The sequence below is a fragment of the Dermacentor andersoni genome, chromosome 1 (genome assembly GCF_023375885.2).
Source record: "Dermacentor andersoni chromosome 1, qqDerAnde1_hic_scaffold, whole genome shotgun sequence".
NCBI classification, from domain to species: domain Eukaryota; kingdom Metazoa; phylum Arthropoda; class Arachnida; order Ixodida; family Ixodidae; genus Dermacentor; species Dermacentor andersoni.
In genome coordinates this window covers 115,362,574-115,503,285 of record NC_092814.1, presented here as the reverse complement: position 1 = coordinate 115,503,285, position 140,712 = coordinate 115,362,574, and the positions used below count along the sequence as shown (strand labels likewise).

General features: G+C 47.7%; 1 protein-coding gene and 1 pseudogene across 1 annotated transcript; one reads left to right on the top strand and one right to left on the bottom strand.

Annotated features, from left to right (window-relative positions):
* Positions 1-69,339: 69,339 nt before the first annotated feature.
* Positions 69,340-116,079, bottom strand: LOC126543885 (arylsulfatase B-like). Its single transcript, XM_072287777.1, has 12 exons — positions 116,043-116,079; positions 115,143-115,423; positions 114,575-114,688; positions 112,064-112,223; positions 94,542-94,654; positions 92,177-92,293; positions 88,879-89,010; positions 88,180-88,306; positions 85,253-85,546; positions 77,328-77,587; positions 75,508-75,696; positions 69,340-69,806 (listed from the first exon to the last, which is right to left on the bottom strand). The coding sequence occupies exons 1-12, from the start codon at positions 116,077-116,079 to the stop codon at positions 69,678-69,680; spliced, it is 1,953 nt and encodes a 650-aa protein (XP_072143878.1). The 3' UTR covers positions 69,340-69,677.
* A 1,497-nt stretch (positions 116,080-117,576) lies between these two features.
* Positions 117,577-119,558, top strand: LOC140215241 (uncharacterized; annotated as a pseudogene).
* The last annotated feature ends 21,154 nt before the right edge of the window (positions 119,559-140,712 follow it).

Below are 140,712 nucleotides of genomic sequence, written 5' to 3'. Positions count from 1 at the left end.
AGCGGCACCCCCAAGTACTTCGGAGGCGTTGTAACCAAAGCCACGTTGACGAAATGCGTCTGTCGTTGAAGGCCATTCTCCGTGCCAAAATCCAAGGCACTTATCTCAATTCACCCGACTTCCGGTTACCTCACTGAAGCACTGCACTATTTCAACTGTTTTACCAACACTTTCCTTGTCCCTGCAAAGTACTGCAACATCGTCTGCATAGGCAAGCAATTTAACTTCGGTTGCTTGTAGTCTAAATCAATGAATTTCATCGCTTTGTATTATGTTCAGACACAGTGCTTCAATATAGATATCAAACAACAGAGGGCTGAGGGGGGCAACCTTGGGGCACCGAACGTCGTACGTTTATGGGGGCCCCCAGCAACTTATTAACAAGTAGCCTCGTAGTGCACTTGCGGTACGCCAAGCTCGTTCCCTCCCGGATGACCGAGCCTATGTTGATGAAGTCCAGGATGCAAAACAAAATACAATGTGGCACACAATCAAAGGTCTTTTCCAAATCTAACTGTAGTAGTGCGACACGTGCATATGTGGCGTCACAGCATTCGAGAACACACCTCGCCTTGTGAATGTTGTAAACGATGGAACGGCCTTTGATCCCACACGCTTGGTGATGGCCTGCCATTTCGCCTATAGCACTCTGTAATCTGCCGGCAAGAACCTTCATGTAGATTTTGTAGTTTACGTTTGTCAGAGCGATAGGTCTGTCCGACGATACCTGCTTAAGTTTATCTGCTTTGTCGGTTGTCGGAATAAGTACTGTATGTGACGTTCCAAACGACACAGATAAAGCATTTATTTCATATGCCTCATTGAATACCGCAGTAAGCAATGGAGCTAGTGTTTGCTTGAAAGCTTTATAGAACGCTTCACTCAAGCCATCAGGCCCAGGCGATTTCCCAGGGTTTAAATTATCTATAGCACGCTCTACTTCTTGCTCGCTAATTGCCGTTTCCAGTCTTGCTTTTCGTTCCTCGTCTAGGCGTGGCATCGCCGGCAGAAACGATTCTTTAAACCGGTCCAGGTCGACATACCGCAAATAAAACAATGCCTGGTAATACTCAAAGAAAGCTTGCCCGATTTCTCTATTATCTGTTGCGGTGAGACCCGCCCATTGTACCTCAGTGACATTGTTACTTCTTGCGTGCGCTTTTTCCATCCCTAGCGCCCGTTTTGTGGGCGTCTCCGCCACGGCTAAATGTTCAGCTCTCGCTCGCACAAGCGCTCCACGATAGCGTTCTTCATTAATTTCTAGTTTTTGTTTTATTTTCCTAACGTCGTCCATGTATAATCCCGGCGCCTTGCACTCCAGAGCTAATAATTTTTCTAGCATAGACTTTAACTGCGTTTCATTTAGTTTTTCTTGGTACCGTATGCAGCTCGCCCTTTCAATTCCTTTTATTTTGATCTGCTGCTTGCACAGTTCCCATTCTTTGCCCAATTTATGTATTCCCCCTCCAGTGACTTTACTAATTTCTTCCTCCGCTCCCTTAGCGAATTCTTGATCATTGAGCAGTTTGTTGTTTAACTTCCAAAGATCCCACTGAAAACAGCTGCTTCGCTTTTTTGCACCAATGAAACATTGAACCATGCAGTGATCCGAGAAAGGCGCGGGCACTACGTCATAGCCATGACACTTTGGGAGCAAACATCCAGACACGTAAATCCTGTCGAGTCGGGCGTGGCTGGTACCTTGGACATGGGTGCACACAACTGGACACCTGCTCACCAGGCATTATCCCACGTCATCTAAAGCAAATTCATCAATTAATCGAATAATAACGGCAGTACTTTTATCCCTTAAAGTACGCGCACTAGTTTTGTCATCGGCGCTCAGAACACAATTGAAGCGGCCACACTGCCACGGTTCTACACCAGTATGACCAGTTCTACTCCAGTATGGTCGTGCCCCTTTTAATTAGGGGCAAGGATACAATTGGGAGGAGCAGGGATACACTTGCGTGAACTTGATTGGATCGTCACCAATATCTGCCTCTCCCCAACACAGGGAACTAGGAAAAAGTGAAGGTATTTAAACGCAGGGTTTAGACCGAGTGAAGCTGTCTAGAAGCTGAGCCTACAATCTGCTGAGAAGCGTCAAGAAGCTACTACCATCCAGTATCGCCTGGGCCGCCTAGCCGCGTCTCAACTGCGAGTTACTAGTTGACGTGAGAGACGACAAACTAACGTCTGCAACGAAGATCACGGTAGTTCCCCTCAAGTTAGCTTAACCTGCTCGAGGGAAGACGTCAGACCTAGACTCCCGGGAAACATAGCCCAGCAATTCATCCACCGCAACGAGATCGGCTTGCCAGCGTTCTTCGGGAAAACTCCACGCTTTATGGATTTGCTGCTGCCCGGCCATGCGTATGCCATCATTTGTTTTCTTCTGAAGTCTCTTTAGTTGACCACGGTTAATTGTGTTTTGTTCTGTGGTAATTTTCATATTTACTGTTACTGTTCGTTGTATTTCTTTTGTCTTCATTATTGATCTAGATTAAGTGCATGTGTGTTAGTGTTCTTCGGTTTTTGGGTTTCGTTTAATTTCTGTGTCGTTGTCAGTCTAGAAATATTTTTTTCTCTCTTTCTCCCGAGTCTGACTCCTTCGCTTTGTTCGCTTGAGTACAGAACAACCACCGGCTTGTATACCCGGTCGGCGACTTCGCGCCGACGGCGAACGGGTGACAAGCAGTGACAGTGCCTATAATAGGTCCGAAGACCCTAAAAATAACTATTTTTCGGGCTTTATCGTAGAATTGTCTTTTTATAATATTATCACCCGCTGGGAAACTTGGCTGAAGCCATTCGATTATTACCCGAAACACTTTGCTGGTGTAGATGATTTTATTAACAGCTTTACGTCAAACGAGAGGATCGCTGTGAAGAGGGTTCAAACTGTTCTAAGCGACAATACACTTGAAGATGACTTTGAATACGTCAACGTCATTGAGAAACTTGAATGCCTGGGCGCAACTCCGACATGGAATGTGAAGTCCATTTGGACTTTCAGGAAATCTTCGCTACCATCCCCAATGGACCAGTTGCTGATAGAGTTCGAAACTTCAAGCTGTCTCGGCCAAACATCCCTGGTCATGGCTACCGAAAGAATTGTCAAAATTCCAGACAGGCGAACATTGCAGAATTCTAGATGGCACTGAATCATCGAACGTTCCGAAGCGCAGATATGTGCCCCTAACTTCGGTGGTTGTTGAGCCTACATTTTCTGCATACAAAACTATACTCAATGAAATTAAAGGCAATACGATAACCGAAAATATTGAGATGGCAATCGTTTGTCCCTGTTTCTCAACTTGTGGAGTCAAATCACACTAAATTGCAGATATATCTTCTAACCTAGGCAACTTCCCTCATTACGTTTTATAGAAAAAAATAAAGTTAATGTTATAAAACAGGCGTTTAGTGAGCAGTTTTCCTTTGAAAGCCATAATTTGTGTTCGGATGCACAGCGGAAGCTCTTACTAATTCAACCTAAAGATGCATAAAAGGCATTATTTGGCACCTATATACGCCTTAAGTAACAACTCTAAGGCCTATGACAGGCTCTATAGCAGCCTTTTCTAGTCTCTATTCATAAGACAGTCAGCAAAATATATTTCAATCAATATTTGTACAAGATATAATTGTAGCTATTCATGTATTTTCATTGAGCACGCCCTGAGCTTGCAGGAGCTAAAAGCAAGCACAAAATAAATTACAAAGAACACAAAATAGAACGTGAGTATTCCCGCCAATACTTTTTCTAAAACATTTTGACATCCGCTGTTTTCGATGGCGTCGTGAATGCTTGCAATGGCAGCTAGAATAAAGATGTCACGCTGAATCCAACTTCAGTTCATACCTACCTAATGCTTAGTTCGGTAAAGAATGGTTGTTGTGAATTCTTGTAATGATTAATATGGAAATACATACATACATACATACATACATACATACATACATACATACATACATACATACATACATACATACATACATACATACATACATACATACATACATACATACATACATAACTAAATAAATGAAAGTGTTCTACACCGAATGGTTAAGGCTTTTGAGATGTATGTATCCAATATGTCTATTTATACAAGTCGGACACCGCTACAGCGAACGCCGCTACAACGAACTCATCTGTATAACGAAGGATTGATTATGTCGCGGCCCAATTTATCACTTTCACGTGGATTGTGAACACCTATACAACGAAGACGACTACAACGAATTTTGCTGTACAACGAGGACACTGTGACTTTTGTTGCTTTACAACGAAAGCCGCGCAGTGATGACGACACTGCAGTCTGCCTTTAGCAGACTGCCACTGAGCTGCGCTAGCGCTAACGGAAACGGCAGCGATTCACTTGACGAGTGTGACAACGTCAGCGTATTTCACAGTGCTGCTGCAATATTCTACGAATCTTTCAATTCGTATGTGGCTTGTGACACAGCAGCACGTGCAACGGCTCACAAATACGCTACACTTGATGATGTCATGATGATGCAATCGTAACTGGAGACCGACGACATCTTGAAAGCCATCTAGGGCAGAAAGGACGCGAGTGTCAACGGAAGCAACAGTGACTAAGAGCCTGTAAACGAATCAATCATTTTGACGGCAAGGGAGGCGACAGCATCATTTGGCGATGCGGAGATTTACCTTGCGTCGCTCCCGCCTTTCTGCGCGAAGCACGCCCTGAGCCTCCGCACGTTAAGGTCAGCTGCAGTCGCACATTCTGCCAGAAGGAGTGTGCGCAAGAAGAAATTTGCGAATTATTTCACTAGTCTGTCTAATGCAGCTTAAGTAAAGATTTCCCCTTGCTCAATGTACTTAGATTGCTCTACTGTGAGCAGTACGGTGGGCGATCTTTACATCGAAGTGACCTATATAACGAAGGATTTTGGAGGCACCAACACCTGCAATGGCGTTTGACTGTCTAACGGTTAATGTCTTTACAAAGTGTGTATCCTATCGGTCCTGCTGTTTCTCAGATTTCGGTTACCCGACACTCGAAAATAAGGTGCTATATTTGGGCTCTGCTCCTCATATAATTTTCACCGACGTAGTTGTCTTTGTCACCGTGTAATCTGCGCTAGCTTTCCATGTCTTGATTTTCGTGCTCGTTATTTTTTTATTGAGTTTTATTTACTATTGCGAAAAAAGAAAGGAAGGTGGGGTAGGGGGTTGTCAATTAGACTACCCGCTCGAGAAGGGGCATGTCTACCTTTGAAGTCTGGTAAAGGTTAGTGCATGCAGGCTCAAGCTTGAACATAATATCAAGGCTATCTGTTATGATGCTCATCTGCTCGTACAATGTAGGTTTGTCCGGAAAACTCATTTTGCTGAGTGAATCCCTCATGCAAGCGTTTCCTTTGTGTTGTCTTTGGGATACGTTCCGCTTAAAGGGAATAAACTGAACGTTGAGAAGTGAGAATTATTAAGGCTAGATCAGGGTGGTGAGCGCCGTAGTCGGGCCTGTGCCGGGTCGTTCCGACTGAAGCATGTTCTGACGAAAACAATGAATGCACAATGAAGACTTCGAATCAGAACCTCTACTCTCGCAGTAATCCTTGTAACGTGTATCTCCCAACATAAGTGAGATACATCACATAAATTGGAAATAGCGTGAAAGCTGATTGACGATTGAATGGGGCCACTTACGTTCAAAGCCAGCTTGGGCTGTGATAGACGCTGTGTTGCGCGGCTAGGAATTAATTTGGACCACCTGGCATTCCTTTAGCCGCGTCAATATGTCAGCAAACTAACAAGTTTTTTATTTATTTATTTATTTATTTATTTATTTATTTATTTATTTAGGTTTCTTTGTTTTCTCTTTGTTCTTTTATTTATTTGCATTCCGCACCACTGGGCCCTGTGCTCAGCAGCACAGCTGTATAGGCCCTCAGCCACCGCGGCAGGTGGCCACGCAAAGGAGGAAGCTTCGTTCAAGCTGCACGATGGCTCGGAATCACTCTGCAACATGCTCGGTTTGGTTTGGTTTGGTTTGGTTTGGTTTGGTTTGGTTTGGTTTGGTTTGGTTTGGTTTGGTGCCTAGGGATATGGCTCAACCAAATACGGGGGAACGGCCATCAATCGGGCGGCAGTAAGTAAGAAGGGAAGAATACTTAAATAGAACATATCTTACGCACCGCTATTCATTCCACTAAAGAGAAACGCTAAGAGAACTATTTAATTCGTTTAGAGTGTTGAGGTATCCTTAAGTACATCTAGTATCATTCCTTAGGCGATAATACATCTATAGGTTGATTATTACAAGAAAAATTAAAGCGCGAAGATTCGCGCGCCGTAATTCCGTGAGCTCGATACATCTTAGTAACGGCACTGATTTCAACGTGTATCCACTCATTTGAGCCGTTTTGGTGACGTGAAAATTCTCGAAACTTGCTAAGTTCTGTTTTTTGGCTTAATTGGGCTGGAGTGTAGCCCATCTTCACCAATAAAAACTGAACTAGGCCCGAACGGACGCTGTGAAAATCAATGATGTCGCGGGTCGATTGGTGCGGGAACTTCAAGGCATCGTCGTTACCTGTGTTTCGTTTTCGCGTCTTTTCAGGCTTGACAAGCGTCGTCTCGCAGTAAGAGTAACCGTTTTAGTGTCTTAGAAGGGCACTTTACTAAAGCAACTCGAATAGATATTCTCTTTAGCGCTCCTTTCTGCTGTCAATATAAATTCCGTGAATTAGTCATTCCTCCCCGTACGCCGCTAATACTTTCATTTAACGTTTTCGAGCACTTCTGGTCACACTAACAGCTTCGCTGTATTAGCTTGTATAGCAAATGTAGAAGCGATGTGAAAATTTATAAGCATATTTATTCTCTATAGGCAGAAGCTGTCCGTTTCATTAGAAACGAAGCATAACTACGAGTCGGCCTAGTTGGAACAGATTCATTTTTAGAAATACTTTTTGTGCGCAACACAAACAGGGACTAAGAAAAATGGCAACACAAGGACGAGCGCTTTTTAACAACTGGTTTTATTTTCGAAGAACCATCTATTTAAATACCCACAGATCTGCGCGATCCAGTCAACAGTACATGCCAACAGCGCATATGAAGCTTAATTTCCGAAATTTCTATTTAGCGAGCTTTTCCTTCCGCTATCAGCATTCGCAGAAATTCAGCGAAGATCTGAATTAACAAGAAGCGGAGCACGCACTCACCAACAATACTGTAAAAAGCTCTTAGTCTATTCGAATATTTAACGAGTGAAACATTGGCGGCAACTTAAAACAAACTCCTCAGGTGTAGGCGACAGAAGCCTGGCAATGAAAAATTGGAGCATGTGGGGGAGGGGGACTTTGGCATCGCTGGGAACCGGAGGGGAAGGGGCAGGGGGAAAGGGCCCCCGATTAACCCCCCGCCCTCCCCATAATAGGTGCCTATGGTAAGGAGTACTTGTTTGGGTAAAACGACGTACATGCAGAGAAACGCTGTATAGCGCAAACACTTCAGAATACAGCATGAATCCACAAGGCTCAACTATTGACATGATCAACAAGAGAAAAAATAATGAAATAAAACCACCGAAGCTGACAAAGATAGGGATAGCTCAGCCGCGGAGCTTCAAGCGAATGAATTTCACAGTGCAAGTGACGCAGTGTGCATAGGCAAGAGAGGCTTGGTTGCGAGACCACCAGAAATTTCTTCAAGAAACGCCAATGAAGCTGAGCGACTTGTAGTTCGATGTAATATTCGTAACGTCTCATCTGCATCGCAGATGTCTACCCAGCATTCTGTGGGAAAAAACAACATTGGCAGGCATGTATTTCCAAGTACTCCCTTTATCTGCAAAGGCTAAAAAGTGCGACAACACAATATTACCATGACTTATAATCCTTGTAGGACACCACGATGTCCATCTGACAATCCCCAAGATCACCATGATCGTGGGGATTGTCCGATTCGCGTACCTCCAGCCTGGCGCCTTCCAGAAAGTAATCACATTTACATTTTTGCTTAAAATGTCTTGTTATGCAGCACGTGATACCATGTCACCCGTGACTAACCGCCTTCAGAAACGAGGCGTGGTATGACGAATATACTGTCCCGTGCGTTTTGTTAGGTCGCTGATGCTAACGAAGACCCACTTGTTCACATTTATTCTCGTACGTGGATTAGGACTACACAAACATTGCATACTTAAATATTACACTGTCTGAAGAAGGTCCACTTATCTGTCCACTCCTGATATGGTAAATCGTGATATCAGTAGTCAGCCAAAGGTAATATTTTAGCTGTAAACAACAAGCTTTTATTTTTCACTAAACCTAGCATTTACATGAGCAGAGAATAAAGAAATCAGCTGTCGTCGGACTCCAGATGGAGCGCCTTTTTTTCACATAAGAAATCGGGATAAGCACCTGCTTCAACTCTGCTGTTAAGAAGCTGCCGCGGCCGCTGCTCTAGAACAGTGCTTTTTGTTTCGATACAAAAGAACTGCTATTTATAGCCTCCGGAATGTTACAGCAACGTTCAGAACTGACCAATATCCCGAGTGTTAATAAAATGTACGTACCACCAGCTATAGCGCCCAAGCTACACTGGGCTACAGTGGTTGTGGCTGCACTGGGCTACACCGTAGAGTTTCCTACAATAATTACTAAAGGAAACTGGCGCTGCAATCGTTCAGATACCGTTGTAATGATGGCTAGTACATGGTCTCGTCTAATCTTTATGTTGGTGGCTTCCGACGTTCTTGTGGCGCCGTCGATAAGCTTGATCTACCTTCATTGTCCTAAATTTCAAAGCAATCTACGTGTACTGATCTAAATGCAGAAGGCGATAAGACTGCGCCAACACGCACAATCGCTACTAAATGCAGCGACTTCGCCTGTCGAGGTGGCCAGATCGAAGCGCGCAAAGCGTTTCATCGCGCTAGCATATCCGATAGAAATAATTCAGGGGGTTCATGCCCCTTTGTCGACGCACGCTTCCGTGGCGTAATGTACTCGATGTCTAGCTTCTATGCTATCCTGCATTCGAATCCTGCTGTCGGACAATTTTATTAATATTTATTTATTTATATATAAGGTGGTTATTTGTTGACAATGATGACCTTGCAAAATCACCAAGCAGGGGGTTATAAAGTCAGAAGGACGAAGTTTAGGCAAATCCATACGACAGCGTTCATCCGTATGCCTACCAATTCTGGCTGAACCAGCCTCCTTGCAGTTGCTGTAGAAACTAGCCCCAGACCTCCATGTACTTTAATTTTAGTATTCTTATGTATTATTATTATTTACATATAGTGTTGTCATGAATAGAAAGAAAGATATTGGAGAAGTGTTTACGTACATATGTTTGAGATATTGAAGTAAACATTTTAGAAGCAACAAAAGAAACAAAAAGAAACAACATGGAAAACACAACATCACGAAGAAATAGTGGATTAATGAACATAATTAGCCTATCCGTCGGCTAATTCATCGTTCGATTACTCCCGGGAGGACGCCTCAAGGCGATTCCAAATCGCAATTGCAAGCGGAAAAAAGGAAAGCGTAAAACAATCAATTGATGAACTCAAAGGAACAATGCTAAGACGATGACTTCTTTTGTGGGTCGAGAAGAAGGGTTAGTGAAATCAATAGGGGATTTTATGTAGGTTTTGCCATGACCAATTTTATGTACCAGAACAACACGGTCCCAAATACGACTATGGGACAGAGGTTTTAGTACCAGCGTAATAGAATGGGATGCCGGTACCAAATGGCGGTCGTAACAATTATATATAAATATAATTGCCTTTTTCTCAATAGTGTTTGGAATGATGGGATGACTACACAACCGACGCGTACTAAAGTGCAGGCCTTATTATTGATCTGTATGCCTTTAATTTACATTCCCACTTTTCATCTCGTAAGATTTTTTTAAGATAGCCCAATTTTCCCAACGCCTAGCTTATTGATTATGCATTTAATGTGAGCATGACATACATTGAATTCTATGGGGCACACCTTTTTCGCTCAGGTAGTAGGTTTTTTCGATATAGGACAAACGTCATACATAGCACTCGTTACATGTGCTATCAGCGCTTTTGTGGTGTCCTTCGTCAAGTGTGTCTGTTTTTCGTTCCTCACGTTTGTGGTGTTTTCATGTAGCAAAAAAATATAAGTCCGACGATTACGATACTCCCTAATGCGAAATTTGAACGGAGCTCGATATGTATTTTAATTTCGCGCTATATTGTGGGAAAAAAATTTCACACCGAAATCACCGCACCTACTGGCAGTGGCCAACTGCCGTCAGTGCCTTCTCAGAAGGCGGAGCTGTATAGGAACGCTGGCATGATAAACGACAACAAAGCTAACCGTGGATGAAGTCGACGGCGAACACGTGAGCAGTGGCACGAGTGCGTTCTCGCGGTTACGCCGGGGGACGCCGACGCTCAAACCAGGAACGGGCGCGAAGACATGCGCTCAAAAAAGGCCTTTCACGTCTTTAGATCCCTATCATCATCATCATCATCCAAAGCGGCGAAGAGACTGTAGGAAATAAAAAAGACGAAGGCGTTCGATGCACGGGAAACGGCCACGAGCGCTGCACGTTCAGTTGCTGCCATTGCTTCCAACAGTCAGACGTCTGGTTCCGGGTCTGATCGCCCTCACTTCGCTTGATACCAGTAGGTACCTAAACCCTGGACCCTCACGTTCACCGAGCAGGGCCCGATGCAGTGTACGGCCCGACTCCGTTCCAAGGACTTCATCTTTCACAGCGTCCAACCTGGAAGCAGTCGTCCTCCGGGGGCGATGATCCTGATGGACATGAGGCGACAGCGACGTTCCAAAGAAAGCGTCTGCGATGTGGGACTACGGAGCAGCCGCAAACGCAAGCACACCGCGTACTTCGTCGGCAACTGCACCGGCCAGTGCCTGTCGGTCAACCAACTCTTTTCGAAGCTGCGCTACTATTGGAGCATTCTGAGCCATCTCCGGGTGAACGACGACATGTGGCGCATGACCAGCACGGCCAACGGCTACATCCTCAACGCAGAGCTCCCTGTATGGAACGAGTTTCTGTCGGTAATCAACTTCGAGCTACGCGAAGTCAGCCCAGGAGAGCTGGCCCTGGCGGGCCTGTGCGGTCGCCTGGTTTCCGTCGCATCCAACATGCAACGCAAGTACTCGATCTGGCTAGAGCCCTGGTTGCTCATGGAGCACTGCTGCATCACGTTCGTGGAGCTGTGCCAGTGGCACATCTCCCACAATCACTTCCTTTTCCTGGACGGCTTCTTGCTGAGCTGCAACCTGGTAAACGTGAAACTCTGCAGCTACCGCTCGGACGACTATCAGCCCAGAGACCTCGTCGACGCGTTCCGATCCGCGGCGACCACGCTCGATATACTGGAGATCATGGGCGTTCGCTTCCTGATCGTCGGCTTGTACATGCTGTGCGAGATGCTGGGTTTGTGCGAAGCAGCTCCCTCCTGCTCCAGTACGCCGCGTGCCTGGTCGGCAGATATACCCGTATCCAGCTTTTCTGGACATGAGGGTTTAGTTCGCGTCAGTGCCACCACGTGGCGTACTAACCTTAAACTTTTCAAACTTCCCGCGGTGACGCGTGATGACGTCAACCAAACAAAAATAAAAAAAAAAATAAAAGCTATTCCTGCGCATTGAACTTCGCCACAATGCTTGTCCCGCCGGTGTTATCAGTGGTCTTGATCAAGCGTATTCGCTCGTCGCCTAGAAATTACTCGTCATCCTAAGAGCGTTTAGTCGCGACGAGCAATGGTTGATTCTGGGCTTTTGATGCGGTTCTTTTTTTTTTTCTTATTTTCTTTTCCTTTTCTTTTTCTTTTTTTTTTCATTCTACGGACTAAAGAAGCTAGCCTAATCGTCAGAAGTACTTCGGGGCAGCCTTTCTTCAGTCGGCACACATTGTTAACGTCCGAACATCGCACAGCGTCTACTAGAGACGCCGTCGTGGACGCATTTTGATTTTCCACTATCGAATTCGTTAAGGTGCACACAATTATTTCACTAGCGACATTGCAATGCGCACTCATGGGCTACCGCCGCAGCTGCAAATCTAGATGTGCTTAAGCATTAAGACATATACATGGATAAGTTGGTTTTTCACCTTAACACAAAAGTCACGATACAAGAGTTGAGCAAACTGTTCCTGTGTCGTCGCAGGGTGTGAGACCGGGCTAGTTGGTATTCCATGCTAAAGTGACTAGCGCAAGAGTGGACACGGGACACTAGAGGCGACAAGGATAAGCGCAAACATCCAACTGGGCGCTTGTCCTTGTAGCGTCTTTAGTGTTCCCTGTCCACTCTTGCACTAGTCACTTCAGTTTGTGTCGTCGTCCGTTAGCATGCTATAGCCGAAGCTGTTCGCAATATTACGTCTCCATTTACTGGCCACCAGGCCAGGTACACCATTGGTACGACACATACAGTACTTGCAGTTAGTTTCCAAAGTAGTCTCCTATGGCGGTTGTCCACGTGCGTGAAGCAAGAACGATATTTAAAATTATTGTGCAGTAATATATGCGGGATTTGTGTGTTCTCCACATTCTCTACCATGTTGCCGTTCCGCCTTTATTATATAGCCGCAATGTAGACTAGCAGCTATCGAACGCCATAAAGGCTATCCACATGCTCAAAGACCTCGCGCACAACTCCTGTCGCTTAATTGTATTCAAGAGTTGTGCGACTGCCCAGGATATCCTTAACGAATGTTACATAACACATTATGAGGTTTTACTTGCCAAAACCACGATTTCATTATGAGGCACGCCGTAGTGGAGGATTCGAGAATAATTTAGACCACTTGGGATTTTTTAACGTGTGCCTAACCCTAAGTACGCGGGTTTTCGCATTTCACACCCATTTAAATACCGCTGCCATGGTTGGGATTCCACTCGAGACCTCGTGATTAGCAGCCGAACCCAATAAAAGCTAAGCAACTATGGAGGGGAAGGAATGTTGGCAGTAGGAGGAAGGTGACAGCCGGAAGGTGAGACAATTTGTTCCAATCCTCATTGCGCGAAAATCGGTACCATCTGTCGAAGAATGACACCGTAGAATGCACTGTATTCAATGAGTGAAAAAATTATGCGAATCCTATGTATGTGCGAATCGATGTAAGCAAAGCTTTCTGCGTTTGTTGTCATTGTCATGCGTAATCTCCACAGAGTAGACAGGCACTCTCTAATGAAATGCTGTCAATGTTTGCCTGATTACGCCTGCCATTGTGATGCAAATAAACGGGCGCCTTCAACTCTTTTTCTCAGAAATAAACGCTGAATGAAATGCTGACGTGATCCTAAACAAGATCAACAAGCGCCGTAGTGCTCGATCTTACGACGGCCATATTCGTAAGCTTATATTCGTGATTTTTTTTTTTTTGGGGGGGGGGGGGGGGCGTTATGCTCTTGTACCCTAGAAATGTCCCTCGGACGTCTCTGATGTGCTCGTTTTTATTCTCAAGTACGCAATGAAAACTCTCATCGCTGCAAGTTCATGATGTATTGGTGGCAGGCCACCATGGCGTGTCGCGCAAGTATAACCACGCTGATTCGTTTGGGTTGACATATACTATTTTGTGCGTCATACTTCGCCACATTCATTTTTCAAACTATGCCAGAGCTCGAAAAGGGCGGCCAACTCGCTACGTCCCTTACCTCTGTTTACTTCCGCAAAATGTGTGTTTATCGCTGTGGTTACCAAATACGCCCAGCGGTATGCTACGACACAAGCCTTTCTGGCGGCTGAGCAACTGAAGTCGCAGGCTTTATTCAACATGGCGTCGACGTTCAATATGGCTATCCTCAATTACTTTTCGCGGACTTCGCTCACCGCCTTCTCTCCAGAGTCATCTCTTACGCTACTCGCTCCTGCTAGACACAACACAAACACGCAACTACCTTAATGAAGTATCAATTACACGCTAGTTGACACACTGTCGACGTATATTTCCGCTGAGCACCGGGATTGGAGCGTTGTCCTGTCTATGGTGACATTATCCGTCTACAGCCTCTCTCAACAACACCGCTCGTTACTCATCACGTTTTTTTTTTTTTTTTTTTGTCGGCAAGAGTATAGTGTATTTCCTCTGAATGTGCTTTCGGCTTTAGGCGTGACCTTGCACGCCCGCTTATTCTGTTACGTTGACGGCGACCGTTGTCGTCAGGATGCCCCCTCATTCTGAGCTTCGCAGTCACCAGAGAGCACAGAAAGCTGTCTTCACAAACAAACCACCGAGATTCGAGCCCATCTCCCAAATGCTCCATCTTGCATTTGGGAAATGCAAGATGGAGCATTTCGCTAACCATTACGCTACCACCTGCCTCCACCAATTTCTGTTTATCTATCTGCCTGGAGCAATTGCCGGACTTGTTCGCCAGGCTAAACCCGCCTGCTGCTACAATTCACCACCACCACCACCACCACCATCCAACTTCACGTTTTTGCCGCAGACGCAGGCAGAATGGATGCAAAAACGAAAAAAAAGTAAAGATTGCTTGAGCGGCCAGCTGACACATGACCTTAACTTTGGCAAGTTATTCTCATTGGAGCGCATGTAGGCTTGCGGCTCTGTGCAGATTGTGGGTCGCCTTAGCTTTATTGTAAATTTGCTTTCACCGACTCTTTTCAGCTAGAACTCAAATGCCGGACAAAAATGATACCTACCGTTGAATATTTTTTTCTTGTTTTCTTGGTTTCAACCAAAAACGCTGATTTACACAAATAGTGATCTTTTTAAGAAGTGGCATAAGGATACTACATTTCGAGGTCATGTCATTGTGTCAATACGGGCCGGCACCACGTATCGACGAAAGGGCTTCACAGTGCCGATGCACGCGGCAGGTTACTCAATGACGAAAACAGGAAGCGACTGTTTTTCAGTTCTCGCAACATATTGTAACAGATACGAAAGGCACGGACAAGAAGAGAAGAGAGGACGAAGAAAACGAGGAGTTAGAGAAGTTAGAGGAGTTAGAGTTAGAGTCAAGCAGAAGAAAAAGAAGAACGCAGCCTGCCTCTGCTCGGTTGTCCCTGGTCCCTGCTGGCCTCGACAGAGCGACCGTTTCGTTGACCTGCAGTGGTGTTTTGGCTGAGTATCGGGTGGTTTAAGGTGTCTCAATAACCATATTTTAGTTCCTGGTTGATTGGCATTCCTTGCGTCAGCCGTCTTGAGCTGATGTCGACCAGTTCTCCTGGCCAGGCGCGATCCGCCTGGTCAGCATCCCTGCCACCTAATGAATTGCCCATAGATTTATTTTTTCGCAGTGGCGTCAGCACCATTCCTGTGGCGCTTGTGCCTACCAATGGAGGTTCCATCAGGATCACGAATCCACAGGCTGTCCAGAAGGCACTTAAGGCCACGTCCAACCACTTCCAGACCATCACTGATGTGCGAGCGTTCGGACGGGGAGGTATAGTGTGTCGTTCACCCGACCAGACCTGTGTAGAGGACCTCTTGAAATGCACTTCATTCGCTTCCACCCCGGTGAGTGCTTTTATTCCGCCTCACCTTGCGTGCACCAAGGGTCTTGTACGGGGCGTAGACTCCCGATTAAGTCCTACTGAAACCCTGGACAAGCTATCCGCAGCAGGCGTCATTGCCATCTACCGTTGCAATCGACTGGCCAATAACGAGAGGGTTCCGACAGAATCTGTTATTGCAACGTTTGTGGGCACATCATGTCCATCTGAAATAAAGGTGTGGCCTCTTGTGTTCCGTGTAGAGCCGCTTGCGTCACGTCCAATCCAGTGTAAGAATTGTTGGAGATTCGGGCACAGCGCAGGAGGATGTAAGTCTAGCTTGCGTTGCCGCACCTGTGGGGATGGTCATTCTTCAAGTGAATGCTCTACTCAATCTCAAAAGTGCTGCCTTTGTGGGGGAGAACACCCAGCAGACTATTCGAACTGCTCAGCTCGCGCTCAAGAAATACAAATTCTTGAAATAATCGACCGCCGTCGTTGCTCCCGAAGAGATGCAATTTCAGTTATCAAAGACAGGGCCTTCGGATACTCTGGTGTTACAGCGCGCAACACTCCAAGCATGGATCTTAACCTCTCAGAAGCAATTGACTCTGCTGTGGAAAAAGCAATGGCTAAAGCTATGGACAAATTGATATCCAGTCTCTCTGATTGCTTAGCACAAATGATTTCCAGCCACATGATGCAAATATTGCAGCCCAATAAGACACCAATGCAGTGCCCAGTATCTAACGCCACACCTCGAACGCCTAGCAACGAGGTAGAGACGCCTTCCACAGTTGCAGAATATTCCACAGACACTACTTCAGTAGTCCAAACACGCGAGGATGAGCCCTCTTATTCAGACACTGTTATTGCCACAGACATGGAACTTGACACTCGAGCTCCCAAACGTATGGGGTCCCCAATTTCAAAAACTATGAAACCAAAATCAAAAAAGAGTCAACCAACTCCTGTTCTTACAGAAAGTATTCTAAAGGCGGCAGTTGCCGCTGCTGTGCGTTCTACACCATTGGACAGTTGAAAGTGCTGCAGTGGAACTGTCGTTCTATATTTTCAGCTTCAACAGATTTATCTTGCCTATCTATTCAATTCAATCCAGATATCTTACTTCTTCAGGAAACGTGGCTTTCACCAGAGAAAAATTTTCATTTAAAAGGTTTTCGGTCCTTCCGATTAGATAGAGACTCGCGAGGTGGAGGATTAATGATACTTGTTTCCAGTAAAATTCGTCACAAGGCAAAAATTTCTTTTCAAATCATGGACTGCGACTGTGAAATATTGGCCATAGATTTATGCCTCCCAGGATACCATCCATTTTCAATTATAAATGCTTATTTCCCCAGCGGCGTGCAAAGTACACGTCAACTTGATAGGGCTGTGGCTGCCTGTAGAAAAGAAATTTTGTTTGTAGGGGATTTCAATTCGCATCACGTGTCGTGGGGGCAAAAAACAGATGTGTGCGGTAAGCGACTATGGGAGTGGACGATTGATAGCCACCTTTCATGTCAGAACACAGGACAAATAACGTTTGTTAGAGGACCCTTCCGTTCAGTGTTAGATTTGACATTTTGTAGCGCTGGCATCAAGGTTTTGTCGTGGGTAGCGGTTGAATCAGCAACCAACAGTGATCATCTTCCTGTGTCATTTAAAATCAATTGTCCAATAACATCTTTAGAATACCAGGCATGCACATTTATGGACCATACGAAATTTAAGACTTTCTTGCGTTCTGCCGTTTCGAAACTTGCCAATGCCAATGATAAGGAAATCGCTTCAACCATTTGCTCAATTCTAGAGGATTCCCGGAAGCAAGCTGAATTTGTCATCCCTTCGGCTAAAGGCACCGCTTGTCGTTGGTGGAATAATGAGTGTACGCGGAACTATAGAAAAAGAAAGGCCGCTTGGAAAATGCTTCTGCATAATCAGTGCCCGACAAATTGGAAAAATTATCAGTTTCATGCTGGTGTATTTAAGCGTACTGTTAATAGAGCCAAAGAGGAATACGATATTAGGCATTACGATTATCTATCTAATTCAAAAAATAAGCGTGCTTTATTTGCATTCCTTCGTGCTAGGAAGGTGCTACCAACACCCTTAACATTAGATTCAATTGTTTTGACCCCGCAGGAACTGAGCGCCTCCCTAGAAGAGATTGCCGAAGGCTTAGAAAATCGATTTACGGCCAGGCTTCCGGCTACTCATTCTACATTAGGTCCTTGGGATGGCTTTACTCCAATTTCCTTAGCTGAACTAAATGAGACTGCACTATGTTTACCGAATTCAGCCCCTGGCCCTGATGGCGTCACAAATGCAATGTTAAAAATATTGTTACAGGAATCACCTAACGTTCTTTTAGACCTGGTGAATTATTCAATTAAATATGCTTGGATTCCGTTGCACTGGAAGCTTGCCAAGGTAATATTGATGCTTAAGAAACAAGAAGGAAGGTATGTATTGGAGAACATTAGGCCCATTGCGCTTACATCAAACGTAGTAAAATTTATTGAGAGGCTTCTTCACCGTCGCATCATGAAATTTATTAATGATAATTCCATTCTTAGTCCCTGTCAGATTGGTTTCAGGGCCGGCTGCTCCATCTGGCATGCCCACGTCGACTTAGAAAGCCGAATACAACTCGCTCGACGTCATAAGCAATACGCTGCCTTAGTGACGCTCGATATCGCTAAAGCATACGACACTGTGGAGCACACTATATTGATCAATCGGTTAACTTCCTGTGGTGTTCCTGGGTATATAGTAGCGTGGATTCAGTCATTCTTAGGTGAAAGAGAATTCTATTGCTACGAAAGCGGCGTTTCTTCTTCTAAATACAAACAAACGAGAGGCGTACCGCAAGGCTCAGTGCTTTCCCCGGTACTTTTTAATATTCTCATGAGCACACTACCTTGTCATCAAGAAATATCTACTTATGTTTATGCAGACGATATTGCGTTTTTTGCATCTGCAAACGACATCCACACGCTATACCAACGACTGCAAACTTACCTTTATGATCTGGAGAGGTGGTTAGATGCTAGTCACTTCACACTCAATGCCAGCAAATGTGCTGTTCTCGTTTTTCCGATACGTGACATAGTGCACATTTCATTGTCTTACCACCTTCAAGACATACCACAGGTGGAATCTGTTAAATACCTCGGAATTATTTATAACGCCTCTCTCAACTGGCGCTCACACATAGATCTGTTGACTGGGAAAGGTACCCGTGCAATTGGCATATTGCGTAGGCTGAGCAGTCGTCGAATAGGATTGAGAAGAGATACACTCCTAATGATATATCGTATGTACGTTCGCCCTGTATTAGAATTTGGTTGCGTGCTCTTCTCTGGAGCTCCAGCCTACATGTCCCGTCCTCTAATCCTCTTAGAAAGAGAGGCATTACGTCTGTGTTTAGGTCTTCCTAAATTTGTTGCAAATTCTATTCTTTATCTAGAATCCCGTGTTCCGCCACTTTCGTGCAGGTTCCGGCTTTTGACGGTGCAGACGTTCTTAAGGATTTACGAATCACCACTGCGTCATCCCCAAATAATCTTTATTTCACAACCTGCGTTGTTTTTTGGTGTCATCTGGCCGCGACTGCATAAACCACAAATTATATTCGTGCAACAATTACTTGACTCCTTGGGCGTGCGCATATGTGATGTACTTCCTATTACCGACAGAGCTGTTGCCACGGATATTCAATTTGATGACATCTTTCCTAATAATGCAAAATTACTTCCACACCGTATTCTCGACGGTATATTACAAGATCACCTGAAATACCTTCAAACAAACGTTGTAATTGCTACAGATGCTTCCAATGTGAAGAAAAGTCAGGTGTAGGAATATTTTCCCCGATTCTCGATTGGACATTTTCTCTTCGGCTGCCAGATTTCATACCAATTTTTTTAGCTGAATTCATGGCCGTGGTGCTGGCATTACGCAAATTAGGACCATCAATTACGTCAGCCGTGATAGTCACTGATTCTTTATCATTGTGCTCATCCCTTACTGCTTCTAGTGATTCTCGCGTGATGAGGACATTTCAATCATTGGTACCTGGTTACTTGAGAAGCGTGCGTTTGATTTGGGTGCCTGGCCATAAAGGACTAATCATTAATGAAATTGCAGACTCTCTAGCCAAGGCATCGATAAGTGGCCCGATTCTTCCTTGCTGCCCTTTGACTGCTTATGTTACTGCAGCTAGATTTCGCAGGAGTATCATTGTACAGTCCGTATCAGGCTCCGCAATTACTAACTCTGAGGATTACGGACATCTCCTGCACCCTTGGAACAGAGATTTTTGCCGAACAAGGAAAATTGAAGTGTCCATCACGAAGCTGCGCTGCCGTATACCTGCATTGAACTTCTACCTCCACAGGTCTGGTCTGGTCCCCTCACCATTATGCTCATTCTGTGGCGAAGCGGAGACAATCGACCATTTCTTGTAGTCTTGCAGACGTTTTTCTATTATAAGAAAACGACTACTCGAAATGCCGCTTCGCTCTATTGGTCTAACTTTATCAGTGCCTGTGATCCTATCTTTTGGAGCCTCCATTGTTGGGTTCCGCCACAGAAATGTTTGCTTGGCGATCCAAAATTACCTAATTGAAACCAATCGTTTTCCATGTTAGATTGATCGTTCTCCCTCCCTACCATAGCTTTCTTTTATTTCTTATCTATTATTAATTATTATTGTTATTATTATTATTATTTTCTTATACCCGGTTTTCATCTGATTTTCTATTTTTTTTTTCTCCAGACACCAAACGTTTACTTTTAAGCTCACACGCCCAAATTGTTAACTCCCTTTTTATCATTATTATTTTTAGGCACCTAATTAAACCGCCCGATTCTTGGCCAATCCCCCACTGTGGGTATGTGCCACGGCCACATAGGACAACAACAACAACAACAACAACAACAACGAGGCCGGGCTGCGCTACGATCACGCTACCATCATCGTCCAATTCTCCTGTAAATAGAACCATTTCTTCGCAACTCCTCGTAACAGTTGTGGTGGAAGGTGCTGCGTAATCGACACCCGAAGACGGAGGCTGAACCACAAGTTCTTCGACGGAGCCGTCGCTTTGCTGGACTCCCACCGAATTCACCGGAGCTGAACATGTCCCACGGCGCAGAAGAACAACGGCCCATTCCAACTGCTGCCCCGACAAGTTCTGTTCTGCAACTGAGAGATGCGCGTCCCTTCGCCTGAAGATCGGACGAAGACGTCGAGGAATGGCTCATCCATTATCACCGGGTGAGTGCCGCCAACAGGTGGAACAGCGCTTCTCAGCTTTCGAACGTCGTGTTCTTTCTAACGGATACTGCGTTGGTGTGGTTCGACAACCACGAGGAAACATTCACAACATGGGGAAGATTTGTTTCGGAAATCAAAGAGCGATTCGGCGACTCCGCGACGAAAAAGAAAAGGGCAGAACAGACGCTACTGCAACGTGCGCAAGTACCAGGCGAAACCTGCACGAGCTACATTGAGGCAGTAATAAAACTGTGTAGGATGGTGGACTCTGGAATGTCCGAGGAAGACAAAGTCGGGCACATCCTAAAAGGAATTGCCAAGGATGTTTACAATTTCCTCATTGCAAAAGACAGCCTGGCTTCCGTCGCTGACATCATTCGGCACTGTTGCACTTTCGAGCAACTAAAGACGAGGCGCATAACGCCGAAGTTTGGCAGGCTAGCCAATGTAACGACAGTTGCAAGCGTGGAAAGCAACCAGCCCCTTGATCTTGAATCAACGATCCGACATATAGTTCGGGAAGAACTCAGCCTGCACGCGCAAGTGACACATCCAGGCACTCATAGCTTCCGCCTACCCCTAGATTTTGAGCCAAACGTGGCATCCTTCTCCCCGTATCCTGCGGCAAGGGGCACTGAGGATTATGAACTCACGCCCCGACAGCAGTCGCGTCTCTACGACAGAGGCCCTACTTATGACGCTCGGCCACAACGAGAGCAGCTGCGTTTTTACCCCCGAGGCCCTGCGACTTCTGTCAGGCCACGACAAGAACAGCACCGACCCTACTACCACGACGCGACTTATGAAAGATATAACGGATTTCAGCAAGCAGCAGAGACACGTTATCCACATGACCACGAACTTTCTCGCCGCCCGCAGCCGTCTACCATTCGTTTCGAGGAAGACGCTGTGAACCGCGACCCTCCCGTGTGCTGCAACTGCGGTTCCACAGGCCATATAGCTCGGTATTGTCGCCAAGCCCGTCAATCACGTAGGACACCATCGATGTTCTCGCCACTCAGAACCCGTACTTCATATGACCTGCGGATGACCGATTTGCTTCCAAGGGATCACTTCTCACACGAGACCAGACGCAGTGATTCGCCAGCATCTGAGCGGAGTTTGACGCCACCAAATAGCCGTCCCCGTCGCTCTCCGTCCCCTCGGCGCCGTTCTTCCTCACCGCCCCCGGGAAACTAGCATCCGCGGCCAGTGGATGTGTGGTCGCCGGACAGTCTTTGCAAGAAATACCTCTGCCTGTTGTGATGTTCAAAAACACAGTGAATGTCTCGATTAACGGAATACCGACCATGGCGTTAGTTGATACTGGGGCGACTGTGTCTGTGATGAGCCTCGCTTTCAAAAACCGGCTAGGCCACAAAGTTATGTTTTCTTGGAACGACGGTATTACCTTTCGTGGAGTAGGCGGCGAGTGGCTTCATCCCCTTGGTGTTTGTGCTGTGAGTGTTTTGTTGGCTGGGAAAGTGTTTGTGTCGGAATTCCTTGTTCTTTCTCGTTGTTCGCACGACGTTATTCATGGTATCGATTTTCTTGAACAGTGCGGCGCTTCCGTGGACTGTGGTTGTGGCGCAATCTCATTGAACAAGTTATTTATATCAGCACATTCCGAACAAAGCTTGGGTGGTGAAGACGGGGACACAGACACACTCAGTGTTCTTGATGAAGTGATTGTACCATCGTGGTGCCTGACGCCCGTTCGTGTTTCTACAACTACTGTTGATGCTGATTGTGTTGACCTTGTAGTTAGGCCTCTCCGCATAAACTGTGCTAAAAAAATATACTTGTGCCCTGCTCTGTCGTGTGAATGACGAAAGGAGTCGCCACATTGTGGGCGCTGAACTGTTCCGCCACGCCGGTTGTCCTTCCTCGCGGTATGAAAATCGCTCTTTTCGATGAAGCCGCATGTAGTTCAATAGCGGCACTAACTACGGACGTCTCTACAGCTTGCTTTCCTTGCGATAATCGTCATTCTGAAGAGCTAATGCTTGGCATGATCAGCAAGGCTCTCGGTACATCGGAACGGCAAGCACTGGTACAAGTCCTTGCCAGGCATGAGGCCGCATTCGACTTCACGCATGGAGATGCACCCTTCATTTACCGTCGTCCCGCGCTCGTCACAGAATAGATACCGGCTCAGCACACCCCATCCGCCAGAAGCCCTACCGAGTGTCATCGTCCGAGCGCAAAGTTATTGCCGAGCAAGTCAAGGAGATGGTGAACAAAGGTGTCGTTCAAGAGTCATCTAGTCCATGGGCAGCCCCAGTAATCCTGGTCCGAAAAAAAGATGGCTCCTGGAGATTCTGCGTGGATTACAGACATCTAAACGCAGTGACGAAGAAGGATGTCTATCCACTACCGCGAATCGATGACGTCATTGATTGCTTACACGCTGCTTCTTACTTCTCAACACTTGATTTGCGATCGGGGTAGAGGCAAATACCTATGGACCCTGCCGACAAGGAAAAGATCGCTTTCGTGACTCCAGATGGCCTATTCGAATTTAATGTTATGCCTTTTGGCCTTTTTAATGCTCCTGCCACCTGTGAAAGATTCATGAACACAGTACTACGTGGTCTAAAGTGGGAGATATGCATGTGTTACCTCGGCGATGTTGTAATCTTTGGCCGCACGTTTGAAGAACATAACGAACGCCTCAGCCTCGTTCTCGACTGCATTGAGAAAGCTGGACTGGTCCTAAACTCAAAAAAGTGTCGGTTCGGCGAACGTCAAACACTGGTCCTGGGACACTTAGTCGACAAGGATGGCGTCAGACCCGATCCTCGTAAAATTGAAGCAGTGAGCTCAAGCCACCGCAGTCAGCACGAGAACTCCGCTCATTCATTGGCCTATGTTCGTATTTTCGTCGTTTTCTTCCCCGGTTTGCCGACATCGTTTACCCGTTGACAAGTATTTTGCGACAAAATGCATCCTTCAATTGGACACCAGAGTGTGACGCATCATTCTCTCAACTGAAGTTTATACTAACGTCAGCACTCCTCTTGCGTCACTTCGATCCATCTTGCCCGACTGAAGTTCACACTGATGCGAGTGGAATCGGGATAGGAGCGGTGCTTGTACAACGTCACAGTGGCGCAGAACATGTTGTCGCATATGCCAGCCGTTGTCTGAGCATATCTGAACGCAAATATACGGTTACGGAGCAGGAATGCCTGGCAGCCGTTTTCGCCGTACAAAAGTTTCGATGTTATCTTCACGGTAGACCATTCAAGATTATCGATGACCATCATTCTTTATGCTGGCTGGTCGGTTTGCGTGATCCCTCTGGTCGCCTCGCACGTTGGGCGCTGCGCCTCCAGGAATACGACTTTGTGGTATCGTACAAGAGTGGCCGTCGTCACGCTGGCGCAGACTGCCTCTCTCGGATTCCTCTTGCGACTACCGACTGCGATGCTGAGAATTTTGACGACTGTCTCGCTGCTGTTACTCCTACGTTCCCTGACGCGGCAGACTTTCAGCGAGAACAACGGGATGATGTTACCCTTGATCCGCTTTTTGTCGCCGCCCGTACTTCTAAAGGCAGCGGTCGCTTTACTGCCCGTGATAAATTGCTGTACAAAACTCATTACTCCGGGCATGGAGCGCGTTTTCTGCTTCCTGTCCCCGAGAGTCTCCGCTCCGACGTTCTACGCGCCATGCATGACGATGTGACATCCGGCCATTTCGGCTTCGTACGAACGCTGCACCGCACGCAGGAGCGCTTTTACGGGCCCAAGATGTACGAAACAACCAAGCGCTATGTCGCTAGTTGTGAAACGTGCCAACGTCACAAGCGACCGACCACCGCAGCCCCGGGTCCCCTTCGGCCATTGACACCGCCCAGTACGCCGTTCGAGCAAGTAGGCATTGACCTTTTGGGCCCATTACCGTTATCTAACAACAGGAACCACTGGATAATTGTCTGCGTAGACCATCTTACACGGTATGCAGGAACTGCAGCCATACCGTCTTCCACCGTTGCTTGCGTGGCGGCCTTCCTGCTCCGTTCCGTGGTCCTTCGTCATGGCCCACCACGTGTCATCATCAGCGACCGTGGTCGCCAGTTCACGGCTGATGCCATTGAAGAGTTACTTCGTTTGTGCACTTCACAGTTCCGTCATTCCACGCCGTATCATCCACAGACCAATGGCCTCGTTGAAAGGACAAACATAACGCTGACTAACATGCTTTCCATGTACGTCTCCTCCAATCATAAGAACTGGGACGACGTGCTGCCCTTCATCACTTATGCATACAACACGGCGAAGCACGAAACCACGAACTATAGCCCATTTTATCTCCTGTATGCAAGGTTACCGCGAAGCCCTCTGGACACTTTCTTACCCTTCGTTCTGCACAGTGATGATCCTGTATCGAAGACTTTGTGTCTCGCCGAACAAGCGCGTCGAATAGCTCGTCTTCGTACTCTGGCTTCGCAAAGTCGTTCGAAAGAGCGATACGACGACCGTCACTTACAAGTATCGCTGCAAAAAGGTGACTTATTCCTCCTTTGGACACCGCAACGCAAGCGTGGATTGTGCCAAAAGTTCTTGTCACAATATTCAGGCCCATTTGTAGTTGTGGACCGCCTGAGCGAACTCACTTACGTCATAGCTCGCCTCCTGTGCAATGGTCCGCCATCAAGCAGAACCCAGCTGACTCATATTGCTCGCCTGAAGCCTTTCTACCCTGCTTGTACATCCTGACTCGCCCCACGGGCTTCGTCTGCTTGCGGGAAAATGTAACAGATACGAAAGGCACGGAAAAGAAGAGAAGAAAGAGAGGACGAAGAAAACGAGGAGTTAGAGAGGCCGGGCTTCGCTACGATCCCGCTACCATCATCGTCCAATTCTCCTGTAAATAAAACCATTTCTTCGCAACTCCTCGTAACAATATTGTACACAGAACACAAGGCACCCACCACCATGACGTTTTATTTTTGACAACTGCGACACAAAATGGCGGACTGATATACTTCCTAAAGGGGTTTAATTTTATTTTTTCATCGCAGAACCGCAAGCACAGGTTGCGTCGCGCGTATACCGCAGCCACGTACTGTGGCCGCACTCCTTTTCCTCTAACAATGTGGCCCCCGGTGGCTTCACGCGCTCCTGTAGGTGGCGGATTGGACTGTCACTCCAGAAGTTTAAATACACAACCTCTTTGCATAGAAACGACGGCATGATTGTTATCATATTGTTGGCTTGGATATGTTTGGCACGAGGCCCAAGACCCTGTCTTCTAACACGTTCTTATGTTTGCGTTCGCGTCTCTGTCTTGAAGGGACTCACACCGTGACATGCTACAATGGTGCTTGCATTGGGCGTATGTAAGGCGAAAAACGCGGTTCTAAAATGTCTGTTCACTAACTTGTGCAGTAAACCCATGTTTATAGTATTCGCGCAGTATAGTAGTAGTACAGTAAGAGTCACGAGTATGGCATCCGTAAGCGCAAGCGCCACGTTATGGTCGTAACTTGTCGGGACAGCGTAGTTGTAATCCACAGACCCTGCCACTAAGGAATACGTGGCTAGGCATGGCTGATGAATAAGTAATTGCGAAGATTGGTTTTCAGTAAAGGTTTGTTACCAAGAACGGTGGGATCCTAGACTGCCGCAAAGGACGGATGCTGGGCGGTGACTCCAATCATTTACTCGGCACATCACACATCTACACTGGAATTCAACTGGTTTCGCCAACTCTTGCTTATATTCTCTCGCCTCTAAGCTGCGACTTCGCCTGCCACCCAGGCCCCAGCTTTTCCTCTTTGTACCCCGCTTCTTTCCCAGTCTGCTGAGACGTGCTTCCACTGATGCTTGCTCCTCCTTTTTCTCAATAAATAAAGGCATTCATCCATGCATGCCTAAGTTACTGCAGAAAATAGCTTGTCTTTATCTCCATAACCACACTTTCTCTCACCTGGACTCTCCCATCGCAAAACAAAGTTGCCGTGTTCCAAATGGCTGGGCGTCACATATACAATTTTCTAGGAATGGCCAGTAGCACGGCGGGCAATTCTCGGTGGGTGACGAGACATTATATAGAACACCTTCTCTGCCATAACCACACTCAGTGCTCTGCTTCGTGAGCTACTATTAGCCGCTACGACGATGTAGGAAATGAAAGAAACCTAGCTGGGCTGGTCGCGCGCAGCTCTTTTTGGATTCGTGATGCGTCAGTTTAAAATAATAATATTTCTTATCTACGCCTAAATGACAGCGATATAGGCGAGGTGAGTTACGGTAGCTAGTTGGCTTGGACTAACGACGCTCTTCACGCAGCACTTTCGTCTTATGCGTGTTTGCGAACGGGAATGAAAGACAGGAGGGTAACACGCCTTCCTGAAATGAAACATTCGGAATAACCCTTTGTTTGGCGGTTGGACATATGTCGAGGGTGCCCAATACGAACAATCTGCAAGTCTGTATCACCTTGCAAAGGGGAACTCAGATGAAACGTTGTCAAACGGATAGGCTTTTAATTATCGTAAGTAGATCATTATTGAAATTCCTTACCATGAAGTGAAAGCCGACTAATAAGCTTTTAAATTTCTTGTGTTATTAAAACATCCTATTATAAAAGGTTGCTGTGCTTTACAGCCCCCTAAATTAAAACGTAAGTTATGGAAAATAAATTGGTGCGGTAAATGTGTAAACGCAGACGCAAGAAAAGGCCTAGTTCATTTCCCAGTATTCTCTCAATAAAGATGGAGCACCTCTATACTCTCACGTTGTAGAAATGTCAAGAACAAAGCACTTCCAAAATAGTCAGTCACGAATGTTACTCATTATAAGATGAGCTTGCGCTGGAAAAGAAAATAACACTCAAAGATACCGATGGCTGCGCGCAAAGTGCTTCCTCTGATTCCGATCTACGGATCAAGGCGTCGGTTCGTCAGATTGGAATGCTCGTACATCGCAGCGCAATCTCGGGTCGGCAAATGTGATGGAGAATGTACGCCAGTATTCGCTTCACGCGCGCAATCTGATAAGATAGCGCTCTTTCGCTATTGAATTCGTGCCAACATACTGGATATTAGAAACACATGCAGGCGCATCTTGAGCTAACTGATAACTTTGGAACTGTGGTTAGACGCTAAATAGCCCCCCCCCCCCCCCCCCTAGAAGAATAGAGTTGCTTTCAATATTAGCTGAAACATAGTGCTGGTGGTATAAAAAGGGCCCCCAACACTGCACAGTGGCGCCGATTGACATACAGGAAAGTCAAGAGTGAACCACTTTACAATTAATGGTATTTATCAAACCAGCATATCGTGGTTTAATGTAGCCCTGTATTCCAGGGGCCAGTTCCACCACGGGTACTGTGTCGGAGCTCATATTTCATGTCAGCATTAATTGTCACAAAATCAAAGCATTTTTTCTTTAGATCTTAACATTAGACAGCCAAAATACATGCAGCGAAACCCTCACCTTAATATTTCAGTACTTTTCGTTCTAACGTACATATCCGTGCTGATCCATATGTTACAAAGTGCTGAAAATGTACCCAATGCTTTCCTCCAGGAAGCTGTTCTTATTCCTTATGATGCCAGGAAACCGAGTCTGATGCCACCAACGCTCAGAAACCTAATCGGGAGCGCGCACAGTGTTCTCGCACACCTTGTGGGATGTACCGTAGCGCTGAGGTGCTTCTTGTATAATGTATGAGAATCGGTTGTAAAGACAGACGTGCAAGGTTGGGTCATGGGCTTAATTAAGCTCATGAAGTTGATTTGTGCCAAGATAAGCTGTCCAAACTTTCACACTTACTTTATAAGAAGCCTATATACAGCACCATCAATATGCCGGCTGCTTTTAAATGCACGAAACAAAGCTATTCGAACGATGCAAACAATGTTAACATCATTTTATCATTCAAGTGTTCAGATTTGTAACCTCTAAATGCGGAGTAGGTTGAGAAGTTGTTTGCGTAATTAACAAAGCTACGTTGATTAAATTTTCAGTAATGGATTTTACGTGGTTAAAGAAAATGAGCAGTTTGGAGCCCGTCCTCGAGATTAAGCAGCCAAGCGAACAAATTTCGACTAAATATGCTTCTGTAAGAGCAATGCGAACAAAAATTTTCCAAGTAAACACTCTTGGAAGACGTAACTGACGCAGAAAAAGAACATCTGTAAAGTCAAAGAAAGAACAGCACTTCACGACGGGACACACACAGGGGGAACCACACACAAACTGCGCTAACATTAGGCGCTGTTGTTTATGTGATAATGAAGCAACTAGCCCGTCAGTCATTCCTTCCAAACCTGTAAAGTCAACCTGACCACATCTAGCCTTTTGTGATGCTGTCATCAATAGTATGGCCCCGTGAACATGTTCCCCATGGTCACATAGTCGCGTTCCATTTTTATTCACGCTGCTTTCGCGAAGGCAAGCATTTTAAAGTTTTAATGTCAATACGGCAGTGAACGTGTGCCGCCGAAAGCTTGCTTGTTCGCAGAAGAGATGCATGACGGAATGATGGTGCAGATTTAGCGTGTCGTCGGCATCAAGACAGTGCACTGCCGCCGAGGGAAGGAAGATAACGAAAGTGAACAGCTTGGTAGCTGCTCACGGAGCCGTGCCGATGGTGGCGGTGCCATCATGACAAAATCTGAGGCGGCGATATTGACGGCTTTTTTTTTTACAACGAAGTCGTTAAGAGTATGCTTTAACTCGGGCCCAACTCCGACGTGGCCTATTCACATAAATGTAAAACGCCGAAACGATTTTCTGAGATAACCCCTGGGCCGATTTTAATAAATTTTGCTGGATTCGGGAGAGAAAGGTAAATTCTAGTGACTATTGGAAGCGGAATTTCTATTTAGGGCTTGAATTCTGGTAAAAGATTTTCAAAAATTCGAAAGTGCGAAAAATACAGAAGCACGAAGTTTACAAATTAATAACTCCACATCAAGAACTGATATCGCGGTTATGTAAACAGAATCCTTTAGACAATTCAAAGCGGACAAATCCAATATGCCGATTTATATCTTACGTGAAGTCGTTACGTTGTGAACAAGGGTTGTGGAAAAGCTGTATTTCCACATTGCAAATTTTTTTTAGATTCATGCGTAATATATCAATTTTGTCCGCTTTAGATGTGCTGTTAGATGCAATGTACAGAATTGTGATATCAGTTTTGATTGCCGAAAGACAGAGTTGTAAAGTTGGTTTCGTTTTCTGAAAATTTGTCATTTTTGCCAATTTTGAATAAACAAATGATGACCTAAATAAAACATTCTAAACCAACAGTCACTAGATTTTAAGTATTTCTTCTAAGTGCAACAAACCTTGTAAAATTTGATGCAGTGGTTGTGGAGAAAAATGAATTCTCCTTTTGCATGTATTTATATAGAACCACCAGAGCTAAAGGTTCCTCTTAAGGGCTACTTTCCCCACTATCGCGTCCGCGTATAGAGCAAAATCCCGAATATAGCGTAATACCGGCCTCACCCGCAGCAGAGGTGCAGCAAGCGTTCAGCTCTCCCCATACGTGGGCTGATCCCGAATGTAACGCCATGCCAGGCCGACCAGCGGCGGAGGTGAAGCAGGCATTAAGCACTCTCCATACGTGGACCGATCCCGAAGACAGTGCAACGCGGTGCCGACATACGGCGGAGGTGCAGTTCGCCATTAAGGGGCCCACATAGACAGCTTTGCTGGTCATCTTTCTTCACAGAGTGGCAGGGCACTCAGATGTTTTACTTAACAAACATCAGGTCATCGACGGCGAAACCAGGGACACCAAAGCCGTCCTCGGGCTCGCGTCCGCGTATAGAAAGCGCCTTCGACAAGGTTACGCACTCTGCCATCCTCGCGCAGGTATCGCATCTAAACCTAGGCGAGAGGTCGTACGAATATTTCAAAGGCTTCCTCACCGGCAGATGGCGGAGCTCAGACCTGGTGACCTGAAGACGGACGAGAAGACATTAGGGAGCCAGGGCACTTCCCAAGGCTCCGTCATCTCACCCATGCTATTTAATCTTATGATTCAAGTTGCCAAAAGACTATGCCAGCTTGAAGGACTGAAGCACACGATATACGCGGACGACATTACGCTGTGGGTGGACGGGGGCAGTGATGCCCGCACAAAATCCACGCCACAGACGGCAGTCGACACGGTCGAAGAAAGCTTGGAAGGTACGGGACTGCGTTGCTCCCCAAGTAAGTTGGAGCTCCTGCTTTACCAACCGATCAAAACGCACAGAATCAAGAAGCAAAGGAAACACGAAAAGATGAAGATCCGCACCAGGGATGGTAACACAATACCGACGGTCAGCAAGATCCGAGTCCTGGGCATGACGATCGAAGCGCTCGGCAGGAACGGAGACACCATCACCCGCATCATGGGTAAGGCGTCCAATGCCAGCAGACTGCTCAAGCGCGTTGCCACCAAGAAGGGAGTCATGAAGGAGGAAAACTTCATCAGGTTTATACACTCCTTCGTAGTCTGCCAGTGTACGTGGCAGCCTTCCACAAGTGGGTGAAAAGCGAAAAGAACAAGCTAGACATCGTAATCCGGAAGGCTTACAAGACACCCCTCGGTCTACCTGAAACTACCAACGCGAAACGTCTCCTCCAGCTGGGCATACACAACACGCTCGACGAGATCGTCGAAGCGCAAAGAGCCGCTCAGTTTGAAAGATTGTCATCAACAAAGGCCGGCAGAAAGATCCTGTGCAGTCTAGGCATCGGTTATCACGAACAGCAGGGACCAAAATGCCCCGTCCCCGACCACGTACGATGAAACGTGCGGGTCGAAGAACATTGCCGAAGAACATTCACCCGGAATTCAACGAAGGCAGAAGACGCGCTATAGCCAAGGCACTGACGGACCTGCACGCGGAAGACACCGGTGCCAGATACGTGGATGCAGCCGAATATGCCGGCCGCAACTGCTTCGCGATCGCGGTGGTCGACTCCGTGCGGGCGACTGCCAGCACATCGAGCAAGCAAGTGGAGGAAGCAGAAGAAATAGCCATCGCCCTGGCCATCGTAGCCCGAGAATGCCACATGATCCTCAGCGACTTCAGACAGGCGGTGAAGAACTACGCCAAAGGAAGAATTGCCCCAATGTCGGCACGCGTCCTGCGCCGACAGGCATACCGCGACAAGAGGACTCGAATCAAGTGGTTCCCGGAGCACGCAGGACAAGCGTCGGAGAAGCATGCCAATCGCAACGAAACGACACACGCCCGAGCGCAAGGATTAACCGACCGCGCCCAAGGCAATGGCTGCCCGCTGTGTTTCAGCGCCAAAGACCGGATGACCACCTATAACGAACTGACCAAGGCTTTCGGCTGGCCCGTAGACTTCTCCCGCCGCCCTGCAAAGGGCTGAGCAGTTCGCAGGCCGTGCTGTTCAGGTAACTGCAAACGAGAACACTTCCAAGCCCGGTGCTATTGCATAGGATGTACCCAGAATCGCAACCCCATGACAAGTGCAGAGCGTGCTGCAGGGAGAAGGCCACATTCGAGCGCATGCTATGGGATTGCTCCAAACATCCAAGCCAAGCTAACTCAGGACATATACCGCCGCAGCTTGAGGAAGCAACGTGGAGCGAAGACCAAGAAAAACAACTACATGCCGTCCAGCAGGTCATCGAGGCGATGGCTAGGCAGGAGCCTGGCGAGCCGGCAACGGCGAGCGGGGATCCTCGCAGAGCACCCTCTGTAAGAGTTGGCAGTCGTAGATGTAGGGAGGACCTTGTGGCGACAGGACTAGGCGAGCAGGATTTATTTACCATTTTAAGCAAGATACATTGGCAGTTTAGCGCGACTCCCATATGGAGCCCGCAAGACTATCATACAGCAAACAGCTTACGAGCACACAGGTCACTAGTACATTTCTAGCATGACAACGAGCACTCACCTCCCGACGACGAGTACGCTCTAGCAGCCGGTAAACGCTGCTTATAAGCTCTCCGCTCGACGTCATAGTTCGACGTCATCGTTCGACGTCACCGTTCGATGTCCCCGTGGACCAGCCCTTCTGGCGGAGGGCTCACAAACACGTGCCGCACACACGCACAGGGGAAAAGGGTCCGGAGCCGACGTCAGAGGGCTACGTAGAACTCTGCTTTGTCTCGGGTGGCGCAGCCGAGTACCACATTCCTTAGTTGACCGCGCGCCACGTGGCTGCTGGTCATCCGCAGTTCTCTGAAGTGCGCCCCGTCTGGTGGGATTGGAACACGTGCTGCGGGCTGAAAGCTGGCACGTTGCCACCCCGTACGGCCATTCCGAACACCGCCACGATGACGACGTAGGCCACGTCCGAAGCGCGCCTTCGCGCTTTACTGCAGGCTCAATAAACGTTTTCCCAATCTAATCCAATTACTTATCCGCGGTTGTCCTGCATGCGTGTGCGATAGAAACCAGAAGCAGGTATGCATAGAAAATCTGAGGTGGCGGCGGCAGGTCGTAGCGCAGAAGTTAGCATGCCCAGCCCCTCCACGTACTTACATCTGCATTGACATGGGTTCGTGGTAGTGATAGCGACCACAGCTCTACTTTTTCTGCGCGCGCTAGCCATTGTGAAACTAAGGATGTAGTTAGCGTGCCCAGCCACTTAATGCAAATTGCAGCAGTTACGAGTGTTGGAACCCCGCTGGGGCTGATTATGAAGAAAGCTTCCTTTCTCTGCCCACTCTCGCGATGGTGAAGCTAAAATGAGGAGGAGGCCTGACGGACGCAACGTTGATGGCCACCATAACAGAATGGATGGACGACCTGCGGAAAGGACGAAGCACACCAAGTTTTTAGCACTTGGCCTAGAGTAAAGCGCTACAATGGCTAGTATGGCCTCACGGAGATGATACACCGAACTGCTTCTCACTGCTTACACTGGACTGATACTAAGAAAATACTCCGTTCGCAGACACCACACTACACTGAAATTAGCAAAACAATATCAGTTTATGAACTGATAGTGTCAATTATCTGGTGTCCTTATTGTGCGTGTGAATGGCATAAAGCTCCTAGCAATGAAATGGTAGTATCTTTGTTTTTGCTGCTGTTGCACACAAACAAAATTTGTTGAAGTGATCGGACAGCGATCTACCAGCAGAGAAGACCAACCCGCAAATTAAAAATAATTGCTGGTTTCAGATCTTCCGATGTACTTTGCGCTCAGCTGCTATATGGATGGATGGATGGATGGATACAACTTTCTTTTATGTCCGGCAAGGTTTAACGCGACCCGCGCTCAGGTCTCCCACGGAGGAACGTCAAGGCCCTGCCTCAACGCCGCTTCACGGGCTTGCTGGACTGCCCACATCTGAATTCCGAGGTCTGAGCTGCGCAGAGCGGCGGCCCACCTCGACGACAGGGTCTCCGGAGTAACTGCCATCCCTTCTATAACTACATTGCACTCCCACAGCATGTGTTTGAGTGTTGCTGGTCCTTCCTGGCACAATTTGCACGTGTCGTCCTGATGCTTATCTGGGAAGATACGTTTGAGACGGAATAGATTAGGGAACGTGTTTGTCTGTAGTTGTCGCCAGGCGACGGCCTGCCTCCTGTTCAATTTGGGACTCGGCGGTGGGTATATCCTTCTGGCGTTCAAATATGCACTGGTGATGTCGTTGTATCTGGTGAGCCTGTCCCGTTCTGCTCGAGAAGCGTTCGCTATTGTGCGAGAGGCGTTGCCCTGTTCGGCGCGGCGGGTCATGTCTCGCGCCGTCCGGTGCGCCGTCTCGTTTAGGTTCGGGAGCGCGTCGCCTTCCGTGGTGACGTGCGCTACTATATGTAATATTTTTTTTTCTTTTTGTGCTCTTATGAAGAGGAAAACTCCACATTAGTACAATAACAACAGTACACAAAATAGACTGGCTTTGAAGCTGTGACCACGCACCGCACTTTTGTACATTCAGCACATGTAGTATTGGGGCAACGCGTTTGAGCAAAATGATTAGGTCTTCGGTGAAAGCGCTGTGACAGGCGGGAAGAAATCGTTGTCATGCCCGGTCGAAATAATACTATCTGAAATCTTATTTACCTAACATATTTTTTGAGAAATCACTATAACCCTTTATACGTTCGCTTCGTATGAGTTATGTACTAGCTTGCCTCGTCAATCTCAAAAATGTATTGTCTTTGTGGGAGAAGGCTTTCGAAAAAACGGCCCAACATAACAGTAAAACATCCAGCATGGTTTCTATTCAGATGATTGACAAAATTCTGCACTGAGAACGTGTCCACTAGGTGTGATTGAAAGTTGAATTATGATCGTTGTAAGCTTGTGTTGCGTCTAGCACGAGCGAGTAGTGTTAGCGATGACATTGGTGTGAAAATGGTCAGCTCGGTCTGCGATTTGTTTTTGTGGATCTCCACATTGAACGTCGCAGTCGTTACGATGAGAGCACTCCCGTGACATCATTAGCTCAGTGGGCTGGGAAGGCTCGAGTGGTAGCTCACCTTGAGGGATATAGGTAACAATTATTGATATACGTACTTTGCGATGATGAAAAATATGCAGAAACACCACTGGTGTTGTCTAACTATTCGTAAACAGGCCCCCAACTTTCAACTGGCCCATCCCAAACATTAAGTAGGCCCATCCCCAAATTTCAATTTGGCACACCCTCAAATTTAAATTGGCCCACCCTCAAGTTTAAAGTCGGCCACGCCCGATTTTCTTTTTGCCCAGCTTTAAACTTCAAGCTGGCTCAACCCCGAATTTCAATTGGGCCACCCCTAATTTTCAAGTTGGTCCACGGACGAATTTCCATAAATCGTCCTCCAAATTTCGAGCCGACGCACCCCAAAATTTAGGTTGGCCCACCCCCATATCGCCCCCAAATTCATATTGGCCGACCCCGAGATTGCTCCCACATTTAGGTAGGACCAATCCCATATCACCCCCAAATACAGATTGGCCCGCCTCCACAACACCACCAAATTTAAGTTGGCCCACTCCAATACCACCTGCAACTCGAGGTTGGCCCACCCCCATATCCGCCCCAAACTAACGCTGGCCCACCCCTCGATCACCTCAAATTTAGGATGGCCCACCGCAAATCGCCCACCAACTAAGGTTGGTCCACCCATATATCACCCTCCAATTCAGCTTGGCCCAGCCGCGCATTACCCCCATGGTTAGGTTAGCCTGTCCCCTTGTCAGCCCCAAATTTAGGTTGGCCCACCCCCATATCATCCCCAAATCCAGGTTCGCCCACCCCCATATCAGCCCCAAACTTAGCCTAGCCCACCCCTCTATCACCTCAAATTCAGGATGGCCCACCGCAAATCACTCCCACATTTAGGTTAGCCCACCCCCGTATCACCCCCGATTCAGCTTCGCCCAGCCCCATATCAGCCCCATGGTTAGGGTGGCCCACTCCTCATATCCCTCCCAAATTTAGGTCCTCCCACCCCCGTATCCTCCCCAAATCCAGGATGGCCCACCCCCCATATTCCCCCAAACTTAGGCTTACGCACCCCTATATCACCTCAAATTTAGGTTGAGCCACCCCCATATCAGCCTCAAATTCAGCTTGGCTCACTACCATTTCACCCCAAATTTATGTTGGGCCAATCCCATATCACTACCACATTCAACTTGACCAATCCCTGCATCACGGCCAAATTTATGCTGACGCCACTTCCAATTTCAAGTTGGCCACCCCACCCCTTTTTATAAAGACCTATGTATTTATATGGGAAATGCGTCAAGTTTTTTGGCGTTAGACACGATTTCGCACGATTTTGCTACCAGATCACTGGGGCACTCACCAAAGAATGCTTCGCATTAAAAGCAACTGCACCGAACGAGCGACGCCGTATGTTGATCCTAAATACTGACGGCTAGCCAAGCTAGCTTCTCTGTAGAGCGACCGGGGCAGACACAGCACGGGACATTTATTCAAATTATTTTTTTACGGCCACACCTACGGATTCATACCACTTGGCTGTAGGGAACACATTACCAGTAGCTATTAATCCACACGCTGCACATCTTCTCCTATTTGGTGCATTTCTTAATTGGATGAATCTTTAGAAATAATTAACGTTCGGGCAGCGACTTAGCTTAGCAGACACTTTGTTCCGCACGAATGTTGCATAGGAATGGCACTGGCCACCGGGTGGCATTGTGGCCCAGGTGGACCTCATTCGCTCGGAGTATGTGCCATTAAGGACAGGGGAAAGTCGAAGAAAACGCATCTTCCAGAAGGACGCAATAAGAATGGCCATTTTGTTCTCCCAGGTTCCACGCTACAAAGCACGAAATTTTTTTTTCTTTTGCATAGCACAAAGCTTTGCGCAAATCTTCTAGTTATGATGTCCAATGAATAAAACCTTCATAAATGCGATGACTTAACAAATGAACACGACATTGCTGTGTTTTAGGAAGGAAAAATAGAAAACATAATATTTCAAGAGAACGACTGGAAAACCAGAACCGAAAGCAAATCATGAGTTTTGTGTTTTTTCCATCTGGTGGGAGACTATAAAACTAAGTCCTATGCGGCTATAAAAAAAAAACTGCGCCGCTGAAAAACCAGAACCGAAAGCAAATGCTGGGTTTTGTGTTTCTGCCATCTAGTGAGAGACTACAAAACTAGGTCCTATGCGGCTAAAAAAAAAAAGTCCGAAGCGAGAATCGAACCGCGGCCACGGCGAAGCGTGACTAAAGGTGCGCGCAATTCTACCGCTCGGCCACGGCTTCCGAGGGTTCGCGCGGTGGTACGAAGATCTTTTTATAGATACCACATGAATTTTCACGACAGTGTTACAAAAAACGCTTTTGGGAACAGTGTTACGCCATGTGTGGAGAGTCGAGCTAGGCATCAATCGAAAGCTGAGTCTCCGGACTACATACGCTGCACTGCGTATTACGATAGAAGCCGTAGTGTAATCACAGCCACGGTTCTTGCCTCGAAAATGGAGTACAAATTTTCATCGTTTCCATAGGCTTCCATTGCTAAATCTTTAACCGCTGTGGGAACAAAATTCTTACGTGCCATAGAGTGATCACTGCATTTGGCTCGTGTGGATTGTCTTCTAGAACACGTCTGTCACCTGCGTTTTTTGATAATCGACCTGCAGCTTTTGTTATTCGCGAAAAACCCGCTCGTTCCATTGAAAACGCGCTAGCTTCGTGCCGGGGCCGCTTGGGGCGCTAGCTGGTACGTGTCCAGGAAAGCTGGATATGATCTTATGCCTGCCGGTCAACCACCTCTTTTCGAACCTGCGCTGCCTGCGAAGCATCCTGGGCCATCGCAGGGTGAACCATGACAACTGGCGCCCATCCAGCGAGGCCAACGTCTGCTTCCATCTCGCGGAGCTGTCCCTACGGAACGAATTCCTGCGGGTCAACTTTGAGCTACGCCCACGTAGTGCAGGACAGCTCGCCTTAGCGTGTCTGCACGGACACTTCGTCGCAGTGTTTACCAACATGCAGCGCAGGCACTCGTTCGTGGGAGTAGACCCGGTGTTCATGGAGCTGCGCTCCATCAAGTTCTTGGAGGTATACGAGCCACGCATCTGCATCTCGCAAAACACACTTTCTGTTCCGGTTGAGCCGCCAAATGCGGTACTCAAGCTGTGCCACTACCTGGTGGAAGACTGCTCGCCCAGGTACCTCACCGAAACGCTCCCCTCCCCGGTGACGACGCTCGACACTGTGGAGGGCGTGAGGATGGCTTCTCGAATTTCCGCGTGCAGCTGCACGCTATGCGAGTCACTCGCCAACGGCAAAGCTCTGCTCGCGCCCATCTTCCTCAAGAACTGGATCGAAGTGCCCCCAGCCGAGACACCGTGGCGCGCTGATATAATGTGCTCCGTGTGCAGCGCCAGATCCACGTCCACGAGTTGTTCGCTACTGTCGACTCCTGTTACGTTCGCGACGATTTGGTGTTTCGTATCACAGTGATCGAAGAGCTCGTCGTGTGCAACCGGGCACCGGGCGCATACGGGCGATACTACGATTTCGCGGCGCTATTCGCCGCGTCTCCGACGAGCGCACGCTGCCCGAGACGGTTCGAGATCTAGAACTTCGAACTGAAGTAAATAGATTTCTTCTAGTGTCTTTATATAGCTTGTATGACGGGAAAAATAAAAGTGCGACATTCAACTGCAACTTTTTCGCTGATAATTCGTGTTCTTTAGAGAAATAATTCACTGAGGGAGTTAATGAAGAGTAATCTACCAGTCCCTAATAATCTAGCATGTGCTTTTAGTGTCCTCTGAAAATGTGTCACGGCGCACTTGAAGACTAGGCGTCCCGATCATGTGGCATCGCATGCACCTTATCCGTCGTGTGTAGTTCCCTAGATCCTGCGCCATGCAGCTTGAGCTTCCCTATTAGTGTGAGAGGCATCCACTATCTCTTCAACCTAACATTCCAGGCGGTCGCTGTCTACAATTCTCGCCCTATGACCGTGCGCTGATATCTGGAGAGAACGTTTCAGGCAGCCTGGACGTTAATTACCATCTTATAGCAGCCGTTTCGACTCCAAGCGATCGATGTGCACGATGTGTGTGAGTACGATGTGTACAGACGTTGAAACACATTTCTGCTTTCCGTCTTCTTTCTTCTGCGTCTATCAACACCTGGCTTGTCCATTCTACGCGGGAGTATTGTCATGAGTGTTTTCTTATACAGCCTTAATACTTCCTTCCGTGAGCTTCTTCGAACAACAGCGCCCTCTATGAAGCGGCAGCCATCCGGCCGCTATACATCTTCTTTGGTATTCAGTACACAGTTGTCGATGGCAAGGATCATCCGCAGACGAATTCGGGCAGTGCTTCGGGGCTGTAATTGCCTCTTGGATTCGCGCACATTGCGAGCCGAATTTTCACCGATTTTCCCTTGTAATGGTTTTGTCGTTGGCCGGCCTGCTTTCGCTATTATCTGCATGTTTGAGTGCTCGGCTATGTCTGCAGTGCTGTTGCGTCATGCACTCTACGGGGTGATCATTCTCAAATTTCGGGGAATTTTGGAAAATCCCCTGTTGCAGATAACATAACTGTAGCCTTGGAGCCAGTTTATTCACAGAGGCGGACATCACTTGCATTAGAAATCGAAGCGCATATTCAACGAAAAAAAATTCACCTAATAACTTCTTAATTACATTTCGACTTATATTGGAATTTGCGAATCCCCAGTGCTTTTGCAAGGCGTATCTAAGCGGAATGAATTTACAGCACCAACACTTTGGAGTATGCGCCATCAAGCTCACCGTGAAAATGTACTTTGTTCCAACTACTTTTTTAAACACAACGCCCTTTCATGCACAGATGAACAAAAGTAACTGAAACGCCTTGCATTTCGGCTCACACGTTGGGAAATGGTATCCCGAAACAGGGGAGTAGCCAGGGCGAGGGCTTATGGGTCTTCAGCCCCCCCCCCCCCCCCTAGAAATTTCTTCGTGCTTTCCATGCACCGCCGACCAAGGCAGCCCCCGGCGCCGGAAATCATTCTAGATTTTGTCTAGAACGACTTTTTCACGCTCGAAAAGTCATTTCACCTCAAAAATTGTGAACTAGGGCAGGATTTTGCGGCAACGCCCTTGCACCGGGAGTAACATAATGCAAGCAGCACCATCCGAGCACAAAGTTTCAAGGACGTTTTGATGGCGAATGGGCTCGCCACGGCATCTCGCGGAGGCCGCGGAATCTACACTCTGTCATGGAATCTACGGATCGCGTGGATGTCACTTTCCGAAACTTTATGGGTATAAAGTTCTCATAAACTTTTGATGTGAAAGGTGCATTGACATTTCCAAACGTGTGCTTTAGATTTTCAATTGCGGAACTTTGTAAGTTTAATGTTCCTATAAACATTTGACGCCAAAGGTTCATTAACTTTTCCAAAGTCGTACATCGGGCCATACAACGAGACAAGCCAAATAAACACACTATAAAACAAGTTGACAAAGCCCGCAGCAAGGCCCCAGGGGTAGCACACTCTCAAGTTCAACAAATGGCCGCGCGCCGCTGCTAACAAAACCAGCGTAGTAGAATCACTTCGGGATGCTTTTGTTAGTTCCAACATTTCCCGGTAGAGGCGTCGTAGTAAGCGCAATTTTATCTTACAATCTTTCTCTTACAATTACCGAAGCATTTTCTTTTACATAAAAACAGGGCAAAATTATCATTGCTAATTAGATATTGTACTCTTTGTTAGTAAGTTTATTGTTTCTTCGCCATTATAAACGCAAATAGCGTTCAGCATCATCGATCTTTCACGTGACCTCTGGCCTGGATTTAAAATTTTTACCGGTATTTCCGAGTGCACGGCGGCACGGATTCATTCGTTCGTACACTCAAGACTGGTTGCTTCTTTGTTTCTAAAGCTAGTTTCTTGCGCTTCGATGTCTCGCGTTATTTAACTTGGGGTGAAGTTACGTGTTTGCAAGCGGATATGTAAGCCCGGCAGCTGGGTTTCGGTCGTGAGCCATTCGGAACAGGTCTGCATCGAAACGGGAGCTGGATTTTGCTGCGGCTGACAACGGCAATAACGGTGAGTCGTTTAACACCGCTGCTTGAATCGTTATATAATATCCGTCTCATTACCTTCCAGGCGGGCACAAGTTAACGAACTAGATCCTGCATTACATATGGGCAGTGAGGATCTCAGTTGCTGTTTCCTAAATAAACCTTTACTTGCGAGGCTGTCGTTTGGTTTACACACACAACCAGGAAAGAAAGAGCGATATCGGAACGCGCGTCTCATTTTTCATGTTATTGTAGCCGTGGTTGTAGGTGACTGAGTAGCCTTATCAATATACATATTAAACTTTTTTTTCGAGTCCGCCGGCAACGTCTTTCGTCCACAAAACCGAATAATCCTTTGGTAAAATGAAGTGAAAGTACAGAATTTAATGTATTAAACAGTTGCAAGCATGATAATTCACCCATATTTCGTACTTGTTGGTTCCAAATGTTCTTGCAGTTCAGATTGGTTTACCGTAGGGCATTTATTTTTGCAGTAGTGAAGCGGTGCATCACGTTCGTGCAGAAAAATAATGCATCAGTTCTAATAGCTTCATGACATTCATGCATTTGCTTGTGGAAGTAGCAGTGTTGACATGCATTGTAGTTAGGCAGACATCAATTTTATGGACAATATCAATATTTATTTAACATGCTGCTTAAGCACCCTAGAACAGACAGTCTACATTTGCACGTGTTCTGTAGTCGCAAATCATTACAACATATATGTCACACCTTTTTGCATTTCATATTGCAAAACTTTGCTTTTTCAATTTCTGATTCAGTAAAAATTTCTGTTCCAGACATGCAGTAATGAGGACGGCACCAGTATAAAGCAACACACTCCACGCACTAAACTGAAGCTGCTGCCTGCTACAACAAGGTCATTGTGGGGACATTGGCTACTACTACAAGGTAAACAACACATGGTTCAGAAATAAATATGTTTGATATATGCTGTATTGGCTTGCTGTTTGCAGCAGATATGAATGTTTGTTCATATTTATGGTTCAGTATAATTGGTTCGAACATATAAAACACACATAAATTTGGCTAATCTGTGCTCTATCTCATGTGTCACCGTTTTGCCCCAACAGAGTCCATGCCAAGCACATCTTGGTCATCACAGGAGCTCCTATCGGCGCCAACAGGAAGGGGCTGGAGCCGAATTTGCAAGGCTTTTACACCAAGAACAAAGCACATGCAGAAGAATATGAATAAGATATCAAGTCTGCAGAGGACTGTGTCAAGACTGAAAAGAGCTTCAGCCACCATTCCACCAGCACGGACATTTGGCTGAGTCATCCAGGTAACTCAGAAAGGACTTTCTAGAAATTCTTCGTCTTCAGATGCATCTGCAACATCTGACCAAGCACGGACGACGCTGGCCAAAAGATCGAGTTCCATCAGTTTGCCCTTAATCAGCTTCCTAGCCATGTTAATTCCGTTTGTGCCAAGTGTAATTTTTCTTCTATAAATGCAAGCTTTCTCATTGCCCATTTTTGTTAGAGATCATTCATCCTCATCCAAATATAAAGGTCAACCGATTCTTCGCTGATGCTTAATACCAGTCACTGTCTAGCAGCCTAACATACCTGTAGCAGTATCTTCTAGTGTATGTTGTCATGCGCAATTCCTCTCCTGAAATAGCTGATGCAGCATCGGCATGCGTCTTACATTAACCTATGCACATGTGCTATGCACCATTTTACTTTTCTTGATGTTTTTAGCCTTCAATGCTTGCAGAGCATAGTGGCTTGTCTCTTGAATGCAAGCTTTCTCATTTTCCATATTCCTAGTCTCGTTGATGATTGCTCCTCTTCCTTGATAGCCTGGGTCTTTGTGCAAGCTACACTGAAGTGATTTATTGCAGAATCTGGTTTTGCTGCCACACTTGGTTGTGGTAACTGTGTTACGTTTCTCAGATGTGGGGGCCTGGTCAGTTGCATTGGTAAGCATTCCCTCGAAGTAAGCATTTGCTCCTGCAGTCCGCAAAGCGACATAGACTCCCAGTATACACACACCGTAACTGGTGCGCCCCGTTCGTTCTAGCCTGCTGCAGCCATGGGCAAATTGTGCTTGTGGCCTACCTCGGCCATGATTTGCTCAAAACGGAGACCAGCATATGTGCTTACATGTTTCGAAGTGTATGAAGTTGATAGCCGTATGGGTGGAAAGGCCCGCAAGAATGGCTGCCGAAGGTGATGCCCACAAAAGCGACTTGTCCACATTGCGACAAAGTGGGACACAAAGTGTGAGCCACACATAGCGGCCCCCGAAAGAAAATAAATGTGCAGGTTGGAAAGGAGTTAACGCTAAAATGCCGGGTAGTCCATGTCGCTGTGTTGGTTGCGGCAGCAGATGCCTGCGTCACCTGATTGCTTCGCAATGGAAGTTGCTCATCTTCAACGGCAACTGTTGGTTCAAACAGGTGCGAGGCTCTGTCCAATCTGTTTGTACCGCAGGTTGTCGCTCGTTACCAGACCACCACATGCGACAAAGGCAAGCATTATGCCTGTAAGATGGTTCGTAGCCAATGTATAATGTATTGTCTGAACCTCATGCGGTGACTGATTGCTGTTTAATTTTGCTGTTATGTCACTTGGTTACGGTCGCAGTTTTATGTTCTTCGAATATTGCGGCCAGGTCGGTTGCACTGGAAAGCAGCCTCTCGTAGTAAGCATTTGATCCTGCAGTCTGCACAGCGACATAGACTCCCAATTTACGCACACCGTGATTCGTGCTCCCCGTTCACCCTTTCCTGCTGCAGCCATGGGCAAATTGTGCCTCTGGCCTTTCTCGGCCGCGATTAGGCATGAACGGAGACCAGCATAAGTGCTTACATGGTCGGACGTGTATGAAGTTGGGTGGAAAGGCCCGCAAAAGTGGCTGATGAAGGTGATGCCCACGAAAGATACTTGTCCATATTGAGACAATGTGGGACACCAAGTGTGAGCCACACATTAGCGGCCTCCAAAAGAAAAGAAACATGCAGGCTGGAAAGGAGTCAATGCTAAAATGATGGGTAGTCCATGTCGCTGTGTAGGCTGCGGCAGCAGATGCCTGCGTCACCCGATTGCTTCGCAATGGAAGTTGCTCATCTTCAACGGCAACTGTTGGTTCAAACAGGTGCGAGGCTCTGTCCAATCTGTTTGTACCGCAGGTTGTCGCTCGTTACCAGACCACCACATGCGACAAAGGCAAGCATTATGCCTGTAAGATGGTTCGTAGCCAATGTATAATGTATTGTCTGAACCTCATGCGGTGACTGATTGCTGTTTAATTTTGCTGTTATGTCACTTGGTTACGGTCGCAGTTTTATGTTCTTCGAATATTGCGGCCAGGTCGGTTGCACTGGAAAGCAGCCTCTCGTAGTAAGCATTTGATCCTGCAGTCTGCACAGCGACATAGACTCCCAATTTACGCACACCGTGATTCGTGCTCCCCGTTCACCCTTTCCTGCTGCAGCCATGGGCAAATTGTGCCTCTGGCCTTTCTCGGCCGCGATTAGGCATGAACGGAGACCAGCATAAGTGCTTACATGGTCGGACGTGTATGAAGTTGGGTGGAAAGGCCCGCAAAAGTGGCTGATGAAGGTGATGCCCACGAAAGATACTTGTCCATATTGAGACAATGTGGGACACCAAGTGTGAGCCACACATTAGCGGCCTCCAAAAGAAAAGAAACATGCAGGCTGGAAAGGAGTCAATGCTAAAATGATGGGTAGTCCATGTCGCTGTGTAGGCTGCGGCAGCAGATGCCTGCGTCACCCGATTGCTTTGCACTGCAAGTTGCTCATCTTTAACAGCGACTGTCGCCGCAAACAGGTGGGACACTCTGTCCAATCTGTTTCTGCTGCTGGTTGTTGCTCGTTAGTAGACCACCACGTGCGACGAAGGCAGGCACCACGCCTGTAGGTAGGCAGCTCAATGTACCCTAAGAGACCCGTGTATGTGAATGCTCACTGTTGCCATATGGTTCGTCGCCAATGTATAATGTATTGTCTGAACCTCATGCGATGACTGATTGCTGTTTAATTTTGCTGTTATGTCACTTGGTTATGGTCGCAGTGTTATGTTTTTCGAATATTGCGGCCTGGTCAGTTGCACTGGGAAGCAGCCTCTCGAAGTAAGAATTCGCTCCTGCAGCCTGCACAGCGACATAGACTCCCAATTTTCATGCACCGTGATTCGTGCTCCCCGTTCGCCCTTTCCTGCTGCAGCAATGGGCAAATTGTGCCTCTGGCCTTTCTCGGCCACGATTAGGCATGAACGGAGACCAGCATACGTGCTTACATAGTCCGATGCGTATGAAGTTGGTAGCCAGATGGTTGGAAAGGCCCGCAAAAGTAGCTGATGGAGGCGATGCCCACGAAAGCGACTTGTCTATAGTAAGACAATGTGAGACACCAAGTGTGAGCCACACATTAGCGGCCCCCGAAAGTAAAGAAACGTGCAGGTTGGAAAGGAGTGAACGGCTAAAATCTGGGGTAGCCCATGTCGCTGTGTAGGCTGCGGCAGCAGATGCCTGCGTCTCCCGATTGCTTCGCAATGCAATTAGGGCATTTTTAACGGCGACTGTCGCTGCAAACAAGTGGCACACTCTGTCCAATATGTTTCCGCTGCTGGTTGTTGCTCGTTAACCTGACCACCACGTGCGACGACGACGGTGAGCCGTTTACGAGCTCGCGTCAATGATTCCAGCGTATCTCGACATGCAAATTTTATTTCTGCTATTGCACGAGAATGTACACTGCTTGTCTTCTGCCAATAAAGTCGCGCGTTCTGTTCACTCACTTGTGGCTTGTTTGTATGGGCGTCAGTAGAGGCTCTTGGCAATTAAAACGCACCAGCTACGCGGCAGCGAAGGCATTGAGGCATACCGCATAGCCTGCAGGGCGAGCACGGCGCGTACCAGCGTACGCGACCGGCAAAAAACGGCCATATTGGATTTTGCTCTAAAAAAAAAAAACTTGCAGTTCCGCTTTCGGATTGAGCAACGTCATCTGGCGTCCGCCTAAGTAAGTTCCATGCGCTGCTACTGCTTATTTTCGAACCACGGCGGAAGGTACAGTTTCCCTTCTCTAAGTTGGTTCTTTATTCTATGAAGGCCCGATAAGACGGAGCGTTGTGGTGGTTCATTCGTGCCGTCATGTCCCATAGAAGATATCAACATTTTTTTTTCACCTGCGCCAAAGCATACAGTGAAGACACTAAAGCCAGCCAAGGTAATTACGTTCTTATTTACTTTTCTTTGACTTTTAATCGCGAGGACGCATTGAGCCTCTTCAATTTTTTTGTGCTCGCTCCCCTTCCCGCGGGCTGCCAGAGCCAGCAGGTAGGGGATGCGCATGCTTTTTTCTCGTGTTGCCCCGACCACCGCGCGACGCACTTCGGTGCGCGTTCGGTTTTTTCTGGCCGAGTGCATTTTCGCCTGGCAGACTTTTGGATGCTTTCTAGCTAGCAGACGAGAAAAATAAATAATGGTCGCTCACCGCCATTACTGTGGGGACTCGACGGATTGCACCGCGTTTGCTTGAGCGCAATCTCTCCAGAAAGTATTGTGTCGCCAGTGTAGGATACCGAGCAGTATGCGCATGGTTCTTGTTGGACCAAGCGTCTCGTGTTTTCTTCGGTATCCCTTTAATAGCCACATTAGTTGCCCAAAGTAGGCATTCGATTGTGACCAACATATCTTCCTTTGGTTTTTTTTTTCCTTACGGTACCCCCGCCCCACAAAAGAAAAAAAAAAACGTTGTTGCGGCGCAGCGAATTGTCGCATGGTGAAAGTTCTATTTTGTTACTTTTGCGGAAAGTAATGGGCCATGGGACGCTTCAGCTGCCGGATACTCTTATTATATTATTGCGATAGCAATTATATGGACACTCTAGGCGCATTTCTGCGGTCACCGTCGCCCTCATGTTCCGCATAATGTCCAAGGGCGATAACACCGTGACCGCGCGCCGCATGCTGTATGTGCGAGTGAAAGCGTAGGTGGGGGATGGCGTGGGTGGACCGACGATGGTGGCTCAGTCTTGTGTGCGCAAGGGAGAAAAGTGAGGAGCAAGAGCGCCGCCTTTCGTCGCGCGCGATACATCGGGGGGAGTGGATGGAATGGGGGAGGGATCTAGGATTCTGTGAATCTGTGATTACGCAACATGTTTATTTGCCTTGTTTGACCCATTATATACCGTGACTTTTTCTTAGATACGTACATTTATTGGAGACTTATACGTATGTTTAGATTTCTTGTTGCGAGGTTTTGTTCATACGTGCAGTGAACTTTGTTTCCAGTGGCACTCTTTTGCCTTTTATCAAGCTGTATCTTTGCATTTGTATATTTCATTGTATCTTCGCAATTCTAATGTTCGAGGGCGAGTCAAATGAAAGTGAGCCTACCTACCCTGTGCAATTATGGTTCTGTTCATTACCTGCAAGGCCTGCGCGTAGCACACAGGCATCTCTCATTTACAAAAGTGACACGCAGGTGTGAGGATAAATGTTCTTTAATGCGCTCATACACTGGGTTGAACAGGGTTGCGTGTCGTAATGGATGCTCCAGAAGTTGAGCAGCGTGGTGCCGTGAGGTTTTTGACAGCTGAAGGTGTTTCCCAAAAAGAAATTAATCATCGTATGGCTGCCGTGTACATTGAACATACCCGCCGTGGTTGCTCAGTGGCTATGGTGTTAGGCTGCTGAGAACGAGGTCGCGGGATCGAATCCCGGCCACGGCGGCCGCATTTCGATGGGGGCGAAATGCGAAAACACCTGTGTGCTTAGATTTAGGTGCACGTTAAAGAACCCCAGGTGGTCGAAATTTCCGGAGTCCTCCACTACGGCGTGCCTCATAATCAGAAAGTGGTTTTGGCACGTAAAACCCCATAATTTAATTTAATTTTTACATTGAACATTGCATTTCATTGGCCACTGTGAAGCGTTAGAACAAACGGTTCAAAGAAGGACGTGAAAGTTGCAAAGACGATCCCAGACCGGACCAAAGCCATCGTGCAATTACCCCTAACAACATTGCAAAGGTTGATGAGCTGATGACACAAGAACGGAGGATAAGCATCGATGAACTGGAAGAGCGTGTGAACGTCAGTCATGATTCGGTTCACCGTCACCGTTCACGCCATAATTCATAAACATCTCGGTTATCGGCTCTTGTGTGCGCAATGGATGCCCAAGATTTTGAACCACCGCCAGAATATGGAGAAGTTCGGCGCTGCCTTTACTCATCTGATCCGGTATCACAATAAGGGTGACGATTTCTTGTCTGCAATTGTGATCGGAGACGAACCATCATGCCACTACTACGCACCTGAAACACGACGGCAAAGCTTACAATGGAAACATCCGAATTCACCACCCCCAATGAAAGCAAAGGCCGTCATTTCCGCCGGAAAGGTGTAGTTGACTTTTATTTTTCGGTCACCAGGGGCCATTACTGATAGAATTTGCTAAATCTTGAGAGACTATCAATTGTTTCCGATATTGTGGGACGCCGGATCGGCTGCGTGTCGCAGTCAAGAACAAACTACGTGAACAATTGACGAGTGGGGTCATCTTGTTCCACGACAATTCCCGTCCCCACGTCGCTGATGAGGTTAATACAAAACTTAAGAAAAATTAAAATCAAATTATGGGGTTTTACGTGCCAAAACCACTTTCTGATTATGAGGCACGCCGTAGTGGAGGTCTCCGGAAATTTCGACCACCTGGGGTTCTTTAACGTGCACTGTTATGATTGGGGGTTCAATCCCATCGCTCGTGATCCGTTGTCAAGATTGGAGTCGGACATGAATTAGAAGGTAGCTGGCCCATGCCGTCGTCCAACTTATCCACGCTGAGGACGTTGATGAAGGAAAGGACTGCTTCTCATCGAGAACGAGGAATATGGATTTATTTACAGTATTTATATCAGTCTAACATGACTGTTTGAGAAAGTACATCAGTCTAACATGACAGCTTGAGAGAGAGTGTCCTGAGCAGCCGCACAACAGCGGTTTTTAAACACTCGGTCCTCTCCCGATACAAGGTGATGCGAACGTTTGTTTCGTCATCGCAAACTAGCCGCCTCCCCGCAGGACGGTCTACACACACAAATGCACACACGTGCGAAGGTCCGGAGCCGACATCAGAGGGGCCCCGTAGAACTCGGAGCCGTTCCGGGTAGCGCGTTGTCTTGCGTCTTGGTCGGTGCGTGGGAAGCAGCGCAAAACGGCGTTCCCGCGGCAACTCGCGCACCCGTAGCAGATCAGGTCCGCGTTGGGAAGTTTGGGAACAATAGTTGGCCCGCCGAACTCATTCCGTCACAACGGCGATGAGGCTAGAGGTTGGCGGCGGTTTCAGCACAAAGCCTGCTTCGTCGAACGCATCCTAGCTGAAGCGACGGAGAGTGGGGGATGCGCGTCTTGTTCCCCGACACAAAGTCGATTTAGTCACGCTGTGGCTAGAGGTTGGCGGCGATGCTCCCGAGATGTTGCTTCCAGAGTCGGAACTTGGTGGCAAACTTGCACTGCAGCTGGCCGTTCTTAAAAGCACCTAAATCTAAGTACACGGGTGTTTTCGCTTCGCCCCCATCGAAAGGCGGCCACCGTGGCCGGGATTCGATCCCGCGACCTTGTGCTCAGCAGCATAACACCATTAATAGAAAACTGGCAAAGTTCAAGTGGGAAACGCTGCAACATCCGCCATACAGCTCAGACCTGTCACCTTAAGACTTCCACATTTTGGGGCAACCGAAATAAAAAAAACAGCTCATGGGAACCAGATTCGTCTCGGACGATGACGTGAAAGTCAGTAACTGATGTTTTGAAGCAACAACCCAAGGAGCTTTATGAGACGGTAATTACGCGACTCGTTAGTCAATGGGACCAATGTCTAAATGCTTATGGAGGCTACCTTTAAATAAAGTACCCCGTTTGTCATATATTCGCATTGGCTCACTTTCATTTGACTCGCATTCGTATATTCTGCAGGACTCCTGCTTTTTATACGTGATCTCTGCGGCGACTATAATTTCGGTGCAATTACTCACGATACACGACCGGTGACAGCTGCTCCTGCGTAATACATTGGAACAAATGACAGCGTCATTGAGATTTTTCACAGGCCGTTGCATATGTACAAGAATGTAAACAAGGATCTTGAATGACAATGTTTCATTAAATATTTGTCCTCAACTTGTTCATTTCATGGCCTTTACATTTTTCATATCAGCGGCATGCACTGCTTTGCTGGTTTCGAACTGATGTAGTTCTAAAGTTCGTGTGATATTTTCTTTACTTAATAAATAGACAAAAAACATGTAAGCATTGACATCAGTTATGTTGGGCACAATTTTGGCACCATACGAGTATAATATTTTATGAAAAAATACATATTTTACTTGTATTGACAGTGCGTAGCGTTCAAGAATTAGTTTGCAGCATCTTTGGCAATGGCAATGCAGTTATTATTCATGTATTTGATCCCTAGACAAATTGTTTAAGAGGAAGCTTTAGCTCGGGCCCAACTCCGACGCGGCCTATTCAGATAAATGTAAAACGCAGAAACGCTTTTCTGAGATAACTCCTGAATCGCTTTTAATGAAATTTGTTGCATTTGAGAGAGTAAGTTAAATTCTAGTGTCTGTTGGAAGCGGAATTTCGATTTATTGCCCGAACTTTATTTAAAATATTTTGAAAGATTTGAAACTTCGAAAAAAAATAAAAGAACGAAGTTTACAAATTAATAGTTCTGCATAAAGAACAGATATCGCGGTTCTGTAAACGGTATCCATTACACCATTCAAGGCGGACAAATTCCATATGTCTATTTGTATATTATGTGAATTGGTTATGTTATGTACAAGGGTTCTGCAAAAGCCGTATTTCCATAATACTTAATTTTTTTAGACTCATGTGTAACATCAATTTTGTCCGCTGTAGATGTACTACTATGTGTGATTCACAGAATTGTTACACCAATTTTCATTGCTGATTTACAAAGTTGTAAACTTCATTGTTTCGTTTTCTGAAAATTTTCGATTTTTGCCACTTTTCAATAAAATATTGACGATCTAAATCGAAAATTCGAAACAAACAATCACTAGAATTTAAGTTTTTCGTTTAAATGCAATAAACCTCATCAAATTTGGTGAAGTGGTTGCCGAGACAAACGAATTCTCCTTCTACATGTATTTGGATAGGAGCATTCGACCTAATGTTTCATCTTAAGAGGAGGCCGAGCTCTATTGTGAGCCCCCCCCCCCCCCCCCCCCCGAACGAAATTTCTGACTACGCCACTGCTATCATCATCATCCAAAGCAGCGAAGAGACTGTTGGAAATAAAAAAGACGAAGGCGTTCTATGCACGGGCAACGGCCAGGAGCACTGGCACGTTCAGTTGCTGCCATTGCTTCCAACAGTCAGACGTCTGGTTCCGGGTCTGATCGCCGTCACTTCGCTCGATACCAGTAGGTACCTAAACCCTCGACCCTCACGTCCACCGAGCAGGGCCCGATGCAGTGTACGGCCCGACTCCGTTCCAGGAACTTCATCTTTCACAGCGTCCAACCTGGAAGGAGTCGTCCTCCGAGATCGATGATGCTGATGGACATGAGGCGACAGCGACGTTCCAAAGAAAGCGTCTGCGATGTCGGACCATGGAGCAGCCGCAAACGCAAGCACGCCGCGTACTTCGTCGGCAACTGCACCATCCAGTGCCTGTCGGTCAAGCAACTCTTTTCGAAGCTGCGCTACTATTGGAGCATTCTGAGCCATCTCCGGGCGAACGACGACTTGTGGCGCATGACCAGCACAGCCAACGGCTACTTCCTCAACGCAGAGCTCCCTGTATGGAACGAGTTTCTGTCGGTCATCAACTTCGAACTACGCGAAGTCAGCCCAGGAGAGCTGGCCATGGCGGGCCTGTGTGGTCGCCTGGCTTCACGCGTCCACCATGCAACGCAGGTACTTGTTCGATCTAGACTACTGGTTGCTCATGGAGTGCAGCTGCATCACGTTCCTGGAGCTGCACCAGTGGCACATCTCCCACAATCACTTCCTTTTCCTGGACAGCTTCTTGTTGAGTTGCAGCCTGGTAAACGTGAAACTCTGCAGCTACCGCTCGGACGACTACCTGCCTATGGACCTCGTCGATGCGCGTCGCTCCGCGGCGACCACGCTCGACACGCTGGAGATCATGGGCGTGCGCTTCCCGAGCGTCGGCTTGTACATGCTGTGCGAGATGCTGGGTTTGTGCGAAGCAGCTCCCTCCTGCTCCAGTACGCCGCGTGCCTGGTCGGCAGATATACCATCTTATGCCTGCCGGTCAACCACCTATTTTCGAACCTGCGCTGCCTGCGAAGCATCCTGAGCCATCGAAGGGTGAACCACGACAACTGGCGCCCATCCAGCGAGGCCAACGTCTGCTTCCATCTCGCGGAGCTGTCCCTACGGAACGAATTCCTGTGGGTAAACTTTGAGCTACGCGCACGTAGTGCAGGACAGCTGGCCTTAGCGTGTCTCCACGGACACTTCGTCGCAGTGTCTTCCAACAAGCAGCGCAGGCACTCGTTCGTGGGAGTACACCCGGTGCTCATGGAGCTGCGCTCCCTCAAGTTCTTGGAGGTATACGAGCCACGCATCTCGCAAAACACACTTTCGGTTCCGGGGCGGCTTCCAGTTGAGCCGCCAAATGCGGTACGTCAAGCTGTGCCACTACCTGGTGCAAGACTGCTCACCCAGGTACCTCACCGAAACGCTCCACTCCCCGGTGACGACGCTCGACGCTGTGGCGAGTGTGAGGATGGCTTCTCGAATTTCGGCGTGCAGCTGCATGATATGCGAGCCACTCACCAACTGCAAAGCTCTGCTCGCGCCCATCTTCCTCGAGAAATGGATCGACGTGCCCCACGCCGAGACACGGAGGTACGCACACGCACCGCGCTCCGTGGGCAGCGCCAGATCCACGTCCGTGACCTGTTCGCTACCGTCGACTCCTGCTAGGTTCGCGACGATTTGGTGTTTCACATCACAGGGATCCAAGAGCTCGTCGTGTGCAACCGGGCACCGTGCACATACGGGCGATACCACGGCTTCGCGGCGCGATTCGCCGCGTCGCCGACGAGCGCAAGCTGCTCGAGACGGTTCGAGATCTATAACTTCGAACTGAACTAAACAAATTTTTTCTGGTGTCTTCATATAGCTTGGATGACGGGAAAAATAAATGTGCGACATTCAACTCCAACTTTTTTCGCTAATAATTCGTGTTTCACAGAGAAATAGTTCACTGACGGAGTTAATGATGAGTGATCTACCAGTCTCTAGTAATATAGCGTGTGCTTTTAGTGTCCTCTGTCAAAATGTGTCACAGCGCCCTTGAAGACTAGGCGTCCCGATCATGCGGCATCGCATGCACCTTATGCGTCGCGAGTAGTTCCCTAGTCCCTGCGCCATGCAGCTCGAGCTGCCCGATAAGTACGTGTCGGAGGCATCACATATCTCTTCAACCTAACTCTGCAGGTAGTCGCTGTCTACAGTTCTCGGCACATGACCATGTGCTGATATTTAAAGAGAACGTTTTAGGCAGCCTGGACATTAATTATACGGTCTGATAGCAGCCGTTTCGACTACAAGCGATCGATGTGTACCGTGTGTGTGAGTACGATGTGTACGGACGTTGAAACAGATTTCTGCTTTCCGTCTTCTTTCTTCTGCGTCTATCAACACCTGGCTTCTCCGTTCTACGCGGGAGTATTGTCATGAGTGTCTTCTTGTACAGCCTTAATACTTCCTTCCGTGAGCTTCTTCGAACAACAGCGCACTCTATCAAGCGGCAACCATCCGGCCGCTATACATCTTTGGTATTCAGTACACAGTTATCGATGGCAAGCATCATCCGCAGACGAATTCGGGCAGTGCTTCGGGGCTGTAATTGCCTCTTGGATTCGCGCACATTGCGAGCCGAATTTTCACCGATTTTTCCTTGTAATGTTTTTGTCGTTGGCTGGCCTGCTTTCGCTATTATCTGCATGTTTGAGTGCTCGGCTATGTCTGCAGTGCTGTTGCGTCATGCAATCTACGGGGTGATCATTCTCAAGTTTCGTGGAATTTTCGAAAATCCCCTGTTGCAGATAACATAATTGTAGCCTTGGAGCCGGATTTTTCACAGAGGCGGACATCACTTGCATTAGAAATCGAAGCGCATATTCAACGAAAAAAAATTCACTGAATAACTTCTTAATTACATTTCGACATATATTGGAATTTGCGAATCCCCAGTGCTTTTGCAAGGCGTATCTAAGCGGAATGAATTTGCAGCACCAACACTTTGGAGTATGCGCCATCAAGCTCACCGTGAAAATGTACTTTGTTCCAACTACTTTTTTAAACACAACGCCCTTTCATGCACAGATGAACAAAAGTAACTGAAACGCCTTGCATTTCGTCTCACACTTTGGGAAATGGTATCCCGAAAGTAGTGTCATACTGGAAATAAATTTCAACTGTATACGTCTTGCAGGCTCACCCGCCGCAATTCGTAAATTCCAATATGTGCCAGGAGTTCGGTTTAACGCGGTAAGCAATGCAGACCCCTTGGAGAAGCGGATAAGGCCAGCGGTAATCGGAATCCCTCGAGATAGGGTATGGCCGTAGGATAGAATGAGTAAGTCGCAATCCACAATGTTACTGGAGTTGGAACTTACATCTCTTCTCTAGATGGCCAAAGAACGTAATCGGAGGAGGTGACGAGACGAATGCGTCATTCATGGTTACGAAGAGAATTGCCGGTGGCATCCAGTTGTATGAGGCGCTGACAACAAGAGATAGAAGCGGACGCGGAAGAAGTCCCACCTCAAGATGAGTTCGCGGGTACACTCATGAAATACCGCAAAAACAATTTGGTGACAAATTCTGTCTATGGACACCCGAACAGTACGCTGCCCGATTGGCCGAATAATAGCGTCGGTCGCTGCACGAAGAGAAGGGCCGGAGTAAGTCGTGGTCACTTTCCGGAGGCGTGAACAAAAGTCAGCACGAATAATCGATATGGCAGCGCCTGTATAAACGAGAGCTTCGACGTATACACCTTCAACAAACACTAACAACAAGTTGGACGGTTGCTCCGGAGGAATTGTAGGCTGTCTAGTGGATGCAGTTTCTCCACCTAATACTGCATCATTGAGTTTTCCGAGAGGGCGTTCGTGAAATGAGAAGCGGGTCGGAGAGGCGACACCGAACGACAACGTGGAGGTGGCGACCTGCGGCGAGATTCACGAGAACTCAAAGGCATATCTGTATGGTAGGAAGAAGAAGGTTACCGGTGATATGAGGAGGCGGTAACACGTGCGCTGATAGCCAAATGCTCGGTGGATGCTTGTACGTTCCTCAGGAGCGTAGCCACGTTGCTCATCCTGTTAACGCCTACGACAAAATCGGGAAGTATGCCCTCGATAGCTACAGTAGTAGCAAATGGGCCTGGCAGGACGCGGAGCGTAGTAACGCAGTACACGCAGTGGCGATGACAATGAAGCCACTGGAGGGTGGTCTCCTGGTGTAGGCAGATGTGGTGATGGCTGGAGAGAGCGGCGCAACGTCGGCTTACGTTGGTATCTGATGAGAGCAGGGACTGTCGGAGCACGGTAGACGCGATGCGGAAGTGATCTCTTGCCGAATAATGTCGCCCAAGCATTTCGGTAATGAGGGGACGATACTTTGCGGAGCGCAGAAAGAGGAACGCCCGTGAAGCTCTTCACGGACGATGTCGCGGGTAAGCGTGCGCAAGTCCATGGTCGCAGGGATACGAAGGTCGGATGTATCGGTGCATAGCGGAAGGGACTGGAACTTCTCAAGTTGCTGGCAAGTATTTATCATATCCTGGATGGTAGCAGGATTTTGCGTAGCAAGAGCATTGAAGGCGACGGTGTTTATGCCTTTAATAATGTGGCATATTCGGTCATTCTGGGACATGGGGGCGTCCACACGCTTGCGCATGTAAGCACATCCTCAATTTATGATCTGTACGACTCCCCAGCGAATTGGATGCGCTCACTGAGCTTCTTCGTGGCCTCAGTGCGAACAGCTGGGGCACCGAAAATCTGCCGAAGCTGTTACATGAACGTCGCCCAGTTGGGAAAGTCTGGCTCATGATTCCAAAACCAGGTTTTCGCGACATCGTACAGGTATAACGGGACGTTCCGTAATTTCTGTGAACTGTCCCACTTGTTGAAGTCGATTACGAGGTCGTAGTTTTAGAGCCAGTGCTCTACGTCACCCCCGCATAGACCACTGAAGACTTGGGGGTCGTGCTGGCGGCTGTTAATGGTCACGACGGAAGGCGAGAGCTGCAGTGGAGCAGCGGCCTCGGACGTGCCTGGATTCACTGAAATGAGCATCCACCACTTGTAAGGAACCACTTTAGTCCAGCCGAGCTCGGGCTACTACCACGAGGATCAAACTGTGCTGCTGGTGATGAAGAAGATGTGCAATGGATGATGATATGTGCAGATGATGAAGTTGAAAGTCGGACATGTGTTGCGCCCACAGTATGTATATATATATGTATATATAAAGCAGTTCTGGGTCCGGGTCAATATTCACAGTGAAGCAGCCGCGCGTATGAAGTGGTTTATTGACGTTTCGGCCGGGGTCCGGCCTACATCAGAATACATTGCATGGTGTCAGTACAGTTAATATACATGTGCCTATCAACCAAATGAAGATACGCTTACATGAAAAACGAATAAAATGGGCGAACAAAATGCATCCGAATCGTTCAAAGGATAGCTGACACGTGTATAGACCGATGGCGATTGCCAACATATCATCTAAAATACAAAGCATAAAAACGCATCGAAATGAATTGTAAAAAGCCAATCGCCACGTGACAACAAAACGTGCTCAATGTGCTCAATATGTGCTATGTTATCAAGCAAACACAGACACAGAAAAAGGGGAATAGTGACGTACTAGTAGACGAAGGGACAAGTGACGGGCTACAAAGACAGGCAACTCAATTTTCCTACACATATATTCATACCACACGCGACGGTATCAAACTTATATATAAGGAAAGATTCGCGGGCTTCTCTATCATAATTTGAACGAAATCCAGATTCAAGCAACGTGACTCTCAGTTTATCAAATGAGTGGTCAGGAAGATGCACGTGTCTTGAGATGGGCAGGTTGGGCAACGTTAGCGTGGGATTTATGATTGTTAAAGCGGAATCTGAAAGGCCCTTCTGTTTGTCCGATGTACCGTTTTTTGCAGAGTGTACATTCAAGCATGTATATTACGTTTTTTGTGTCGCAGTCGAAATCGCCTTTGATTTTTAAACAAACGTTTGAAGACGTACTAGTAACCTGTTGCGATGTGACCATGTAGGGGCATACTTTACATCGCGGTTTTCGACAAGGATGGCATCCGATGGCATCAGGGCAGTCAGTCTTAGATGATGATGCTAGTATATCTCGAATATTTCTAGCTTTACGGTATACTGCTTTAGGCGGATCAGAGAATATGTTTTTGGGGCGTTCACTTTGCATTAGAATATTGTGGTGTTTCTTTAATACATGCGAAACACTTGAGACTGACGCAGTGTGGGTTAGGACAAGATTTGTCTGGGGTGAGGGAGTCGGTTTGTTAATGCAAAGAAGCGTCCTTCGGTCATGCACGTCTGCGCGTTTTATTGCATCGTCAATTAATTGTGGTGGGTAATTTTGTTTGGCTAAAGCGTTTTTTATGGTACCGCAATTCTTTTGAAACTCTGATTGCTGAGAGCAAATTATTTTAAAACGTAAGGCTTGGCTATAAGGAATGCTAGTCTTGCAATGTTTAACGTGACTGCTATCGAAGTGCAAATATTGACATCTATCTGTCGGCTTTTTGTATAGGGCAGTAGATAGTTTATCATTTAGCACTGAAACGCTGACGTCAAGGAAGTTAATAGATGCAGAATACGTGTGAGAAAATGATATGGATGGATGGGCATTGATAAAGTCAGATATGAAAGAAAGCAGTTCCTGTTCCCCATGAGGCCAAATCAGAAAAACATCGTCAATGTAACGTTTGTAATAAAAAGGTTTTAACGTCCTGGTTAGCAAAAATTTATCTTCTAGCTGACCCATAAATATATTGGCGTAGTTCGGGCCAATTCGCGTACCCATAGACGTCCCACTAACTTGCACATAGTGCTGTCCTTCAAATTCGAAGTTATTTAGTTCTAAAATAAAGGCTTTCTGTGGCCGAGACTCCGCTTGCAGCTGGCTGCAACAGGCTTTCTGTAGATTCGACTCATCTTGGCCGGGACCCAAGGCGCCGTATTTCCGGTTTTTAAAAGAGGGGATGGTGGGAATGACTACTTTGCCCCCCACCTTCAGAGAGTGCGCCCCTACCCCCAGCAGTTACGCCTATGTCTGTGAGTCCCTTGCGGGTGATAAGCGGTTGTCAGCATGTGGCGGGTATATAGTTTGGACAAAGGATGCCCTCGCTTGCGCGAGACAAAAAGTACCGGCCTTGATCGGTCAGAAGCTGTCGAGCAGCACCATGATGCGAGATGATGTCATATAGAAGAAAGTCAGCGACATCCGTAGCGCAGTTGGTTGGGAGGGCGCGGGTGATTGGTTTGTAGTCGCGTAGTCGGTCGCGACGGCGACCCACTTGTTGCCTGATGTCGAGGTTGGAAAGGGACCAAGAAGGTCGAGCCCAACACGAAAGAACGGTTCGGCGTGTATATCCATAGGATGAAGCAGAGCGGCTGGAAGCATAGCTGGCCGCTTGCAGCGTTGGCATTGGTCGTAGCTAGCGACATATCGTTGCACGGAGCGATAGATGAGCGGGTCAGAAGAACGGTGCTTGACGCGTTAATAAGTGCGGGTGGGCTCATCGGGAAGCTTGCGGAGGACAGCTGACGGCAGATGGGCAGGCACGACGAGAAGGCGTTCAGGGCCGTCTGGATGCATATTATGGTAGTATAAGGTGCCGTCGTGAAGGCAGAACAAGTGGAGTGAAGGGTCGGGTGTGGCAGAGCTAGACCTGTCGATGATAGAACGTAAAGCCGAGCTGCGGCGTTATTTGTCACCTTTATTAAGGAGCTCCGGGAAAGACAAGACGCAGGCGTCGGTATCGTGCTCGATGACGTCAGGGGAATTCACGGGATGCCGTGATAGGCAGTCGGCATTTTCATGGAGCTTACCGGATTTGTGCACTACACAAAAAGAGTATCCTTGGAGGCGGAGAGCCCAATGACCAAGGCGGCTCTAGGGTCTTTGAGCGAAGAAAGCAACAGAGGGCATGATGATCAGCTACGATGGCAATGGTGCTGCCAAAGCGGGTAGGGACGAAAATATGCGGCAGATCAGGCAAGAGCGTTCTGTGATTGAGAACTTCTCCTCCGGCGCGGACAGGATGCGGCTAGCGTACGCAATGACACAATCGTGTCCGCACTGACGCTGAGCGAGGACGGCACCGATTCGATGGCTGATGGCATGTGTGCGAACTTCTGTCAATACAGTCGGATCAAAATGCGATAAAATAGAAGTCGTGGGGGCATCAAAAAACGCCGAAAAGGCAGCAGCTTGAGGCGAGCCCCGTGTAAAAGCAACGTCTTTTTTGAGGAGTGCAGTAAGAGGACGCGCAATGTCGGCGAAACTACGGATGAAACGGCAGAAATAGGAGCACACTCCAATGAATCTTCGTACATGTTTAGCCGAACACGGTACGGGAAAATTCTTCACAGCGCGAACTTTCTCGGGATCGGACTGGACACCCGCAACATTGAAGAGATGGCCGAGTACGGTTATTTCACGGTGTCCAAAACGGCACTTTGAGGAGTTGACCTAGCGGCCAGCATTGCGGAATACCTCGATAATGGCGGAGAGGCGCTAAAGATGGCTCTAAAATCTTTATGTGAAAACGATGACATCGTCAAAATAGCACAAGCCGGTAGACCATTTGAAGCCATGAAGAAACGAATCCATCATGTGCTCGAATGTGGCCGGCGCATTGCAAAGAGTGAAAGGCATGAGTTTAAAATGATAGATGTCATCCGGAGATACAAATGGGGTTTATTCGCGGTCCAGTGAATCAACAGCAACCTGTCAATAACCTGAGCGAAGGTAAACAGACAAGGAATATTGAGCGCAGAGAAGACAGTCAAGTGCGTCGTCTACACGGGGCAAAAGATGAACGTCTTTCTTCGTTATCTTGTTGAGCTGCCGATAATCAACACAAAATCGCCAGGTGCTGTCTTTTTCTTGACCAGCACAACAGGAGTTGCCCATGGAATAGAGGACGGTTCGATGATCTCCTTGTCCAGCGTTTTCTCGATTTCTTTTTGGATTATGTCCCGTTCCGCGGCGGAAACGCGATAAGCGCGCCGGTGAATATAGGCTTTGCCTCACCGGCGAGGATGCTGTGCTTAACAATGGTGGTCTGCCCTAATGGGAGATTTTCGAGGTCAAATACAGCGGCATAGTACAGCAAGACCCGACGAAGACCTTCTGCTTGCATAAGCGGGAGGGCTGCAGATATGTTTTCAAAATCGGCACATGGCAACGCGATGGCTATGAGAGAGCCTGGATCGTTCCGAGAGCCGTCGACGGTTACCACAAAAATGTTGCATCCCTGTAACGAAGATACAGGTGGCAAGCGTGATACCAGCAGGTAGCACATGGGTAGACAGCCCAAAGTTCAAAAGAGGCAGGCAGGTTTTACTTCCGCGTACGGTGGCCACAGTACTGTGACCACAGGCTGCGTCAGGACCACGTCGAGAATCGGGGAAACAGCGTATTCACCATCGAACACAGGAGGAGAGGGTCTCAACGAGACGTACGTTGCGGCTTGTGATGGAAGACGGAAGAACCCTACACTACATAAGCGTCTGGGAGTGTTGGATACTTCGTGGGCGTCAAAATGAAGTTTCAGTTCAGGAATACCTGTCGTGCAGTGGATAAACGCTGAGTGCGCCGAGAGAAAGTCTGGACCGAGGAATACGCCTTGAGGACACTGCGTAAGCGCGGCCAAAAAAAGAAAAGAACGAAACGGTAGTCTAATGGTCAACAATGCATACTCGGGCAGAGCACATTCCAAGAATGGCAGAGGTGCTGCCATCAGCGACGCGTACTGTATGTTGAATAGCAGACCTAGTAACCTTGCGGAGCTGAGTATGGAGAGCAGCGCTCATTTCTGATATTCATTACTCCGGTGTCTATGAGCGCCGTAACGGTAACGTCGTCCACTTGAATGTCCAGAAACTCGGGGCTTAGGTACAGTCACCAGAGGATTCTGATGCAGCGTCATGTCCGGGAGCTGCACGGCTTATTTTTCCAGAGCGTAGGTGTATATAGGTGCCAAGCTGTGCGGGGGACGAGGACCTGCGTGGTTGCGGCGACAGACATCGGCGGCCTTGTGGTGACGGTGAACGGCGACATCGAAAGTCTGGGGAAGAGCGAGGGGAAAACATTCCTTCAGGACGACGCCAAGATCCAGTGCTCCAATTTGAAGCCGACGGCCAGCCACTGCGGCACTGACGGGCAGCGTGTCCAACGCGAGAGCAATTGAAACATTTCCCTCTGGCCACGTCTTCCCTGTCGTCGATATATATATATATATATATATATATATATATATATATATATATATATATATATATATATATATATATATATATATATATGATGTCACAAGCTGTCATGAACCACGCCTGCCGCGGAGACAACCAGAAGAAAGAAGAGAACGACGTTGGCCAAGCTGCCGCGAGACCGCTCTTCAACAACCGCGCCTATCAACCAGATTCATCTGGTTCTGCGTTAAACACCTCGTGTGTAACATTTGGTGGAGGTGCGGGGTAACTCCCACGACCTACAACGGAACCACCAGCACTAGAGCTACGCCGAAGCCGTCGCCTCGCCGGACTTTCGCCGTCGCGCTCAATCATGGCTACAGAGCAAAATACCCTCACCAGCAGTGCCTCGGCAAGCCCAGTCCCTATCCAGCACTACCGAGAGCCACGCACGTTCTCGGCGAAGGCAGAGGAAGATGTGGATGAGTGGCTAACCCATTACGAAAGGGTAAGCCAATACAATAACTGGAATGCTGCCAGTCAGCTTAGGAACGTTGTTTTCTTCTTGGCCGGCACGGCGCTGGTGTGGTATGACAACCACGCGGACATGCTAACTACATGGACACGCTTCGCTGAGGAAATCAAAAAGTGTTTCGGTGACTCGGACGCAAAGAGGAAACGTGCGGAATTCACATTAGCCCAGAGAGCTCAGGTACCCGGCGAGACTTGCACTACCTATATCGAAGAAATTTTGAAGCTGTGCCGAACCGTGAACCCTCACATGACAGAGGAAGATAAAGTGGCACACGTGGTAAAAGGAATAGCTGAAGACGTGTACAACTTCCTCATTGGTAAAGAGAACTTGCACACTGTATCAGAACTGATACGGCACTGCCGTACGTTCGAGGCGCTGAAGACTCGCCAAATTACACCAAAGTTTGGACGGCTGGCCAATGTAACAACTGTAGCAAGTGTTGACACGAGTCCTCCGCTCCCAGACCTTTCGTCCGCCATCCGCCAGATAGTCCGCGAGGAGCTACAGCGACATGACGAACAGGCACGTTATGCGGCGCCACGTTGCAGCTCCTCCGTTTTCCGAGACACTCTTTGGGAACCCCCTTCGGCTACTTGGAACCACTCGGTGAACGTCGCGGATCTTAACGGCTCCAGCGACGAACCGCATTACATTACGACCGAACCACCACGCAATGATTCGCCCCCTCAACGTTTTGATCCACGCCCACGCAACTTTCGTCCACGAAGACACGCCGCTACCTACGACTTTCAAGGGGAAGAGCCTCGTTACCCTCAACCGATGTCTTCGGCAGAATACTTCAATCCGCATTCTGAAGTTCGCCCTTCGCCAGTGTGTTACTGCTGCGGCATGCCTGGCCATATAGCTAGGTACTGTAGCCGACGCCGAGCATCGAACTACGGATCGTCAGCGCCGACTATGCGGTCTAGCGGTCGTACACTGCGCACTCAGTGGCCAGGAGACTCCACTTCAGGAAGCCACTTTGGAGAAGAAAGAACCCGGAACCGCTCCCCTGCCTCCGACCGTACTCTGACGCCACCACCAGCCTTCCGAGCCTCCCGATCACCATCCCCTCGGCCGCGATTCTCGTCACCATCGCCTCGGCGCCGTTTCGTGTCGCCCCCGCCGGGAAACTAGTCAGCGCGGCCGATGGAGGTGAGGTCGCTGGAAAATGTGTGCTGTCGACTCAACTGCCTCCAACTATTTTCATGCTAAAGAATAAGGTTCATGTACTGATTGATGGGGTCTCTACAATGGCTTTAGTCGACACGGGAGCAACTGTCTCGGTCATGAGTGTGGGGTTTAAAGGCCTTCTGGGACGCAAGGTTATGTTTCGTTGGGACCAGTGCACAAGTTTCCGTGGAGTCAGTGGTGAATCATTATACCCGGTTCGTGTGTGTAACGTGGATGTGTCATTGGGTGGGAAAGTTTTTAATGCAGAGTTTACTGTTCTTCCTCGCTCCTCGCATGACGTGATTCTGGGGATTGTCTTTTTGCAATTGTGTGGTGCGAATGTTGACTGCCGGACGGGAGAACTCAGTGTCGACACCAGTGTTTCACCTGTGCTCTTTGAAGGTGAAGCTTGCCCGGAGAGTGTGCTGTGCGTGTCTGAGGATACAGTTGTGCCCGCCTTATCCGCGATGCGTGTTGCCGTCGCCTGTTCATCTCCGGCTCCTATCTCGTTCGACGCTGCAGTGGAACCTGTACATCGGAACTGCCTCAAGAAAAACGTGTTAGTTCCGCACTGCGTAGTCTCAGTGACCAATGGATGCGCGGGGCTGTGGGCGCTAAACTGTTCCACTGAAGCGGTAGTGCTACCTCAAGGCCTAAAGATTGCCACGTTTCAGGAAGACTCGCCCGTATCGGTGGCAGTACTTACAGAGCTCCCCGATGGAGGAGCAACCAGTGTCTCGAGCCCCGGGAGCTCGAAGATACTTTCCATGATTGACGAGTCACTCAGCGATCACGAGCGTCGAGTTTTGATGGCCCTGCTTACGAAACATACCTCGGTATTCGACTTTGCGCAGCACGATGGCCCGCCATCAATTCCTGCGTCCAGAACTCGTCACCGCATCAACACAGGAGCCGCCCAGCCAATCCGACAAAAACCCTATCGTGTATCTCCGTCAGAACGCAAGATAATCAGTGATCAGGTCCAAGAAATGCTATGCAAAGGCGTCATTCGAGAATCATCTAGTCCTTGGGCAGTACCCGTGATATTGGTGAAGAAGAAAGACGGTACGTGGCGGTTCTGTGTTGATTACCGTTGCCTAAACGCCCTCACTAAGAAAGATGTATGTCCGCTCCCACGAATTGACGACGCCATCGACTGTCTCTTTGCGGCATCTTACTTTTCCTCAATCGATTTACGGTCAGGTTACTGGCAAATTCCTATACACAAGGACGACAGAGAAAAGACAGCATTTGTAACACCCGACGGACTATTCGAGTTTAACGTGATGCCTTTCGGGTTGTGTAACGCACCTGCAACGTTTGAAAGGTTCATGGACACGATATTACGCGGCTTAAAATGGGAAGTTTGCATGTGCTACTTAGACGACGTTGTGATCTTCGGGCGAACGTTTAGTGAGCACAACAAACGTTTGGATTTGGTCTTGAACTGCTTGGAGAAAGCGGGCCTTGTGCTCAATTAAAAAAAATGCCGTTTTGGGGAACGACAAACTCTTGTGCTAGGCCATCTCGTCGCTAAAGAAGGCATCCGACCAGGTCCACAAAAGACTGCGGCCGTAGAAGCATTTAGAGTACCCAACTCTGTCAAGCAGTTAAGAAGTTTCTTGGGCTTGTGCTCCTATTTTCGCCGATTCATTCCCCGGTTTGCTGACATGGCTCATCCCCTTACACGCCTTCTCCAAAAAGGCGTTCCCTTTGAGTGGACTGCAGATTGCGACTCATCGTTTCGCCAGCTCAAGTTCCTGTTGACATCCCAACCAATTCTTCGGCACTTTGATCCTTCATCACCAACTGAGATTCACACCGATGCCAGCGGCGTAGGCATCGGTGCTGTGCTAGTTCAGCGTGTTGACGACAGTGAGCACGTGATCTCTTACGCTAGCCGGTCCTTGAGCCGCTCCGAGCGCAACTACACAGTCACCGAACAAGAGTGTCTGGCGGTCATCTTCGCCGTGCAACGGTTTCGTTCGTATCTCTATGGGCACCCCTTCACTGTGATAACAGATCATCATTCGCTATGCTGGCTTGTGAATCTTCGGGATCCCTCAGGACGACTAGCGCGCTGGGCCCTCCGTCTACAGGAATACGATTTCGTTATTTGCTACAAAAGTGGCCGGCGACATGCTGACGCTGATTGTCTCTCTCGGATGCCACTTCAAACAACTGAATGTGATGCGGACAATTTTGATGAATACATCGCTTTTGTGTCCCCGGAATTTCCGGATATGGGTACCGTCATATCCGAGCAGCACAAGGACGAGAGCTTACAACCGCTCTTCGCGGCAGCACAGGAGTCACCTGCAGGCAGTCGCTTTCGCCTACGTGATGGTGGCGCGCTGTATAAGAAGAACTACTCGACCACCGGTGCACGCTACCGTTTAGTTGTCCCCAAGAACCTTCGCCACCAAGTATTACACGCCATGCACGATGACCCAACTTCCGGTCATCTTGGTTCCACGCGTACACTCTACCGGGCTCAAGAACGTTTTTACTGGCCTAAGATGCGGAAAGATATCGAACGGTACGTCGCCAGCTGCTCTCAATGCCAGCGCTACAAGCGTCCGCCACAAGCGCCACATGGCCTGCTTCAACCAGTTCCCCCTTCTAGCGTCCCCTTTGAGCAAGTTGGTATAGATCTTCTGGGCCCTTTCCCGCGATCCTCCACGGGTAATCGTTGGGTTATCGTTTTCGTAGATCACCTTACCCGCTATTGTGAGACCGCTGCATTGCCATCGGCCACAGCTACAGAAGTTTCTATCTTCTTGCTGGCTAACGTTATACTCCGACATGGACCTCCTCGCATAGTAATCAGCGATTGTGGGCGACAGTTTACCGCGGACGTGGTTGAAGAAACCCTTCGTCTGTGTTCATGTAGCTTCCGCCATTCTACGCCCTACCATCCACAAACTAATGGTCTGGTCGAGCGCACAAACAGAACGCTTGCCAACATGCTGTCCATGTATGTCGATTCAGCACACAAGAATTGGGACAGTATCTTGCCTTTCATTACCTATGCCTTCAATACCGCGAGACACGAGACCACTGGTTACTCACCATTTTTCCTTCTGTATGCTCGTCCGCCGCGCTACACCCTCGACACCATATTTCCCTACTTCGCTCACGACAACAAATCAATTGATGAGATCCTATGTCGAGCAGAAGAAGCGCGACGCCTCGCTAGGCTACGCACCCTAGCATCGCAGGACCGGTCCAAGGTCCGCTATGACGGGCGTCACCACCACGTTTCCTTCGATCCTGGTGACCTTGTGTGGCTCTGGACGCCGTTGCGGAAGCGTGGCTTGTGCCAGAAGTTTCTCGCCCACTACGTCGGCCCTTACGTTATTCTGGAGCGCCTCAGCGAAGTAAACTACCGCATTGCGCGTCTCACGAGCAGTGGTCGACGCTCGGCCAAGGCTGAAGTGACGCACATCGCGCGTCTGAGGCGTTACAACCCACGAGATGACTGACTCGCCCGGCGGGCTTCGTCTGCCAGCGGGGAAATGTCACAAGCTGTCATGAACCACGCCTGTCGCGGAGACAACCAGAAGAAAGAAAAGAACGACGTTGGCCAAGCTGCCGCGAGACCGCTCTTCAACAACCGCGCCTATCAACCAGATTCATCTAGTTCTGCGTTAAACACCTCGTGTGTAACAATATATATATATATATATATATATATATATATATATATATATATATATATATATATATCTGAGCGTGTGTGAGTGCGCGCGCTATACTGGTCGCCACCTTATGAGGGCCTTCACTACACTCAAGGGAGACTTTTAGGCCCCGCTATAACGACCATATCAAAGGAATGAAGCCAAGGAAAGCACAGGGGTAATTATCTGTGGTTAACATTTAAATGAACAAAATAATGAAGAAAACCGAAATGAAAGTGGACGAAAAAAATTGGAGGACGCTTAATCTTCGCCTTCAAGAGTGGAACGCGAAAGCGTTCCCGTCGACCCGCTAAGGGGTGTAAGACAATGCGCTACGGCGCAGCGATTACTTCCGAGGCGCCCCGCATCGAACTTTGCACCCACCAATCACGCGGTGAGCGTCGAGCAACGCAGCGTTCGGCGCGGCAACGAAACGTGCGCCTGAGCAAGCGGAACGAACCAAAGAACTCGGTGTCTCGGAGGGGGAAACGATGTACGCCAGCCAAACGTCGTGATCGGCACGGGCAGAGAGATAGACAGATAGTGATCTAAAGAAAGGAAGGGCGCTTGATTCTGCAACCCGCGAGGGAGCACGGCGAAGCGTCGTCAGGGGAGAGGGAGTCCGGGCCGCGACGCGCCTCGTACCGGTCCCCGCACAGCCCCAATGCGCGCGTGGCGCGCCACCTGTCGGGGCAGCACCGTACATTGAGAGGAGGGGGCCTTCTGTGTTTGCCGCAAGATGGCTCTGCGTGTGCGGAAAGCTCTGAAGAAACGTAGCGGAAACGCACTTCACTACTCGTGTAACTGCGACTTCTGTAAGTTCCATGTTCATAATTACCGATATACACCGCAGTATGACTTTCTACGGCGCGTTTCTAAGGCAACACCGCATTCACTAGAGGCGCTTTTGTGCCACTTTAAAACATCGAACTCGTGGCTAAGTGGTCGCGTCTCCGTCTCACACTCCGGAGACCCTGGTTCGATTCCCACCCAGCCCACCTTGCAAGTTGTTTTTTATTCATGAAGTGCCTCCCGGGATTTATCGATCACGGCCAACGCCGCCGATGCCGACGACACCAGCTTTTCTGCGACACGAGCTCCTTAACGCTGTCGCGTTAAAATGCCTTGTTGCCGGTGCGAACAAGTTATTGCAACTGATGGTGGTCAGCTCCGGACCACCATCAGTTGCACTTCGCTCCTTCAACGGGCAGGACGTGTGTTGAGTCAGCTCCTGAACAACACTTTCCAAAGCGGTGAACGCAGTTTAAATTATGGATCTGGGACCGCAAAGAGGTGCGATGCAATGCTAGCTAGCACGTTTTTCTCGCCTCTGCCGCTATTTGTTATTAACACCACCAATGATTTCACTCTTGAACATGGAACTTTAAGAAGACCGAAAGTGCACAGAATTTATGTGTCACAGGCCACTATGCAATCTACCACTAATCCGTGATTAATATTGCTCCAAAAACCCTTTGTAAACAATGGAAAAGTCTAAATTATGGGGTTTTACGTGCCGAAACCACTTTCTGATTATGAGGCACGCCGTAGTGGGGGACTCCAGAAATTTAGACCACCGGAGGTTCTTTAACGTGCTCCTAAATCTAAGTACACGGGTGTTTTCGCATTTCGCCCCCATCGAAATGCGGCCGCCGTAGCCGGGATTCGATCCCGCGACCTCGTGCTTAGCAGCCCAGCACCATAGCCACTGAGCAACCACGGCGCGTAATGGAAAAGTCTCACCTAGGCTGTTCACTCTTCTAGAACTTTGTCCGTTTCAGATTATCTAACATGCGCAGTTTACATAACTGCAATATCTGTTTTTCTAGCAGAGTTAGATTTACAAATTCATGGAATTCATTTCTTGGAAATACGTTTTCGGCACTTTTTGCTGAAACACTGAGGCTCTAAATCAAAAACCTGCTTCCAGCAGCTGGTACAACTTTGCTTTCTCTTAATATACCGAATGGCATTTAAACTGGCACAGGGCCTATATATTACGAGCATGTCTGCGTAACATATGTATATGAATAATGAAGTCACAGTTGACCCAGACGAAAAAGGTTGCTATCCCCGTGGAAAACCAGCCCTGCGTGACGGTTGCGGTGGCCCTGCACTTGTCCAAGCAACAGCAGTGATGTTTCAAACGAATAGTTTGCCCCCCAGTGGTGCGGCGTCGCTCGTCGGAGCGTTTTGCATCGCAAAATATGAAATAGGCTTCACCTTTGTTCCTATCTGCAGAACACCTAAGGTCCCACAGAGCTCCCCCCATGTCCTCAGCAGTCACATGCTCCGGCGCTTGAGTTTCCGCTACTCCGTGGCATTCCGAAAACCATATTGCCTTAGCAGTCATATTTGGGCGATCTTTCCAGAAGCCCTGCAGTATATCTTGCCTGCCTGTAGCGGCGTTCTGTGGCATAGCGTGGAACATTTCCGCGACCGGGTGCAAGAAAAAGGCTATAAATGTGAAGGTCTGCACGAGTGGGCAACTTGGCTAGTTTTTCAAGACAGTTCAGGTCCGTTCATTCGACCCAAGGGGCCCATGTCCCGTTGTGGTTTTCGGGAAACGAGGCCGGGTCCACAGCAGGCTTGAGAGGAGGAACAGTCTGCGCTCTGTACTCTTCCAAGGTCCGGTTCATTGAATTGAGCACCTGAACAAAAAAAAACGAACAAAAAGCGCACTAAGCTGTACATCAGGGTTTTTGGGCTAGTTGGTGCGACATTTTATGCGAAAGAGTGTGATACGGAAAGGAGCACATGAACGTATTTCCTGTTCATGTACTCTTCCATTCCGTACCACTTCAGCGTTACCCTTTGCACGACATAGCTGTACCTCTCGCAGCGTCCAAATATAGCTTTCGACTGCGAAAGTCTCTGCGAGGCGTCTGATAGTATGCGCGCAGCAGCGGTAGATACCGGGGAAAAGTTGTAAGGAAGGTGATCGACTGAACCACTGGATTCGGATGACTAATGCAGTGGCATTGTGCAATCCCGTCATTCGGCGATTTTCTGCATGACCTGTTTCAGTCATCTGTCACTTATTCACTTATATCGGCTATATATATATATATATATATATATATATGTGTGTGTGTGTGTGTGTGTGTGTGTGTGTGTGTGTGTGTGTGCGTGTGCGTGTGTGCGTGTGTGTGTGTGTGTGTTCGAATAGTGAGATTTCCGAATCGAATCGGAAAAGAATGTTTTAGAAAAACGACCATCGAATATCGAATATTTTCTCATTTCAAGTAAACCAAAAGGGGAACAAAGGGGCCCGATATTTGTTAATCACAACCATATGAAGCCAAGGAAACCATAAAGAACGTTATTTGTAGGTTTATTGTAAGTGTAGAAATGATAACAGAAAATGAAAGCGGACGAGAAAACAACTTGCCGCCGGTGGGGGCCGAACTCACAACCTTCGCATTACGCGGCTCCCACGGGCGCCAAGTTGTTTTCTCGTCCACTTTCATTCACCTTTAACTTATGGTTTCTAAAGGTATCTATAAGCGTTGGGAAGAGCCACCGCCGTAACACAAATGGTAGTTCACCGAAGCTTAGCTTCATGCGAATGTTGTGAGTTCGGCTCCCACCGGAGGTAAGTTGAGTTTTTTTTTTTCATTCACTTTCACTTCCCTTTCATTTATCACTTCTACACTCAGAATAAAACTACATATAGCTTCCACGGTGCTTTTCTTGGCTTCATTAGCTGTTGGCTTCATATGATTCTCATTTCAACGCAACATGAAATATGATGTTTGCGCGACGTTCATGTGATCAAATAATTACGGCGAAGGCGCCAAATAAAACAACGGGCGAAGGAAGACGACACGGGACAACCACGTAGGCGCTACTAACAACTGAGCATTTTATTTCTTGACACAGGAATAAATAGCTGTTGCCAAGAGTGAAAACATCAAGAAGAAACAGTGCCGTCATCTGCATCACGCAACGAAAACACTGTACAGAACAGCTTCTTAAGCGTCGCTCCCAAAATACGCCAGTTCCTTTGCCGATAGAGAAACTGAGGGTTCACTGATACAAGCATCACCACGCCTCTTGATCTCAAGCGCTTCCAATATCTCCCTTGTCAGTTGATCATCTGCTCTATTCAAAACGCAGGTTCTATCAAAATCTGGAGTGCCCTTGTTAGCCTTACAATGAGCACTAATATGACCTGAGTGCTGGTTTTCCATCTTATATCGATGCTCATACAATTTGTCATTTACAGATCTGCCCGTTTGGCCAACATATGATCAACCACACGACAATGGAACAGAATAAACTACTACGCGCCATGGTTGCTCAGTGGCTATGGTGTTAGGCTGCTGAGCACAAAGTCGCGGAATCGAATCCCGGCCACGGCGGCCGCATTTCGATGGGGGCGAAATGCGAAAACACCCGTGTGCTTAGATTTAGGTGCACGTTAAAGAACCCCAGGTGGTCGAAATTTCCGGAGTCCTCCACTACGGCGTGCCTCATAATCAGAAAGTGGTTTTGGCACGTAAAACCCCATAATTTTTATTTAATAAACTACTTTCTTTACACAGCCTACATGCTTCTGCCCATGTTCTTTTGCGCACACCTGTTTATTATCCTGATGTCCTGCATTCACCTTGGCACACATCAGTGGGCAACACCTACGTGGTTTTCCCGTGTCGTCTTCCTTCGTCCGTCGTTTCTTTTCGCGCCTTCGTCGTAGTCATTTCTCCTAAGCAACCAACTCGTCCACCAGCACTTGCTCAGTGATCAAAGAAGAGATCAGACTTACGTGCATAAATTGACAGATGCACGTAATGCCGTTCACAATTAGACGTTCGGGACACTGAGAAGCATGTAAATGACAAATAACAGCTTTCAGTTATATAGGACACTATTGCAATGACGAACGAAACAAGTGAAAACATAAGTTACCAAATGCATGTGGAATGTTGCGTTCCCCCAAATTGTTATAAAGGGATGAAAACATATGAGACTAGCCAAATAATAAACCAGAATAAATTCGTATATAGGCCGCCTGAAAGGGAGGCATTGTTAATGCTTCACTCTAAATTACATCACCGAAGTTATCTGCTCCACGTCAATTGTATCCATGCGTAACAGTCGCAGCTATATACTAGTATCCCGCAGCAAAATCATTCGAAACAGTCCTCACAACCATCATTCTGCCTCCCTCTAGATCTCAATAAGTGTCCCTTATACCCTTATACCTGATACATAAAAAATGCATATTCGACAACTTCGAGAATTTTCGAATCGAATCGAATAGCAAATTGATGATGATTTATCGGCATCCCCTTCGAAACGAGGCGGTGACAAATAGCCACCTAACCTGCTTGAGTTAATCAGGTATGCCATACATGCTTTTCATTCTCGCATTTTGGTCTACACTTTAATCTTTCTTTTTCTTCCTCAAAACTTTTCGATCTACCTCGTACCGCTACCTGTGCCTGTAAATGATCCGGTCGCATCAAACTCTTCTCTGCTTTTTTTGCACCAATACTCTAAATGTATCTTGCTTATCTCAACTGCTGACCAGCTGATGTTTCCGTCGACCTTAAATTCAAGCGCTTCTGGAAAGTGTACGTTGCCTACGTGTCTCACTGGGCGAATACCTTCTCATTCCATTAGGATGTGTTGCGTGATATCCGGATTTTTGCTGCAGCATATAAACATGCCTCATCTTGTTGCGAACATTTGCTCCGGTATGTTTTTTTTTTTTTTTTTTGTCTTTAGGCAACCAGCTTGAGCCTCAAATAGCAAGGCACTGCCCTTCCTGCTGTCATGCAGATTTTCCCTTCTAATTTCTGTCTTCTAATTCTTGTAAATCTTCAGGGCCCTTTTCGTTTCCATCCACTGCACCTAATTTACTGTCTCTGTTTCTCTGACTTTCTCTTTGATGACTCCTGGTTGTGTATTTATACTTTCATCTGATCCTACCCTCTACCTGGTTGCCAACTTTCTTTACCTCTTCATCCATTATCTGTCCACGCTTTTGAGGTAAAACTAGTTGTGCACTTAAGTAGCCCATTTGTTGTCATCGATGTCCCCTAGTCTTGAAAACTAATTTTGCTCTGTGCTTCTCTGACTTCAAAAGAGACCCAACCCATGTCTTCTTGCAATGCCTGCATGCTATACCGGGTGTACCTGTTAACTTAGACTTAGATTTTTAAAAAACCCAAGAGCTCTAGAGAAATCGTACCGACTGCATAGTAGCCGTAATCATGTGTACTTACAGCCAGTATTGTTTTCATCACGAAGTATTTATTCATTGTTTTGAATTAGTGAACTTTTTAATTATTGCTTGAATCGCAAACATATCAATTATAAAGTTGTAGGGCACCTCAAATAACCTCCGAACCAAGCATTTTTGTGCTCAGCTTTGCCTCGTTGGTTTATTCCGAGAAAAAACACAAGAGCACGAAACATCCAAAAATACGAAATAGATACGCGCTCGCGCGCCGCCCCTCAAGCGCTCCCAAGTGAACTGCCACGGATACACGGCTTTACTAGCAGCGGCAGCTCGATACAGGGTTTCACGCTATGTGAGGATCGCGAAATCATGAGAACACGCCGCTGACGCATTGATAAGCATGGCGGTGCAGTAGGGGGGGGGGGGGGGGATTTCGAAGCCGGGAAACCATGACGGCGCACTTGGGATTGTAATTTTGCACACTCATCTAGTTCTGTAGATAGGCGTGCCCGGAACATATGTTCCTCTTGTTCCCTTTTAGCAATAGAAACAAACCTTGCGCAGGCTATGTCCATCTAATGCGTTTTGGCGGATCTGTACGGCCAGCATATGCTGTTGTTGCTTACGTAAATCTTTTTGCTTGACGTGTCACTGCATAGATAACAGCGGGAGATCTCAACAGTGCCACGCCAGTGACCTGCTTCTTCAAGAAGACAGTCATGCCCTTCACGAAGGATCAGAAGGCTAAAATGATCCTGGCTCTGGGGACAGCGCACGGCGACAAGAGGAAGGCAGCCAAGCTATACTCCGCATGTGGCATCGTGGAGGATGTCCTAGCCCGTCAACAATACTTAAAACGTTTGAAGTCCTTTTCGAGAAGGGTAGGTTCACAAGAAAGCGACACAAGACTGCGACGATAGTTCAAGAAGCGGAAACGGATGTTTTGGCATTCTTTGCTGCTAACCCTGACGGTTGTGTGCGCGACGCTAATGCGGAGGTCGGAACTTCAAGGTCATCAGTGTGGAGGATTTAAAAAAAAGGTCATATGCACCCGTACCATGTACATCTTCATCAAAACATGAAGACAAAGATTTTGAAAAAGAGACCTGACTTTGCCAAATGGATTTTCGCGAACTGTGAAGAAAAACCGGTCTTTCTCACTCGCGTGCTTTGGACGGATGAGTTCAAATTCTCCAGAGACGCACAAGCTAATCTTCACAACGCGCACTACTGGAGTGATAGAAATCCCCCCTGGCTGGCACAAACACGACACCAATACCAGTGGTCGTTTAATGTGTGGTGTGGTATTTCTGATGGCAGCATCATCGGACCCATCTTTTTTGACAACACACTAACGACGCAACACTAACGATCGCTACGTCCAGGCCATCCCTATCGTACACCCGGGTCGAACGACCCTCCCGAAAGCGCCAGCCCGGCCAAAAAAAACAGAGAATCGAGGAGTGTCCTGGCGGCTTCGAAATACCCACCACGCGGCGCTAGGCTCCTAGCGCACACGGCGCGCACTGGCTACGCTCTGGCAGAGAACTTGCTGGCCAAGTGGCGCCTTTACAAGAAAGGTCTGTGCCGTTACCCCTTGGGCAGTGAGGAACCGAACAACTCCAGCATGGAAGTCCAGCATGCTGCGGCCTCTACAACTACCGTTGCATGTTCGATGGGCCACACAGGTGCCCGACCGACGACGGAACACATGTTCTCAGCTACAATGACATCCGGTCGAAATATCCCAAGCCGCATATTAGAACTTATATACACTGAACATCACCAAAAAGCGACGGTAGAGTTCTGGGACTTTGCATACGAAGCGGAGATTGACTGTCGCTTGTCACTTGTAACATCTCGCATGTTCATCAACACAACATAAGGCGATAAAAGATACATCACATTAACTATACAGTTTAAGCTATACAGCTTATACCGGTGCCATACGGCCATTTTCCATCGCGATAGGCTTCCTTGCGCAGGCTAAGGAAAGGAGCCAATCGATCACGAGAAATTTGATCCGGATCGGGCTTCATCGCGATTGAAAGTGCCTCATGTGACACAGGTCGGCTTCCTTACTTCAGGCTCTCTCCTAATATTTGCATTATGCCCAGAAGTAATGTCACGCATCATCTGGCGCAAAAGTACGTGCACCGTACCTGCTTGTGCGTGGAGGCCAGGTTGTTGCACTCGCAAGGGTCCTTGTCCAAGTCGAAGAGAAACACTTTGTCAGGTGACTGGAAACGCGACTCGTCGCCACACGGTTCTTCCGGGCAACTCAGCGTGGTGTTGGCCCTCCAGTCCAGCGCCAAACCCAGCTCCTGCTTGCCGTAGAGGGCTCGCAGTGTCTGCAACGTTGTTACAGGAGGGGGCATTATTGCGCAAGGAAACGAACCACTTAGTTAGTTGGACGTGATTGTATTTTTGCATGTATTTGAACTGACCTTAAACTTTGATGTTTTTGTGAGTCGATTAAGCTGGAACATTGCATGACGACCGGAAAACCTTACATTACATTGCACGTACAGTGCTGCCCCGAAATAACGCATATGCGGAGAATGAGCTAATTTACTTTTGTGGTATGGCTGGAAACCTTCGATCTTGTGGAAGACGACTTGCTGTAGCCGGCAATGGTTCCCCTTAACGCCACTGTATAGTGCAACGATGACGCATGGGGACAGCGTCCTTCTGAAATTCGATTGCAGTGCCATCGCACTAACGCGCTGTGTCTTTCGAAAACCCGAATTTTGAGTTTCCTTGGTTCACTAAATGTCCACTAAGTGCTTAAGTTATAGTGAATAAAACAGTGTGTGGCACACACGGCGCGCTTGTAGTAAGTGGTCCCACTTTGAAATTGCCATGTACTATCTGATAGGGCAGATGGCGAAACCGGCTTGAACATCGAAATTCGTCGCACTTGATCTCTATCTCTGATCGCAACCGTCAACCGTTCTTGCTTTCCATTGATTTTAACCATCAGGCTAACTGACCCCATATTTAATATCCGAAACTTGTTCATCAAATCACTCGCATTATAGATTCAGTGGTCGTGCTTTCTGAGCCTGTGCAGCCAGTGAATCACTAGTACAGCCCACCAAATCGGTAGACATTTGCTTTCAGGATGCTGTGGAATATGTGCCACCAAGAACTTTTAGCACCGCATATCTTTTCGGAAAGAAATTAAGAATGCGCTAGACGTTGTCATTTGAGAGGTAGGGAAGTGACTAGGCCAGGAGATTAACAAAGCTGTGTCCGGTTGGCTGCCCGGCACTAAGGAAGGGTAGGAACCAAAACAACAAGAGGGAACCGATTTTTCAACCATCCCGCCTTTCTTAGCGCGATGGAAAGCCTCCGCCATCCAAAGTGTCTATATACCGTGTGTCCCGGTTAACGTTAGCCAAGCTATTCAACGAAAAATGAAGAGAAGACTTGAAAGAACACGATACACGATGCAAATATGAGACCTACGGTGTTCCGTTGTAAGAATTCTGACGACCGAACACCGTATATGTCTTACATTTGTATCCTGTACCGTCTTTTTAAATCGTTCTTTTCAGTGAACAGCTTGGCTAAATTTAGCTGGAAAACACTATATAGTATAATAATAGTAATATAATTATGGGGTTTTACGTGCCAAAACCACTTTCTGATTATGAGGCACGCCGTAGAGGAGGACTCCGGAAATTTCGACCAACTGGGGTTCTTTAACGTGCACCTAAATCTAAGCACACGGGTGTTTTCGCATTTCGCCCCCATCGAAATGCGGCCGCCGTGACCGGGATTCGATCCCGCGACCTCGTGCTCAGCAGCCTAACACCATAGCCACTGAGCAACCACGGCAGGTACTATATAGTATACCCGCAGCAGTTCATTCGGGAAGCATCTGGAAATCCCTCAATTGTGTGGCCTCTGAGACTGGCGGGCCATCACATGCAGATATAGCCTGTTTTGTAAAAGGTGTCGCGATGAAGGCGCTTACATCCGCAGCGAGGCTCCTTTCCATAAGCACGTCTAGTTTCTGCGATGTCCCTTGTCCTCCTGGGATGGGAAAACGCTGATCTAACTTTCCGCCGTCAAATGAGCCAATGACAATCTTGAAGTTGTCTCTCCGTATCGCTGCAAACTCCCACAAAGGGTCGATGTTGTAGACGACGTCGGAACGCGGTGAGGGCTCGTCTCGAGACACCACTGCCCACATGTCTTTGCCATCCAGGGGTCCCAGGTCACTCACCGAGCCTCCTGCGGAGCGAGAAAGCGCTTTTGAAGGAGCAGAGTGCACAGATTTCCATTAAAGCAACGCTAGCAAGCGCACGTGACCACCGCAGCAAGTGCCGAAGGCGTCGCACGCCCAACTTTGTCATTCATTAAACGGTTGAAAGCCTGCAGCATGTACCGGGCCTGGTGGATCAGGATGAAAACTTCCCATGTCTGCAACAGTTTCAATCCAGACAAAAATTAAAGTGACGCTAAAGAGAAACATTATTTGACCTAGCTGTATTAGTACATTGCCGTTCTACAATATCGAACAATCCACTCTTACCGTGAGAGGGGGTTCAGTATGCCAGAACAATAGCGGTGGAGCGTGCACATCGAGGCATCCTCGATACACAAAGGAAAGACGGGTGGCGACGCCACCGTGAAATTCCGGCACCAGCTAGCCGTATCGCCTGCTCGTGTACAGTTACTTTTTAACGCGATAGTGTTAAGGAGCTCGTGTCGCAGAAAAGCCGGTGTACTTTCTGCTGTTTCAACGCATTTCCTGAGGTAGTTTTGAGCAAGCATGATAATAGAACGAGTGGACACACAAAAAGGCACGTACGACTACACAGAACTTTGTGTTGTCTTATGTGCCTTTCTGTGTGTCCAGTCCTTCTGGCTGCGCTACAGCAAAGTAGAAGATGCCATACCAACAAGGCCCATATGTAGCTACCCTCATGATAATAGACTTTAGAATAAATTTGTTTAGTGAAAGGCAGCTAAGAACATCTTCCCTGATCGTGATGTCACAAAATACACTTAAAATTGAAGCTAGGAATGGAGATGACCACAGAAGCAAACAATTGCCAGTTTTGATCAATGGACAAAGCATTGACGGTAATAGCAGGGCCTTTTTATACTTTCCTTCTCGTAACGAAACTTCCCCGAATGTTTCATATAGGGACAGAAGGTGGCACCAGAGGCGCTCGCGTAAGTAGAAGGAAGGAAAAGAACTCGGAAGCTTACCAACAAGTATTCGGCCTGTATGGTTAGCAACGCAGCAACAAAGAACGTCAAGCGGAAAGTCAGAGAGGCTCAGATAATCTCATGGGTGGCGGCTATGGAAAACTACTTTAGAGGAAAAAACGAAATTAGGAAAGAAACAATTTATGATAACTCAAAGGGAAGCTCATTACTTTTTGAAAGGAGATCAGGATGCCTTAGAACACGCACGTATAAAGCGAGATATAAGAATGAAGAAGAAGCATATACTTGCTGCGGTAAAGCTAGGGAAACGATGGAGCATGTTTTATTAGAACGTGAAGATATCTGCCCAGCGGTCGATTTAGGCACCACTGCCTCCTTGATGCCTTTAAGTTCAGCGAGAGCAGGGGGAAAGTAAACATGTCCGCAGTAGAGCTTAGTAGGAGGTGATTAAAAGATTGAGGGAGAGATGTAGGGAAACGACAAACAATGGAGGTGTAAAAAAACAAAGTTCACAATAGGGGTTCACCAACTTTGATTATGGGAATTGACCGTGGATTTCTTTTTTCCTTTACCTTTTTTTTCGTTTTTAACACAGGTAGGATATGACGCAGTATAAAAACAAGATCTTTGTGGCACCACCCACCGCCCGGTTACAAAGGGGACGCTCATAGCATCCGTCCATCCATCCGGGGAACAATCTGCCGCACCAAATGGCCGGGCTACGTGATCATGCAAATCTTTCACGAGGAAAAGCGCCTCTACCAGATTTATTTCAGCATGTTGGCAGAGTGAACATGCAACGATAACTTTTCGCCAAATAATGTAACGTGTGATGTGTTTGTCCTTAAAACTATGCACGCCACCGTTGTATGATTGAGGTGGCCCCCCCTCCCCCTAGTAGCCTTCGCACACACTGTTTCGGTCGGCTGTCTCTATTTGCACTTTGTCTAAATATAGTTACTTATATTTGTTAGTTATGTTTGGTTAGTTAGTTCAGTAAGTTAGTTAGTTGTTAGTTGATTAGATAGTTTAGTTAGCAAGGTAATTATATTTGCTTAGTTATTATGTTCAACTGAGTTATTGTGTAGCTAGTGAATAATTTTGTTACTTCAATTAGCTAACATAGTTAATTAGGTTTTGTTAGTCTGATTAGTTATTTAGTTTTTATAGTTTAAAATTTATACTTCTAGTTTGGTAGTTAAGCAATTAGCGCAGTCAGGTTTGTTAGTTAACTTGTTTCTTTAGTTAGTTTAGATAATTACTTAGTTGTTGTTATGTAATTAGTATTGTTACTGCAGTTTACTGCGTTGGTTATTAATGAGTTTAGTTAGCTAATTAGTGGTTTATGTTAGCATATTTATGAGTTCTGAAATTATTTTAATAATTTGTAAGTTTATTTAGTTTGCTTAATTAATAGGTTTGTTTAATTAAATATTAGTATGTTATAAGTTAGTTTAGGAATTATTTATTTAGTTAGATAAATAAATATGCTTAGATAATTAGTCATTATTAGATACTTATAATACCTAAGAATATTATTAGATCATTAGAAGATTAGACACTGAGTAAGGTGAGTCAGTTATCTATAGTTATATTTCGTTGTAAATGTTAGCTGTTGTTTAGTTTTGTTTGGTTAGTTACGTTGGATATTAGTTGATTAGCTTAGTTATTCGTTGAATATTTACCTAATTAGTTCAGTTACCTTTGCTAGTTAGGTTGTCTATTGTTTAGTTAAGTTAGTTAAGTCCCGTATTAGTAATGTTAGGTAATTAATTAGCTAGTTCAGTTAGCACAGCTAGTAATTATGGAAATTGTTTAGCTAATTCGTAATTTTAGCCCTTTAATTTGTACACTAAGAATGCTTACGCGTTAAAAGTGGCGACGTAAAATTGCTCTGTAGCGGGTTTCTAACGAAGAGGTGTTCCCACGTATTGAATTATGAGTTTACCCGCCGTAGTTGCTCAGTGGCTATGATGTTGTTCTGAGTACGAGGTCGCGGGATTGAATCCCGGCCATGGCGGCCACATTTCGATGAGGGCGAAATGCGAAAACACCCGTGTACTTAGATTTAAGTGCATGTTAAAGAACTCCAGATGGTCGAAATTTCCGAAGTCGTCCACTACGGCGCGCCTCATAATCAGAAAGTGGTTTTGGCACGTGAAACCCCATATTTAAAAAAATATGATGTTCGCCATTATTAAAAATGCAGGTGAACATGTAACTGAAGCAAGGCGCTGTACATATTTCGAAATTGCTCGCGTTTAAAATTTTGTACACTGTACAAAAGCAGGACGGCGATTTGCACGTTGGGCCGACAGTATTCACACGCCGATAATGGGAATCGATCCTTGCGCAAAAGCGGGCGTACACGCAGAACGCCTAGCTGTGGCGTCCGTCCGGCGTCTGCTCCGATGCCCCAGTGCTTGCGCCAACGCCGCGGTGCGTCCACTGTGGGCGTTATTGAAGCGTTACGCGAGAGTTTCGTGACCAGATGTAACAGCAAGGTGTAGCGTCGCGACTTGACTGCTCAATGGTGTTTATATATATATACAGGAACAGCGCCCCGGCATGTGCAGCTACCAGACGCCTCGCAAAGCTGGCATAAGGTGCCGCTGGCCTGATGGAGAGCGCCACCGGTGTAATTACAGAGGTCACCTCTCGGTGGTGCACGGCATGAGACCGACAGTGTAGTGTGTGCACTACAACATATTGTACAGGCAACCGTTCATCAGTGCTAATATTAGGTAACGCTTGCTTGTCGTTTACGGCCGGATCCGTTCCACTCACACAATTGCATATACACATACAGCAAACAGGCCAACCTAGACGCAGAAAGAGTAAAAGCAGACCAACAGACCAATTCAGGCTGCTGCTCGCCAACAAATATGCAGCTTTAGAACAGGAAGATGAAGATAATATAGAGGTAATAAATGAAACTACAACTAGGCTGATTTCAGAAGCAGCAATTGAAATGGGAGCTAAGGCACCAATGCAACCAGTAGGTAAGCCCTTCCAAGTAACAAAGTACCTAGTAAAGAAACGACAAAGAATGAAAGTGTCCAACTCAACAAATCAGATAGAATTCGCGGAACTGTTAAAACTAATTAACAAGAAGAAAATAAGGGATATTCGAAATTATAACGTGTAAAAGACTGAGGAAGCAGTAAAATATGGACGCAGCCTGAAATAAATGAGAAGGAAACTTGGCATCGTACAAACCAAGATGTACGCTCTGAAAGATAAGCAGGGTAATATCATCAGCAATCTGGAAGATATTGTAAAAGCACTGGAAGAAATCTATATTGACCTGCACAGTACCCAAAGCTGCCACGATATCTCCAGTCGAAGTACTAACGAACAGGTTACTGCGGCTCCTTCTATAACTAGCGATGAAGTTAAAAGGGCCTTGCAAGACATTAAACGGTAAAAAACGGCAGGAGAAGATGGACTACCAGTCGATTTAATCAAATCGGCCCTTTATACGAACTGTCTATCGACTTCAAGGGTCCCAGAGAACTGGAAGAATGGCAACTTTATACTAATTTACAAAAATGGAGACGTCAAAGAATTGAAAAATTATAGGTCCATTAGCTTACTTCCAGTATTAAATAAAATATTCACCAAGATAATCTCTAATAGAATAACGGCAACACTGGACTTTAGTCAACCAAAAGGACATGGTTTCAGGAAGGGATACTCTACAACGAAACACATCCAGTCATCAATCAGGTAATCGAGAAATCAGCAGAGTACAATCAGCCTCTCAATATGGCTTTTATAGATTACGAAAAGCCATTGATTCAGTAGAGATACCAGCAGTCATAGAGGCATTACGTAATCAAGGAGTACAGGACGCTTACGTAAATATCTTGGAGAGTGTGTACAGAGATTCCACAGCTACCTTAATTATCCACAAGAAAAGTAGGAAGATACCTATAAGGAAAGGGATCAAACAAGGAGACACGATCTCTGCAATGCTATTCACTGCGTGCTTGGGAGAAGCATTCAAGCTATTAAACTGGGAAGGCAGAGGAGTAAAGATCGACGGCGAATATCTCAGCAACCTTCGGTTTGCCGATGACATTGTTCTATTCAGCAACAATGCAGACGAGTTACAACAAATGATTGAGGACCTTAACAAAGAGAGTGTAAGAGTGGAGTTGAAGATTATTATGCAGAAGACATAGATAATCATGAATAGCCGGGCAAGGGAACAAGAGTTCAGGATCGCCAGTCAGCCTCTACAGTCTGTGAAAGAGTACGTTTACCTAGGTCAATTACTCACAGGGGACCCTGATCATGAGAAAGAAATTTACAGAAGAATAAAAATGGGTTGAAGCGCATTCGGCAGACATTGTCAGATCCTGACTAGAAGCTTACCATTCTCATTAAAAAGAAACGTGTACAATCAGTGCATTTTACCAGTGCTGACATATGGGGCAGAGACTTGGAGACTGAGAATTAAAGAAGCTTGAGAACAAGCTAAGGACCGCGCAAAGAGCGATGGACCGAAGATTGCTAGGCATAATGTTAAGAGACAGAAAGAGAGCGGTTTGGATCAGTGAGCAAACGGGTATAGACGATATTCTAAATGACATCAAGAAAGAAAAAATGCAGCTGGGCAGGTCATGTAATGAGCCGGTTAGATAACCGTTGGACCATTAGCATTACAGAATGGGTACCAAGAGAAGGGAAGCACAGTAGAGGACGGCAGAAGACTAGGTGGGGCGATGAAATTAGGAAATTCGCGGGTGCTAGTAGGAGTCGGTTGGCGCAGGACATGGATAATAATATGAAGGGCAACCTAGGGGCTCAATTTTGTTAAGCATGGCCATATAAAGGTAAGAGCCAATGAAGCTGAGTCAAGGGGGCAATGATCGTGGCGAAATTACGGATAAAATGCCGGATATAGGAAGACAAACCGATGAAGCTCCGCAGTGCCTTTACAGTTGTGGGCTTTGGGTACTCAGCAACGAAGCCTATTTGGCAGGATATGGAGCTTCATCGATTTGTCTTCTTATTGCCGGCGTTTCATCCGTGATTTCGGCTCGATCATCGGCCCCCTGACGCAGGCACTTACTGGCCCGTCTGACCTCTCGGCTTGGAATTCTGAATGTGACGACTCATTTACGAGGCTCCGCCGGCTCCTCACGTCCCCTGCAGTACTGCGACGCTTTGATCCCAATGCACCTACTGAGATTCACACAGATGCTAGCGGTGTCGGACTTGGAACCATCCTCGCCAATGCAAAGACTGCTTTGACGAGTACGTTGTCGCATATGCCAGCTGTACCCTAATGAAGGCGGGGTCCAACTATTCTGTGACGGAAAAAGGACGTTTGGCGTTTGTTTGGGCAATCGGCAAATTTCATACTTACCTTTATGGCCATGAGTTTGATGTTTACACTGACCACCATGCTAACCATGCCTTATGCTGGTCATCGTCCTTGAATGACCCCACTGGCCGCTTCGCTCATTGGACTTTACGCCTTCAAGAGTATGACATATGTGTTATTTATCGCTCTGGATGCAAACATTCAGATGCCGATGCGCTATCCCGTTCTCCGCTGCCTTCTGACCCTGTTTGCTCGCTAACTTCCATCTTCGGTTTGTCAGCTCTTACCTTCAACAACATGCCGGCCAAGCAGCGTAAAGATCCCTGGATCTCTTCACTGTTGAACTCCCTGTCTCACCGCTCACCTGAGTCTCTCTCACGCACCGTTCGTCGTCAAGCACAACAATTTGCCATCCGCGAAGATATGTTGCATCGACGGAATGACCTCGCCGACGGCCGTCGATGGCTCCTCGTGTAATCCACTAAGTTTCTATCAAACTACCACGGCCCCTACCGCGTACCGCAGCAAACATCACCCGTGAACTGTGTCATCGAGCCGCTTGAGACGTTTTCTGATCACCGCTGCCGAGGGCGCGAAATAGTTAATGAAGCACGGTTTAAACCATGCTACGACTCGCGGATGCTGTCTTTTCCCTAGGTCGCCAGGATGGTTCCTTCCTGTGCGGGGAGTGATTCTACTGGAGAATATCGACGCCGGCACGGTGAAGTGTGGAAGAGGAACACGACGAACTAGTAGTGCGCACTCGATCACTGTCGAGTGGAAACTGCCCCATTTTATTGGTCTTCTACCAGACAGCCTGCGGACATACCAAGAAATACAGTGGCATTATATATATGCGTTCGTGCGTGCGTGTGTGCGTGTGCGTGCGTGCGTGCGTGCGTGCGTGTGTGCGTGTGTGTGTGTGTGTGTGTGTGTGTGTGTGTGTGTGTGTGTGTGTGTGTGTGTGTGTGTGTGTGTGTGTGTGTGTGTGTGTGTGTGTGTGTGTGTGTGTGTGTGTGTGTGTGTGTGTGTGTGTGTGTGTGTGTGTGTAATAAACGTTCGCCTTCAGCACGTTCTGTCAGCAACTGTGCCCGATGCAAGACCGTGAGTGCACGGAGCAAGATCAGCACAATCATTGATGCCAAGCAGCTTCTCAAGAGGCGCAATGATGCAATCGTTAATTATGCAGTTCTACGCACTTTCTTTCGAGGCACAAAGATTTTAATTGCATTCAGGCAGAAGTCATGTACGATGACTATTCAAGCTGCTTTCTTCAAACTCCGCTATCACTAAGATCGGCAGACGAGAACGGCCAGATACATGTTAAAAATTAAGTTGGCACGGACAAAAATGCTTTGCATTAAAAATCTGCAAGTGTCACCCACCGGCGAGCGCATAGAACGTGGGCAGCCAGTCAGTGATGTGCATGAGTTGCTGAGAGACCCGGCGACTCTTGTCGAGCAGCGGCGACCACAGGAAAGCGGCCGCTCTGGATCCACCCTCCCACGGTGTGGACTTAGCCCCGCGTAGCGGCCAGTTGATGCCACGGGATGCCATGTAGCCCCAGGGCACGCCGCCGTTGTCCGAACTGAAGACGATCACGCTGTCCTGCAGCATGCCGGCTTCGCCCAGCGCTCGCATCACACTTCCGACGGCCTCGTCAAGTGAGTCGACCATTCCTGGATTAACGGGATCATCCATTCGCTCGGAAAGTACACTTACACGACGTTCCATACGTTAGGTCCAGAGGCAGGCATGTACCCAGGATTTTTTTTCGGAGAGGTGGGGGGGGGGGGGGGGGGGCAACCCAAGGTAACTTCTAAGCGAATGAGGGGGGGGGGGACTTTACCAGTACACATGTGAATAACTTCCGCCATTCACCATAAAAACTCGTAAACCCACAAAATAGAAAAGAAATAAGGTGCATTTTACAGGTACACCTGTTCGATACACCTCTCCTTTACTTGGCAAACAAGTAACTACGTCAAATGGACTTACGCAGGAAAAAAGCGCAGGAAGAACACTGTCAAGAACAAGTAAAGAAGCCAACGTGTAACCTAAATATTAGCAGAATACAACTTAAAAAAAATAGCAGTTGGCAACCAAGGCACACAAACCGCGCGGAGTTGTGTTACTTCCCGAGCCAATCACAGAAGCAAACAAAATCGTCGTCATGCGGCCTTTTCAAAATGGCGTCGTACTTGATACCTCCGGAGCGTCTGATGTTCTTGAAGAGTCTTTTCATCGGCGGAAGCAATGAGGTGTGCAACAGACATAGACAAAGTGTATGAAGTCTAAGCATTTCACTTTTCAAAAGTCTGAGAGGGCAGTTCATTTCAGTGCTGAACCCGTTTTACTCATGAAACTTCACTGCCAACTTGAAGTGAAACTTGACAACAAATAGTTGCAGCAAAGCAAGCATGTTATGTCAGTTCAATAAAGAATTAGGCTTTGGCCATTCCACTATAATAGGCGAGGCAAAAGGTATAAAATTAGGCGCTAATAATTTTATTTTTGTGGTTACCGCCTTATTTGGGTAATAGGAAAAGTTTGAAGTACGAATTATTTGCAGCCTCCCGGGAGGAACAGTGGCTGGCGGTTATGAGGACGTGGGCGGGGCTTCACTGCAGACTTAATTTGTATCCGACTATAGTAGCGTTTTTTCACTTAGCTCTGGAAGAATTATAGAGAAATATATATTTGCGGAACCATCACAGTTCTTTTGGATCCCTCGTTTATGCTCTACCGAGTTAAGTGCCGCAACCGACTCGTATTGTTATTTCGGAAGTTACGTAACGATGCGTGGCCGCCGTTCCCGCACAACCGCGTAGGGCGCGGGACACTGCGATTCTAGACATACTATGCCCACCGCGAAAGCTTAGAAAGACAATTACATAAGCACAGCAGAGAAGTGGCTACGTCAGGAGGTTCGACTGATAACTGTAGAAGCGTCATTCCAAACACACGGAATTGTTCTCCACTTCCGGCGGCGTTTCTTCTACTTCCTTTTTAAATCAAAAGATGTTGATCTATAAATGTTTTCATAAACAACGGTTAAATTTATTAATTTTTGCTTTTTTTTCCTGTTTGGCTGTTGCCTCGGTTGCCGGCGATGAATTCCATAGTATATCGCTTAATTTCTCAACTCCTTGCGACTGTTGTTTCCAGTTGGCAATCTTGCACCAGAAGTGCTCTACAATTAGGCAAAAACCAGACGAGGTAACGGATGACATTCATGTTGCTTATGGGTTTTTTAACGGTTATTGCAGGGTTTGATGATGGACGCTGTTTCACATTATTTTATTTGCCATTTTATCTAACCCATATCGGGGGTATATGGTTCCGAGAATCTGTCAGCGTCGCGGCGAGCCGTTACTCTAGGAAATAATGAAGCAAAAGGAAAAGTTAAGCTTAATTGGCGTTTTCTCTGTCCGCAACTCGTTCCACGTGCATAGAGACCAGCTGACCATGAACCGAATCACTTTCCTGCTCCCTGAATCAGTCTAAACAAAGAAGGTTGAACTAACAAAGCAACAGCGATGCGCGGGACCTTTGAAAAGACGGCGACAACTTTTGCATCTCGAGTTAATCGCGTTGGCAGCGAATCGGTGAGGAAACTGGCCTTCACACCCCAGGAGATGCCGATAACTACCGCCATCCAAAAGGAGTGAAAAAGGCAGCATAATGTTGACTGCCGAATAGCTGTCAAGTTTCAACAATGATTTGGCAGCGCTTTAGGAATGTGTGTGAGAAGTGGTGCCGTGGGGCGGGGAGGGGGGAGGGGGGTATGCGCCTTAATTTCGGGGGGGCGGGGGGCCCGGGCCCCCCCAGGCCCCCGCTTGGGTACGTGCCTGTCCAGAGGGTGAGGATTCAGTATAACAACGGCAGTTTTTATCGTTCCGCCTTCAAATACACTTCCATATGCTACGTCATACAAGCTGGCTAAGTAGGCCGGCTAACGTCTGGTTTCACCCTCAAAGGCTGGAAAAGCTGGCGCACCTACTGCTCTAAGCGTCCACATAAAGCATTATGATTTAGGATTTCAGTTTTTATAGATATCATGAAAGCGCCAAATTTAAAGTCGAGAACGATGCCTCTTTTGAACGGTGCGGTTTCGCAGCAAAGGCAGACACCAAAATTTCACAAGCCGCCTGTCGTGCCGCCTTCAAATTAAGCGCATTAACTAACAGTACGCGAAGTTCGTGCAGCATGAGTTTTTAAAAACTGCTCTTTACAGAATGGTGCATTCACATGAAATGTATTTAAATATTAAAAGCGTTATCAAAATTGTCGTGCAATGGCCAGCGCTTACCTGCGTAGATAGTTCGGTTCTTTTCACCGATGTAAGGAAACTTGTCCACATTCTTTTTAGGCGACTGAAGTTGATCATCATAGTTTCCGCAATGGGCCGCCTGGTGGCTCAAATACAGGAACTGAGGCTGCCAGGGGAGAGCAAAGAACTAAGAGAGCGCGGGTGTCAATGAACAAGGAAGCGGCTACGTTTAAGACATTTCAGACATAATTTATACATTATATACTTCGAAAAATCCGATGCATCAGCAATGACAAAGAAATACACCCACGCGGAAAGAAATTGCCTATGGAGTCTATACTGCTTCATCAACATCGCTTTCTCCGTTCAAATGACCCCATCTTAAAATCACTATTAGCTCCGTTGAGACAATGTATCATCGGCTTCGTCTCAACGCCGTATTCATCTCTGCCGTCTCGGACTGACCATCAGTCAGAACTGTAACTACGGTGCGTTGGAAATCGTACAACACATTTTGTTTGAATGTCCAACTGACAGAGGCGAAATAACTTCTCTTTTCAGGGTAACTAGTTCTGCTGGAACGTTACGAAAATAAAACAGAGCAGGCGCAACAACGGGGACCAAAGAAAGGCGACACCGCGGCGCTTTGTCGTGAACTCATGGCTCAACATTATCACGCGACGTCGAATGGTCGTAGATTTAGCTTTGACAATTGAAAGTCCGTGCGGCACTGATTACCTTGGACTTGTCCAAGCTCTCGATGAGGCGTACTGCTTTCTCGGTGAACAGCTCGGTGCTGTACACTCCCATGGCGTCCTCTGCGGGCTGCGTGCCGTTCCAGAGGTCCAAACCCGAGATCTCTCTTCCATCCTGAAAACGTTGTTTTAACCTTTCCTTAAGTTTCAGGTACTTGAACAGAAACAGTGCAAACACCAGGCGTAATCCGACGAGGGACGTTTTCGAAACGGATTGCACCATGATGCTTCTGCCGTAGTAAGCGAACCATGAGATGTGTGTTAACGTATATGTTTGTGTTTTGTTTTTTAGAGAAAGAGAATATAGGAAATGCAAGGGGGTTAACCAGCCTAAACTGCGGTTGGTTACACTTTGCAGAAAATGCAGTCTCTAGCAGCTTAGCTAGTAAAGATGGAAGCAACGGGGCAACACTCGCGAGGATACGCAAGTTCTAGTCACAAAATATCACCCAATCTCATGTATACTCTTCAAAATTCGTAGTAGCGCTTTTCAGCGGGAATGCCAGTTGGGACTAAGAGCATAGAATGGTTGCTGTGATAGAGCACTGTTTGTCCAAGCTGTATCTGCATCGAGGTTTTGTACACAAGAAGCGACAAATAAGACTGTCATACCTTGCCACTCACCATATTTTCTTTTGCAGATAATTACAACTGTTGTATAACACCGCTGCAAAAAGATAAAGCTACTTCATGCATTGCTTTATTCCGGTATAGAAATCCTGCTTGCCATGTAATAGGTGGGTGAAGACCTCATCAAGCCTTTGTTGCTTTTTGACTGCGTCCACGTCAGTGTCGCACTGAAATAAACCTGAAACTTGACAAGGGGGCTAGTCGATGCACTTGTATCGTAAAAGGAACAGTGTGAAAAAATTTATCCACAAGGCGGAGAAGACGACAAGGCATGCATGCAACGGCCTCAATATCAACCACATGATGGTTAGATAATTACGATATCAAAAACTGGGGTGTATACTCACTCTGGGCTATTGACCAAAAAACGGGTCGTGTGAGCAAGGAAAATTCTAAGCGCATTAAATATATACCATGTGTCCCATGTAACTCGTGCCGAAATAATATATATATATATATATATATATATATATATATATATATATATATATATATATATATATATATATATATATATATATATGCAAGTCCTACGTAACTGGACAGAACCGGTCATATTGTTTGCTGTCGCTTGGATCAAGTCAGGCAATTTTTTTTGTTTCACCTAATCACATAATTAGTTAGGATTATTGAATCAACTTCTCCGCTGTGATAATATGTAAGCCCGCTAAACACGAAAAATGTGTCGTGCGGCACTTTTTCTTGTTTCGCGGGCTTTATTTCAGGTTCGGAAGAAAAACTTTTATGTCCCACGTATTTAGCAACAGAAAGCTGGATCGAGAATTTTCCAGGATGGTCTACAATTTTCTCATTTACATTTTTTGTCTGAATATAATATTAGAGAAGTTGATTCACTAATAATAACTAATTATGTCACTAGGCGAAAGGAAAGAAAAATCGTCTCACTTGCCCCAAGCGACGGCAAACCTCCCTTGTAGGAGTTGAGGAGGACGTCGGGATGAAAACTTGGGAGGTTTATTAACATTATTTACAGTGAGAGTCAATTAACAGTCGTAGAGTCATTACGGGCCGGCAGCAACTCGGACGCTGCGGCCCGTGGCAAGAAGCTCGAAAGAGATGAATCAAGGAATGCTCTAGGAATGCTATCGGTCTACGTCTTTTAAGCCCTTCGGTGTCTCGAAGACACGTCACGTTCGGCCAATGGGAGAGCCCGCTCAGGTGACGCCATTTTCGGCCAATGGTAGGCGCCCGTGCGATGGAGTCACACCCGGCGAAGAGAGTCGCTGCTCGTGTGTTTGTCCGAGGGCTTTCTTCTTCCTGCGGTCTTGCCTTGCTGACTTGCAATGCGCCGTCACAATACATGGATGGGGGCGACGCCGCCAGGTTGTCACGGCGCATTACAGCCGTCTTGCTTCGGGACCCACTTTACCCGCCACAGTGCCAGGCTCTCGCTTCACTTTCGGGAAGAGTCAAGCAGTGAATAGCTCCACCGGCTGCACACGAAGTGGGGTCCGCCAACTTGTTTGCACGTGCCGTGCCTCAGGAATGTGGTATCCGTGTTTCTGCGCTCCTTAATTAGCTGTGGTGCGATTCGATGTGGTCTGGGAAACTCGAAGTAGGCTCAGGAAACGGTCCCGTATCTAACACCCTGCGTTACCTTGGTGCTATCGAACTACGTAGCATATGCATACATTAAAATTTTGTAACAAGTTACGTTGGTCACGTGCCTAGTATAAGGCCTCATTCACACAGCCGTCAAACGTTCCGTCACGTCATCGTCATCTCAAAAAAAAAGAAAATGTACAGCAGGCGAAATGGAGCAGTGTACGAATAGGCGATGGCAGTGGTGACGTCGACAGCAGCACAGTTGTGCACAGTGTTGACACACCGGTCCCATGGTCGCCTAAACCCAGAGAAACATAACCTACATTACGCAATGGAACTGGTAAATAATTTTATGTTGGTGTAATGTCTGCTTAAAATAAATATAAATTGTTTAGTAGTACATTATTAGCAAAATATCGATATCGGCGTTGTCCATGTCGCCCATTTCATAGCCACCGAAACGAACAGCTCAGTATTCGATGTCCCACACGTGGAAACACAGATGCAAACAAAGCAGCAGCTGCTGCTGTTGCCAGCTTCAGCTTTGTAGAATGGCTTTATTTAGCCGCGGCGTCTTAATTTCTGATTGGTCCATTTTGTAGGGACGGGGCTCCGTCACCGTGCAGGCGATGAAAACGTAGAGTACCGCTCTACGCCGCGGGCGACCCGCTTTTCACAAGCAAACGACCTAGAAACCCGCTCCCCAGACGAAAACCGGTGCCGCGACGGGGACGCGACGGAAAGTTTGACGGCTGTGTAAATGAGGCCCAAGATTTTGAAAGACGCAGGCAGAAGTCGATAGGGGCAGCCAGACTTGCACAAGCAGAAACAGAGAGAGACAAAAAATAGGACAGTCAACTACAGAGAGGGAAAATACCAATAGTATGATTAAGCAAGCCCGTGGCGAAACGGAATAATAAGATTTTCCACTGCAGTGTAAAGCTATTGCTGTGACTGGGACCATTACTTGATCATAGCGAAGGTTTTCAGCATAATAACTGATCGTGGCAGCGCCTTACATACTGTTCGCTAGCGCTAGCACATTTCACGCTACTAGGAGCCCTTCAGTTGAGGCTTATAAATACCTGGGAATGATGGAGCATGTGGGTGTAGTAGTCTTGGTGTCCGTAGTAAAATCCGTAGAAAGTGTCGAAGCCCCTTCTTGTGGGCGTGTACTCGTAGCGGTAACTGCCCAGGTGCCACTGTGGTGTGGGGTCAATAAGTCGAAATGCGGTTGACCTTAAGAATTACATCGACAAACGAAAAAAAAAGCAGGAAATAAAAACTAACTAAACGCAAGAAAGCTTTGGATTTCATCCATTTTGGTTTGCTATGCTGTATGGTACTTTGCAAGAGTTAAAGGCGACATCGAATGACAGCCAAGGCACGCGGAGCTGACGGTTGTGTTAAACCGGTGCTTATTGCCGCATTAACATAACAAAATGGCTGTGGGGTCTTCGAAACACTTGTTTCCAAAGGAAGTATGCAGCTGAGGTTCGTTCTTAATTCTTATATTTCTTGGTGTTTATTTTTTTCAGGTTGCTCATTTATAAAATAACCAGGATCCCTGCATCGTAACGGAATAAACCGAGCACCACATCTAACCGGCACTGGAAACAATTTATTTAATACAGTACTAAGCGATTCCCGACGTTTTTGTTAATTGGTATCATCTCTCCTCAAAATTTCAGTGTGTCAAAACTGTGCACTGCTGCAAGTGGTGTTAGACTATAACTCCAAGCGCTGACCAAAAAAAAATTTGAAAGAGAAAGCGTTGGCATAACGTTCTTTGAAGAAAAATGTGATAAACTCTCCATGTAAATATTTTACAACTTTGTAACAATAAAGTACATGGGTCACTTAGAATGTCTTATGGCGGCTTAAAAACAACAGCAAGAAAAAAAACGTAGAAAGACAAATAATATGCAGATCCCACGCACTGTGGGAATTGATGTAAGCGAAGCTATCTGCGCTGTTTGCGTTCATTGATGGTATTTGGCGGTGATGTTGAAGGCGCACGACAGACGTGAGGTGATGTTAATTGTTACCTTGACTGCACCATTAGTGTTTGTACACGTCGTACACATAACACAGAGACGTGTCATTCATTCACTCATTTCTTTACAGAAAAGAGCCCAAATGAGCAATATGCTTTCTGATCGACCCATTTTCTTTCTCCCGTGTCATATCAGATGAACTGCCACGCGCGCAGAGGGGTAACGTTAATCACCCATTTATTGACTGCATCAAGAACGGTTGTAAACAGGATCCGGTTGTACCCATCCCCTGCCTCCTCTCTCTCTACTCCGTCCCTAACATTCTCCCTACCTCCTCCCTGGACTGTCGTTGCTGTTGCGCGTGAGCACGGAGGCAAGCGCAGTAACTGCTGCAGTGCTTTTCAGAGGGTCACACCTAATTACGGCGTCCAGAGGGCATTGTTGCGTCCCCAGTGAGCTTCAGAAGGCATTTTAGGCGTCCCCCAGGGCGCGTCAGAGGGCATTGTGGCCCCGCCCTACCGAAACGTCGTTGAGGTCGCCGATCCCATCTCTCGCTTCTATCCTCGTCCCCTCTGGACTCGCACGTTAGTCGGAAAGTAAGCGCTGCAGTATCTGCAATGCTTTTTCGAGGAGCTAATGTGGCGACACCCAGGCATCTCCAGAGGGCGTTGTTCACATGTCATGTGATGGAAAGGCCCAAGCGAGTTTCTCGAGCTCTCTCCTCTTCATTTACTTGACTATGCTTTTTGTCCCCCTTTTCCTCTTCTCCAATGCAGGGTAGCAAACCGGATATTCATATGTAGTTAACGTCCCTGCGTTTTTTTTTTTTCGTCACTCTCTCTCCCTCTCTGACTGCACCAAAATCAGGGAAAGTTCAACTGTGAGGCACTGTCGTTTCTAATGTACAAAAACGCACCATTCTGTGACGTCACCTGTGATGCAGTCAGCTGCGAGACGAAGGTGTTGAACCTAGAGAGAGCGTTTTTAACGATAAAATGCAGCAACGTGCTCGGATAAAGTTACCAGCACGTGACTCCGATATAAAAGAAGACGAGTACAGGGAGTTCAAACGTAAACCTCTACCCCCTGTGTGCTCTTTTCTGTGTCCTGCCCTTGTGCTATATTATCACGGTCATGCGTCAGGTTTTAAAAAATTTAGCTCGGTTTTCAACCCCACTTATTTTATTCGGAATAGAGCCCCATTCATCCAGCCATTCTCCTATGTCCTTGTTTTTCTTTCTTTCTCTCTTTCTTTCTTCCTTTCTTTCTGTATTTTGTGCGTGCGTGCGTGCGCGCGCTCGTCTGCCGACTTGCCTTGTGCCCTCAATGTGTCCTGCGTCCTCTTTTCGTGGTGCTTTCTAGCGCGGATTTCGAGCGAGTGTATATGGTATATGTTATACGTCTAATCAGTTGCTTAGCTTTGTATTCAGCTGAGAACTGGTCGCTTGCTGACCTTTCCAATGAGGTGAGTCTCGTAGCCGAGTCTTTTCAGATGCTGAGGAAGCAGGGTGTACTTGAGGTCAAGACCGAACGGTTCACCCGCTTGAATTGGTATGTGCTGGAGACCTGCAACAGACAAAGGTGAAGTGTAAGCGCATTCTGCTGGTCATATTTTGTGCATGTCTGTCAGACTGCACGAGGTTACAAGAGGTTTTTCACGTTCGGGTGACGTAACATCCGGTGGGGAGCTTCAGTGTACTGACGGGAATCCTTTCACGTCTTTGCTGTCTTTCGTGTGGATGTACTTAACAGCCGCGTGGCACGAACAGTGACGGAAGTCCGCGCCTACTCACAAGTTTTTTTTTCAGTTCCGCCAGTTGCCCAATGTGACGCGCAAGTGAAGGTGAAGCCTGTTGAATTAGTAGTGAATAAAGTGTGTGGTGTCTCCGAAACAGGTTACAAGTACATACAGACAGGGACAAGTTTATTATCAGAGGCTTTCAGGCTCTTGTTAATTTCTCGGACGATCGGCTTGGAACATTTTACCGGGTGCCGGTGAATAGGACCTTTTCTCGTTCCATGTTTCTGTCATGAACAGCAGGTTGCCATTATCCCTCAAGAAAAAAGTTCGTAACAGCTATGTCTTACCAGTACTCATGTACGGGGCAGAAACCTGGAGGCTTACGAAAAGGGTTCTACTTAAATTAAGGACGACGCAACGAGCTATGGAAAGAAGAATGTTGGGTGTAACGTTAAGGGATAAGGAAAGAGCAGATTGGGTGAGGGAACAAACGCGAGTTAATGATATCTTAGTTGAAATCAAGAAAAGGAAATGGGCATGGGCAGGACACGTAATGAGGAGGGAAGATAACCGATGGTCATCAAGAGTTACGGAATGGATTCCAAGGGAAGGAAAGCGTAGTAGAGGGCGGCAGAAAGTTAGGTGGGCGGATGAGATTAAGAAGTTTGCAGGGACAACATGGCCACAATTAGTACATGACCGGGGTAGTTGGAGAAGTATGGGAGAGGCCTTTGCCCTGCAGTGGGCATAACCAGGCTGATGATGATGATGATGATGATGATGATGATGATGATGATGATGATTTCTGTTAGGTAAAAACGATCAAGCTGAAGCGTTGAAACGAGGCGTGTATTAGCGAAAGTAGAAAACGATATCGTTCAAATAGATGTAGAAAAACTATCATCGCCCACTAACGCGTTGGTCTCAAATGATGTTGCAGCCCCCCCCCCCCTTATAGTTTGTTGCATTTACCGTTTTTGCGATAGAATGAACGTAGTTTCACCGCCTGTGTCTTGTGCCTGTGTTTTATGTCAGCCCAAGGTTTTCGTAAAGGGACTGACAAATGGCTAGAATGTGTTGTGAGACGTTGATGGAAATTAAATGACCATGATCTATAGTAATAGAATCAAGCCCGCTTTTCGCGATTTAAATAGGGATTATGATTTTAGGTTAGCAAAGACCGTCTCAAGATCCAGTAAGTGGCGCGAACTGGCGGTAGAGCCTTGGTACTCCGGATGTAGTATGTGAGATTACTGTACGCAAGTCGGCTGTTATTAAGTACAGCATACTTATTACTTAAAATTGGAGTTCGTATTTATCAGGCTTTAGCGTATTATTTTATGCGTATTATGAAGTAAAAATCCACTTTCGTGGAATTTGAAATTTTACAGAACAGTACTCTTTCTAATACCAGTTTGTTCCCAGTAATGCGAGCTAGGATAGATGATGTGATGTCTAGGATAGATGATGTGATGCACGCAGGCTTCGCTTCGCTGTCGCCGTAACACCTTACATCATATAGAAGAAGCGAAGCAACATCATTGATGCATCCAGAAAAAAAATGACCGCCCAAGCACTCCGTACAGATGGTTAATCAGCAAAGCTGAAACATGCGGCCCCGATGTGAATGACTGCGTTAATCCCGATTATTCTTTAAACGACGGCTTGTTAGGCTGCCGGATCCTCGGCACGCAGTTGCTGCTTGCGCTCGGCTGCACGAGCCTGTTCTTGTCCCCAGGCTGCAGCATCGGAACGGCGTAGATGAGCTCGTTCCCGGATCTGCTCGCGGCGTTACTAATCGTAAGCTGAGCCTGTTCTTGTGCCCAGGCTGCAGCATCGGCACGGCGTAGATAAGATCGTTCCCGCTTCGGCTCGTGACGTTGCTGATCGAAAGCTGCCTGCTCCTCAGGATTACTTATGACGTGTGGCCTACCCGTTTCGGAGCCGGAGAGAAACTGCTGCGTGCGTGCCCGGCTGCAACCGAGAGCAACGACGTCACTACTGGCGCAGCCAATCGCGTGCCTCTCTTTCTCTCTTTTTTCTTCGCGCATACGCATGGGATTGCGCCTGAGGAGATTTAGGCGTACAGGTGACAGACGGACGGACGGACGGAAGAATAGGCTAGCCATATACAGCTTCGCTGTAAAAAGTTCACGCTAACGAGTGGCACTTGCGTCCCTCAGTGCACGGCGGCGCACATGGTTGATATTGTACGCGCGCGAAATTTCGAGCACGCATGCGAGCTAAAATCCTTTGTTCCAGCTAGCTCAGGTCTTTCAGATACGATATGCCTCGGAAATCAAAGACGCACAAGTTGCAACGGTAACGTGCTGTACGGGTAAAAGCGTGTAAAAGCGACATTTCACTTTAGAGATCTTAACTTGGCTTCGCTAAAGAACATCATTGACTTGTTAATGACAAAAGCTGTTGGACAGGAAACCGCGAAAGCACGTAGCTATTACTGTAAAGATAATTTAACACCTCAGAAATTATGAATCGCAGGAACGTCGGTTTGATAACCAAATAATACTTTCTCACAGCTACGACCGCGCATGTCGTCTGCCTCCCACCAATGCCGCCGTATAATTGCTATCGCGCTCACCTGTCACTGTTTCCAGCATGCTTCCAGTGAACGACTAGATTCTCACTGCAGATGAAAAATTCTGATAAAAAATGTTCCACAGCGAACGAAGACGAAGCGCTCGTCCCTAGTCAGAGATCGGCTGCGTGATTGCTAGCCAATTACTCAGTGCTAATTACCTCGAACCGTGTCCGTGAAGGCGAGCGGCATCGACCAATACCAGCTGACCCCAGAGGTGCGTTTTTCTTTGTCAGATTTCGTGACTACTTCTACTGCCGCCGTGCGAAGGATTGCTAGGCTCAGGCGTGTTCCGCGGACACTAGGCCCAACACCGTCGCACCGAGAGCGGCCTGCCGTACAACCCGGCGGCTGCCGCTCGTCAGCTCCGAGGTGGAGGCGCCCTCTCAAACAACAATGATCGTGGACAACCACATGTGCGTTCAAGTTCAAGGAAAAGAGATATCACCCGAGGAATGCCACAGCGACGCCGGATGGACGCTCGCGGGGGAACGCATGTCGAGACTGCGCCAGCGGACCCCCGCCAGCGGCAAGCCCGACGGACCCGGCGGGAGTCAAACAAGCACGAGGTCGAAATTCTACTAGAAAGTCAGAGCCTCGGCCATCAAGGCAGCACGCATACCAGCCATGCCACTAGAAGAAAGCAAGATAGTTGTCAGACCCAGAGGGGGACTGGGCATCGTCAAGACCGGCACCACCACCGTCGCTGCGGCCATACTCGCTGCAGCCAAGATCACGAGCGAGGAAAGCGCCGCGGACACCATCTGCCCCAACACGCAACAGAACATCATGGTCGTCAGTACACCGAACGAAGACAACGCGGCAAGGTACGCTAAAATCCAGGAAATATCTATTCAAGGCAAACCCTACGAGGTCAGCGCATATCGCACGGCACCTCATGACGCCGTAAAGGGCGTCATCAGAGGCATCCCCATCGACGCGAGCGCCGACGAGCTAGATAGAAACATCGTCAACGAAAGGAACCCGCTAGCAGTGGCCGCAAAAAGGATTGGAAGTACGACCACTGCGATTGTGGTGTTCCAGCGACCCAAGGTACCGAACTTCGTCCGATACGGAGTCATCCTGATACCGTGCCGCCTCTACAGGAAACAGATCGACGTCTGCCAGCAGTGCGGCCGAGTAGGACACCGCAAGGACGTGTTCCCGACCCCCACAATCATGACGTGTCTGGCCTGCGGACTCGCGAACCCTACAGAAGATCATCGCTGTACCCCAAAATGTAAGTTGTGCGGAGACGAACACCCGACCGGAGACCGAACGTGCAAGGCGACATACAATATCTTTTACGTAGTGCGCAAGCGACAATGGGAGCGCCGACAGGCCGAACGCCAACTGCTGTCGGAGAGCGATTTCCCGCCACTCGACAAGCCGCCAGATGCGCGAAAGTCAAGGACCCCATCGGAAAACCTCGCGCCCAAATCCAGAGACAGCAGCTGCTGCAAGAGAAGCCTCAGCAGGAAAACGTCACCATCACGTGAGCGAGTGAGCTGGGTCGACGCAGCGAAAGGAAACAATATAAGGAACGTGCAGAAAATCACCGAAACCACGAAGAAAGAAGATATGAACAAGGTGCGGGAGGCAAATGAGATCCTAAGACAAGAAAACGCGGCGTTGCGAGCGACCATCAACAACCTCACAAAAGAGATCACCGAGGTCCGTCAGGTGCTGCTATGCAACAACGAGCCTCTACAGAGACCCACGCCAAGCACAAGCAAGACCGAGGAAACGACAACGAACATCCAGGAGAAAGCCATAGAGGAACCGGCACCGAAGAAGCGAGCCATCGAGGCCACGCGCACGCAGACAGAAAACGATCGCATCGACAGCCTCGAAACGAAATTCGAAGCGACATTCAGCAAACTCGAACAGCTAATCACGACGAACATCGCAGCAGTGACAGCATTGAAACAAACAATGGAGACCTACCAAGCCGAGAACACGAACAGATTCGCCTACATCGAAAGGACCCTACAGCCGATGGTAAGCCACCCGACGTTTGCGCCCCTCTTCGCGCAACATCCACCCAACCAGGGAGCCCCGTACACGCCAACGCAATCATGGCCGCCAACGCAACACCAGCAGCAGCAGGTGTAACCGCGTGGCAGTGGAACTGTCGCGGCTTCGGAAGGAAGAAGGCAGTCATCCAACAGCACATCGTACATGCCGCGCGCAAGCCAGACGTTATACTACTACAAGAAACGCTAACCGACGCACCGTCCCTCCCCAGATACAGAGTGCACAAGAGACCGCCCGACGGCAGAGGCCTGTGCACCCTGGTCAGGAAGGGACTCACGTTCGTCGAACACGAGCTGCAACGCAATATCAAGATCGAGCACACACTCACCGAAATCATCCCGGGCAAGAAGAGAAAAGGAAGCATATTTCTGCTCAACGTTTACAGCAACCCATCGCAGAGAAATCAGAGATTCAAGACATTACTGCACAGAGCCAGCACCGCAGCGGGCCGCAACATGCTGATCGTGTGCGGAAACTTCAACGCGATGAGCCCTGCCTGGGGGCTACAACAAGTACACAGCAAAGGGACGCGACCTGTACCAAGACGCCACAGAACTCGACTTCACCCTCATCACGGACCCGACACATCCGACGAGAATTGGCAACTCCGTGTCCCGGGACACCACTCCGCACCTCACGTTAGTCAAGAACGGCATCCGGGGTGCGATCACCTGGAGAAACACGGGGACCGACTTAGGCAGCGACCACACCATCGTGGAAATCGGCATACCGGAACACAACGACACCAGCATCAAAACACACAGATGGATAGACTGGGATGCCTTTCGAGACGCCAGAAGCCAGAAGAGCGACGGTGACGACGAGATCGAAGACATCGACTCGTGGACGGCCGAAATCACCAAGAGCGTACGCGACGCGACCAAAGAAATTGAAACGGGCGCGGAGATCGACAAAGTAGACAGCCGGCTTGCGCATCTCATTGAAGCCAAACAGTCGATACTCAATCGCTGGAAGAAACAACGGCTTAACCGCAGACTGAGAAAGAAGGTGGCGGTGCTGAACCGAACGATCGAGGATCACTGCCGCGCTCTCGGTACGCAACAATGGAACGAGATCTGCAACGCGGCAGACAGGCAGATGCACAGCGGGAAGACCTGGAACCTGCTGCGGCACCTGCTCGACGAAACTAAGACCAAGTCGCACCAAAGGGACAGACTGGCTAGGCTCATACATCGGGCGGTCTCAGCACACGGCGTCGATGAAGTCACCAGGCGCATTAACGAGAAATACCTTCCGACTACACCCACCGAACAACACGCGCCGTATAGCGGCCTGCCTAACACGAAGCTCGATCGTGACATCGACGTCGAGGAGGTACGCGCAGCCCTGCACGACCTCAACAGCCGGTCGGCAGCAGGCCCGGACCTCATCACGAACAAGGCGCTCAAGAACCTCGATGACGGCTCGATTGAAAACCTCGCAAAATACTACAAGTGCTGGAGAGCGGGCGCGCTGCCAAAGCTATGGAAGACAGCCAAGACCATCCTGATCCCCAAGCCGGGGAAGCCACCGGACACGGTTAACCTCCGGCCCATCTCGCTCACGTCCTACGTGGGCAAGGTGCTGGAGCATGTCCTGCTCAACAGGTGGGAAGACTACCTGGAAGGAGAAGGGCTGTAGCCGGCCACTTTGATCGGCTTCAGACAGCACCTCAGCACGCAGGACGCGATGCTGCAGCTCAAATACCTAATCATCGATGATTGCGGCAGCGCCCGAGACAACAAAGCAATCCTAAGGCTCGACCTGCAGAGCGCCTTCGATAAGGTGAAACACTCAGCGATTCTGTCCCAAGTCTCCAAGCTCAACACGGGCGAAAGATCCTACAACTACATCAAGGACTTCCTCACGGACAGAACCGTCGAGCTACGAGCAGGCGACCTACAGACGCAAGAGAAGAAGCTTGGGAGCACCGGCACACCGCAGGGATCGGTCATTTCGCCGATGCTGTTCAACCTGGTAATGATCGGAGTGGCCGAAACGCTCGGGCACATCGAAGACGTCAGGCACACCATCTACGCGGACGATATCACGCTATGGGTGACCGGCGGCAGCAACGCCCACATCGAGGGCGCGCTGCAAGCCGCCGTCGACGCAATAGAAGACCAGCTGGAAGGCACCGGACTGAGATGTTCGCCGAGCAAATCGGAGCTTCTCATACTTCCACCTACCAAAAACAGCAGAGGCAAGACCAGACAACGCGAAAACGAAAAAATCAGAATCGTCACCAAATCCGGCAACGTGATCCCCGAGGTCGGCAAAATTAGGATCCTAAGCATGGTCATCGAAAAGCACGGAAGAAACGGCGAAACCATCACCCGTCTCAAGTCAAAAACAGCCAACGCAATTCGACTCCTCAAACGATTCACTTCCCGAAAGGCTGGCATGAGAGAGGAGAGCCTAATTAGGCTCGTCCAATCCTTCGTCATCAGCCACGTCGCGTACGTTGCAGCCTACCACATATGGCTGCAACACGAACGAAACAAAATCAACGTGCTCATCAGAAGAGCGTACAAGACGGCGCTGGGCCTGTTCGAGTCCACGAGCACCACTCGCTTGTTACAACTCGGTATATACAATATACGCTCGAAGAAATAGCCGAAGCGCAACGGACCTCTGAACTGGAGCGGCTGTCCATGACCAAAGCCGGAAGGAAGATACTGGACGAACTGGAAATTAGACGCTCGAACGAGGTGGAGATGAAGTTCCCCGTCCCCGAAGAGGTCCGACGCCAGACCAGAATCGACCCCATACCGAAGAACATGAATCCCGAGTTCAACAAGCGAAGAAGAGCGGTGAGGGCCAAGGCTCTCATCGACCAGCATGCCAACGGCGAACACGCGCGGTACGTGGACGCGGCCGAATAGCAACGGAACGCCTTCGCAGCGGTCGTCATAGAGGCGTCAACCAGCGCCACGAGGACGGCGACGAGCGTGAGAAGCGCCGGAGCGGAACAAGCGGAGGAGGTAGCCATCGCCCTGGCCATCCCCGACGCAGACTGCCACACGGTGCTGAGTGACTCAACACAGGCGGTGCGAAACTTCGCCAAAGGCCAAACCTTCAGGGAGGCTGAGCGCGTACTGCGAGCGGTCAAACTAGAAGAACGCAAAGTACGACTCCAGTGGTTCCCGGCGCACGCGGGCGACACGTCGAAACGCAATGAGAACCATAATGAGACGGCACACGCAGCGGCGCGAGTGCTAACTAACCGCGCCCCGGCGACAGACCGTCCGACGTGGTTCGGAACCAAGGACCGCATGACGGATTACAGTGAAATCACGAAGGCCTACCGCCTGGCTCGCAGGCGGTAGGCCTTCGCACCCGCAGCCGAGACTGAGTAGAGCGGAGGCGGTAGTACTGAGACAGCTCCAGACCGGATCGCTACCGAGCCCAAGACTGATGAATCGCATGTACCCCGAGACATATCCGACAGATATGTGCAGAGTCTGCCGGAGGGAGACCGCAGACTACACGCACATCTTGTGGGACTGCGTTAAATATCCAGAAGAAGCAAAATCAAGAACGCTCCCACCGCGGCTCGAGGCAGCCGCGAAGAGCTACGACCGAGACGATCAGCTCTGAGCCGTCCAGCAGGTCCTCGAGGCGCTCGAAAGGCACGGACCCAGCGAGCCGGCAACGGTGAGCGGAGACCCGCGCCGAGTAACGGCAACTTCGAGGATGACGTAGGCCCTCGTCGGGGCGCGCGAGCGCCCAACTGCAGGCATAAATAAAGTTGGCTCCAATCCAATCCAATCCACAGCGCTTTCCGCGTGATATCACTGCATGATTCGATACTCTGACCGATAAGGTTTCAATTGCACTAAGAAATGGCTACCATAACAATTGATTGTCAGTCCCTTTAAGCGCGCTGCCTTAAAGGGACCAGAGCGTGTCATGTGATGTTGGTGGAAATGAAAAGACCATGGTTTATAGAGATATAATCGAGCCTGTTGTTCGCGATTCAAGTAGAAATTACATTTTACTTTTTAATGTGCATTACTAGCTAAAAAACGTTCATGCTAAGAAACGGCGCTGGCTTCGCCACAACGAGTGAATCGGCAGCCCCTAACCGTGTTACGGTATTTGGAATATTTTAAGGGACCGTACCGGTGTCGAGCAGTGGTGTCTGTCATTGGCATGGTGCCGCACATTAGTGCTTTTGCACGCGCACGAGCTTGCAAGTGAGTACCTCGAGTTCTATGGTCTGACGGAAACACGCTCAACTGTGTACATCGGTGTAAAAGCGTTTTACAGCGAAGCTGTTAAGCGCTACTTTCCCAACTATCGTGTTCGCGTGTGGAAAAAAATCCCGAGGTAATGCCGGGCCGACCCACGGCAAACATGAAGCAAGCGCTAAGCCCTTCCCATACGGGGGCCGATCCCGAAGATAGTGAAATGCTGGGCCGACCCGTGGTGGAGGAGCAGTTCGCCATCAAGGGGCCCACATACACAACTTCGCTGGTCTTCCTTCTTCACAGAGTGGAAGCGCACTAAGTTTTTGCTTTTCGCTTTCGAAAACTATCGAACGAGCACCTTGACTTGCATATGACCAGAGCAGGTGGACAGGAAACCACGAAATATATTAGGTATTATTGTAGCAATTATTAAACAGGTTAAAAAACATATGAAACGCATGAGCATCGACTTGATGAAGAAAATATTATTTTCAGCTCATTACAACCCCGTCCCATTACCACCCTAGAGCAGTGGGAGACTGCACTGCTGAGCTCATACCCGGACCTCAAACACCGGGTCGTCCAGCTGGCTGAAGACGCCGCCAAAGTGCAAGGCCCGGCCGCCGCCTGATGAAGATGAGGACGGGCCCTCCCACTCCCCTCCTCCCCAAACCCTATCTCGCACAGAATAAAGTTTACTACTACTACTCACAGCACACGCCGTACTTGCCGTCTGCTTCCCACGAACGCCGGCGTGCAATCGCTATCGCGTTCACTCATCACTTTTATCCAACAAGTTTTCAGCGTACGATTTCATGAACACGATCGCACTGCAGATATCACAATTCTGATAAAAAAATGTTATACGGCATATTCCACGCTACCACTACAGGATTCTACATTCTGAGCGGTAAACTCTCCATTGCAAAAAATTTTTTAAAAAAGAAAGGGAAAGAAGGAAAGAAAAATATTGTTGGTGCAAAAATTGTTTGTTTGTCCTTTTAAGTTACACGAGTGAGATTAGGCTCCGAAAAACTATGTCAAACAGTTTATTTTTCAGAATTTTTACAAAAGAAACAGGTTGGCAGAAAAAAAGCAGTCTCAACAATAGCTTGACAAGCCTCACCACCCTATACGACATACAATGTCGGTGATATGAACTGTAAACGATATGGTACCATACATTTAAGCTAGATAATATGACGTAGATTGTATATTAGTAAAGATTACATAAGTATGCTTGCACAGCTCAGGCATATTAAACATAATAAACAACTACAATGATAAGCATAAGAAACATCATGATGTGTAGCGCAGTTAGGGTGACGTAGTTCTGAGCCGGGCAATATTTCCTTTACGTTCGTCATGGCGAAACAGTGCAGACGACGGGACGAGTGAAACAGACAGGACAATGTGCTGTACAGAAAAGACACGAAGGAGAAAGGTTTCCGCAACGTCCCCAGCTTTCCACAACTATAATATAGAGACTACAGCCTTCTAGCCTCTATAACTATATTCTTCTAACGCTAAATAAGAGTGCTAAAGCAAAGCGCGATCAATTGATTTCACTCTCCATTCCCTGCATCTGCAAATTATTCGTTGTCTCCCTATTGCTTTCTAACACCGAAAGCTCACAGCTGTCCGAAAGAAACAAAAACCACTGGCCACTCACTCCGTACAGATGTTTAACCAGCGAAACTGAAACGTGCGGCCCCGGTGTTCATCCCTGGGTTAATCCCGACGGTTTATTAAACGACCGATTGGTAGGCTGCCGGATACTCGGTACGCAGTTGCTTTTTGCGCTCGGCTGCACGAGCCTGTTCTTGTGCCCGGGCTGTAGCATCGGCATGGCGTAGACTAGCTCGTTCCCGGTTCTGCTCACGGCGCTGCTGATCAAAAGCTGCCTCCTCCTCAGGAGTACGTATGACGCGAGGCTTACCCATTTCTGACCCGGAGAGAAACTGATGCGCACGCGCTCGGCTGCGACGGAGAGCAACGAGGTCACTACTGGCGCAGCCAATCGCGCGCCACTCTTTCTTTCTTTTTTTTTTTTCGCATGCGTATGGGGTTGCGCCGAAGGAGTTATCGGCGCACAGGCGACCAACGGACGGACGGATTGGCTAGCCATATACAGCTTCGCTGTAAAAGGTCAGCTGGCCTTGTCGGTACATTATGGAACAAATTCTTGTAGAGCACCCCGAGCAGCTACAGCTGGTGCTGGGAAGTCGAGTGACCCCACCGATCACAGGAACACGATAAAAGAGGCGTATAGCATCCTCTACGGGCTTGTGGGTATTGCGGGACGTTCTCGCGTATCCACGAGAGCGAATTTTTCGCTGTCGCTCTTGCCGAAGATATGGCTCTGGCTTTGGCTTCGTGGCGGCTGATATTGCCTACACAGTTTCAGAAGCTGGCATATGGCAGCGCTGAGTGGCACACTACCGGCTCCTGCGCGTACAAGTCAGCAATCCTCTTCTCAACTTTTGTGTCCTCATGCGCGCACTTCGCTATAAGTATGCACGACCTCGTGCACTGTGTACGTGGGTGGTTGCAGACGCCCAACTAAACCTAAGATTGAGCGAACGCACCGCACATATTTTACTTCGCGAGAATCTTGGCCATAAACTCTCCACCCCCCCCCACCCTACCCCCCCCCCCCACCCCCGCTTTCGCTGAATATGATCTCGGTAGCGTTGATAGTTCTCCAAGGGTAGCGCACTAAATTGCACGTCGTTCGTAAAACACAACTGCAACGCTTCGGAACCCTTGCATGCATAACTTATTGCTAATGCCGTAATTAGACCAAACACTTTAAACTTCGTCTACACATTACGCATAACCTTCCAGTAATTTTCAACATATATAAACGCAGCGTGTTCAGCGAGGACACCGGTTCGGTAACTTACTACCACCCTTGTACGGGGGTTGATCCAGAAATAAGGTTCCCATGAATTTTGGAAATACACAACATTGTTTATTCTCATAGAAATTTACATCATTGGAAACATGAAACTTTGCTATATTTTTCTACATAATCGCCATCTTTTTCTACGCATTTTTGTAGATGGTGCTCCAATTTCTGTATCCCAATGTCGTAGAACTCCGCCGCCAACCCGTTGAGGAAGCGTTTCAGCCTTCTTTGACTTCATCGTCGCTCCGGAAGCATTGGCCACTCAAACGTGTCCACTCAAACGTGGCCACTCAAACTGGGGAACAAGTGATAATCCCTAGGCGCGAGGTCTGGACTGCGTGGTGGGTGGGGTATGACAGTCCACCCAAATTTCGTCAAAATTCCTGTGTTTGATGGGAGGCGTGAGGTCGGGCGCTGTCGTGAAGCAGCGTTACACCGGCTGCCAGTCGTACGCATTGTATTGCCGCCTCGTCAATACAATGCGTTCTCCATAGACATTGAAGATCTCTTCTATTCGGTCCCTCACCAAGGTCTCTTAGCGGCGGTCAGGGACAAGATCCAATCTAATGGTGAAGTCCGCTTCCAGAATGCGGCAGGTGTAAGCGTGGACAATTTCATTTCCTTATTAGAGTTCTACCTGAACTCAACCGCCATTTTGTTTGAAGGCAAGTTTTATGTGCAGAAGAAAGGGATATGCATCGGTTCTTCTGTAGCTCCTGTCCTTTGCGATATCTTCCTATCTGTTGTAGGAACTCACATCAGCAATAATCTATGCGATCCTCATGTAGTGTCCATTTACAGATATGTTGATGATTTCTTGGTCATATTGAAAGACGTCCCTGAGCACGAATTAGTTTCTACCGTTGAGAGAACCATGACTATCTTCTCGAACCACAGTCAGGGTCTCAGGTTTACCAAGGAAGTTCCGAGCTGCGGTCAACTCCAGTTCTTGGATATCAGGCTAGTGTTTCCAAAGGAAGGCCTTTGTTGGATGTACAATCCGCGTTCTTTGAAAGGCCTGCTTCCGTTTGAGAGCGCCCATTCCAAGATTGTAAAGCGTGCAATTGCTACAAATTCTCTGCAAACGGCTTTAACTAAGTCTTGCATCCATTTGGTGTCAAGTAGCTTTAGCACTCAAGTGCAACGACTACAACAGGCAGGCTTCCCGCCATGTCTGATTTCAGCTGTTTGCGAAACGATGCTCCAAAAACTAAAGCACCCGCCTCTTATCAGGGAGCCAGTTTCACGCAGTTCTGTTGCGGTTATTCCGTACCTTCATAAGGTATCGCACAACATTAAGAAAGTGGCAAGTAGGCATAACGTTCAGGTTGTTTTCTCGGCGCCTTGCAAGCTGTCTAAGCTTTGTGCAATGAACGGAGAGAAACGCCCGGCTTGTCCAATCCAGCATCAGAAGAAGTTCACTGAATGCAGGACACGTGTAGTCTACCAAATACCCCTAAGCTGTGGTCGCAGCTATATCGGACAAACAGGTCGATGTTTCAGTGAGCGTGCAATGGAACATTGTCGTAATCTGCGCAACAAGGAAGGGAGTTTCCTTGCAGAGCATTGCAGAGACTGCTCTAATTGCCGCCCTCTGTTTGACAAAACTAAATTTTTGAAGTATGGAAAAGACAGGTATGAGCGGGAAATTGTGGAAGCCTTTTTCATCAAAAAAGAGGGGAACGCATGCGTCAGCAGGCCGTCCATTATGCTTAGTGACAAGGAGACGACTTTTTTAGAAGGTTTCATTTAGGCCTCTTGTTAGAGTGATTTCATTTGTTTTTCCGTCTGTCTTCCTTTTATTTAACTAGTTTTTATTTTGCTGACGATTTTCTAGTGGCTCTTAGGCTTTTGTTGCTTTTTTTTTTTTGACGCAGACGCTGTTCTTAGATCTTTATAGTTCATCGGTTCTGTCCATTTCATTGTTTGTCGCGTGGTTCTTATTACGCGCGGTTACATGTTTTATCAATTTTTAGGTGAGTGACTATTAGAGATTTTAGTTTTGACGCAGACACTGTACTTAGACGCATTTTTCATGTTATTTCCGTGTTATTCGTTGGTCATTATTCCCATAGTCGTGCGGGTTTTATCACTGACTGGGCCCTAGGCGTTTGAAGTGTGTTATGTTGTGGATAGATTGGTTGGTAGTGAAGTCTAGACGGTACTTTTTATGTCTGTTTTTTGTCTCCGTTGGCTTGGAAAAAGGCTGTACTAGATCAGTTGCCTCATGTGCTGATCCACGTGTGGTTCTTGTTTGCTCTTTCGACAGCTGTGCAGATAACATTCCTGAATGGTCGATAGATTGCGGTTTTTTTTTATTACTTCTAAAGTTTTGTGCGTGACTCGGCGTGAATGACCTACATAAGGCAGGCTTGTTGCGAAAATAAACTTAGTTGTGAGTGGCGCCCGTCTTGTCGTTTGTGTTCTTCTTCCTAAGTCCTGGTCTTATGCGCCTTGCCTTTACCTACTTCAAGCATGAACCAACTAGCCCAAGCAAGAGTTTTACTTGGGAAACTCCTAGAGCTGGGACTGCACAACACGCTAGAGGAGCTAATAGAAGCGCAAAGTATAGCGCAATACCCAAGACAACGGCGGGCAGACACATCCTAGAAAAGTTAGGGATCCGCTACCACACACAACACGGAGACAAACAGGACATACTCAAGGAAATAAGGGCCAAACTCACGGTACCCCCCTTACCCAAGAATATGCATCCTGTACACCACGAGGACCGGAAAAAAAGCAGGGCAAAGAACATGGCCAAAAACTACGGAAATAACAAGGACGCGGTCTTTGTAGACGCTGCACCTTACAAACACAAACGCAACTTTGTCGCAGCAGTACTTAACCACAACAGACAATGCTGCACAAGCTTGACTGTAAACATGACACGCATCGAAACGGCGGAGGAGCGTTAGCCATAGCAGAAACCAGCGCATACTATATAATCAGCGATTCACAGATGGCAGTAGGCAACTTCGCGAACAGCCAAATTTCAGCTGAGGCGCTAAACATACTCAGAAAAGGCAAGCCAACAAGGGAAGACAGATGCGTCCAAATCCTATGGATACCAGCCCACAACACCGACTCAACGGGAGAGGATAACCCTAATGCCGCGGCACACAACTCGAGGACTGACTTTCCGAGCTGCGACGAGTGTAGACCCCTCGACAGGGTCCTCCGAAGTATGGGAATGGGAAGACAGAATGACCAGGTTCAACGACATCACCAACCATTACAGGATGCAAAGATGCACTTATCCAACCCCCTTCCCCCATCCACAACTCACTAGATCGCAAGCTGTCCAGTGGCGACAACTACAAACCAAATCATACAATACCCCGATACCAATGCACGCTATTTATCCAGACATATGCACAACAGGCAGATGCAAATTGTGTGGCACCAGAGCGACGCTAGAACACATGCTATGGGAATGCCAGGAACTAATACAGGACATGCGAGCGAAGCCTCCATCGACAGCCTCCGCGCGCGATGGCAAACCGCGCTTCTCAGCTCGAACCTGGAAGAACAACTCTGGGCAGTCCAGAGGGCCAAGGAAGCCGCCGAGAGGCAAGAACTCTTGGCCGTAACCTCGGCGGGTGCCCCAGCCCACTAACTCGCCGGACGCGAATAACTCTGATTCGAAGTCGAGTTTCGAGTTTTCTCACTCACTCACTAATTATTTGCAATGCTTTTAACTGCCAACAACGTCAAAGTTCCGTGACATATTACACTTTTTTGTAAATTCTGGGCTAAGTGCCAAAACCACGATCTGATTACAAGGCACGTCGTAGTATAGGGACTCCGGAATAATTTTGACCAGCTGGGGTTCTTTAACGAGCGCCCAATGCATTGTACACGGGTGTTTTTTGCATTTCGCCCCAATCAATACGCACGCGGCTGTCGCGGTCAGGATTTGATCCCGCAAACACGGGCTTATAGCCTCGCAACGCTATAGCCACTAAGCCAACACGGCGGGCATATTAAACTTAACATGCTCACCATACTTTTGCCGAATTGCAAGTCGGCGTCTTGTACAGGTGTTTTAGGGCTCTCAGAAACGTTGCGGATAACGGCCGTATATATGACGCTCTGGAACGCTTGCATCAGTAAGTTTCTACAAAGGCTACAATTAACATAATTTAAACATTTATCGTTCGTTACTTATGGCATGCTTCCTATTTGATCGAAATATAAACAACATGCCTCGCATAATTCACCGAGGAGACCGGGAGAAACAAGCACGTGCCTCGTATAACAGAAAAATTGAAGAAAGAGACAAGTATTCAGTAATTATTTTCAAAGTACCTAATTAATTACGCACGTGCTTGAAATTTTCGGTACACGTAACCCATTAAGTAGCCGTCATTTTTTTTAAATATATCACTGCCGTTTTACTGCGATAGCAATAACATGGACACTTCAGGTGCATTTCTGCCGTCGCCGTGATGTTCCGCATAAAGTCGAAGGGCGATAACATCGTCGCCGCATTCCGTGTGCTGTATGTGCGAGTGACAGGGTGCGAGGGTAAGAAGACGATGGCGGCTCAATCTCGCGCGCGCAGGTGAGGGAGCGGGGACAAAGCGCGACGTCTTCCGTCGCGCGCTAGGCATCGGGGGAAAGGAGGGAGCGTTCTTCTCCACCGGCTGCTGCGTATGGCGCGGCCGCGGGGGGGGGGGGGTCCTATCTTGAAAACGATCTGCGATGTGTGCAGTGTAATGGTGCGCCGGCGGATGATAGCTTCGTGTGCGCTGTGTTTTCGCCGCGTAGTTCACGTTGAAGCGAGAGGCAGCCCGAAGGTAAATTGGCTCGCTGCCGCTGGCGCTCTTTCTCGCGCCAGCGAGAAAGAGCGCCAGCGGCAGCGAGCGATGAGCGAGCGATGAGCGAGCGATGAGCGATGAGCACGGACACTCAAGCGAGTGTCCGTGCTCCTCGAGTGAGATGCATTTACGTTTGTCTGTGCGCGTGACACCATGCTTGTTAATTTAATGAGTAAGCCAATGTTTACGAGGGGGCCAATAAAGCCACTATCCTTACTTCGTATAGTTGTCTACTAATTTGCTATCGCAATCAATGCTGCGCCTTTCGGGGGAAACTGCGACGTTTATTGGTCCTTTCAGGTGAAAGGGGAAACCTTGTAAACGTTTCATATAACGTCTCTAAATAAGCCGAAAACGAGAATTTAGAAATTTTCATTTGACTCTTAATTAATGCACGCTCCTCGAAATTTCTACATATTGCCCCTAACATTTCCATATTTCCTCAAACTATAGACTTCGTGACTGATCTAGCAGGTTCCCTGTAAAATTATAATTGAAATCAAGACTATAGCATCATGGCAATATCAAGTTACATCTTTTAGATCCGCAGGGTCTGTTATATACGAAGGAAAGAAAAATGTTACTTGAAATCATTACTGTAGTTAATCAAAAATACGTACGCTTATACTGAGCTGCGTCTTATGAGCGACCCTACTCATGGGAGAGCGTACCGTATCGCGTCGCGTAAAGGCCGGTCATGAGCGCACCCCTCGACGCTGTGCAAGTTGGGTGTACGTAGTAGTTGTTGAGCACCACTCCGTCAGCGGCCAGCGTGTCCAGGTTGGGTGTCGGGATCTGGGGAGATCCATGGAAGCTGACGTCGCCCCAACCCTGCATTTGCACAATAAACATTGCAATTGTCACAGCAGCAGCAGCAGCAGCAGCAGCAGCAGCAGTAAAGTAGTAGTAGTAGTAGCAGTAGCAGTAGCAGTAGTAGTAGTAGTAGTAGTAGTAGTAGTAGTAGTAGTAGTAGTAGTAGTAGTAGTAGTAGTCATCGAAGAACTAGTACTAGTAGTAGTAGTAGAAGTAACAGTAGTAGCTATTTGAGGAAGGAAAGTGAGGTACGGAAATCTCTTGTAAGGCTGCAGAAGTAGCAGTAGCAGCAGCGGAACTAGTATAGTAGTACAAGTAGTATACTACTAGAAGTAGAAGTAGTAGTAGTAGTAGTAGTAGTATTAGTAGTAGTAGTAGTAGTAGTATACTTGCAGAAGTAGTAGTAGCAGCAGCTTCAGTTTTCGTTGCAGAAAAAGACGGATATTGAGAGGATACAATAAAACCGGGCAAAATACGAATAAGAAAACAGCAGGCTTGGGAGATATTGCATTACCCCAACCCAATTTTCAGCGAAACTTTCTTTCGAAGAGGTTCATTAAGAGTTTGGGTTGCCTATAATTAAGTCATATGTTCCCAGTGGTCACAGGCTGAGGGTTTTATAGCTACACTTAATTTAACTGCAGCGGCTTAGAACTGGTCTCACGAAATGTATTGCCCTATGCTGTAAAGTCACTGAAGCCCGGCTCACGCACGCATTTTTGGTTGCCCTTCGATAAAAAAAAAACGCCTCAACGATTTCACGTGTTAGTTGATCCGCGTGTCTGAACAGAATCTTAGTTTCCTCTAATCTTGGGGAGAGCCGCAATCTCGACAACGCCGCGACAAACAGAAACTTGGACTTTCCTTTAAATAATTCGTGTGTTCTCTATGTACACGCTTATTCACGCATTGACTCGTTTGTCCCATTCCAGTTTGTCGTGGGATTTTAAGTTCTAATGTGAAGTCCTGTCGTTCATGTTCGTGCTATGTTTTCGCGCCTATTTTACGCTCAAGATCAACGCAGACAAAAGGTTTAATCTCTACACTCTTAAAAATAAGGTTAGGAAGTAGCTAGCAAATGCGCGCGTTTACTATATTACCATGTATTTTACTACCTTCTTACTAGTTCTGTACTAGCCAGCGGCTAGTAAAGCTAGTAAGTTCTGCCTTTAATAGGTAGAAAGGCTTCTTAGTAATTTTTACTAAGTAACCACTAAGCCACCGCTACCTCGTCCATGGTTGTTGCCTATTATGCTGTGATTGTAAGAGTCTTCTGCAAAATAGAGATAAATTGTAATGTTGTTCATAATGTTGGACTAATAGTTATGTACGATGTCGTAGCATACATATATGCAGATAGCAGGCTCTCCAAATTTGTGCACAAAGCTTTGATTATTTAACCAAATACATAGGCACTCAACGGTACAACATGTGCTCCCCCAAACTAGGGTTATAAACACTCTTGAATTTGCTCTTGAGAAAGTGTCGTGTAGCCCCTTTGCCGTTCTGTATGTGTGTTCTTGCGTATCGCTACTTGTTGAAGATATGTAGTATACATTCTTACTCGGAGTCAGTGCGCCCTAATCTCCCTGACAAACATTAGATATGTATACATTTAATTAATGCCTTAACATACAGCGAAAGGACGCGGTTCTCTTTTAATTTCATATATATTCATTATTTTACTTTTCTTGTGCTTTTACAATAACATCGACTTCATATGACAATGCAAGCGGCACTTATAAATCGAATAGGCCCCACTTTATTCTTAGTAATCATAATTTAGTTGCGTGAGCAACTGCGCTAACAAGGTAGTATTTAGTTAATACTAAGTTAAGGCATTTTTCTAGCTTCAATAGGTAGTGAAAAGTACCAACCATCATTTTACTACCTGAAGGTAGTGCTTTTTGGGACGATTAGGATGTTAGTATAACTTTTTTTTTAAGAGTGTATGCTTCATTACCTGCATCCCGGTATCAACTTTATGAAAAAGTGAGCTCTCATTGTGAAAAAATGCTCTAGCTGGAGCCACGGCACCGTAAGATAGACGCTTTCGCTTTCCCCTGACGTTACTCCCTTCCCCTGTTGGTTCATAATGTTCTTACTCGCCAGGCTCGGCTTCACTTACCAATGACCGCACGATGTATGTGTCCTTGAATTTCATTTTAATGTATTCAGCAGGCGACGCAAAGCTACTGAACTTGCACATTTCCACGTGTCATCACTGTGCAAGTGTTGCTGTTTCCAAAGTGCGCCACCAGTGAGTTCAAACCACAGCGGGGCTCCTAGTTTAACGGTAGTCATGCTTATACTTTGGTTGACCATCGTGAAGGCGAACAAACTAGCAGCTCGCCCCCTGTCTCACTCACCAGGTCATCGGCTAGTATGAAGATGATGTGCGGCTTTGTGACTAGCTCCTGGCGGGACGTCACTAATACGTACGCTCCGTAGGCCAGTAGGGCGCCGATGGCGCCACCGATTATCTGAAAATCGAAGATGTACGCATCACAGATGATAATCCGTGCAAACATGTCAATACTCTGAGCGTGGAGTTGACGTACAACTCACAAGCACAACCACGCGATGTTAACATGTCCTTCCCATTTTCGAACCAAAAAATTTCGTTCGTAGTTTCTAAAATGCGAGCCCACTTTTAGGCTGAAAACGTTCCTTCAAGCGACGAAGTGTGAAGAAAATAAAAAAAAAGTTGCAGTTTCACCCGAAAGACGAAGCATCTATAGCGAAAGCAAATTAGTACAGACAGCTATACGAAGTAAGGATAGTAGTTTTATCGACCGTACAAACTTGCATCCACTTACTAACTAAATTAGCAAGAATTTAGTCCTGTGGTTTTACGTGCCAAATCCGCGATTTGATTATGAGGCACGCTATTGTGGGGAGCTCCGAATAAGTTTTGACCCCCCGAGGATATCTAACGGGCATCGAATCGCACAAGGGATCGGCATGGACCAACAGCCACGGCAGCAGACGCCGCGACAGGAGCCGCTCTAGCTCCTTCCCAAGACTCCCCGGTGGAGGCGGTGGCGGCCGGTCCAACTCCAAGTCTCGGTCCAGCTCCCGGCCCAGGTCTGAATCGAGATCGAGAGGATCCCCACTACACGGAACCCCGGAGGGCTCTGGCGGGGACAACGGCAACAAAACGCAGGTGAGCTGGGCAGACACGGTCTCCGGCAATGCTTCTCCGTCTAATATAACACCTAAAATAGAAGGGTCCGCCCTGGAGCAAGAAATGATCCAAATTAGAAAATTACTAGCGCAAATTACTCGTGAAAATGCTAAGCAGAGGGAGGAAATCAAACAATTAAAGCAAGAAAACGCTAGGCTTCAGCAGAATAGGACACACGAGCCAAGTTCCACGCCTACCGCCAGTACGGCACAGACGCCTAGCTGCGAGTCAACGCCCGCTCTCGCGCAAATGACAGGGACGCCGCCCCACAAAAGAAAAGCTGGAAACGCGCCAGACGCGCAAAGCAGCGTCTCAACGCAGTTAGGAAAGCAAGTAGAGGGAATGTTTGTGGAGTTAACCAAGACGCTACAACAACAATTCGCCGGGTTACAGGTACAGTTTGCGGAAATGCTACAAAGAATAGAAGGCATTGAAACCCGACTAACAGTTGTTGAAAACGCGCAAAAAGACTTGAGGCCTGCGGGAGTGGGACCGGTAAAAGTGACCACCAAACCATATCATCGACCCGTAGTGACAGAAACCAGTAAAGTCACCGGGGAGAATCAAACAAATAAACATGGCTCCGCGTAATAAATACATAATATGGCAATGGAACTGTCGCGGGTATCGCCGGAAACGGGGACACCTACAGCAGTTCATAAGTAGCAAGGAGGCCCCAGACGTCATCGCCCTGCAAGAAACGGGGGTACTGGCTAAATTATCCGGTTACAAAGCATACGGTGCTTCCGACGAGAAGGCGTCCGTTACAACTCTCGTACATAGAAACCTTACTGTCATAGAACACAGCACTGGCGTGACCGGTGTAGACCACGTCCTGATTGAAATCATTCCCACGCGCAAGGGAGAAGGAAGCCTTTTCATCTTAAATGTATACAGTAGCCCTCGACACAAGATAAGATTCGGCCCGCTCTTTCGTAAATCCTTAAATTTAGCAGAAAGACATGCAATGGTAATTGTAGGGGACTTTAATGCACCCCACGCGGCTTGGGGATACCGTTTGGAGAACGTCAAGGGTCGTAATCTATGGTTAGACGCTCAGCAGGAGGGTCTCACTCTCGTAACGGATCCACAGGCGCCCACTAGGATGGGTAACAGTGTGAGCAATGACACCACACCAGACCTAACTTTTACAAAGAACACAACTGATGCAAAATGGATAAACACACAAGAAAATCTGGGTAGTGATCACTTCATTGTAGCAACAACTGTACACGCAGGCCCATCAAGAAAGAAAGGCAGGAAAATAATGATTGTCGAATGGGACTCCTTCCGCAAAATCCGGGAGGAGGAAGCTGATGAAGTCATACATGACATCGAGATTTGGACTAAAAAACTTCATCAAAGTGTGATACGAGCCACTAAGACTATTCCGGAAAAAGCGGGGATAGAGGAGGCGGACAGCAAACTCCTACATATGTGGGAGGCAAAAAGCAGCATGCAGAAACGCTGGAGACAGCAAAAACTTAATAGAAACCTGAGAAGGAAAATCGCCATGCTCAATAAGGAAATAGAGGACTATGCGAATAGATTAAGCCGTCAAAATTGGGAGGCCACGTGCAACACCATGGAGAGACAGATAGGGCTACCTAAAACCTGGAATCTTCTGCGTTATCTTTTAGACCCGGAAAACAGCAAGTCCACACAACGACACTGCCTGCACAAAATAATTCACAGATACAAAGGCACGGAAGAAGAACTCTTACAGGAACTACAAAGGCTATACGTAGGAAATACAACCAAAGAACAACTACATCCATATACTGGTAAGGAAAACCCGTATCTTGACAGCCCCATAACCGAGGCTGAAGTTCGAGCGGAACTCATCAGGCTCAACACGAAATCCACGCCAGGCCCGGATGGAATCACCAACAAGATCCTGAGAAATCTCGATGATGAATCTATCTCGGCCCTCACCAAGTATATTAACAACTGCTGGGAACAGGGTAATATTCCACGTCAATGGAAAACCGCCCAGGTTATAATGATTCCAAAGCCGGGAAAGAAACTTCAACTTGAGAATCTCAGGCCTATATCGTTAACGTCGTGTGCTGGCAAGCTCATGGAGCACGTCATCCTCACACGTCTAACTAATTACATGGAAGACAACGGCCTTTTCCCGCACACCATGATTGGGTTTAGACCAAAGCTGTCTACACAAGACATTATGTTGCAAATCAAACACCAAATAATAGACGCGGGACCTCAAACACTAGATACAAAAGCTATCCTTGGTCTTGATCTTACGAAGGCCTTTGATAATATCACCCACAGGGCTATTTTAGAAAACTTACAAGGCCTAGGAGTGGGGCAACGAACCCATGCGTATGTTAAAGACTTTCTCTCTGACCGTATTGCGCAAATCACAATCGGTGAAGTAAAATCCAAAGAGATAGAACTCGGAAGCCGGGGCACACCACAAGGATCAGTCTTATCTCCCTTTCTTTTCAATGTAGCTTTGATTGGCCTGCCAGCAGAACTAGAAAATATAGAAGGATTACAGCATAGCCTGTACGCCGATGATATCACCCTTTGGGTAACAGGTGGAAGTGACGGGCAGATTGAGGAAATCCTCCAAACAGCCATACATAGGGTTGAGAAATATGTCGTGGATAAAGGATTGAGATGCTCGCCGCAAAAATCAGAATTACTTCTATACCGACCGACACGCAGGGGCCGTAAGAGTTCTACGGATAAACCAAACATCACGCTTTTTGTAAATGGCAACCAAATACCTATTGTCGACAGCATTGAGTCCTCGGCCTCCACGTATCAGCGAATGGTCACAACGGGGAAACAATCAGAATACTAGAAAACAGCGCACAACAAACAATGAGACTAATTAAGAGAATTGCTAATCGCCATTATGGGATGAAAGAGAACATTCTGGTACGACTAGTCCAGGCTTTTGTCATCAGCCGCATAGTATATGTAACCCCTTACCTAAATCTCCAAGTAGCAGAAAAGACAAAAATCGAAGGCATCATTAGACGATCATTCAAACAAGCCATAGGTTTGCCGATAAACACATCGAATGACAGGCTCCTAGCCTTAGGTGTTCACAACACGCTCGACGAACTCATAGAAGCCCATACGATAGCGCAATATGAAAGGCTCTCGCAAACACCTACTGGCAGACACATACTTAACAAGCTTAGAGTAACATACGCATCACAATATGGCACTAAAGTAGACATTCCCCACGACATAAGGAAGAAGCTCATTATCCCACCGCTACCCAAAAACATGCATCCCGAACACCACAGGGAAAGGCGGGAGGAAAGGGCAAGGGCTATACATAGGAGATTCCAACGCTCTCAGGACGTGGTGTACGTCGACGCGGCAGAGTACACGACTAATCAGAATATGTGTATCGTTGCAGTGAACTCGGAAGGTGAGCCTAAAGTCAGCGGATCTATTAAAACCAACAGAGCCGAGGTGGCTGAGGAATCGGCCATTGCTCTTGCAATGGCTTCCACACTGGCCACGATAATAGTCAGTGATTCTAAAACCGCCATCTTAAATTACGCAAAGGGGCGCATTTCGCCGGAATCACAACGTATCCTGGCAAACTTCCGCGGTGAGCGAGTTGTCCATATCATCTGGGCACCTGCGCACTCCTCCCTCCCCGGCAATGAGGCGGCCGACGCCGTGGCTCGAGGACTCACAAGCCGAGCCACCGGGGCGCCGCGGCTGGGGCTGACAGGGGACCGGATGGTTGGCTACAGGGAGATAACTAATCATTACAGATTGGGGAGGGTGCGTTTTCCTCCCGCACACTCATCACTTAATAAGCAGCAGGCGGTGGCATGGCGCCTCCTTCAAACAAATACATATCCAAATCCGGTTACTTATAATCATTATTACCCAGACCAATATTCGGCGAATTGTAAATTTTGTCAAGAAAGGGCGGACCTGGATCACATTATCTGGGCCTGCCCTCGGGTGCCCCGACAGGGCCAAAAAATTCAGGATCGGAAGCAGTGGGAGACCGTGTTGCTCAGCTCGGCCCCCGAAGACCAACTTCTGGCTGTCCAGCAGGCCGAGGATGCCGCTAGAGCTCAAGGGCTTCTGGCCGCCATCTAGGCGGGGTTGGCCCCCCCACCAATCTGCCGGCTATATAAATAAAGGTTATTTCTCTCTCTCTCTTTGCATTTCGCCCCCATCGAAATGCGGCCGTCGCGGCCACGATTTGATCCCGTGACCTCGTGCTTAGCAGCGCACCACCATAGCCGCTAAGCCGCCGCGGCGGGTCTAAGTTGACCACCACGGTGTCACGCGCACAAGCAAACCTGAACACATCTCACTCGACGACCGCGGAAATTCGCTGTCAAAACGCTGTAGTGAGGAAGCGCGGCATCAGCAGCGAGCAAATTGACCTTAGTGCTGTCCCTCGCTTCAACGCGAACTAAGCGGCAAGAACACTGCGCATACGAAGCTATGGGCCCTCGACGCAGCTGGACACTTCTCATCGCAGATCGCTTTCAAGATAGGGCCCGCCCGGCCGCGCGCCGACGCACCATACGCTGTAGCCGGTGGAGCAAAACCTCCTCTCCCCCTCCCCTCCCTTCGGTCTCTAGCCCGCGACAGAAGACGGCGCTCTTCCCCTACCGCTTTCCTCCCTTGCGCGCGCGAGATTGAGCCTCCATCGTCGGCTGACCCTCGAACAATTTCACTCGCACGTACAGCATACGGCGCGTGGCGACGATGTTTTGGCCCTTGCACTTTATACGGAACATCACAGTGATGCCAACAGGAACGGCATGCGCCTGGACTGCGTGTATATTTGCTATCAGAATAAAGCTACTGGATAGACAGCTACGTAATAAGCAACAATACAGCAATAACACGCCTTTGAGGGACGGAGTACAAATACGGAAGGAAGGAGAAACTATGAAAGGACAGGAAAGAGGAGTGCAGCTAGAAAGAATTAAATTCTGGGGTTGTAACCACGTTGTGATTATGAGGCTGGGGTTGTAACCACGTTGTGATTATGAGGCACGCCGTAGTGGAGTACTCTGGATTTATTTATACCACCTGGGGTTCTTTAACGTGCTCCTAATTCTTCGTACACGGGCGTTTTTGCACTTCGCCCCCCATCGAAATGCGGCCGCCGAGGCCGGGAGTCTATCGCGCCCCTTTGGGCTTACCGGAGCAAGGCCACAGCCATTACGCCACCCCGGCGGATGCAGCTAGAAAAAGGCTCATAAGAAAGTGCCAAGCTCGAAATGGTAAGAAGACGGCACGTTTTGTTTTTTTTTTTTTTTTAATATATCGACATGGAGAAAATGACCTTTGTAAGGACTGCATTCTGCGAGAGCTGAGTTTCTGATAAAAAAGCCAGGAGCGTGGAAGGGTCTATGTTCCCTGCAGTGGTTGTCTTCTGCGGAACCCACAGTGAAACGAAGGCTAGTAGATCCGAACATGGAATAGTTCCACGAATGATTTTGCATGAAATAAAGACGTCGGTCCAACTACGTCTGTAGCTAAGTCACGGAAATCTACGATAATTAATTAAACTTGAAAAGTTTTTGGAGCGCGAGGTCAAAAAAGGATATTTATATATACTCATGAATTTTTCTGGAAATGCACAATTAAAGTGCTATTTGAATTACTTGTATCATTCCACACCACCGAGACATTCAAGCAATGGGAGATAAATGGATAGAGACAATTTAAGGAAGAGAAGTGACATACGGCAATCTCTTGTAAGTCTGTAGATAGAACCAAGCTCGCGGAGGCCTCGTGATGCTACGCACATTGTGCGGGCGGAGAAGATCAACGTACTATCAAAGACCACACCGAGATCGCTTATTTCAACAAGTCAGCTCAACGCTGTGCGATCAGCAAAGAAACTACGGGAAGACAATGTTATGGGTTTTACGCGAATGTGACAAAATTCTGGTTCGAGATAAGTTTAGAGTGAGTCCTTTTAACTGGCACCATTCGGAAAACGAGGATAGGTCGGACTGCAGAGCGCGGCCGTCCTCGATACTGTGTATCTCATTAAGTATTTTGATTTCGTCGCGTAAACAAGAAATGAGGTCATGTGGTTTGCATAAGAAATGGTCATCGATGAAAATTAAGAAGGAAAGCGGACCTAACATGCAACCTTGGGGCACACCACTAGATACCGTATAGACTAAAGCAGATTGACCATTGACGCTCACGAAGCAGGACCGATCGAGGAGATAGCTGCGTAGTAGAGTTGCAGCTTCAACACCGTAATTCACAAGCTTCTGGAGAAGTAAGGGACGATTTACTACGTCAAAGGCTTTGCTGAGATCGCAGTACACAGCATCAACATGCCCTATTCGCGTGACAGGTGGGGAAACCTGCATCATAAAGCTGACAAGGTAGGCGGTCGCTGAGCGGCCAGAAAGAAATGTTTGCTGATTTGGAACAATAATTTTTTTTTTGTTTTTACGCTGGAGAACAACACACTGCGAATAGCTCATTACAAAAGCTTGTAAATCTCAGAGAGAACAGAAATCGGCTGGTAGTTTGAGACATCCGTTTTGGGGCCAGAGTTAAAGACAGGTAAAACGCCAGCGGTTTTCCAAACACGCGGTAAAGTGCAATTACTGAGACAGTTATTAACGATTGATGTCCGCAGGGGTACAAAGATACTGACGTAGGCTTTGATAATGGCAGCCGGCATGCCACCTGGGCCGGAGAAATATGGCCGCAGACGTCTGAAGCATTTGCTGATGAGATCCTCGTCAATGAGCACCGAGTTGGAGGTTCCAACAGAAGAACGCAGCTATTGGACAGTGACGGTAGAGATAGAGATGAAAAATGAACAGAGAATAAATAATTAAGCGATAGCTTACACAGAAAGCCAGCGAAACACACAAAATAAAAAAACTGCCGCGCGACTACTGGCGCGGAACTTTTCGCGCGATTTCGAGGGCTTCCTTCAGGTTTGGGAATATCTTTTATGTAGCACGTATTGAGCTACAGAAAGCTGGATCGAGAATTTTTAAGGGTGGTCTACAATTTTCTCATTGACACTCTTGCTTTGAATATAATACTTAATAAATTGATTAATTAATAATAAATAATTATGCCATAAGGCTAAATGCAACAATAAATCCTCTGACTTACTCCAGGCGACGCGAAACAACATTACCTTAGTTTTGTCTAGCTTCCTGGCACTTCGAATATTTTTTTATTTTTGACACAAGTAACGTGGGCACAGGGTATACGTTATATATTGTAAACCCCAATCGTATGAAATGTCCCCTTTTTATTTATATTTATTGATGAACTTATACCTGGCTTACTGGATGTAAATGTTACCATGCTTGGTGTCACGACGCTTCTTCGAATACTGCTTATGTTTCATATCTTTCTACTGTCTGCCTATTCATATCCCGAAAAAGCCGCAGTTGCTTTGACTGAATGAACGTATTTCTTGTACCAAGCCAAATACTGTGCGGTGGACGTTTGACCGGCTGTGTATGTATACTATACCAATTCTCAAGTGCGCCAGTACCAAGACCAGCAGGGTGTTCCTGGGCATGCTAATATAATTAATTCATTCATTCATTCATCGATTGATTTATTTATCATTCTTATTATTTTTCAACAATTAAATTAGCCATCTCCTCAAGCTTACCTATTGTATTAAATGCAATTATTATTTTCAAGTTGTTTTTATTTCTTCGTTGAAAGGCTTACAACTTTATTGCACATTATTTTTTTTTTAATTTATGATCGATATGTTTGATATCTTCGTTTACATACTTGAATATACTTCTGTTCCTCTATTATATCGACCGGCCTATCCCCAAAGGTGCTTTGTGCCATTGTACAACAGGAATAATAATAATAATAATAATAATAATAATAATAATAATAATAATAATAATAATAATAATAATAACCAGTTCTGTGCCAGAATGTCCCATGCATTTATTACGTCGCTTTACTACTACCTTTTCTCACGGCACGACCGAGCTCATGCAGCAGCAGCCTCTCTGATGCTTTATTTAAAATTGAAGCATCAGAAATGAATATGATTGACGCATGTGAATTGATGCCTCATTTTAAAAAACAATATTGTTGACAATGGGCGATTTCTTAAATAAACAAAATGGAAGATTTAAGTAAACAACCTGTTCTCAATCAGTGCGGTGCACACTTGAGTTTTCTGTTTTAAACGCAACAAACTTAATTGAAGCACGAACCAGTGGAGGCCGAACAAAACGATCTATTTGTTCCAAGGTATCGTGCAGGACTACCGAGGTAAGTCATGCGGTACGTTCTAAGCTGACCATCAATGCTTACCATAAGGGTGAACGTTCTGAGCCAGGGAGGCATGTGAATCCCAGAACGGGCGACCACGGGCGCTCCTTTGCGTGCGAAAAGCTCGCTGCTCTACACGAGCCGTGCAGCTTGAAGGTCGCCCTGCGTCTGAAGAACTCCCGCATTCATTTCTGTGAATGGCACCGGAGTAAAGACTCCGTACGCTTGTCGGCACCAGTGAGGGAGACAAAAAGTTCGACAGAACGCATCTCACGATGACTGTCGACGGTAAAGCGCTTAGCATTAAATCAATATAGCGGCGCAACGTATTGCCACCTTCGAAACGAGTTATGCATGAGGCGTGTATTGCAGCGGGATTCCTGTTTCGCGTTTCTCTAAGAACACTCGGTGCCATCTAGCGGAGCCGCCGCGAAGCCTGGGCGTGGCCTCCAAAATGTATGTCGCGCCGGTGCGTGCGAACGCTGAGAAACGCGTACCGCGCCAACCACACGTAGGCGTCGGAACGCGACCGCCCGCGCCGCGCCGCGCCGCGTCTGGGCATGCTCAGCGCCAGGCACGTAGACTGCATCGCGGGCTGGCGCGTGGCGGCGTCGAGATCTAGCAGCGCTAGATATTTACACCTGTGCCGGCACCGGCCGCCCGCGTCGCCCGCGTGTCGCGACCCTGCGTGAACATGGCGAGCCAAAGTGGCTTTTGGAACGAAGCTGGTTGTTGAACCACTAGAAGCGATATAATAGCTTGTAGAAATAGAAAACCTAATTTCAAATTTAAAAATATTCAGGCTTACTGTCATGGAAGGAAGGAAGGAAAAAGTGGAGAAGGAAGGCAGGGAGGTTAACCAGTTTTGCCTAACCGGTTTGCTACCCTACACATGGGAGGGGGATGGGGGGGATGAAAGATGGGGAGAAGAGATAGAGGGCACATAACACGGCACACACATCGTTGGTTACAGTCTGTCACTCTTGTGTGGTACGTGACATCACTGTCACAGTCGCTTGTCCAAGCCCGTATCCTTCATAAACCGAAGTAGTCCCTTCGTCGCCTTCAGCTGCGATGTCTTCAGTCGGCGATATGTGAAAATGGTTGCAACTGACAATGGTCTACTGTCAAGGTGCGCTAGAACGGACGCCATGGACTGTCTCTGAACATTATATTCAGGACAGTCGCACAGAATGTGTTCCAGCGTCTCCTCGCAAAGACAGGCATTGCAGAGAGCGTTGTCGGCCATTCCAATGCGAAACGAGTAAGATTTCGTGAAGGCCACCCCTAGCCATAAGCGATAAAGCAGGGTGGCCTCACTTCGGCGGAGTCCGGTTGGCATACAGAGATGCATCAAGGAGGGCAGGTCGTGTTGATGATCGCTGCGGTTGGTCTGGCTGCTTGGTGTGCACCATAGAGAGAGCGTGATCTCCTGTGCAAGCACTTGAAGTCTGCTGGCTGCGTCGGAACGTGAAAGTGGTATGGCCTCTTCCTGTGTGTCTTCAAGAGCTGTCCGAGCGGCTTTATCGGCGTCTTCATTTCCGATGACGCCGCAGTGACTTGGCAGCCACTGAAACGTCACGTGATGTCCTTTCTCATGTGATGTATGAAGTAGGCATCTAATATCGAATACGAGCTGTTCAGATGGCCCGCGACGCAGAGCTGATAGTACAGATTGTAGGGCTGCCTTTGAGTCGCTGAAAATTGACCATTGTCGAGGTGGTTCCCGATTGACAAAACAAAGTGCAGCTCGAAGAGCAGCTAGTTCCGCAGATGTAGATGTCGTTGGGTGGTCAGTCCTAAAGCTGATGGTAATACCTCTTTCTGGGACGACTGCAGCACCGGACGAACACTGGATGTTTGTGGAACCGTCAGTATAAATATGTGCACTGTCTGCGTACCTCTCGTGCAGAAGAAGCAGAGACAGTTGTTTCAGCACAGGCGACGACAGCTCAGACTTTTTCCCGATTCCTGGCACGTTGAGATGGACTGTGGGGCTGACAAGGCACCAAGGGGGCATCGATGGTTTAGATGCAGCGGTGAAGCCCGAGGGAAGTTTGTCGTTGTACTTGACAATAGTTTTTGAGAATGATGCTTGGTGCCTGTCTGAAGGTAGTGTTGCAAGGTGGTGATAGGGGGCCCGTGCCAAATGTCTGATATGCGTTCTCAGGGTTTCCACCGTGATGTGAGTCTGCATTGGATGGTCCCGAGCAATCGCAATAGTTGCCTCAGTTGACGTGCATCTCGGCAAACCAAGACAAACTCTGAGTGCTTGAGCTTGCGCTGCTTGCAGAACACGAATATTTGTCTTGCAGGTGTTGTTCAGTACAGGTAGACTGTATCTTAAAAAACCGAGAAAGAGAGCTCTGTAGAGTCTCAGCATTGCGTCTACTGACATCCCCCACGTCTTTCCTGTCAGGTATTTAAACAACTGGGAGGTTGCTGTTAGGCGTCGTTTCATGTAAGCCACGTGCGGGCTCCAACAGAGGTCTCGGTCGATAATTACGCCTAGAAATCTGTAGGTTCTGACATAGGAAATGGTCCGCCCGTCGATTGAGATGACATAAGGCGTCATTGGTTTGCGAGTAAACGCCACTAGGGCGCATTTTTCTGGCGATATGCTGAGACCTTGTTCACACAAGTAGCTCGCTGTCAAAGTAGCCGCTCTCTGAAGCCGTGCACGTATCTGAGGACGTGTGACTGCCGAAGTCCAGAGACAGATGTCGTCTGCGTATACTGAAATTTTGGTGGTAGTTGGCAAGTGTTCAGCAAGCCCAATAAGAGCGAGGTTGAATAGCGTCGGGCTGAGAGCACCGCCTTGAGGAACGCCCTTGCTGGTATAGCGTCGCGTAGTTGGGCCATCGTCAGTTAATACATAGAATGATCTTGCAGATAGGTAACTTGCAATCCATAAAAATACTCGGCCACCTAGGCCAACCGTCACAAGAGCGTCGAGAATAGCCTCATGCAATACGTTATCGTATGCCCCTTTCACATCTAAGAATAAAGCTGCAGATAAACGTTTACGGGATCTTTCGTGCTGGACATATGAAACGAGATCAACTACATTGTCGATGGAAGAGCGGTCACGTCGGAAACCAGCCATGGAACTCGGATAAATCTTGTAGTGTTCAAGGTACCATTCCAGGCGGCCAAGGATCATCCGTTCCATTATCTTTCCTACACAGCTGGCCAACGCTATCGGGCGGTAAGAGCTGAGCTCTAGTGGGGATTTGCCCTGCTTCAATATTGGCACCAGGCGGCTCACTTTCCATTCGTCAGGAACGTTTCCCTCCTGCCATGAGGTGTTGTAGAGACTCAATAGTGCTGTCCGTGCGGATTCTCCGAGGTAGCACAAGGCTCGGTATGATATACCATCTGGACCCGGAGATGATGAGCGCCTGCAGAGAGCTAGTGCCGCCTCGAGCTCCTCCATTGTAAAAGGAAGGTCCATGCGGCAATCTCGGGAATGGGGGACATCATCTCGGGCTGGAGGATCCGGGCGTGTCGCTTGGTCTGCCATTCGCACACAAAAGTCTTCTGCGACATCGATGTCTTGCCGCCCTTGGAAAAGCGCGAGTGCCTTGAATGGAAAACGCTGTTCCGGAAGGCAACGCAGACCTTGCACCGTTTTCCAAATGTGAGACAGCGGCTTGCGGGGGTCGAGTGTTTGGCAAAACGTTGCCCAACGTTCCGACGCTAATCTATTCATTCGACGCTGAATCTTCTTTTGTATCCTCCTGGCTGCCCTAAGGTCATGGATTGATCTTGTACGCCGATATCGACGTTCCGCCCGGCGACGAAGTGCGCGAAGTCGCTCTAATTCTATGTCGAAGTCGTTTCGCGTGTGAGAGATCGTCAGTATGCGAGTGGCGTTCCGCATCGTATTTTTAATTGTTTGTTCTAACCCAGAGGGCAGGCCCTCGCTGCAGGCATCTTCCATATCAGATTTGAAGTTGGCCCATTGAATCGTCCGAATGGTATTCCGTGGGCCAGATCTAGACATCAAGCCTTTGATGTTCAGATAGGTGGGAATGTGATCACTCCCATGGGTCTCAATATCTGGAAACCACTTCACATATCTGGCGAGAGAGTTGGAGACAAAAGCAAGGTCGAGGCAGCTGCCGTAGGTCACGCCTCGAAGAAAGGTGGGGCTACCATCGTTCAAGAGAGTAAGGCCATAGTTGTAGGCGATGCTTGATAATCTTCGTCCTCTTGCATTTGTCTTTGTACTTCCCCATGCTGGATGGTGTGCATTGAAATCTCCTATGATGACCCATGGAGCGGGGCAAACACTCAAGATATCCGCTAATCTTTTAGTGTCGAAATTGTTGGAAGGCGATATATACACGCCTATGAGAGTAAACAAGAGTTTGTTCTTTTTAACTGTGACGCATATATACTGATTGTCGTCGTGGGGCGCAATCGGTTGCAAAACATAGGTGAGTTCCCGACGAACAAAAATGATGATTTTGCTGCATGCACTATTTGTTGATGACATGAAACATTCGTACCCTGACAGTCTGATTGGTTTCGACAAGTTGGGCTCACAAATGACGATGAGTGGAAACACATTGGTGTACACATACTGACGGAAATCTGAAATTCGTGATTTTAGCCCTCTGGCGTTCCACTGCATGACGGACGCTGCCTTGACTTCTTTTCGGAAGGATGGGGTATGGGTAGCCATCTTTCTAGTTGAGGGATTCAAGCACTGGGCTTAAGGCGTCCAGCACTTTAAGTGCGCTTCGAGCAGACGGTGTCCCCATCTCAACTAAAATCGTTCGGATGGCCTCCATGAGGGAACGTAGCACCGAGATGACTTGATCTGTTTTAGGTGAATCATCAATGGCCGGAGAATGCTCCGGTGGCGCCGTGACCTTCTGAGGTTCCTTAGCAAGGGAGCGGCTCGGTAGCGTAGGCCATTCCTCTAAAGAAAGAGTCTTATCTGATGCCCTCGTGGAAGTGGTGGGCCCTATCGCGTCGCGACTAAGTGGTACCGTAGTGGAGCGGGTACTATCGCTTCGCTCATGCGCCTTCTTTGAAGACTTACGACGGTGCCGACGTCGACGCCGACGCCGCACTACTTCGGCTGCCTCCCTGTGGGCCGAATTGTCTCTGGCCATTTGCTTCAGAACCGCGCGCTCCCTCTTGATGCGGGGGCAGTCTTTCGACGAGGCTGCGTGAGGGCCGCTACAGTTGGCGCACTTCAGAACTGTGGCACCGCAGGTCACTTCTGCATGAGGTTCAGCGCAACGGGGACACAGAAGCGAGTTCGGACACACGTCCTTTACGTGTCCTAGCCTGAAGCACTGATGGCATTGAAGCGGCTTCTGGATGAATGGTCGAACTGGATGTCGAAAATGTCCGACTTTAACGTGGGAGGGTATGCAATCCCCCTTGAAGATTACTTTTACGCAGCGCGTATTCCCAAGACGGCGCACTTGCGTAATGATCGTGCCCTCGTTTGCCGGCTTGATGAGGCTAGGTAAATCTTCATTGGGAATGGCAATGTCAATGTCGTAAATTACACCGGCTATCGATGTGTCGTCGATCGGGATGAAGGGGCGCATTTTGATTCCGCCAAGCTCCGTGATATCTTGAAGTGTTCCAAGCGCACTCGCGTTGTACACGTCTATGGCGAGTATATTCTTGCGTGGGTTTATTCTGATGTCTTTAATTTGATCCGGCACCGCACGTTCCAGAAAAATGGATAGGGCTTGCCTGTTCAGCAACCGTAGGTTGCTTGACGGTTCTTCCGGCATAAAGATGATGACGTGTGGCCAGCGCGCAGGCCTTGACTTCATAGTCGTAGTGCTCGCAGGAGGTGACGGCGCTGTGTTGGCGATCTTTCTCTTCGCCCTCTTACTCCGGACGGGTATGAAGCCGTCGTCGGATGAGTCGTCTTCCGACATAGAGTACAGCTTGGTGTCCTCGGTGTCGCTGGGGGAGCCAACTCGCTTCCTTGCGGTTGACAGCCGTGATGACTTCTGGCCAGGAGGGCCTGTGGCATGCTCCGCGTCCATGGTCGCAAGACGGGGAGGTAAGGCACCCCGAAAGGCAAAGAGTTCACCAAAAATGCAGAGAGCACAGAAACAAGCGTTCTGTCAAGAAGACACTTCGTCGTCTTCAGGCTTACTGTCATCTTTCTCACACTGCTTACCGTGGCCGCTGGGCTACCTTGAACATTGCGGCCTAGCAACACTGCGCCGCGACAACTGGCGCATCATGTGGGTGCGCTGCCGAGAAGTCCACGCGCGGCCTCCGAGACGAGAAGCGCGGCGCACCGGTGCCCACGAACGCTGAGAATTGCTCCGTCGCTTGCCACACGCCCTGTGGCACATACGCAGTGACACAAGTCGGTCAGATGTTCAACGAAGAGCGGCACGTATCCAGCGCATTCATGGCGCAGCTCGCTAAAGCCTGAAAGACGTTCATTGAAAAGCGACACATACCCAGTGCAGTTGTGGTGCAGGCTGCTAAAGCGCCGGGTTGCTGTCCTTTAGAAACCCTTGTTACGTGGGTTTGATTCCACCATGCATCGTAGAAATGTCAGGGGTATTTCTTGTCATTATAGAGCGGCACATTCCCAGTGGCAATTACTGTGATTACCCCAGTGGGCATCAAAGAGGTTCACTGAACACCAGCACAGACCGAGTAGCGCATACCCAGCGCTCCAAGTAGGCGTCAACGAGAGAGAGACAGAGAGAAATAACATTCATTATGCTCATAGCAACTAAGACCACAGTCCGTCAAAAAGTTACTCCGAAAAGCGGTACCTACCCAGTCCCGCATCTACAGTGAGCCATGTCGGCGTGAAAGAGGTTCGTTGAACAGCGGCACGTATGTACCCACTGCCACATACTCAGTGACCCAAGTTGGTTCGGTGGTTAGTTTCGAACCCTTTTCCCTGAGCACACAGCCCGATGCTCTGGCCATTCGATGGCGGACTGCTCAGTTACCCAGGCAGGCGGGAACACGGTTAGATGCGAGCATAGATAGATACACGAATACAAACAGATATACAGCCCCCGAAAAGAGCGTGAAGTACCCTAAGAATACTAACGCAATAAATAATAGAGAAGCACAGAAAGAGGTAAACTTCCTGTTAACTGTTGTGTCAGCATAACCTGAGCGGTTGCTGAGAGAAAGGAAACGCTTGATGAAAGCATGCTCGCGAAATCACGAATGAAGCCATGCTGCGGATATTAAGTACCTTCGGCGGACTTAAACAGTGTTTCCTTTTGACGGTTTCACCATATAAGAAAGCAAATTCAGCCGGTTCACCTGCGTGTCTTTCCCTTATCATTATGTCTCTCTCGTGCTTGTACACTGAGTATGGTCGGTAGTGTATTTGTAAATTTAAAAAATTGATATATGAGCGAGGCACAAGCGGTGCCCGCTGGCTTGGAAACATCGTGGTCTAGCGCTATTTATAGGCAGGCACACCCTCAACACACCCACCTTTCGCTTATTTGAGAAGGTTTTGCCAGAAACAAAGAGGTGATGAAGCATTGAGTTCATTAAATATAGATATGGCAATACATTGTCAGCGCGCTGTATACTACCGCTACTGTGTTAACCTTGCGCCGGTCGCTCGGACAGAGAAAGTCGAGAAGAGAACGCTGAAGCTAACAAATTCGAGAGTGTTTGTGACCACTGTTTTTTTTTTTTGATGATGTAGAGGCTGTCTTCGGACAAATATAAAAGAGTCTATGCAAGGTCGCGTCACTGTTAATTGACTATTCCTGGGGCGCATCATCCACATTACGCTGGCGCTTTGTTGCCACGCTCGGTCTTGTGGCGAATGCCGGGGCACGAGCGTTGCACAAATATAGTGCAGAATGTGTTTTCAAAGGGCGCCGTGTGCGGACGCACATGTGCAGTGTCGTCGAGTGACGCACAAAATTTTGCTCTGCAGGTCTGCCAATTTTCAGTGTGTCTTTGTGAAAGATGCTTTACTATGGTACAACCAGAGCAAGGCGGCTGCTCGTACGTGGGGTAACCTTATAACCTTATACCAGGGAAATGTGTGAGCCCGTGTTGGGATGAGGCGTTTCAGTTCGGCAAGTTGGCAGTGATTCATGGAATTGAAAGGGCCAAAACCAGGGCTTAAAATCTCCTTTCATTGGAGGGGGGCCCCTCATAGGATGGCGACATATATATGTTCATTCATTCCCGAAAGCCAGAAAAATAACAAGAATGGTAGCAAGACGAGCCAGAATACAAAAAAAAAAGAAAGAATACCTATTCTGACTTCACACGTGTTAGGTTCGTGTTATATACGTATATCAGTGAAGCGTTGAATCGCAGGATCCGGCAGGGAAACAGGTCAAATAATGGAAGTACGTAGGAAAAAATACCACGAATTTAGTAGCCTTTCGCACACAGCTAAAATACGATAAATTTTCCGAGGAGCCGAAAACACTAGTATATCTACTTGCCTGTCAACTTAAAATAGTGTAGAGTGTGTCAAGAAGCATGCAAAGTGTTCCAGAAGAGAAAATAAATAGGAATGGCTGACGCGATCAAAAGCTTTAGCAAGGTCTATAGCAGTGCAAGCTGCTCAGTGGACCGTAACAGTATTGAAGAAGTGTACGGGTGATATGTATGTTGGTGGGAATAGATCGGCCCATAACGTCTGATGGGAACCAATGAGAATTGATATCGCAAATTGGAATCTTTAGATAACGCTGTCGCAAAAGATTTATAATCAACGTTTGACAATGGGATTGGTCTCTAGATTTCTGGAGAACGCATTTCTTTCTTATCTGAACTTTTTGGAATTAAAACTGTGTTGTTTTTGCAAAAATATTGCGGAAGGGCGCCCACCTCTAAACTTATAGTAAATATATCCAATAATATGGGACTGATCATTCCTTTAGAAGCTTTGTAAAATTCCCTTGAAAGTCCATCAGGGCCGGGAGTTCTCGATAAAGGTAGCTGATAAATAACTAGATCAATTTCTTGGATCGTAGGGGAAGCACTCATGAATGTACACTCATCATCCTGTGAAGGTTTTACAGGAGACAAGCTTCCTGCCACTTGCTGCCTCCACTTCCTTGAACTCCAGTCAAAGTACTCGTGCCCAGAATTTTAGACTGATGCATCCAAGTCGCATACCGGCGTCTCTTATGCTGCAGTCGGCCCATCTTTTACGGAATCCAGTTGCTTGAACTCGGAAACGAGCATCATTACGGCCGAAGCCTACGCAATATTGCCGGCTGGAAGGCACATCAAAGAACTAAAGCTACAAAAGGCTATCATGTTTACAGATTCGTTAAGCGTCGTGAAATCGTTAAAATCTCTAGAAAAGAATAAAAACCCTGTCTTAATTTGCTCAATTTTATTCAATCCTGTGTACTTTGTATGCATCTCATCAACATATCGTAATATGCTGGGTACCTGGCCACAGAGGAATCGAGGGTAACATATGCTTGCAGATCGTATACCTATATCAGTAACTACCACATCAGCAAATTCTTCCATAGATGTTACTGCTACAGATTTAAAGCCTTTCCTATGCAAGAAACTGTGGGACAACTGGCAAAACACTGGGAACACTGAAACACTCTACAAACTTCACGCTATTAAGCCAAAGGCAGGAAGCTGGCCACCACTTACAAAATCAAGACAAACCGAGGTTATTATCTGCCGTCTTAGGATAGGCCACGCGTGTGGCATTCACTCCTACCTGTTGACTGGTGATCAGCCTCCTGTGTGTGGCAAACGTGGCGAAGCCCTAACGGTCCTTCATGTCTTGATAGAGTGTCGGAAGTAGAAGCTCAAAAAGTACTTTGCCCTGGCATATAGAAACGAAATTCCTCTCCACCCGGCAATGTTTCTCGGCATTCAACCACTTTTTAATATTAGATTCCTTCTAAAATTTTTACAAGAAGTTGGTACATAGCACGTTATCAGCCCAAAAGTTTCGTAGCACATCCTCTTACTAGAGGCTGCTGCTGCGATAACATACTATAAAGCACGCGCCTCCCAGACCTTGCGTTCAAGGGATCACTGGTGAGATACAAGGGCTACTTTCACTCACACGTTCACTGAATTATTCTCGTGTAATTGAACTTTTATGGCCATAGCATACATCACTAATTATTATCCTTCTATTTGTTTATTCTGTTATTATTCTACTGATCATGATTACAGAATGTAGCTTTTGTGTTGATAGTATACATAATTAGTCATTTCCATACTTTATTACATACATGTTTACGCACTTTACAGCGACAGCTTTAGGGCCCTTTTACAGCCGCAAATCATCTACTTTGCCCAATCCACTACTACATTGTCAACTCACTAACACTAGCTTGGCGCTCTTTGGCGATACCTGGCCCTTACGCCATAAAACCTTATATATCATTAGGAGACACAAAACTCTCTAAGACTTTTGCATCGTGATCGTTGGGAGGGGCACTCAACAACACACTGTAGTAACTTTCAAACTGGGAAATTGCCATTCGTATTTGTTACAAGACTACCTTTGGGGTATATTCCCGCAATTACTTTGGAAATAGTGCGACGTCGCTCATCAAGTAAAGCTTGGCGTGTTGGCTGCTCATGAGTGCACAGCACGCCAGCTTCGAGATCTAATTCGTGCACATCTGTAACGCACTGCGTCATACTTTTGTAACTCGCATTTAATATTTTCTATGGGATCGACGTAAGTGCCTGCAATTTCGCATTGCATCTCGTAAAGAGGACATGGCTAGGAACTGAAAAAAATGTGTCCCCCGAGATGTTGACAAAAACAAATCATCATGTGGGCCCATCCCGGTGATAGTACAGAAAGGGTCCACGCTCAATGACACATACTCCTGTGGGCTCGGGGACCTGTAATGTGCCCTTGAACTAGCCTTGTCACACGTGAGACTGAAATAGGTCCCAGGCAAAAGGGTAACAACAGATATATTTGAAAAATCGTTGTAGAACTTTTTTTTCAAAAAGGACTTAAAAATTTACAGGGCGTCTTACGATCTCTCTCAAGAGGTGAACGATGAAAGCCTCCTCTTCCTCCGCTTATCATTCGCCTCTTTCTCTTTGCCTCTTCTCTTTCTCTTGATTCTTTTCCTCTTTCTCTTCTTTTTCTTTCTCTTTCCTTCTTCTCTTCACCTATTTCTTCTTTCTTCGTTCCTTCTGTTTCTTTGTCTTCTTTTCTTTTCCTTCTTATGCTTGCCTCTTTCTCTTTACTCCTTTCCCTTTAGCTATTTCTGTTTCCTTCTTATTTCATTATTATTATTATTCATTGTTATTAGTCATTATTATTCATTACTGCTCACTAGTACGCATTCCTAGTCATTTGTAATCAATTGTGGTCATTACAAGCCGTCGTTAGACATGTTGGTCATATCCTAGTCATCAGTAGTCATTATAAACCATTTCATTCATTATTACTGATTACTGGTCATTACTAAGCATCTTTAGTCATTTCTAATCAGTTGTAGTCGTTACAATTCGTCTTTAGACATATTGGTCATATCGTAGTCATTACTGGTCATTACAAGTTATTTCAGTCATTATTAGTTATTAATGCTTACTAGTAAGTATCTTTAATCATTTGTAATTAATTGTGGTCATAACAAGCCGTCGTTAGACATATTGGCCCTTTCGTAGTCATTAGTAGTCAGTACAAGTCTTTAGTAGTCTTGTTAGTCATTACTACTCATTACTAGGCATTCCTAGTAATTTCTAATCAATTGTGGTCACTACAAGCTGTCGTTAGACATATCGGTCATTTCGGAGTCATTAGTAGTCATTACAAATCATTAGTACTCATTATTAGTGACTACTAGTCATTAATAACCTCTGCCAATCTCTATTATAACGTTATCATTCACTAACTGTCACTGTCAATCATTTTTCATCTGTCTTTAATCTGCCTTCATATGGCGTGATCACGCTTCGACGAAAACTCCGACGGTGTGGTCTGCTGACACAAACTTCATCATGAGCCTAAAAAGGCTTTCGCCTTAAAATTGTCGGTGCCAACCGTGCAAACGCACTAGTGCCACTGCTCGCGCATTCGTCGTCGTCTTCTTCTTACATAGCTGGTTCTGTTGTGTAAAAGAAATCTCAGTGCCCTTCCACTCTGTGAAGAAGGATGACCAGCGAAGCTGTGTATGTAGGCCCCTTAATGGCTATCTGAACCTCCTCCGTGGGTCGGCCCGGCATTGCACTATCTTCGGGATCGCGCCACGTATGGGGAGTGCTTAACGCCTGCTTGACCTCCACCGCGGGTCGGCTGGCATTGCACTATCTTCGGGATCACCCCATGTATGGGGATTATTGTTTAACGCCTGCTTCACCTCCGCCACGGGTCGGCCCGGCATTGCACTATCTTCGGGATCGCTCCACGTATGGGGGGTGCTTAACGCCTGCTTCACCTCCACCTCGGGTGGGACCGGCATTGCACTAACTTCAGTATCGCCCCACGTATGGGGAGTGCTTAACGCCTGCTTCCTCCGCCACGTATCGGCCCGGCATTGCATTATCTTCAGTATCGCCCCACGTATGGGGAGTGCTTAACGCCTGCTTCGCCTCCGCCGCGGGTCGGGCCGGCATTGCACTATCTTCGGAATCGGCCCACATATGGGGAGTGCTTAACGCCTGCTTCACCTCCGCCACGGGTCGGCCCGGCATTGCACTATCTTCGGGATCGCGCCACGTATGGGGGGTGCTTAACGCCTGCTTCACCTCCACCTCGGGTGGGCCCGGCATTGCACTATTTTCAGTATCGCCCCACGTATGGGGAGTGCTTAACGCCTGCTTCACCTCCGCCGCGGATCGGGCCGGCATTGCACTATCTTCGGAATCGGCCCACGTATGGGGAATGTTTAATGCCTACTTCACCCCCGCCGCGGATCGGGACGGTATTGCACTATATCTTCGCTATCGTCCCACGTATATAGGAAGGACTTAAAGGGAAACTGAAGAGTCTGTCGAATTTAATAAGACGCTCATATACGGATGCGGACACCTTATAAACCATGCAGATAAAATTTGGGGGGGGGGGGGATTTTTCACTTAGGAGCGACGTAATCGCTGGTTAAAATTACGCTGTCGCCCGCCCCCCGTCGAGCGCCGCGCGCTGCTGCTGACGCTGACGATGCGAGCGGAGACCGAAAACCGCGGCGTAGTAACGTCAGCATTGGTGTTCCGTTCCTTCACAGTCTCCGCGACCGTGCCTGACCGTGCTTGTTTCTGCGTGCGTGTCGTCATAATCTGCTTCGCTCGACCCTGCATTGCTTTGTTTGTGTGTATGTAGAGTGGTAGTTGACGTGCGCAGCATCAATAGAAGTGGTGGGTCGATTATGTTGGCGTTCTGTGCAGCCTACGGCTGCACTAACACCAGCGGCCGCGACAATGTTCCGATGTTCCAGTACTTCCCGCAAGACAAGAAGCTTACAGATAAGTGGGAGGCTGCTGTGAAGCGAAACAACTTCAAGCGCTCAAGAACAAGTGCTGTGCTCTAACCACTTTCGTGACGACGATTACTACCAGATTTATCAATAATGCGTGAATGAGTGAGAGTAGAACTAGCTGCTAGCAGGCTTTCTAAACGCAGCGAGAGAAGGTCGAGGCAACGAACACATAAAGACGGGACGGGTCCGGGCGGACGGATGGTAACTGGTCTTGGAAGACCTTATGAATATACGAACTCATCCAAACCTGGATTTTGATTTACTGCTAGCTCCTTCGTGTTAGCACGCTGAACGGAAGGTGCATGTTTATCGCCCCCCCTTGACGCAGGTTTGGTCGCAAACCGCCGTTAATTTTCCATTCGTACGTGTGTTGTGAAACAGCCTACATGCAGCTACCATAACCCAGTGCAAGTGTAAAATTTTCATGTGTTTGAAAGCCAGCGCACGCCAGGGCGCTGCGTTCCCCTTCTCTAGCGCAGAGAGAGAAACCGGCCGTCTCACGTAGCCGACGGAATTCGCCGGCTTTAGGGCTCCGGTTGGGAGTAGCGTGCGGATGGCGCACTGATGAAGGTCACTACACGTGCTGCAAGAGCCGGAAAACTTTTCCCTCGTGTAAACCGTCTGTGTAGATTGCCGACCACTTTGGGGAAGCGCACAAATGCCGACGATCGCATCCCCGCTTACGTTCCACGAGGAGGCATATAGGAACATAACAGTGCAGTTGTTTACCCGGAAACGAACTCACTGGATCGCTAAATGCAGCTTTGCAAAAAACATACTCACTATAGAACATTTCTAACACGAGGAGATGCTAACACTTCGCTTTCGGTCCCGTCGAAACCACTGCTTGCTACCAGCATCTTTTGCTTCTTCGAGAGGCCGGCTCCTCGCAATCGGCTCGTACATGTAGGGAGCAAAGCCGAACTCTTCAGAGAAACGCAAGCTCTCTAAATTTAGCATTTTTTTTTTTTTTTGGAGCCTGGGCATTCCGGCTGAAATCAAGAACACACGCCTACGTGCGCCTGTTTGACGAATACAATGCATTAAACCAATTGCAGGCCGTAAAGCTGCCCTTGAATGTATTTTAACTTTTTTGATGCTTGCGATATTTTAACTTTTGCTCGCGACTGTGCATTCTGGAACGCACGCGACCACCAGCAGTTCCGCTACAATGTACGGTGAATCATGCATATAAATAATCCGGTGCACTTTTTCCGTAGGTTAGATTTCGACGACCGACGACTATGATCGCCACTGTCGTTGCGCGTTGAGTGTCACGTGCTTTTTCTGAGCAATATAGCGTTCAATTCGAAACTCACAGTTTTCGTACTCTGTTTCTTCGCCCTCTCTACTACGTAACAATATTTTGGCATACGCACCACTTTTCTCTCGTTTTAGGCCTGGCGAAGCAACGAGTGTTTCCTTTCGAAAGCGATCGGTAACTGGCGAAAGAGTTCTGAGCCCGCTGACACAGTTAGCGGAAAAGCGCGCGAGGATACGCAAGCCCCGACACGCACGCCCGACAGCTTGCGCAGCTCAGGCGTATAGAAGCGATAGCAGGTGGGGTGTATAACATGTGCTATGGGGTGCGCATTTGTGCGTCGAAAAATGGAGCCGGGCATCGTTTCCGCTGCTTTCCTGCCGCTTCTTTATTTTTTTCTTATTTTGCGAGCATTAGTACATGTGTCTGCAGAAATGGGTGGATAGATGCAAAACCTTAATGAAGGTCCTGAGGTACGCGACTCAGCGCGCTGCGGGCCGCTCACACGTTGGGACAGTAAGGCTATGCCCGACCGCCACATCGTGAGCCCTCTGGACAGCCCATAGTTGCGCCTCGGCATCGGGGCTCTTGATAGCGGACAGCCACTTGTCCTCATTGATTTGTTCTGTGCCTCGTAACGAGGGGCAACGCCAGAGCATATGGTCTAGGCTAGCGTTGTCATTGCAGTGCCTGCAAGAACTAGTGGCATAAGTGTCGGGATAAAGCTTGTGGAATAAAGCCGGGCTGGGATACGAGCCTGTTTGCAATAATCTGAGCGTCAATGCCTGCGCTCTATTTAACTTCTTGTGAGGAAGGGGAAATTCTCTCCTGCCGAGATAAAAGTGCTGCGTAATTTCATTGTATGTGGTCGGTTGATCTCTGTTCTCCACCACTGCGGGCCGGCCGTGGAGTTCTCCATGATCGCAGAAAGCGGGACCTCGCGCCTTGGAGTCGGCCAGCTTGTTGAGGTTTGTGGGGCCTCCAATGATGGATCCCATGTGAACGGGGAACCACGTGAGAGTGTGGGTGGCGATGCTTTTGCCGTCGAGGATGTGACAGGCTTCCTTACACACGGCGCCAACGCTGAAGGCGCGGATGGCTGCCCTGGAATCGCTGAAGATATTGGCATGTTTGTCGTCCAGGAGGGCCAAGGCAACGGCCACTTGCTCGGCCGCACGCGACGACGTGCTTCGTACCGAAGCGGCGTTAATGGTCGAACCCCTGTGGTTGATCGACACTACCGTGAAATTGTTGATGTTGCCATACTGGGCCGTGTCAACGAAGCAGCCGCCGCCAGGGAGTTCTGTCGCGCGGCGTAGGAGCGCCACCGCCCTGGCCTTCCTTCTGTCTACGTTGCGCTGGGGATGCATATTGCGCGGGGTGGGGGATATTACGCGCCGAAACTGCGATTTGATCATGAGACACTTCCTATACAGTGGGGGACTCCGGATTAATTTCGACCACTTGGGGTTCTTTAACTTGCGTCCAATGCACGGCGCACGGGCATTTCTGCATCGCTCCCCCATCAAAATCGGACCGCCGCGGCCGAGGTTTGCTCCCGCGACCTCGTACTTAGCAGAGCAACGCCAAAGGCACTATAAGCAACCACGGCGGGTGAGTGTGCAGAAGAGATCGCGGTTGTTATCATCGGGGTAATACTGCAAGTGCGTGACACTTGGACTGCTCAGGATTACCTGGCACCACTCTTAGCGTAGGACAGCTAGAAGGGGTACGCGTCGTGAAGTTGTCATGTAGCGAAGGACAAGACACCGGACTGATGGCCCGAGTGAAAGAGGACAAATCACGGACGACACGCTCAACAGGACGCAAGCCAATCAGGACAACGTGCATTCTCGAAAAACGTAACTGTTTGGAGTTGGCGTTTCAAACAATTTGTATGAAAGAGCGAAACATTTGATAACGGGACAGGAACACAAATACATGAGGACGAGCGCTCGTTTTCATGTATTTGTGCTTCTGTCTCGCTGTCAAACGTTTCGTGCTTTCACGCAAGGTATTCTCGAATTGTGGGGCGAGTGCTCAAGCATAGTGACACGCGTTTAGATTGTTTTTTTTTCTTTTTTGTTTCTTGAGTGATCGCTTTTCACCGAACAACCATTGTAACAATGCTATCGCCAGGCGCAAGGCACGCGCTCATGTATCAGAACTCTCTCGAATGGTTCGCCAATACTACAGCGAGGCAATCTTGTCTAATCAGATTGCATGCGTGTAAGAGTGTTGCGTGCGCATTCTGGAACTGCCGCGAGCACCAGTGATTACGCGGGAACGTGCGAGGAGCCATGCATGATAGCCGACGCGTTTGATTAGTACATCACATGTACTACGATCGACAACTGT

Bases quoted from the DNA above. Each gene is read 5' to 3' on its own strand.
- LOC126543885 (XM_072287777.1), bottom strand. From the start codon at position 116,079: ATGACGTCTGGGGCCTCCTTGCTACTTATGAACTGCT. The intron at 114,689-115,142 runs GTTAGATATCCT...TTCGATTTTCAG, and splicing joins CCTTGTGCGATTCGATGCCC to ATAATCGGTGGCGCCATCGG. The intron at 69,807-75,507 runs GTACGGTGCACG...TTTTTTGTTCAG, and splicing joins TGGCCTCCACGCACAAGCAG to GTGCTCAATTCAATGAACCG.